The sequence below is a fragment of the Microtus oregoni genome, unplaced genomic scaffold (genome assembly GCF_018167655.1).
Source record: "Microtus oregoni isolate MIOR12 unplaced genomic scaffold, Mior012 000022F_ref0000154, whole genome shotgun sequence".
NCBI lineage: Eukaryota > Metazoa > Chordata > Mammalia > Rodentia > Cricetidae > Microtus > Microtus oregoni.
This window is the reverse complement of record NW_024543081.1, coordinates 25,951,000-26,095,178: the sequence shown is the minus strand read 5'-3', so window position 1 is coordinate 26,095,178 and position 144,179 is coordinate 25,951,000. Positions and strand designations below refer to the sequence as shown.

General features: G+C 39.0%; 1 protein-coding gene across 3 annotated transcripts; it reads left to right on the top strand.

The window, feature by feature from the left end:
• The first annotated feature begins 62,935 nt into the window (after positions 1 to 62,935).
• Positions 62,936 to 143,350, top strand: Efr3a (EFR3 homolog A). Of its 3 annotated transcripts, none has more exons than XM_041672082.1 (23): positions 62,936 to 63,139; positions 92,196 to 92,272; positions 94,143 to 94,270; positions 95,429 to 95,579; positions 100,211 to 100,332; positions 108,263 to 108,412; positions 112,182 to 112,319; positions 115,408 to 115,486; positions 116,807 to 116,942; positions 118,707 to 118,868; positions 119,493 to 119,607; positions 120,757 to 120,808; positions 122,561 to 122,733; positions 123,152 to 123,227; positions 124,940 to 125,101; positions 125,515 to 125,646; positions 126,733 to 126,800; positions 127,649 to 127,776; positions 132,708 to 132,799; positions 137,264 to 137,312; positions 138,148 to 138,251; positions 138,706 to 138,755; positions 142,930 to 143,350. In XM_041672082.1, the coding sequence occupies exons 1-23, from the start codon at positions 63,130 to 63,132 to the stop codon at positions 143,033 to 143,035; spliced, it is 2,460 nt and encodes an 819-aa protein (XP_041528016.1). In that variant the 5' UTR covers positions 62,936 to 63,129; the 3' UTR covers positions 143,036 to 143,350. The 3 variants fall into 3 exon arrangements, with proteins under 3 accessions (XP_041528016.1, XP_041528015.1, XP_041528017.1); XM_041672081.1 differs by lacking the exon at positions 62,936 to 63,139 and adding an exon at positions 90,121 to 90,262; XM_041672083.1 differs by lacking the exon at positions 62,936 to 63,139 and having other exon boundaries at positions 92,207 to 92,341.
• The last annotated feature ends 829 nt before the right edge of the window (positions 143,351 to 144,179 follow it).

Here is a 144,179-nt window from a genome sequence, read left to right as displayed (position 1 = left end):
GCCTGGATAGTTCTTACCCCACTGCCTTCAATATCTATGAAAATATTTCAATTGCTTTAATCTTTATAACCCTCAACTGATTGCTTGGGAAACCGGAACCATCTTTTCCGGTTTCAAGTCATTTAGAATGTCACTCTGCCTAAACATGGCCTCCTCGGTTCTGAATGATAATTGGTATACTGCTATATTCAGAGATAATAAGAAAAGAATTTCTCTAAAACTTTTTAGGTCATACCTACATATAGTCAGTATTGAGGAGGATGGGTTGGGTTTAAGATGAGAACCACACAGCCCAAAATTGTATGAGCTAACCCACGTAAGTTTATTATTGCTGTCATTTTCTGAGTGACCTGTGACTTTGGAAATTTCAGGGTACTTACACTCCATGATAGATGTCAGGAATGAATCCTACATGTTTCATCATTCCAAATCAAGACCATTAGATCTCCATAGCACGAAAGTAAAACTGGAAAAAATGCAAAGGTGTCTTACCTGGTCCCACTCAGAAGTATCATACTTTCAGTCCCCTGCATCCGGTTTCCACTTCTGTGACTCCTATCTAACTCCAAGGAGAATAGTTTTGAGGATAGTTTTCCAGAGGCCCCAAAAAGAATGAACAATTCATTAAACTCACATCATTTTTGGCACATTATGCTTGGGAATGAGAATAAAATATTTCCTTGGAGTGTTATTAATGTTTGCTGTTCTATAAAAGGGGTATCTATGAGCCATTTTTATATATACTGAACTTTGTTCAAATTGCAAAATATCCTTATACATAAACATTATGCTGCTATTAAAAGATACTGCACTCCTGGCAGAAAACCAGGTAGTCTGCTCACAGACTTCTCCTATCTCTCTGCTCCCCCAGATCCAACCCAATGGACTCATCCCCACTGCTGTAACAGAACACCAGCTACAGCCTCTCCTCCCACACTGCACACCACCCCTATGGTTCCCACAGGCCACCCCATCCTAACTTCCCACCTCACTGCTGTACCCCAGTTCCCGCCTCTAGAAGGCACCCCATGCTAATTCAAGGGTAACTCCTCCCCTGGCAACAAGTAGGGTGAAGGCAGACTCACCTTCTCCTATTACTCCTGAGATGCAATTTTCCAGTCCCATCCTCAGATTTGTAGCTGGAAACCTGATGTATTCTCTCTTTTCTCTCTGATTCTATTCCCAGTGGATCACAAAGACTTCTCCTTCAGTTAAACTTAGTGAGTTGTAAGAAAGACATAAAGGGAAGAATACTTATTAGAAACAAGGAAGAGTCCAGAGCAAGTAAGAAAGATTTCAAGATAGCATCAAGGGTGAGCATGATCAGAATATAACATATATACATATATATATATATATATATATATATGCATGAAATTGCCAAAAAATAAATAAAATTTTTAAAAATTTGGGATATGAATGAGCTATTCACTTCTTATTACAAATGATGAGAATTCTCTCTTTTGCTTCTAATATCTTTGCCCCATCCACTACCTTCTCCTCTCCTACAGCAGAGGCACTTGCTTCTTCTTACCATCCACACATCCGTTTCAGTCAAATCACTGCTCCTGTTTTCTCCATTACCAATGTAAATATCATTCAGTATTGTGAAACAAAACTTTTATAGTTACTTTTGTTTTCTCTCATTTTTTGCATGCTAATTTGGATACTGTAATGTCTAATTATCAGGCCTGAAAAATAACAAGTTTATTCATTTTTTTCAGCAGCTCTAAGTACATCAGAACATCTCTGTGGGGACTGTCTATGCTCTCTGATCCAATCTGGAGAAATTGCTTTCTATGGCCTTTGTATTCTGTCCCTCTGTGCAGTGCTCAAATCAAGCCAGGGACCCTGCTTCTCATCATACTGGATCCTGTTTGCTCAACTACTTAACTCTTTGAAGTTTATAGTACCTCCTCACATGGGGAAGCTAATCCTCCTTTCATAGCCTTTGAGAGTGAAACTTGAGGTCTCACAAGCTGAATTTCTTGAAGTCTTTTCTCTGTTTTATTTTCTTTTTCTTTTTTTCTGTTAATTGGTAGTTCTACTGAGTGCAAAATTATCAGTTGAAAATGGTTCTTCTCTTTTGGAACATTTGAAACTATTTCATGCCAGTTCCTGGTCCTGAGGCTGAAAATACTGATTGCCTTCTGACACTGGAGACCACCCATGAAAATCACCATGGTGGTTGGGACAGGCAGGGGATGTTTGTTTATCTGAGTAGTTTGCTTTCTAACCTTTGGAAACTTCTAGATTTATTCTGTGTCGCATATCTCTTTTAATCTGGAAATGCTTGTTGGTTGTTTTATGTTGTAATTCTGTTTTAAATTTTCAACTAAAATATAAACATATCATTTCCCTCTTCCTTGTGTTCCCTCCAAGGTCTCTCATGACTCTTTCCTCTAACTTTTGCTATGTCCTGCTCCCTCTCAAGCTGAGAGATACTTTTTTTATTATTGTTGTTGCATTCGTATTAATGTATAAAAAATAAATAAAGTCTTCTAGGTCTGTTTAATGTGGCTTCTGTGTATATAATTCTATAGCTAACCAACTGGGAGCTCATCTCTAGAAGAGACTAATTATCCCTTTCCCAGAAGTCGTTAGTTGATTATAATTTGTCTAGAGGTAGGACCCCATGAAATTTTGCCCTTATACATTAGCATGTCTACAGATATAGACAATGGCAACATTGTTTAAATCTTCATTAGACAACATTGTTTAGATATTCATTTGGCAACATTGTTTAGATCTTCATTTGGCAACATTGTTTAGATCTTCATTTGGCAACATTGTTTAGATATTCATTTGGTAACATTGTTTAGATCTTCATTTGGCAACATTGTTTAGATCTTCATTTGGCAACATTGTTTAGATCTGTATTAGGCAGCCATAGCATTGAGTAGGTTGGTTGTAACTCTTCTGTCATTTCTAGGAGGCACATTTTCTCACTGCCTTTCTCGTCCTCTGGCTATTGCGCTCTTTCTGCCTCCTTTCCAAAACGTTCCGTGGACCTTAGGTACATGAGTTGTATTGTAGATGTGTACAGTAGAGATGGTCTGCACATGATCCACTGATTTCAGAACTATGGCCTGTTGTAGTTTTCTGAAATGGTCTCCAGCAAACAGAGGTCATTGGTTGTTTCTCAGAAGAGCCACAGCAGGTTGAAATGAGGGAAGATGATTTTCCAAATTTCAACCATTATCATGATCTTTTTCTCTAGCTCTTTTTATAAATTGAGTTGTGACACTTTTAATCAAAGTTAATTTAAATAAAAAATATTTCAAAAGAGACTCTATTTGAGAATTACTAGCAGAAATGTTAGTGACTATTATACTGCAGAACTATTAAACTGAAGAATATTTGGCTGGCGCTGCCAGGAAGCTTCTTCTCTACCATCGTTGGTGCACGCATCGTGTATAGGAACAATGCGGTGCTGTCAAATACTGACTCATATCTGGCATTGTAACTGCATAACAAACAGGAAGTCTGGATGAAGTGAATATCATGTTCTTTCAATTATACAGTTGCATTTAATTCTCATGATCTTATGAGATGTGTTTAATCTTATTTTTACAGAGGAAAAAAATCGAGCTCAGGAAGATAAAAGTGTTTCTAATGGCATATTGTTATACAGAGAGAGTGAGTGCTGCTTGAGCTTCTGATTCCAAATGTTCAAAACTTTAGGCACTAAACATAGATATCCATAAAGACAGGAGTTTTTTTGCACATGACGAAGGCTATTAGTATGAGTAAAAACACAACACAGAAAAATAGGTTCTGTCATTAGCTACCCATTTAGAATGCATCTAAAGGGTTCTTCCGGTATTGCTCAGACAAAACTCAGGCACAAACATTGGCACTGGGGAATGTGATATGACTTATCTAAAGTCACTCAATATGTACCTTTGCAAGAATGAGAATATTTGTTGTTTGGATCTTAAATTTACTGTTGCATTTTGTTTAATTTTTTCGCATTATTAAGTGGCCAAAATGTAATTACCTGTGTGACCTTGCAAAAGTTTGAACCAGCGAAGGAATGATGACTCTTGCCTACCTGTAGCGGCGTAAACGAATGCAGACAGAGTGTAAAAATATATATATAGCTTTAATGTAGAAATAGACTTACAGAACCACCGTTCCCACGGAGACCAGGAAAGCAGAAGCAAGAAGCTCGGAGCTTGCTCGCCAAATTTATAGGCAGACATTAGCCCGAGGCGAACACGCCCCTTAAGGGGTGGGACTTATCCCTACATCTCCCCTTTTTGTCTAAATAAGACAGAACTAAACCAAATACAACTACATGCAATAACAACAAATAATAAATACAACAAACAATATTGAGAACAAAATCTTTGCTAAACATTCTATCTCAAGAAGTCCAAATAATGTAAAGAGTAACTACAATTATATAATCTTCAACTCAGTCAAAGATCTGAGAAGGGAATAAACACTACTCAACAAACGAGATATATCCAAAATGTGCAACAATTGACAGAGACAACTGACTACCTGGGCAATCACCCAAAGTCTCGTTTGCAACGTTGAGTCAACCAATTTTGGCTAAGGCCTAACATAACTGACATACCATTATTAAAGGCAAGGAACTTTTCAAAACTATCTTACCCTGTCTTGGCAGGATATGACAGTCCTGTTTTATCCATTGATGCACGCTCTGTATCTGTGTCAGTGGTTGAGGTATGGGCATTTCTTTGCCCAAAGGCCAGTTCTGCCAAATAGAAAGGCTTCCAGGTGGAGTGTTTTTGGTGCTCAACATTCTCTCGGGAATAGAGCGGTGTTGCCAGGAGCAATTGTGTCTCACTATCACGAAACTCTGAGTTAGATTAAAGGCCATTTTCTACAGCTCTTTGAAGAGGTTGAAGATTATCTATCTATACTGAGTATAATCTCTATATATCTAAAGAACCTGATTAGTCTAATTATAAATGACAAACTTAGATGACAATTAGTCTATATAATTCTCAATATCTATCTAACTTAAAGAATAAGACAATAAACGACTGTGAAACGAATGAGGACAATGACCTCCAAATATAAACAATGTACAAATATACATTGCAGTAGGTAAATATATATCAATACACAAATATTATATAAGTATCTTAATCAGAGGTAGAAATGTACACTGCAATGTGGTAAATATATACAATATATATATATCAATACAATATATGTCAATACATAAAAATGTTTTAAACAGAGGTAGAAACATGCATGCATACAATAGTCAATATAATTTAACTTTGTATCAATATACAAGAATCTATACCAATATATTTGTCTATTATCCCATCATCCCTCTTTTTTTTTTCAAAATGATCCCTGAGCTTATAAAATTCCTCCCCCAACCCTCAATCATATACTAATTATAATCAACCCCTAAATGATGTCCCTAAACCCAAGGGCAAACTTTACTGGGAGAGGGGACGTCGTTCTCTAGAATTACTTCCAGCTGTCATAGGGGCGACGTTCTTTCTGGGGGATCCTGTGAAAGTAAAATGATGGTTAAATTTCAAGATAATGTCTTTTAAAATTGCAAATAGTCTCTGAGTATTTTCGTGCAGGTCTGGCCAAAATGTTGTATAAGATGTGCACCATTTCAGCTAACCAAGTTGGAACTGTCTTGTGCAGCTGGTACCCAAAGCAGGTCTTGTAATAGCGCTGTCAGTATCATGACGTCATATCAACCAGGTGGAGTTGTTGTTATGGGGCCCCATCTTCTTCCTGGAAACTTCAAATGTCACTTCAGGAAAAACTCATTGTTCATTATGAAAAACTTAAACATTAATCATATAGACATATATATATATATATATATATATATATATATATTCAATGAAAGACATGATAGATATATTCAATGAAAAGTATGATAGATATGAAGAAAAGCAAAGATGTTTTCTAAACTCATATTTCTTTCTGTCCCATATCATGGCTCTTGACATGAGACAGAAACTCCAGAAACTCTGGGTTTTTCTCTTACTAACAGGCTTGGAATTGGAGAGGGACTGAGCCAGAGTCCAACTTCAAAACCAGCTTTATAAATTTAGAAATATGGTTTAATATTACTTACATAACCCATTCAGTTGTCTTGATATTTCCTATTGGGCAGGCATTTTTCCATCTGTCAGTATCCAAACATCCAGGGTCCCTTGAATTTCTCAAAGATGAGTGTTTTCCTGTGGAGATAAGAACAGAACCCTGCCCCCATTCTATATGTTTTTCTTACCACCTGTATGAATATCATCGTTGTGGATGAGTTGTCATTTCTCCTTTCCAAGAGGTTTCTCCTCTTCAAATCGAAACTTTATTAATTTTGATGGTATCCACAATTTTTTTTTCCTGTGGAAACAAGAGCAAAACCCCTTCCCCAACGTAGCGCATCTCCTGGCTTCCACTGAGAGGTCAGCACATCTTTGAAATAAATCGGTTGATTTAGTTCAGCAGACTTTTCCATTATCCAATGTCCTTCTGCTGCTGTCGTTCCTTTCTCATTAGCGTTAAGAAAATTCAAGGTTAATAAAGCATTATGTAATCTATTTCTGGGGGTATTTTCAGTCCCTTTCTGTTTGTTCAGCATATCCTTTATAGTACGATTTGATCTTTCTATAACTGCCTGACCAGTAGGATTATTTGGTATACCTGTAATGTGTTTTATATTATAATAATCAAAAAAAGCGTTTCATTTTCTTAGATACATATGCTGGACCATTATCTGTCTTTATTTGCGCAGGTATACCCATGATGGCCATAACTTACAATAAATGTGTGATTACTGAATCAGCCTTTTCTGAGCTCAGGGCAGTAGCCCATTGAAAACCTGAATATGTGTCTATGGTGTGGTGTACATATTTTAATTTGCCAAATTCTGCAAAGTGGAACACATCCATCTGCCAGATTTCATTCCTTTGGGTGCCCTTTGGATTAGCCCCTGCAGGCAGTGGCGTTTGGTTATAGAAAGAGCAAGTAGGGCATTTCTTTACAATCTCCTTAGCTTGTTGCCATGTAATTGAAAACTCTTTCTTCAAACCTTTGCTATTAACATGATGTTTTTTATGAAATTCAGAGGCTTGTAGCACACTACCAATCAATAATTGATCAATTTCTGCATTACCTTGTGCTAGAGGACCTGGCAGACCCGTATGGGATCGGATGTGTGTTATGTACATAGGGCAAAGCCTGCTCCTGATCAAATCTTGAACCTGGAGGAACAATGAGGTTAGTTCAGTATCATCAGGTATAAATTCAGCAGTTTCAATATGTAAAATAACTCTTTCTGCGTATTGTGAATCTGTAACTATATTAATAGTTTCTTTAAAATCCCTTAGCACCATAAGAATGGCATATAATTCCGCCTTCTGGACAGAAGTATACGGACTTTGTTCCACCTTATCCAAGTCTTCTGATTTGTAACCTGCCTTCCCTGATTTATTGGCATCAGTATAGAATGTACGGGCTCCAGTTATTGGAGCATCACGGACGATTCGAGGAAGAATCCAAGAAGTTCTCTTTATGAAGTTAAGCCGCTTGCTTTTTGGATAGTTGTTATTAATGTCTCCCAAAAAATTAGCACAAGCTCTTTGCCATGGTTCATTATCTTCCCATAATTTCTTTAGTTCATCAGCAGTGAAAGGCACTATAATTTCTGCTGGGTCTATGCCTGCTAGTTGACGAAGTCTCAGCTTGCCTTTTATAATTAACTCAGAGACTTTTTCCACATAAGTTTTCAGTTTCTTACTTGGTTTATGTGGTAAAAAGATCCATACCAAAATAATATCATCTCTCTGCATTAAAATTCCTGTAGGAGAAATTTTTGATGGTAGTATGACGAGAATACAATCGAGCTCTGGATTCACCCTGTCCACATGTGCCTGTTGTAATTTTTCCTCAATCATTGTCAGTTCCTTTTCTGCTTCAGCTGTTAATTCTCTGGGACTGTTTAAATCCTTATCACCATCCGAGGTTTTGTTCAAATGAACTAATAGATCAGGTGTTATTCCAATAGCTGGTCGTAGACTGGAAATGTCTCCTAACAGTCTTTGAAAGTCATTAAGAGTCCGTATGCGATCTCTCCTAATTTGTGCTTTTTGTGTCTTAATTTTTTGCAAACCTATTTTATAACCTAAATAATTAACAGAATCTCCCTTCTGAATATTTTCAGGAGCTATTTGCAATCCCCATTTAGGTAAAAGTATCTTTATTTCTTCAAACAGTCTGTTCAAGGTATCCATGTTTGAATCGGATAACAAGATGTCGTCCATGTAATGGTATACTATAGATTTGGGAAATTTCTTGCGTATTATTTGCAATGGTTGGTTCACAAAATATTGGCACAGGGAGGGGCTATTTAACATACCCTGGGGGAGAACGGTCCAGTGGTACCTCCTCGAAAGTTGAAAATTGTTGTAAGTAGGCACTGTGAAGGCAAATTTTTCTCTATCTTCTTTTTGCAAAGGTATAGTGAAAAAACAATCCTTTAAATCAATAACTATGAGAGGCCATCCTTTTGGTAATAAAGAGGGCAAAGGAATTCCAGATTGCAGAGGGCCCATAGGTTGAATAACCTTGTTGATGGCCCTGAGATCTGTCACCATTCTCCATTTACCTGATTTTTTCTTAACCACAAATACAGGAGAATTCCAAGGGCTGGTAGATTCTTCTATATGTCCAGCATCTAATTGTTCTTGTACCAGCTGTTCTAAAGCCTGTAACTTTTCCTCAGCTAAAGGCCATTGCTTTGTCCATATTGGTTTCTCAGTCAACCATTTTAGAGGCAAGGCTGTTGGTATCTCTGAAGGGACATCAATTGCTTGTTCTTGTACAGCCCGAATGGCCGGTTTTCTCCGTTTGTAATATCTTTTAATATTATTCTCAGAAATATAGGCTCTAGATTTAGCAGGAATGTTAATTTCGGTATTCCATTGTTGTAATAGGTCACGACCCCATAAATTCATTGCGATATTGGCTACATATGGCTTTAATTTTCCTATTTGTCCCTCTGGCCCTATACATTCAACCCATCTCGTGCTCTGCCTAACTCAAGATAGGGTTCCAATTCCCAGGAGCTGAACATTTACATTCTGAAGAGGCCAACACGGATGCCAAGATTCTGGGGTAATGATACTTACATCAGCACCTGTGTCCAGCAGGCCAGTAATAAAAATGCCATTTACACACACTCTCAATTTAGGTCTTTGATCATTTATAGAAGTTTGCCAAAACACACGTAACTTATCTTTCTGATCATTATTGCTTGTAACAGTAGGCATGGGGCTTCCTAATTGTCCTGATGAGGCACGTTCTCTGCAGAAACTGGATATGACTGAACCATGTTTGCCATGGGGGCCTGTGAGGCCCCCCCTCTCACGTTTCCCGGCTGTATCAGGTTGCCTTGTCTATCTCTTGTAGACCTGCATTCATTCGTCCAATGTCTGCCCTTTCCACATCTTCTACATAAACCTAAAGGCTGAGTCCTCCTATTTCTGTTATTTCTAGAAGATGCATTATTATTATTATTTCTGAAAGATGCATTATTATTATTATTATTATTTCTGAAAATCCGTTGTCTACAATTCCTTTTAATATGACCCATTTTTCCACAATTAAAACATTTGGTATTCTGGTGTCTCCTTTTACCATTGGAAATTGCTTCTTCTACCCATGCATCAGTGCCATAATCAAATGTATCAACATTGAGTGTATGCAAGACCCATTCTTCCAACGGCGCTGATCTGAGCTTTAAAGGACCCAAAATCCTTTTGCATTCCACATTTGCATTTTCATAAGCCAAAGACTCAATCATTATACGTCTTGCTTCTGGGTCAGATATTCCTATTTGTACAGCCTTAGTTAATCTTTGTAAAAAGTCACTAAAGGGTTCTCTCTGACCCTGTTTAACTCTGACAAATGATTCCATTCTCTGTCCTGGGTCTTGTACCCTGTCCCAAGCCCTTAAGGCTGCTGTAGTACACATGGAGAGTGTGTTTTCATCCAAATTAGCTTGTTCCTGAGGATCGGAAAAGAGCCCTTCACCTAGAATTTGATCTAGGGAAATGTCAATTCCCTTCGCTTTTTCCTGCTGTTCTAAGAGTCTAGCCTCTTGCCTGAATAAGCATTTCCATTTCAATTGCAGTCCACTCTCGAGTACCGCAGAGCTCAGCTGGAGCCAGTCTGAGGGGGTTGCTCTGCTTGTCGTGGCCCAAGATCTTAGCATCTCTTTAACAAAAGAGGCTTGCATCCCAAAAGTCATGACAGCCTGTTTTATTTCCTTGAGATCATTCATACGCACAGGCTCCCATGTATCCTCCTTGATGACCCTAGGGTTATTGGAACCAATCACCTTCTCTGTTGTTATTACTGGAAAGGCAGGTAGAGCTGTAGGTAGAGCTTTGTGGAAATTGTCCCGGAGAGACTTACCCACAGATGTAGTTAAAATTTGCCTTTCTACCCTTTGCTCTTCCTCATCAGAATTTAGAAATTCCTCAATCTTTTCAATTCTATTCACCATTGCCTTCTGCAATGTCTGAATCTCCTGTCCAGAATTATGTTCCAAAGCCTTCATTGAGGATTCTAAAGTATGAAGTTTGTCCATTAGAGATAACATCTCATCTTTGGACATAATTTTTATGGCGTAAACCGTGCCTTCTTGTATTGACAATCTTTCCGTCAATCTGTCATAAGCTTTAGACAAAATCCGATTGTCACATTCAGCAGTTTTGATTCTCTCAGTTAATGTTTCATTTCCTACAGAAAGGGACTGAATCTTATGGTCCAGATCAGCTGTTCCCTCTTCCATAGTAATGAACTTCTCCTTAACATCAGCCTGAAGAACTTCAACCTGATTCTTGAGAAGATTGTTATCAGCCTGGAGAACTTCAAACTGATTCTCGAAAAGATTGTTATCAGTCTGGAGAACTTCAACCTGATTCTTGAGAAGATTGTTATCAGCCTGGAGAACTTCAAACTGATTCTTGAGAAGATTGTTATCAGCCTGGAGAACTTCAAACTGATTCTTGAGAAGATTGTTGTCATTCTCAATTGTTTTTAAGCGTTCAATCTCTACCTTAAGAATCCTGGATTCGTCTCGTAAAGACTTTATCATATTTCTATTATCAAACCATTTGGTGCCAATGAAAACTACGAATCCCAGAAGGATCAATATATGTGGGGTGATAGACACCTCTTGTAAAATCTCCCACATGGTACAATTAAAAAAATCATTAAATTCTTGAACAGTAATGTGTTCAGACATTTTATTTATAAAAGAAAAATTTTTTACCAGCAATGATCGGTTCCTGCCAGTGGTGGTCTCTGTGTTTTTGGAGCCTGTCCTAGAACTAGCTCTTGTAGACCAGGCTGGCCTTGAACTCACAGAGATCCGCCTGTCTCTGCCTCCTTCAGCAAATCCTACCGGTCTGCGCCACCAGAACCGGCCAAGTCACTTTGTAACCGACCAAATCTGACACTGTGGCAGCTTTTGTTGCAAAACCGCAAGTACTTGAGCTTCTGCTAATTCAGGCAGTGGGGTTCCGCTGCAAAACTTAGCCAAGGCAGGCAGAATGGGCCTGTGTTGCCGAGTGTGTCTCGGACTCTGCACTGGGGCCGGAGTCACGAACTGAAAAACAGCACCCGGGAGGGTGCTGTGTTAGCTAGTGGGCTACCCGCTTGAGTCGGGGGCAAAATAGCCCAACGTTGGACGCCAAAATGTAGCGGCGTAAACGAATGCAGACAGAGTGTAAATATATATATATAGCTTTAATGTAGAAATAGACTTACAGAACCACCGTTCCCGTGGAGACCAGGAAAGCAGAAGCGAGAGCTTGGAGCTTGCTTGCCAAATTTATAGGCAGACATTAGCCCGAGGTGAACACGCCCCTTAAGGGGCGGGACTTATCCCTACAAAGGGAAATAAGGATATTGTATGTTTTGCCCTGTACGTCTAAGTGTATAAACATTTTTAAATATTTTGTGAATAGTGGTCACAGAAGTCAGACTTTCTCAGATTGGAGATAGTTTAGAAAGAGCAATGTGTAGTCAGAGAGAGTATTGAACTGAGGGGCCCTTCACAGTTGGAGGCACAGCAGACAGTTTATTTGGCATTCTCCAAGGCTCAGTGATATCAAAAGCATTTTAAACTTAAAATACATTTTTCTGTCCTTCCTGTAACCTTTGACCATAAGAAGGGAGACTTGTAACTCTTTCTGAGGCCTGTGAAGTTAGTTTATATTTTGTAGCCCGGGCCAATTAGGGAATCTTTTCCCATGTGTCTGGACAAAGGTCATAAAACAGGGGTTAGAATTTATCAGCTAGACCTGGTACCACAATTAAGTTGCTTCATACTATTTTCCTTGGCTCACAAATCAGACAGCTGGCTTCATGTCCTTATAAATAAGATTGTATTTTTCTATGAATAGTTTATCTTTAAACCCATTAGCAAGGTGCCTGCTATGATCTAAGGTTATTTTGAAGTTCTATATTAGTTGACAGTACATGACTATCTTTTTTTTTATTTCCTTTTTTTTTATTAAAAATTTCCACCTCCTCCCCGCCTCCCTTTTCTCTCCCCCTGCCACTTCCCCCCCCCCACACTCCCCTTCCCCTCCCTCTCCAGTCCGAAGAGCAGTCAGGGTTCCCGCTGAGGAAAAACACAGTTGTTTTCTTTTTTAATTTCTTTTATTATAGATTTTTATTAAGCTCTACATTTTTCTCTGCTCTCCTTCCTGCCTCTCCCCTCCCTCTTCAACCCTCCCCCAAAGTCCCCATGCTCTCAATTTAGTCAGGAGATCTTGTCTTTTTCTACTTCCCATGTAGATTAGATCTATGTAAGTCTCTCTTAGTGTCCTCATTGTTGTCTAAGTTCTCTGGGATTGTGGTTTGTAGGCTGGTTTTTTTTACCTTATGTTTAAAAATCACCTATGAGTGAGTACATGTGATAATTGTCTTTCTGTGTCTGGGTTACCTCACTCAAAATAATGTTTTCTAGCTCCATTAATTTTCCTGCAAATTTCAAGATGTCATTATTTTTTTCTGCCGTGTAGTAAATGTACCACATTTTCTTTATCCATTGTGTAAATGTACCATGTTTTCCTTATCCGTTCTTCGGTCAGGGGGCATTTAGGTTGTTTCCAAGTTCTGGTTATGACAAACAATGCTGCTATGAACATAGTTGAGCACATGTCCTTGTAGCACGATTGAGCATCCTTTGGATATATACCCCAAACTGTTATTACTGTGTCTTGAGGAAGGTTGTTTCCTAATTTTCTGAGAAATAGCCACATTGATATCCAAAGGGGTTGTACCAACTTGCATTCCCACCAGCAATGCACAAGTGTTCCCTTTTCTCCACAACCTCTCCAACATAAGTTGTCATCAGTGTTTTTGATCTTGGCCATACTTACAGGTGTAAGATGGAATCTCAGAGTTGTTTTGATTTGCATTTCTCTGATGACTAAGGATGTTCAACATTTCCTTAAGTGTCTTTCAGCCATTTTAGATTTTTCTGTTGAGAGTTCTCTGTTTAGGTCTGTATTCCTTTTTTTTTTATTGGATTATGTGTTCTTTTGGTGACCAATTTCTTAAGTTCTTTCTATATTTTGAAGATCAGACCTCTGTCTGATGTGGGGTTAGTGAAGATCTTTTCCCATTCTGTAGGCTGTCATTTTGTCTTATTGACTGTATTCTTTGCTTTACAGAAGCTTTTCAGTTTCAGGAGGTACCATTTATTAATTGTTTCTCTCAGTGTCTGTGCTGCTGGGGTCATATTTAGGAAGTGGTCTCCTGTGCCAATGCGTTCAAGTGTATTTCCCACTTTCTCTTCTATAAGGTTCAGTGTGGCTGGCTTTATGTTGAGGTCTTTGATCCATTTGGACTTGAGTTTTTTGCATGGTGATAGATATAGATCTATTTTCATTCTTCTACATGTTGAAATCCAGTTATGCCAGCACCACTTGTTAAATATGCTTTCTTTTTTCCATTTGATACTTTTTGCTTCTTTGTCAAAAATTAGGTGTTCGAAGATGTGTGGATTGATATCCGGTCTTCTATTCAGTTCTATTGGTCCTCCTGTCTGTCCTTATGCCAATACCAGGCTGTTTTCGGTACTATAGATCTGTAGTAGAATTTGAAGTCAGGGATTGGGATGCCCCCAGAAGTTCTTTTATTGTTCAGGATTGTTTTGGCTATCCTGGTTTTTTTGCTTTTCCATATGAAGTTGAATACTGTTCTTTCGAGGTCTGTGAAGACACAGTTGTTTTCTTAAACTGTGCTCAAAGACAGTAAATGTAAATGTATAACCCCTGTGTCCACTTGTGTCAAGTTGACAACAAAGCAGCATGACAGGGAATTATCATTGCTCTTGAACTTGATGGTAAAATCCTATTGCTCAAGAAATCAAGTTGGTACCAACCTGGAAGCTTCATTCCTGCAGGCTAGCTTGTATGATGATAGAAGGTTATACGTATGAAACCAAGGGAGGAGAGCAATAAACAATCTTATCTAGTGTTGAACCCTGTGCGTTATATTAATGACTGGCCTGGCAAGATGAGGCCACTGGTGCATGCACATCTGTGACACAATGCTTTGAGAATAGCCAACCATTTTCTTATTAAATCTAAACCCACTCCACAAGATAGAACACAGGTCTGGCACCACTAATGTGGTCAGGAGCATTGGTCATAAACCCCAGGGGAAAACCTAATGCTATTATTCTGCTACATGGACATAGTATTAAATTGCCCATGTTCTTATCTTTTGCCCACAGATTAGTGCTGCTCTCAGCCCTCACCAGAGAGCTTCCTTTTTCAGTAGATGACTATTAATACACAGACTCACAACAGAACATCTTGCAGAGAATAATCCTGTGACGTGCTCAGCTCTAAATAGTATGCCCATACCATATTTCTTTCTCTCAAGACCCAACAACCATGGTGAAGGAAGGAGTAGGTGGGAATTGTAAAAGTCAGAGGTAATGGAAATCTGTCACAAAATAGTACTCACAGGGTGTAGCAGTGCCACAGTATACCAGAACTCATAGGCAACTGTGACTGTGTGCACAAGACCTGCATAAGATGAATCACACCAAAGAGGGCTCATGAAGTCCCATCTCTGTCTAAGGCGCTACTGACCACTGGTGTTTTCTGTGAGTGGGAAGCATTAATTTTCTTCAGAAACTTGACTCTTGAGAAGCTACCCACGCTTCAGTAGATGGTCTACTTCCATGTTCATGCAAGCATCATTAAGTAGAGTCAGTTCCTTTTTTAAAAAGTACATTAAATTAGAAAGAAAAGTGGGTGAGGAAAGCAGATGAAGAACTGGGAGAGAGAGAATAGGAGAATGAACAAAACACATTATATACACATATAAAATTGACAAACAAAAAATAGAGAAATTACGCAACTTTATAGTTAAATAACCTATATTGTGTATGTGTGTGTGTGTGTGTGTGTGTGTGTGTGTGTGTGTGTGTGTATGTGTGTTCAGGGCTGGGGCGGGAGTGTACATTTGTGTTTAGGTACAAGCCAGAATTCTATCACTCTCAGCTATATTTGTGAGAGACAGTTTCTCGTTGAACCTGGAACTAATCAATTGGCTAGACAGGCTAGCCAATTCACACTCACTTCACACACACACTACAAGCACATTTTATCACACCCAGATTTTTATAAGCGTGCAATGATCCAAACTCAGATTATCATGCTTGCATGATTTTATGCAGTAAGCCATCTCTTCAACCCCTGGAAACTATACTGTTTTTAATTAAAGACTTCTTGCAGCATAAAACCTAAGTATATGGCAAATATACATCCCTGTTTTGATCTGTTGATGCCTTTTTACAGTAACCTGTTCCATCAGCTACAGCCTGAGTCATTGTGAAGCATGAATGTAGATACAGAGTCTAGTGCTGACATCAAAATATATACAATTATGTTCCTTGACAGATATCTTGTACAACAGTATCTTGTAGATACCTTTATCCATCATTTCTGTCAGCCTTATGGCTCTCATACAAAGTAACTGCTGGACAAAAATTCCTTGGTTAATTTAAGAATGTGTTATCATTTTCTTTTATTTTCTATAAAGCAAGGAAGAAGCTCATTGAACAGAAGAAAAGACTTATATCTCTAGAATCACTTATTTAATTCTATAAAAACTTACATTTATCTTTAGACATGTGTGTATGCCTACTTCTCTCTATATGTACCATATGTGTGCCAGTTGCAGGGAAGTCAGAAGAGACCATTGGATATATTGTAACTGGAGACATGGGCAGTTGTGAAGCACCCAGCATGAGTACTGGGAACCAAACCCACATCCTCAGAAAGAGTAGCAAATGCTCTTAATGGCTAAGTCATTTCTCCAGCCCTTGTAATCACTTATTATGGTAGATTTCTCTCGGGAACTTGTAAGGTTGCAATGGAAATCAATTAATCAGTTTGAGGACAATACTATATCCTCGTCTATGTGGTTTGTTTTGTCTTGTCTTTTAGCAACTATTCTTGGGTTCTTGAACTAAACACTGTGACCATGAGTCTAGATCAAGAGGTGGTCTGGAGGCAGAAAATAAAATAAATGTAAACATATGCTCAGAAGCCTTAGTAGTCACGAACACATACAACTCCCAGTGCTGCCTTCCCTAATCTTTTATCTTACAGTCCCAGAAGTCCCAGCTATTTGAAGCCCCTCTAAAGACACCATAGCCATCACGTTTCAGAATCTTTGAATACAATGTTCTCCCTTCCTTCCACATCTCCCTCTGACCTCCTTGCCAGGGGGAGAGGAAAGAACCTATTTGTCCTCATCACTGAACTTGGGCACCATTTTATGGTTAACTAGGAATCTCTTATGGAAAATGTCACTCTGGACTAAGGATGAGTTTGCACATGGGGTTTTGTATAGATGCACTGGGTCATTCTGAATAGCATCCAGTATCTTCTACTTAGCTTGATCCTAGTCTAATAATGCTTCTGTTGCCAATTTCTAGGGAAATGAATTGGGGGGAGGGGAACCTGAGAGAGTATTAGGAAAAGCATGGCAGAGTGTGGAGTTCTTGAGGCAGAGAGAAAGGCAATCTCCCTACTTGAATTAGCCCAGAGCATAGAACTGATTCAGTCTAGGGAGTTAACTGAACTCTCTTCTCTCTCAAGTGAAGAAGTGGTAGCAGGCGAGTGTTGATAGAGTCTCAGGGTCAGGGATGTAAGACAACTAATGGTAGATTCATGACCACCACCAAAAGGACATCAAACAGGAAGCAGGAGAGCGTTAGAGCACAGAGGGTTTGCTCATGTCTACAAAGGAGGTTTCGGTGTCTCCCAGGAATGCTGTATGGGGATAAACTTGATTCAGATTGGAGTTTCGTTATAATTTTAGGGGAAGAAACAAAAATACACTATTTTATTGTTATTTTTACAACTCAGTTTTTCTCCCACTGAGTTTATTTGACATTGCATGCTTGCATGAGCATAAATGAGGGTTTATTGATTAAAATACAAGCAGCTTATTATTGCACTGTTAAAGGAAATGATGCTTCCTCCCTCAGCACCCACTAACCACCTATAGTGCCACAGTGAGAGGTGTAGCCTCATGCCCTCTTTTTGAATGCCAGGTACAGTCTTGTGTGAGTAACCAAAGCTACAGTGAGTTAAGAAAACTATGTTTTTAGCTGTTCTGTGTATATAAACAGGAAAAATCTTGTTTATATCTTTACTGGAACATATTTTTAATGAACAAGGTTGATTTTATTTAAAGTCAGATTGGGATATTACACTCATGGGTGATCATTTGAAATGATTCAATTGGAAGCTTGGAGTAGGTAGTCAAAACACATGACAGGAGCAATTTCTTTCTTTTTTTTTTTTTTTTTCAGGAGCAATTTCTAATCCGTGCTCATCAGAGAAGAGAAATGATAGTCTGTCATCTTATGGTCCCCTCACCGTATCATACTGTGAAACAAACAAACAAACCAAATATCTCTCCAGAAATCGATTTCTAAGCAGCCATGAGAGCACAAGGTTTTGGGTGAAAAAGAAGCAGGGCTTTGAGACAAAATCAATAGCATCAAACTAGTCTGCTTTCCTTCTGTGACAGAATGATGGAAAAATTGAAACACAATGCATTTCGACCTGGCTTCTGATTTTCCTCAATGAGAATTTCTCTTCAACAAAGAGGCTAATGCGCTTGATATTTTTTGAATGCTCGGTGTGTATGTTAGCGGGTAACCTGATAACTGTTCTCCATTGTTGAGCAAAGGAGATTATTGTAAGGACAGAAAGACATGCAGGCAAAACTGAAAACCACGGCTAAGGGAATTTAATACAGCTATGAGCAAAACACTATAGTTGCACACATATAAAGTCCCGACTCTCTCAGGTGGTCTCAAAAGCATCTTCAAATATGGAAAGGCTTCAATAATGTCTGTGAAACTAATCAAAAAGCACGAGATAATAGAGTTAGGAGAAAAATAGATATCTTAACAACTTGCGTACTCACATACAAAAGATGCCAAGAAGTTCCCTGGTGAGGACTGCCATTTTCCTTCAGCTTCCAATAAGTTAGTTTATATTTAGATTGTTTTCAGTTCCAGACCAAAAAGACTTGCATTGGTCTCCAAGGGATTTTTCTGAAAGAAAGCTTAATAACCCTAACCACCTATCACTAATACAAAAGGTAATGCAGTCCTTTCACGTATTAAAACACTTGTGACAAAGAAAACCTAAATATAAAACAGGGACACCTTTTGTGGTAGATTCTTTGGCACTTCATGACTTGCCTTCAAGGTCCTTTATTGATCATTGCTATAGATTATTGATAGTTCCACATTTGTGCCCCAAGAATACTGCCAAGAAAGTAACATAAGTGCTAATGATTTTCTGATATCTGTCATGTCAATATGCTATCTCTAGCCCAGGATGACTCCGATGGTTTCTATGTTTGGTCACCTTCTTCCTGTGTTTAACATTAAAGGCTATCCCTCAAAGCAGCATCAGGTAACTTATTAATTACACTGTGTTTTATTGATTCCTCTAATAATACAAACATGAGGGGATAGCAACCCCAAATATATTAGAACTGATTAAACACCAAAGCAGAAACCAATTCAATGGATTTGTACCACCCGTAATTACTTTGCATGTGGACCTGAGTGTCCAGCTCTGTAGACAAAATTCTTTTCATGTATTCTGTATCCACCTAGGTGATTTTCCTCCTTTTTGTTTTTAAGTTTGTATTAATAATTAAGATAGTGGTGTTTCAACTATCAGTCCTGGAAGTTCTGAAGAAGATAAAGGGAACATAGTAACTTCCATGGAAAATCTGGGTACTTGCTTAGGAATGGCATGTATAACTCATGCATATATTCCTATCTCAAGAGCTCAGTTACAAAACCTTAAAGTAAGCGCCTGGAGATAAGGGCATTCTGTGTACTCTACAGAAAAATGAAACAATTCAGGACAAATATTTGACATTATTTCAGACACACTAATGAAAACAGAAAGTTTGGGAGGTTTGATCAGTAAATATAGAACCATTGTCCCATAGTATCTTTGTGCTGAATTTCCTTATGATACGGCCATTTGCTTATGATAACAGATAGTGGATCTGCTATTTTGCATATTAAGAACTTCAGATGACAAGCGTCTGTACCTCTAGACCTAGATAACAAGGATGTGAGAGCTGAACATTTTTAAGAACCTTATAGGACACTCACAGAATCAGAGGAGTAATTTTACTTTCTAGGTAGTAACAGTCTGAATCTTACTGATAAGAACTATACTCTGAGAAATAATCTTAGTGATTTCTTTCTCAGTCCATACTTTTTAAGAATGCTAGCAAAATTCTCAAGCTAACTTAATATTATATTATACCTAGCAATCAAAACTCATTTTCATAAACACTCTTCAACGTTCATCACCACTGTAGAATCAAATTAAATATAAAAGAAAAATGTAGCTTTTCATCATCCAGGAGCAAATAAATATCTACGAAATGTCAGGGCTCACTTAACATTTACATATAAACCTAAAGCACTGAAATCTTGGGAAAATGATAGAAATTGACCAAGGCCATGTTGATTCATTACATCTAGTTCTTACATAGCTTTGCACACTTTTAAGCTAATTTACACATCTATGTTTATCATTTTATTGCTTAGACATATTTATAGAGCTGGCCTTTTCTGTTAAGCCACCAAAAATACCACAAAAAATTTTTTTCCAAGCTTAGATGTTATGTGGGAGTATAAATCAAATAGTTTATGGAGAGTCATCACATCTCAAAAAATAGCTTTGTATGTTGTTTTATTGTACAAATGACATCTGCAAGTTAAAGTCATATGAGTTGTCTTCACTTTAGAAAGGACACAGAGAGAAATTAGAGGAGGTCTACTTAAAATGAGCAGTTTTGAAGTAGGTTAAGAATAACACACATAGCACAGTATATAAGTAAACATGGGATTCTAGAGGAAAAGTGAAGGAGACTGACAGATAAGGCACTCAGGTAGACCAGGAGGCTGAGATGCCAGTCCTTGAGAACTAGAAGGAACTGATGAGCATGAGACCCAGTAAGTAGAGGTCAGAACCATGAGATGTGTCATTCTTAACCACTGAGTCATTTCTCCAGCCCTGAGATGTGTCACTCTTTATCAGCAAATGAATTCTAATTCAAGCAGAACTTCACCTCCTTATTGTAATCTCTAAGATTCAGGAAAGGATGAGAAGAACAAGAAGAAAAGTGAAAGTAGAATTATTCTGTGTAAGGTTGAAACTTCTGGGCACCATAGTACTTACTCTGCACTTACGAGAACTACTTCCAGGTCCTTCTGCTAAAAATGGCTTAATGAAGGCTTGTACATTGGTTATTTAAATTAGTTATTTGGTCTTGCGACCTTGCCAGTTGTGTGAGACACAAAACTCCACTTCCAGCCATCAGTAGGTATCTTTCTCTTGAAGAGTCATAACATTTCCACTTTCTCTGTCTCCTCCACGATCATCAACCCTCTCCATAACAAACCTGACCTCCACCCTTTCTTTGCCAGTAGTGTCAAGGAACTTAGCATCTTACATGGTGGATAGATATCTGATAGGTTGACTCTATGGTTGACTCAACCATGGTTTGCTCACATATTGTCCTTTTCCCTGCTTCAGCCTGCTAAAGATCTACATTTTATTGAAGACAGTTTTGTATGTGAGACATAACACACAAGGACGAATTCATTTCACTTGTACTAATTATGAAAATTAGTCCAGAATGGAAGATATCTTATACTTTCACTTCTTTAGCTCCATCTGTATGACTCACATTCCTTTATCATCTTTAAACAGTTATCAGTAAATACTTACCTCATAGACTTAACATCTGAGGTTGATTTTTTTTCTTACTTAATCTTTCTAATTATCTACTGATACTTTTTTTTTCCAAAGTAAAATTCAGACTCATTGGTTCTCCAGATTGTTTATTGTTTTGTTTTTTGACCTGGCCTGCACCTCCAAAAATAAGCAAGATAGGCCCAGGACTTGTTTTTCTTCTTCATTCAACTTCAATCAGCTAAAAGTTGTCACAAGATAAGGATAATTTAAGAGCAAATGTCAAATACAGGGATTCACAAAATTCAGACTTTTTTTTAAAAGAATTGTTTGAATGTTTTCAATAGTTTAAAAAGCAATAGATTTCCATATGGGATTTTCAAAAATGTTCCCTTTTGGTTGACTCCCCCATGAGCACCTCTGAATTCTCTTCTCTCATCTCCTTCCCGTTCTCTGTCTCCATTGTAACATTTCACCTCCAGTAGTTCCCCTTCCATGTTGCTCTGTTGGCATTTTGTATTCCCCTTCCTTAAAGCCTCCTTTTATCTAGTCTCTTGACCAGTAACTGGCATGTTAAGGATAAATGTACAAATCAACAGGATAGAAGTTAGAACATACAGAAACAAGCCCTTATATTCCACTTCAGTTAATCTTTGACAAGGATCCAAACACAAATGAATGGTGGGGGAAGAGTCCTTTGGGCAAGCAATTCTAACAAGTAAATGCCACATTCGCAATAGTGAAGTGGCATTCCAGCCTCGCATCACAAAAAGACAACTGCATATGAATCAAAAACATAAATATAAGAGCTAGCACTGTGTGAGATTCTCAGAAGAAAACAAAATGGGAAGACTTTATAACCTTGTATTTGACAATGAATCTTTTAGATATGACCCTAAGTAATAAGAAAAAATAAAACCTAATGCATTAGATTTCATCAAGATCAAATCTTTGTATTTAAAAAAAAATCTAGAAAGTAAGAGAGATCACATCAAATGGGAGGAAATATTTTCAAACCATATACCTAGCAAAATGGCTAGTATCTGAAATACCTCAGGATCTTATAAACTCAGCTATTCAAAGAAAATCTGACAAAATGGAAATAAAAGGGGTGCTGGGAAGGCTCAGTGAATAAAAGCACTTTTATCTAAGTTTGGCAAGCTCAGGTCCATCATGGTAGAAGAAGAACTGACTCAACAGCTATGCTGAACAGCATAGTAAAAGGCCACATAGATGACCAGTTGACAGTCTCAGCTCGACACGGCCACTGAGTCACACTTGTGAATGAAGACTCCTCCAGATGAGTCAGCCCTCAGATGGCTGAGTCACCCGAGTCATGACCTCAGATACCAGAAACTAGAGAAGCCAAGTCCACATTGTACTATCTGAATTCCTGAAAGAAAATCAGCAAGTATAACCAAATGTTTGTTACTTCCAATTATGTGTTGTCAACATAATTATAATTGGAATGGTCTCTGTCCACAGAAAGCACACAGACCATCTGAGAGCTAGAAAATATGTTTGTGGAAATTGAAGTCTGAACAGAGCAAAAAGAAAGGAGCAAGCTCAGAAAGTAACATTTCATGTGAGTGCAACCTTGAGTCTTGCTCTATTATGTGAAGAGACACCATGACCAAGGCAGCTTTAGCAGAATAAAGCATCTAATCAGGAGCTGGCTTACAGTTTGAGAGGATTACTTCATAACCATCATGGCAGGAAGCATGGTGACAAGCAAGCAGGCATTGGACTAAGAGTTTACCTCCTGATCTGTAGGCAACAGGAGGAGAGAAAGCTCAGCCTAACATGGGCTTTTGAAACCTCAAATCCCACCCCCAGTAACACACTTCCTCCAGAAAGACCACATCTACTCCAGCAAGGCACCTCCCTATATTGTATAATCCTTCCCCAATAGTTCCTTAGTGACTAAGCATTCAAATAAATGAGCCTATGAGGTCTTTCTTGCTCAAACCACCCAGTCCCAGTCCCATAGGCTTCTAGCCATATCATAATGTAAAACACATTCAGTCCAAGATCAAAAATCCAAAGTATTTCAGTCTCATCACTGTTTAAAAGTCCAAAGTCTCCTCTGAAACTGAAGGCAATAACCTTCAATCCCTACAAAATCAAAATTGAAAAGATCATATATTTTCAATATACAATGGCACAGAATATGCATAACAGTTTCAAAAGAGAGGAAAGGAAACATAGTAAGAAAATAAAGGACTGAAATAAGACTGTAAACCATCTGGGCAAACTCTAAACTTCATCTTTATGTCTGGTGTCAAAGCACTCTTCAGAACTCCAGCTCATTCCAGTTTTGTTGACTGCAGCACACTTAACATTCTTGGGGTGGTTCCACAGCCCATCTGTGGCTTTCCTTGGCAGGTATCTAACAGCTCTGGCATTTCCAAGATATTGGGGTCTCCAATGTAATCCAGGTTTTGGTGTGGGAGGTCCTTCTGTCTATGTGCTGCTTTTATTGGTTAATGAATAAAGAAACTGGCTTGGCCTATAGCCAGGTAGAAGGAACACAGAGTAAGAGAGAAGCCATGTAGCCCCACTAGAGATAGACTCCAGAATTTTTGCCAGTCATACACAGATTAATAGATATGGGTTAAGTTAATATGTAAGAGCTAGCCTATAAGAAGCTGATAAGCCAAGCAGTGTTTTAAATAATATAGGTTCTGTGTGATTAAGACTGAGCAGCTGGGAACCAACAAGTGACCTCTTCCAACAAGGTTTGACCTTTACAACTTCCTGCAATGGCCTCAGTGGCTTCCCTTAACCATCCACAGAAAAAGATTCCATAGCCCTTCACATGGCCAAAGCTTTCTGTTATATTCTTTCTGTTATATCAACATAAACTTTCTGTTGATGGTTTTTAAGGGGAAGAAATCACTTCAGCATTTTCATTTCACAAGTTGCAGGATTAGCTGGGTGGTATCTTGTCCTGAGGTCGTAATTCTCTTGATTCCATTCAGAATCAGGCCTGTCTTTAAGCTTTTCCTCTCCTTGAGGACTTAGCTCCAAGATTACCTTTCTTGGTTCTTTTGTACTACTTGAACTGCACATTTTATATTTCTCTTTGCCCTCTGTGTTGTAGCTAGTTTTACATGAACTTGACACCAGTTATAGTCACGGGAGAAGATGGAGCTTCAGTTGAGAAAATGTCTCTATACAATTGGGCTATAAGCAAGGCTGTAGGCCACTTTCTTCATTTATGTTATGGGATGCCAGGCCCATTGTGTGTGGAGTCACACCTGGAATGGTGGTCCTGTGTTCTAAAAGAAATGGGGCTGAGCAAGCCAGGAGGAGCGATTCCTTGCTGACTTCTTGAGCCATTTATTTAATGTCTTCAAAACTGTTTCCACATCTCTAAGAGAAAACTGTAATAGTAGCTGCCTTATGGGATTGCTTGAAAGGTTCTATGAGTTGACATGAGCAGTTTCTGGAACCCACTGATTCCTTAGTATGTGAACCAATCCTGACCATCACATTCTTAACAAGGTTTTCAATGTATACTGTCTATCCTCTCATTTTCTTTTTGCTTGTCCTTTTCCAACTCACTCTCCACAATCATGCTAGTATTAACCATCTAGTAAATAGATCATCATCCACATTAAGAGCAATCAAATGCCCTATCTTTGCCTGATAGGGCCACAAGAACCTTTCTAGTTTTGTGACCCCCGTGTCTCTGATTTGCTCTCCTACCACTTGAATGCCTCCAGTCTTTCTTCTGTTAACTGTACTAACTGATTCTCATATATTTATTTTCTTTCCCAGAAATGCCCTTGGCCTCACTTCCCTCACTCAGTCCCTTCTGAGGGACTATGTTTGCCAAAGCACACTACGATCTTAATGAGAAGCCACTGGCAGAAATTCTCAGACATTTTTTCTGCTTGATTCATAAGCAAAAAGAGGAAAGAGGAATAGAGATAAGCAGATGCCTATCAGGGACACTGCTTTAATGGGCAGTGTCAGAGTTCTTTCCTAAGAGCCATTGAGCTAAGCAACCCGCTGCAGGGCCACACTGCCCGCTATTTTGTATGCCCACCTAACACATAGAGCTATGAAAAATACCTAGCTGCTGCCTCAGAACTACGGTGTGCCTCTAACTCCCTGAAAGGAAGGAAATAAGGAGAGGTGTGGAGAGCCATTGAACAAAAGGACTCATGCTAATAAAGAAACCTATAGCTTGATGATTATAGATCTAAATATTTATCTTTTTTCTGTCAATCTCCTTGGCACCCACCCAGACGACACGTGCACAAAGAGAATGTGTACACACAGATACACACCACAATGACATGATAACTTAACAAGTTACATGTTTCTGGAAATGTTCACCATCTTCTTCCTTTCCCTCCTATCACTAAAGCACAACTCCTTCCCACCCTGAGATGTAGTATTTTTCTCACTTTAATAGTTAGGTGCTGAACATAGCAGCAGCATGTATAGCAGGTATCCAATAAATATTTGATGAAGAAATGATAAATGGTAGGATGGTAGGAAAAACCTCACTAAACTTAGGATCAGTAGAAGTTTTAATATTTAATTTCACAATCTTAGCTCAGACTATCAACCTGCAGAGAGCCAATATTCTCATCTATTGAAACAAACAAATAAAAAAGGTTCAAGGAACAATTTTGGAAGAAAGGGGAATCCAGAAGAAATAATGCACTCTCAATGGATGCTGTGTGGACCACGTCTCTAAGCAGAAACCACCTGTTACTCCCAACAGTGTCTAAAGCATCCAGTACTGACTTGTTCAGATCCCCTCTACATTTGCTACAGATCCTCATTGCTATCCTTGCTATGATTGATAATTGACTTCCAAGAATGTTCTTTAGAGGACAAAAATTAAAGATTCAGGTAGAGGAAACACTCCTACATGAAAAGAACCAAAAACATACCAGAAAATACCAGGAGGGCTCCCTTAACAAAAAATTTCAAAATCAACAAGGAAAAGAGAGATACAGAGAAGGCAACACAAAAAAAGGATGATAAATGTGGTCCTAACCTTCAAAAATCAAATTGTCGTCATGAAAACACAGTATTTTTCTAACATGGAAGCTGGTGTTGAGAGCAATTGGTAGATCCAAGCACATTCAATCTTCCTGGAAAAGGCCGCAGGGACGTCATTCATTGCATCAAGATGGAGAAGGAGATGCTCTCATACCAGTGAGTCCCTTTGTCCCAGCAGGCATACTTAATTTCACCAGGGTACAAGCTAAGGATGTAGCAGTGGAAGGATGGTCCTTGGGAATGGATGTCCTATTGGAAGGGAAAGAGTGCCACCCAGTGTCCCGCAGCTTACACTTCTTCAACCCATCACCATTTTCACAACTGAAAGAATGAGGGTTTTTTGCTTTCTACTAAGGCATTCAAACAGATCACTTAAGACCATTGGAAATTTTTTTCTGGAAATATTTACATTACATCTCATAATGGTAGAAAAATTATAAGGTACAACCTCTTGACTCATGGCCAAGTACAAGAGACGAGGTTGTTCATTTTATGCTTTGAGAAAGTGGTATAAATTAGGATAGAACATAATCAAGAGGATGTTGGTGAGTCACTACTATGTACATGAGGTGGCCCTGCAGAAGCTGCAAGGAAAGGCAACTGATACAAAGAACACGTCTCAAAGGAGTCTAATTTTGAAGACTCGTTCAAATGGACAAGGGCAAACAGAAGGTATACACTGAAATCCTAACTATACTAAAGTATAGGGATCTGGGGAAAGCTACATAATAAACCACACAGTGAAAATGAATGCTAAGGTCTGTGGGATGGGGTGATTGGGAGATTCATTTCACATGTATAATAGAAATAAAATAAGATGCTTAGACAGAGTCCTAATCCTGGCTATACCATTTTCTGAAGGTCGGTCTTAAAACAAATTGCCTTAAATCTCTTTATTAACAATTTCTTACAACTTTGACAAAATACTGTACACTTACAACTTTTAAAAAGAAAGTTTTCTTTTGTTTTTGTTTGCTTGTTTGTTTTTTGTTTTTTAGACTAGTGGTTTCATCTCGGGACTATTGGCCTCATAGTTTATGGGCTAAGACAGGCTAGACTATCAGGGCATAAATGCATGGCAGAGCAAAGATGCTCATCTCCTGGCTGTCAGGAAGCGAAGAGATGTTGGTAATGACTGCACCAAGAAAAACACAATACCTATATCTTGTAAACCCTCCAGGGTTGGTTTGTTTGTTTTATCAAAGAACCTTGGGGGTGTGTCACTAGAAACATGAGCTTCGAACTAAACTCTGAAGAATGGGGGCTTTCCTCTTCTTTGCTGAAGAATTCTCACTCCTTATTGAGCAGGGTGGTGCAAGAGGAAGAGGAGATACAATGAGGAAGAGAGCACTTTTCCCTCCAGCCAGAAAGATCAAATGGGGCATTCTACAGCATCAGTAGTCAAAGACTGTAACATACAGGTTTGTTGCCATTTGAGAAACTCTAAAGATGGACAATGATTCCCATCTAACAAAACCCCTTTCTGCAGGACTGCAGTTAGAGCCTAGAGTGTCCAAACTGATGTGGTTTCTTTGCAGAGTGTGGCTTAAAACAGCGGGTGTAGGAGATACTTGTTAAAGTCAGCCCGAAGGGCTATGCCTGTAACTCATGAGTATTATCTGCCGCTTTCTGCCGGTAATGGATTCAGGCGGCTTTGTTGCTAGAGAAGATTAGGTTGCTTCTGTTTGGACTCTCAGAAATGCTTGTTTTCCTAGCTGGAGAGCAATATATATTTAAATATTTCTCAGCTCTAACACTGGAATTTGCAGGTTTTTCTACGCCCTGATCAGCAGCCACAGCAGCACTTCAAGAGAGAGGAAATTAATATCTCTTGTGCAAATGAAAAGACATCATTCCTCCCCACAGCTAAGTGGAAGAAAACACTTTGGTCTGCATGCCTCGCCTGCAGCGCCATCTAATGGTCAGCAGCAAGCACTTTACAGCACTAGTTTCTTTCCTAAGAATAGATGCTTTTATCTTAAACAAGGTATTCAAGAAAAATAGAGCTCAGAGCTGTATTAGACAGAGGCATATGTCAAAAGAAAGTAGAGGAGGCACACACACAATCTAAATGTCTTTTTTTTATCCTATTATGAGGGCAAAGGGAGACATCAGAGCACAGGAGTAAATCTGTGAAATGTCACAGTTAAACAGAATTCAAAATGTGAAAATAACAACTGAATAGCTACTGGAAGCCTAAAACTGCAACGCGCTGATGGTATTGCCCTCCCTAAAAGGACTCTAATTGTGAATTCGGAAAGTTAACTTCAAAACAGATGATTCAAGATTCAAAATAGGTGGCGGCTAAGTGTGGAGTCAAGTTACTAAGTGCAGGACACTTAGGTACTTGGGCACTGCACTTCCTTAAGGTTTGATGGTCAAGGGCTCTGACCACTGGGTGGTGTCCCCTCTACACAGGGGATCCTGGAGTGTATAAGAAAGCAGGCTGAAGAACTCAGAAAGACACCCTCCACTCTGTCCGTCAGATTTTTATCTCTGCAACAAGTACCCCCAAAGAAGCAAATAAAAAGAGGGAAGGTTTATTTTGTTCACACCATAAGGTCAGCCCATGGTCAGCTGTTCAGGTCTGAAATGGTATTAGAGAAATGTGAGTATTGGTAGAGCGGGAACGGTCAACTCATTCTAGCTGGAAAGTAGAGGAGACAAAACGGCCAGGAGCCCTTCCAAATCACTCCCCACGGGACCCAGGTGCCACAGTTCGTAAGAGGGACAGTCAGTTCTCTTGTCTGCTATAGGCAGTCAAGGGCAAGAGGTTGAGGGGCATCTATCTCCCCCACACATACACACCCTACCACATGACTGTTGAGTAGTAGGGCCAGCTCTCCCACGCTCACAACTTTGGGTATGGCTCACCTGTGCCCCTGCCAGCAAGGTCAACACTACTGTGTTTCCCAGGTGAAGTTTAGGGGCTACTTTCCTGAGTGCTGCAGCTGGTGAAGGGCCCTATCCTCTCAGCCCTCAGTGGTATCAAGAGCCACAGACATCACTGCAACAGGGTCACGGAGCCAGACATGGGCTCGAGCAGCAGCCCAGGCCCAGACATCACCATGGTGCGGTGTGGCTCCACCCACCTCACCCCATTCCTCACTGCTTTCACCTCTTCAGATATGCCTTTGTCCCCATCTCTGTCCCCATGAATTAATATCTCTCTCTCTCTCTCTCTCTCTCTCTCTCTCTCTCTCTCACCACTCCATGCATTTGCTCACCATAATAGTGACGGATTGTCTAGCAATGCAAGGCACAGGGCAGACCTGTGTTTTCTCCTTGGGGCCTGGGGCAGTACACCCCAGTCATGTGCATACATCTCCTTGTCCTACTCAGTCCATCATGGCATTGAGCAGGACCACACTTTCTCCTCTCGTGATATTTTGCTGAATAATGTGGCTGCTTTATGCCCTTGTCTAAAAAACTCTGCTTGGAGCTAATTTGTTATGGATTAACAGCTTTGGCAGAGGACATTTCAAAACAATCTAGCAATGACTATATCGCATGGCTATTATTGGCTAGTCTACAATGAAAAGCAGCAAGCAATCTGAGCAAGGAAAAATTACAAAATGAACAATTGGAGGAGAAAAGGAGCACCAGGAAGTGCAAACAGACTAAAGAAAAGCCTGGTGCTAAGTGGAATAAAGGCAGTGGTGACCTCATAGCAAGACCTCACCCAGCTAAGCTTCCAACCTGTGAAAAATAATTAAAGAAAAGTAAAAAGTAATTAAAGCTTGAGGCTAAGTGTGGTGGTGCACACCTTTAATCCCAGCACTTGGAAGGAAGAGGCTAGCAGATCTCTAAGTTCAAGACCAGGTGGGTCTACAGAGCAAGTTTCAGAACAGCCAAGCTTAGGCAGTGAAGGAAACAATCAAAAACAGTAATCTGATGACGATGTAATTGAACTTGGCAGCTTTAGTCACATGGTTCTGGCCTTAGAGTCCAAGACACAAGAAAGGGGTTAAAGGAATTTCCCTCCATGGCTTAGGAAGACATCTGAAGTTAGGCATGTGTCAGGGGTGTCCCTGTATGGAGACCTAGAGAGACCATTGTGTGAAGCTGAGAAGGTGAAACCTGGGTTGCCTTGAAGATGTCAAAATGTTGAAGATGCCAGAGTCATTGGATACCTGCTGAGGAGAGCTGCCAAGAGAGGGTGGAACCAGCCCAAAAGAAAGACGTGCACTGTAGTCAACAAAACTGAAAGGAGTTGGAGATGTGAAAACACTTTGACATCACTCATGGAAATGCAGAGTTTTGAGTTTCCCCAGTTGGTTTTTTAGTCTTGCTTTGGTACAGTATTTTCTCATCATGCCTCTTTTCCTCCCTTTTGGAATGGTAATGAATATCCTGTGACACTGTAGATTGGAAGTATGATCTGTGTTTTCATTTTGATTTTACAGGGGATTACACTTAAGAGATTGCATGAGTTTTCAGAGAGACTTTGGACTTCTAAACAGGATTGAGACTGTTAAAGGCTATGGGAACTTTTGAAGTTAAACTGAATGCATTTTGCATTATGATATGGCTACAAGCCTAAAGGGGCCAGGAGGCAGGATGGGGTAGTCTGAATTAAAATGATCCCCACAGACTCTTAGGGAATGGCATTTTTGGAATAAACCTTGTTGGAGTTGGAATTTGAGCTGTTTATAGTAAGATATCCTTAAGGCTTGCTTTCACAACTGTACTTTCAACTCCTTGTCTCTGTTACAGTAGTATTCCCTGATCAACTCATCTGAGTACCCTCTCTTGACCGCATCACACTCTGCTCCTCTGTACTCTTACTATTCTTCACCCCCACATATGACTAGTCTGATATGTATTTATCTTTCCATAGTTTAGAGCCCCCACTGGAAGACAAGCTCCATAAGGAAAGGAACGTAGGGTATTTTTTTTATCAATTTATTTATTTTTGCATCCCTACCCCAGCTTGCCCCCTTCTCCCCTCCTAGTCCCTTCCATCCCCATCTCCTCTCTGTTTCCCCCCAATCCATTTCTCCTCTGTTTCTATTCAGAAAATAGCAGTCCTTCCATGGATTCTGACAAATCATGGCATATCAGGCTTGAGTAAGACTAAAACCTTGCTGTCTTATTAAGGTTTCTATTGCTGTAAAGAGACACTGTGACCACAGCAACTCTCATAAAGGAAACGTCTAATTTTGGTGGCTTGCTTATAGTGTCAGAGGTTCAGTCCATTATCATCATGACAGGGAACATGGCGGCATGGTGGCAGATGTGATACTGGCTACACCTTTACCAGAAAGCATCAGGAAGTTGACTGACAGTCATACTAAGTAAAGCTTGAGAAAAGAGATCCCACAGTGTCACACTTCCTCCAACAAGACGACACCTACTGCAACAAGGCTCTTACTAGTGCAACTCCCTTTTGGCTATTTTCTTTTAAACCTCACTTTGTAGTAAGACTGGGGAAGGTGACCCAGTGTGAAGAATAAGTTCCCAAAAAGGAGGAAAGGAGTCAGAGACATCCCCTGCTCCCAATGTTAGGAGTCCCACATGAAGACCAAGCTACACAACTGTTACATCTATGCAAAGGGTCTAGTTTAATCCCATGTAGGCTCTCTGGTTGTTTGTTCAGTCTCTTTGAGATCCAATGAGCCCAAGTTAATTGATTCTGTGGGCTTCCTTGTGATGTTCTTCATCCCTCTGGCTCCTACAATCTTTCCTCTCTTTTTTTCAGCAGAATTTCCTGAGCTTGGCCTAATGTTTGACTATGACTCTGCATCTGTTTCCACCAGTTGCTGAATGAAGACTCTCTGATGACTACTGGGTTAGGTATCAATCTCTAAGAGTATAACAGAATATTTTAGTCATCGTTATATTGACATTTTCCCCTTGCAGCTGTGCTTGGTTCTATTCTAGGTCTCTGGGCCAACCAGCCTTTGGGTGCTGGTCTTCCAAACAGCGTCAGGGGTGAGCTCATCTTGTGGCATGGGCCCCAGGTTGGACCTATCATTGGTTGATCACTCCCACAATCTCTGTGTCACCCTTATCACAGCACTTCTCATAGGCAAGACAGACTGGAGGTTGTGTGGCTGGGTTGGTGTACCAGTCCCTCCAATGGAAGGCTTGTCTGGTCACAGAAGATGACCAGATCAAGCTACATATCCACATTTGCTAAGAATATTAGCTGGGTTGATCCTTGGAGATTCCTGGGACTTTCCAAACTTGGGTTTTTTTAAAACTCTATATCTTTGGTGTACAGAATAGTTCAGTGCATGGTGGATGCCATTTAATGTCTAACCATCTGTTCAAAATATCCATCTGCAATGGTTATTGTTGTCAGTTTGATGGGACCAAGAATCACCAAGGAGACAAACCTCTGGACATGTCTGTGAGAAAATGTTTAGATCAGGTTACTTGTGGCAGCAAGACCCATTTTAGCTGTGTTCAGGACCATTCCATGAGCCGAGGTCCTGGATGGATTGGAAAGGTGACAGTAAGCTGAGCACTGGCATTTGTCCTCTCTGTTTCCTAACCACCAGTGCAATGTAATGTTCTCAACTGCCCCAAGTTCTTGTTTCTGTGCCCTCTTCACCTTGATGGATGCTACCCCTTCAAACTATGAACCAAAATAAACATTCCTTCCTTAAGTTGTTTTTGTAATGCATTTTGTCACAAGGAAAAAAGTGATAAATATACTGGCAGTCACATCCCAGGTGCAGGGAATGAGGTGTCCTTCTGGAACCTACATTCTATTATGACATTTTGTTGACTGTGAAGTTAGTGACCTCGGAGGTGAGTCTATGAGAGGTATCACTAAAAGATGGAGATAAGGGTAGAAATTAGAGATTGTCTCTGAGGTCCTGGTGAATTGTGGGCTTTTCTTAGTAGTTTCACCAGTGTCTGTATCCCTGCTTCAAACACAGCACAAGCTTTGCTTTGAAGAGCTACCTGTTCCCCACTTAGGCAGAACAGTTTGGACAAGATTAATCTCAGCTTTGCTGTAATCAAGGAGCAAAGTGACACTATGCCCACCGAATTTGGCCTCCAACAGAGTATGAAAAGCAGAAAGGCTGGAAGGAGGTGATCATGAAGTGTTGGATGAAGAAATGTTTCTCTCTTCCTTAGGAGCCTAGAAAAACAAGACGTCATTCTTCTTGTGATCAGTACCTCTGAGACTGTCTGTTCTAGAGTTTCTGAAGGCAGTCCTGATATAGTTCAAGGGTTCACAACGCCTGTGTGATTGCTTTGATATCCCTGGAAATTCTGACGCTCCTTGTCACTTTCCGACACTCCTCTTCTGCTCAAATCTACTAGAAGTTTGATAGTTGATATCAATATAAAAACACACATAGTAAGTACCTCAATGGGAAAAAGAGATAATTTATTCTGGAACCAAACATGAGTGATCATGGCATAGGGACACAGATTTAGGTTACCCCAAGTCCCATGTTCCAATACGATGACAGTTTGATGATGTTTTTTATAGTAAAAGAACAAAGAGTGTCATCAATCAAGGCATTTTCAAATACGTTGGTGGAAACAAAGTGGGTACAGAGGAGGGTATTAAGTAGCTATTAAGTGAGCTAAAGATGTCCCAAGATAATTTGTCTCCGAACTTGCAACATCCAACCTCTCCACTCCACTGAAGTCAGAATCAATCAGCCTTGTAAGGGATCCAGTGGAACGTGCAGTTCTTTTCAGGAACTTTTGTTCACACTGCTCAACATTCCCTACGAGCCTTACTTCCCAGTATCCTCAACCCTATAGACGCTTATAAAGATCGCCCAGCTCTGTGATTCAGGAACAGAAAGGGTGGGATGACATTATGACTGTTTCTATTAATATCTGCCTTTTAGAAAAGAAGTTCTCAGGAAGTTCTCGGGGCACCCAACTGCCCTCCTGTCAGCTTGAGGACAGGCTTTGTATAGCGGCAGCAGGAAAGTAAGCCAGAAGTAAGAGGTTTAATTCTTCCTGTTGACAAGGAAGGGATATTTCTCCTCCCTATTCTCTTGGACTTTACCTTAGGAACCCGTAATCTGAAGATCTCTTTTCCCTTTGAAATGTGTATAAATCCTTTTGAACAGTGAAACAAGTTTTTTGTCTGCTCTGAGACTCAGGAATGCCTTTCTCCAGGTCCTGAGAACCCTCCCTTTGAAATGTAAATATCAAGGGAGGTAGCACTCACCTCTCAATTTTCCCAAGAATGTAGGCTCCTAACCACTGAGGTAGCCTTCCACAAATTGCAAAAGGCCTCTAGTAAAATAATTCAAGTAAATTTTGTGGTGCTTTTTTTCCTTCCCCCTCAAGCCAATCCAATGAGCTAACACGAAGGGCCTTCCCATCTACTGAATAAACTCCACAGCAACTGACAGGTGTGGTCAAGTCCTCTTCCTTGAGTAACAATGCTCTTGGATTGGGAGGATCAACATAGTAAAAATGGCAATTCTACCAAGGGCAATTTATAGATTCAATGCAATCCCCATTAAAATCCCATCGAAACTCTTCACAGATCTTGAGAGGACATTAATCAACTTTATATGGAAAAACAAAAAACTCAGGATAGCCAAAACAATCTAATAAAATAAAAGAACTTCTGGAGGCATTACCATCCCTGACTTCAAACTCTATTACAGAGCTTCAGTATTGAAAACAGCTTGGTATTGGCATAAAAACAGAGAAGTCGATCAATGGAATAGAGTAGAAGACCCAGATTTTATCCCACAAACCTATGAACACCTGATTTTTGATAAAGGAGCTAAAAGTATTCAATGGAAGAAAGATGGTATCTTCAACAAATGGTGTCAACCTGTAGAGGAATGAAAATAGATCCATATCTATTGCCATGCACAAAAATCAAGTCCAAATGGATTAAAGACCTCAATATTAGTCTGAACACACTGAACCTGATAGAAGAGAAAGTGGGAAGTACTCTACAACATATGGGCACAGGAGACCACTTCCTACGCATATCCCCAGCAGCACAGACATTAAGGACAACCTTGAATAAATGGGACCTCCTGAAACTGAGAAGCTTCTGTAAAGCAAAGGACACTGTCACCAAGACAAAAAGGCAACCCACTGACTGGGAGAAGATCTTCACCAACCCCGCAACAGACAAAGGTCTGATTTCCAAAATATATAAAGAACTCAAGAAACTAGACTTTAAAATGCTAATTAACCCAATTAAAAATGGGGCACTGAACTGAACAGAGAATTCTCAACAGAAGAAATTCAAATGGCCAAAAGACACTTAAGGTCATGCTCATCCTCCTTGGTGATCAGGGAAATGCAAATTAAAACAACTTTGAGATACCATCTTACACCTGTCAGAATGGCTAAAATAAAAAAACACCAATGATAGCCTTTGCTGGAGAGGTTGTGGAGTAAGGGGCACACTCATCCATTGCTGGTGGGAATGCAAACTTGTGCAACCACTTTGGAAATCAGTGTGGCGATTTCTCAGGAAATTCGGGATCAACCTACCCCAAGATCCAGTAATAACACTCTTGGGAATAAATCCAAGAGATGCCCTATCATATGACAGAAGCATTTGTTCTACTATGTTCATACCAACATTATTTGTAATAGCCAGAACCTGGAAACAACCTAGATGCCCTTCAATGGAAGAATGGATGAAGAAAGTGTGGAATATATACATATTAGAGTACTACTCAGCGATAAATAACAATGACTTCGTGAATTTTGCATGCAAATGGATGGAAATAGAAAACACTATCCTGAGTGAGGTATCCCAGTCCCAAAAAGATGAACATGGGATGTACTCACTCATAATTGGTTTCTAGCCATAAATAAAGGACATTGAGCATATAAGTTGTGATCCTAGAAAAACTAAATAAGAAGGTGAACCCAAAGAAAAACATATAGTCATCCACCTGGATATGGGAAGTAGACAAGATTGCAGGGCAAAACCTGGGAACTTGGGGATGAGGTGGCATGGGGCTAAGGGGAAATGGGGTGAGAAACGTGAGAAGGGGAGAATGGGGGGAGCTTGGGGGAATGGGATGGCTGGGATAAAGGAAGGGTGGACACGGGAGCAGAGAAATATATAGCCTAATTAAGGGAGCCATCTTAGGGTTGGCAAGAGACTGGACTCTAGAGGGGCTCGCAGGTGTCCAGGGAGATGTCCCCAGTTAGTACCTTGAGCAACTGAAGAGAGGGAACCTGAAATGACCCTATCCTATAGCCATACTGATGAATATCTTGCATATCACCTTAGAACCTTCATCTGGCGATGGATCAAGATAGAGACAGAGACCCAAATTGGAGCACTGGACTGAGCTCTTAAGATCCAAATGAGGAGCAGAAGGAGGGAGAACATGAGCACGGAAATCAGGACCACGAGGTGTGCACCCACGCACTGAGACAGTGGGGCTGATCTATTGGGAGCTCACCAAGGCCAGTGGGACTGGGACTGAATAAGCATGGGATGAAACCGGACTTTCTGAACGTGGCGGACAATGAAGGCTGATGAGAAGCCAAGGACAATGGCACTAGGTTTCGATCCTAATACATGAACTGGCTTTGTGGGAGCCTAGCCTGTCTGGATTCTCACCTTCCTGGTCCTGGATAGACGTGGGAGGACCTTGGACTTCCTGCAGGGCAGGGAATCTGGACTGCTCTTCATTCTCGAGAGGGAGGGTAAATGGAGTGGGGGAGAAGGGGAGCGGGTGAGGGGAGTGGGGGGAGGGGGCGATGTGTGCGAGGAGGGGAGGGAAATGGGAATTTTTTTTGCAACAGCTAAAAAAGAATAAAATTAACAAAAAAGACGGGGTGTTAAGCATGGTAGTTTGAGGGGATTGGGGCATTGGAATCTCAAGACTGCTTCCTGCTTATTTGTTGATGTTGGCATCTTGGGGAACCTGAGAAAGTTGGGATGTCAGACACTGGGTAGTTGGCTGCTTTACTCCTGTCCAGGATTTGTGATGCAAAACTGTCTGGTGTCCTTTAGACCTGGCGAGGTGTTGGCAGAGCAGAGGACAATGTTAAGTTTGGGAAAAATAATTTCAGCACCAGGGAAATGAGTGGTGGGCGTATCTGATCTGTTTAAGGTGGATCCTTTAGGTCGGCTCCCTGGAACTAACAATAATTCTTTGAGTTTTTAAAACATAAGTTTTAGACACATACATTGTATAAGCAGCAGCATATTTATGTCAGAATGACCATGACAGATGTTTTTGTACAATAAAAAGTATCTTAGAAAATGACCAAAGTGAATTAAAATCTTGATCTTGCAGTACTGGTAGTAGAAGTACTCTGCCAGAATTAGATTAATAACTTATCAGCATTTTATTGGTAATGTTAAGATGGTCAAAGGCAGCATAAGAGAGAGATTTGATAACTTGCATTTGTATATCTTAAAACACCTTTTATTTAGAACATGTTAAGAAATTATACTGAAATTTGCTTGGTGAGGTTGTCCTTTTTAAACTGACAAAATCTCTCAGCTGTCAAACTACATCAGAGATCTCTGAGGAGGATAAAATTTTGCTTGAGTTATTGATTTAAAAAAAAAATGACAGAGAACTTACTCCATGGCTACGTAGAGCCACTTCTCAGGGTCTCCATGGTCGTTGAGGGCAGGAGCTTCCAGGTCTGTATTTGTCTTCTGCTATTATAACCAGGGTCTGCCAGGTTTTAGACGATCTCACGGGTTAGGAAATCTGCACTAAGTCAAGCCTACCTCGCCGTGAGCAGCTGGGCTGGCAATTGCACTTCTCCTTCATCCTCTGTCTGGAGATCCTCAATTTAGATGAAAGGTAGTTTCACCCAGTGGTTGGTGGTTTCACTTGATGAAGTAAACTGCAGATGGATGTTGTTTTGTGCCCATTCTTTGCCCATTTATCCTCTGTCTTCTTTGGAGAAAATGGAGAGATGCTGCTAGGAGCCAAACTATCTTTCTGTTATGAAAACCTATTAATAATTAAACGTTTAAGTGCCATATTCCTCAGATCTCTGAGCACTTGAGGGCTATTTATTGGGTCTATATTTAACGTTATGACTACACTATCAGATCTGCCTGGAGAGTTGGGCCCAAGCTTGACTGTACTGGTTTTTAACTTAACAGGTGATATTTATACTTATGAAAGACAAAGAAGAAAAAACTGTTTGCAATAGAAGCTTAACAGTAAAACTGACAATAGTGAAGAACAGCTTAATATATTTTAAAGTAGAGTTGGATGGCATATACAGTATGTTGCAACAGATTTAAAGGTATATACCAATTTAAAATATTTGAGACTTATTGCTTTCTTAGTTTGGAATGGGCTATGATGAACAGACTACTTAAAATATTTAACAGTAAGTATACATACATTTACACACAGTTGAATTTAAGTTCTGTTTAAAATTAAATGAAAAGTAAACAAGAGAAAGCTGGCTTTTTTTTTTTATTTGAAAAGTAGAGTCGATGCAGTGGAGGACATGTCCTGCAGGTGAGTCTCTGTGTGTAATGAGCACCTCAGCGGGCCTGCCAAGGTGAACCATCATGCAAACACACCAAACCCAATTGAGCATAAAAGTATTTTTTTAAAAAAAAAAAAAGCATAGCTAATGGCTTAAAGGTAGCTGGTGACAGGTGATGTAGCTGGGGACAGCCAAACCACTACTGGATTGCAGTCACCTGGTAGCAGGCAAGGAGGCTGCTGACACTGTTAGGCTAGGGGTGGAATCTCATGAGTCTGTGGCTCTTCCCTATCGTAAGATCAAACAAAATGGCGGTGGTCCTATGTTTCACAAGGAAATCATGTTTTCACAGCCGTGGCAGGAATTTTAAACAGATACAAATAACAGGAGAGACATTGAAGATGTGCAGAACATACATTTAAAACAGAATCACATCCATGTGGCCACACCATTCATACATTCTTTCATCTATGAAGAAGACAGGAAAATTACTCAGCGCTACCAGCCACCTCAGGCATCAAGGGCTGAGATTGGAGCCTCATGAATCCAGTCAGATTTTCCGGTTCCAGTGGGACCGGTGGTAGAGGTGGCATAGACAGAATAGGATTGGGAAAAGAAGTGTATACAGGCAGGGGATACAGGGGCTGTCCAGTGAAAGGAAAAGCAGACAGGAGTAAAATGCCACAAAGACAGAGTTTAGCATGTCTGGATAGAAACTTTTTCATCTGCCTGTTTGCTGATAAAAATTAAAAAGCTCCCATTTCAGGTTGTTATTTAAGGTGTGCGTTGGTCATTTGTTAGTGCAAAGGTGAGTATGGTTAGGAATCTATAAGTAAGGCGTTAAGCTTAGAGGTTGTAGGGTCTCTAAAAGACATCCCAGGGGAAGGTTGGACTGATAGTATTTTCCATGGCTGAGAATGTGAGAAAGAGATGAGACCCAAAGGCTAAGTGTCTTCAAACATCTTTGAGACAGAACAAGTGTCGAGTGATAGGTCAGGTAAATCTGAGGTCCAACAGCACAGGGAATGAGGACCAAGCAGGACACTCCAAGTGGCCCAAGATGAGGACAACAGTCTGAAATGAGAAACGAGATGCCAGTTCTCAGCCATGAGATGAATGTCAGTGAAAGCCAATTACTATTTGCAGAAATGGAGCAGGTACAGGAAGTTGGAAAGTGGTCCAAGTCCAGGAGTCCTGCGTGCCTCAGCCTGCTAACCCTCATCATCAAAAACAGTGAGGGCAGGAAGTTATGCAGAGGCCATGGAGGGATGCTGTTACTGGATTGCTCATCATGAATTGTTTGCCTGCTTTTGTGTGGATCCCTGAACCACTATCCTAGGGATGGCACCACTCACAATGAAATAATCTTCTAAGACAGTGTGGATTTGAACTCAGAATAAAGTAAATACTATACAGCAATATGTACAGCAACATCATCATTCTCAGTTAAAGCATAATCATTGCAACCTTGTTACATGTCTATAATGATATTCAAGAATTCTTGACAAAGCAAAAATATGTGCTTAATAATAAATAATGTTAGATATGGATGAACTATTTTGCTGGAAGATAATTGGTTACTGAACATAAATAGCAAAATAGTTTTTAAGAGTTTCACTGTTTGTAAAGTAGGTTATCAATAATTATGAGAAATTTCAGTCTAGAATGGGAAAATAATAAAATAAATGTAGAAATAGTCTAAGAGGTAATTTGTATTTTTTTTATATTCTACTCATTGGAAGGCCTAGGACATATTCTACACTTTAACTGCAGAATTGCAACCACAAGAGGCAAAAGGAAAGAAAGGAGGAGAAATAGGTACCAATGAAGGAAAGAAACAGGAGGCAGGATGAAGAAGGCACAGAAAGATGAACAGGGTGGTTGGAAGGCTTCAAAATGAAGTTGATGAGCACCTGCAGGAATGAGACACAGTGCCAGGAGTACAGAACACACAGACAGCATGGGAAGTGAACTGCGTCAGAATGAAGGGCTGTTCAGACTGTTCAGCCAATAGTCATGTATTTAATACTTACCTTGTACCCAACGTGTGGAAAGCCAACATGGTCCTTGTGGAATGTTAAGTAAACAAAGGAAACAGGTTACTTTAAAGGCTGCACAGCATTTGAGGGTTTTGGCAGTACTCTAATGATAGTTTGGGGTAATTAGCCTGGATCAGAACATTTAAGGAACTTGTAGTTATCTACAAATGCTTCTACATGCTGCTTAGGTGGATGGGGATACTGAGAAATTACTTAGCAATATGAATATCAGACATAAGCCTATTAAATGTTAATGATAACAGTACCTGGTAACATGTTCTGAGAATTCTATACAAGCTATGTGAAGTAATATGACCCAGGTCTACCATATGCCTGAGCTCCATATCCTAAATCTGTGAAGAGTTTATCTAAATTTTTTATTTTTAGTAAAGTCTCAGGAGTCAAATATTGGGGTAAAAACCTGATTGATTAGAGAAGCGATGGAGAAGCTACTAGTGACCTCCTCTCTCTTCTTTCCAGATCCAAAAGGGCCAAAAATTTTTGTAAGCCCCACCTTATTACTTTCTGTGTCTCTCTGTATGTATCTTGGGTCCTCCACAACCCTTATGGTAATTATGGTCAGCTAGTCACGAACTCTGCCCCCTAATTCAAAGTAAACTTTGTTGGCAATCTTGGACTATCAGTACGAAGAAATATGCCTCAACAAATCTGTCTTTATTCAGCAGCCAGAAGACAAAGATCTCAGTCTCTCCGTAATAATCCTCCGTCCCTAAATAGTTGCTGATGTTGGAAAGACACCTTCTCACCATCTTTTCATTCAGGCAGCATTTGGTTCCTACCCACAACCTTTGCCAAGTTTGCACAATAGTAGGACAGGAAGAAGTGAGCAGGAAATTACCATCCAGACAGAAATGTGATTATGAAAATCTTATATAGAAGTTATGAGTCAGAGAATCTGATTTCCATAGAAGAAAGCAAAGAGTCCCTACCCCTGCCAAATGTTATCCCCAAAGCATTTATTACACTTCCTTTACCTAACATTATTCTGAAAGCTTTTTAAAATGCAAATACACAAACCAGGTGATTACTGTGTTCCCAGAGTTAGAAACGATGGGCTGCCTGTCAAACACTGGCTCCCACCGGAGGTTCCTACACATTTCCTCTTGGCTTCTCAGGCTTCTACATGTGTTCAGATCCCTGTGGATTTAAAAAGCCTTCCTCCTGCTCTAGACACAAGTGCTAACTATCTGATGGTGAGGGATTAGGGTGCGGTTCCACCCTATACTGACATCTTCACCCAGAAACCTCACCTCAATGAACATGGCTGGCATCCGTCCACTGCAACCCTTTTCCACAGGCTCTTAGCCGGTTCGACCAGAAGATATGTCCCTTATTTTCTCTATCTCCTCGGCCTCCTTAGTTCACCAGGGTGACCATCATCTCAGCACAGTGACCCAGCTTTCCTTCCTGCCATATGTTAAAATCCTAACTTCAAGGTGATAATTTTAGAGGTGATGAAAGTAAACTGCTCACAAATGGTTAGTGTTCTGCTAAAAAAACAAAAAAGATCCCAAGGCCTAGTGTGTGGTACCCACCTTTAATGTCAGCACTCGGAAGTCAAAAGTAGGCATAGGACAGCCTTGTCTACAAGGAGAGTTCCAGGATAGCTGCCTCATAAAAACCAAAATAAAAATAATAATAATAAACAATCCCAGAGAGAGTCCTTGTTCTTTCTGCATATGAGGACAATGAAAAGATGAACATTCATGAATCTGTAACTAGCCCCTTACCAGATATTGAATCAGCTGGTAAAATTATTGTGGGCTTTATAGCCTCGGCAACTACGAGAAGTCTATTTATGTTATTTAGAGACCACAGGGCTTGTGGTATTTTGTAATATCAGGTGGAACAGAGGCATGTGTCAACACAGTAAGATGGATACAGTGATAGAGGTAACACACTCCCTGACACAGTGGAGTGAATGGAGTTCACCCATTGCCTCCAGCTTCTGGAGGGAACCCAGCTATCACCAGAGTTCTAGACAAGGTAAGTGGTTAGGAAGGAACTGTTTAGTGACAGGTATTGGGAAGATACTTATATTCCAGACAGAGAGCATGAGCCAAGGCTAGAGAGTAAAAGAACTTTGAGAAGGTTATGTGGTGAGAAGGTTTGAGAGCTGTGGCATTTTTGTTTATTTCTTTTGTTTCGGTGTTTGGTTTGGTTTTGTTGAGAAAGGGTTTCCCTGTGTAGTCCTGACTTTTCTGGAACTCATTTTGAAGACCAGGCTGCCTTGAACTCACAGAGATCCACCTGCTTTTCCCTCCTGAATTTTGGGATTAAAGACATGTACCTCCATAATGGACTTTGGGCTGGAGTTCTAATAAGAGCCAGAAAAATGACAGAAGACCAGGCTATATAGATACTCAGGCCACATTAAGGCCATGGTGTGTTCATAAGTTCATCCTAAGCACTTGGAATTCTTTAAAAGCCACAGACACCAAGAAAGGATGTTTTCCAGAAAAGCAACTCATAAAGAATTGTATTGGAGGAGGGTGTGTGGGATGTGTCAGGGTGGATGCTCCCCTTCAACCAATTTTAAACCCCTTGTGGCCCCTCTCTAAATCAGCAGAAGTTAAGAAATGACGTGAGGGTCTTGAGACAGTCACCACTGCTTTTATATCAGCGTGTATGATTTTCCGTAGCAAAATGACAAAGGCTAAGTAACATTGACCACAGAAAAATTAGCATCTCTCAGTTGGTGGCTAAGGTGGTTTCACCCGAGATCATTTTCTGCTTAAATATGACTTCCGTCTTGCTGTACCTTCATTATACTCATTTAGATGCTCATGCTGTAATAGCCTCTGGGATACCAGTCAGATTGAATTAGGACCCACTCCAATGACCTCATTTTAATTTAACTTGTTTGTCTAACAGCTGTGTATGTAATTATTCAGACTCTGGGAATCCTGAGGGCTAAGGATTTTAACATTCAAACTTTATTATGATACAATTTGTCCCACAAGAGCTGTGGACTCAGTATTCTAGCACTTGATGCTTGAAGAGTGATCTCCTCTGAGAACTTCCAGGTTTGGAGGCTCCAAAAACCATTTTCATGTGCAACTCAAGTCCGCCCTCCCCATGGGTTTTCCTTTGTCTTCTGTAAAGACCTGACCCAATTTCTTCACTAATTGTATTCCAAGTCTAGTTAGAGTGGAGCTGTTCTACTATAAATTATCATTTTTCTTTTCGTTTATGAGTTTCCTCATTTATATATCATTTTATTCCGAGGGGAAGGCTTTACATTCAAGCCCACCAGAGTAGCAGCATCTCCTCTTCATTTTCCACTTTCCACCTCACTCTCTCTGCTCTGATTTGGGCTTTGGTTGTCATCCCATCCTCAACTTCCCTTGATGCCTGTGAACAGACAGTTCCCTGTGTATTCAACACTCTTCCTTGATTTTCCTTTCAGTACATTCCTTATTTCACTCATTTCTCAGGCCAAACTACACATAGGTTTCCCTGACAACTCTTTATGGCTATAAAAGCCAACGTCTCCCTATTAATAGTCTGGAATTTCTGTTCTAGCCCAGGATGAGGCCAAGAAATTGATGATTCACTGAAGTGTGAGGAACAGTCTCCAATCCTTTTTAGAGGATTGTGACGACAAATTCAGATACGTGTATACTACTGGGATACTGTATGAATTGGTAGTTACTGATGCATATAGTGCATACACACAGTGCTGTATGATTACCAAACATCCTAGTGATCACTAAGGCTTGTTGAGAACTTAACCTTAGGCTCGCTTCACAGCTGTGAGGGCTAACATATACCTCAGAGTAGAAAGGAGAAGACACAACAAAAGGGAGGGAAATACCAATTTCCAAACTCTTCTTAGTCAATCCTTCATCATTTTCTCCAGTGACAGCACATGCCTGGAAGGAATAATGAGCCAATGATGAATCCTGATAGCTATCACAGGACATATCATTTCTGGAGAGCCAGTTAGAAACAGATACCCGAGGCAGACATTGAACAGTGACTAATCGCTACATTTCTAGACCCTAGAATTGAATGTTAGCTTCCTACATATAGCCTTCAGATTCAGCCTGGTAGAACCAGTGTGATGTTGAGTCTAATATTATCTTGACTATGCCACACGGTGCTCAAATATTTATTCAAACTCTACTATGGGTATGTCTGCAAGGGATTTTAGATAAGACTAACATTTGAATCTTATACTGACTAACAATACTACCTTCCCGTGTGTGAGTTGGTCTGAGTCAATCATCTAAAGACTTAAACAGAAGAACAAGGCTAAGAATCAGTCCTCTCTGGCTGATTCAGCTAGAACATTGATCGTATCTTACCCATGAACTAGTGCTTACACCTTTGGTTGTCCAGCTTCCTGACTCACTTTGCAGTGGTGTCCATAGTTGCGTGAGTCAATCTTTATAATAAATAAATAACGCCTGTTGGTCCTCTCTGCTAAGGAACTCTCACTAATATTCAATCCTGAGATCCTGTCTGGCATCAGTGACCTACTACCCAGAGGAAGTGGAGTGGGTCATGAGAGTAACTCTCTGAGGCCACACAGAAAGCCATGATCCCAAGTGATGAGAGCAGCTTTTCTTCTCCTAAGGACAGCACAGGACCACAGCCCACTATTTTGTGATGACGTTCCTATGACTTATTCTATGCCAGAAGCTATTCAACATTCTTGACTCAAACCTATCTCTACCAAACTCCAAAATAGAAGATTATAGTGAAAAGGGAAAGAGGGCAGGGGCCCCTTTGCATATTTGCTTGGGATGGGTGACAGCAGACACAGAAGAAGGTACTCGGAGTTCTACTGACAGTAGTAACACCGTCCAAAATCAGTGAACATGGCCTGGAACATCACTACCAGGGGTGGAGGCTGTAACCCTGTGACCCTGCATTAGGCCAGTTTTGTGTCACTAGGCTATGGCCCCTGGGCTGAAACCTTGAGCTTTCCTGACTATTGTGGGATTTATCCAGTATCTTTAAGTGAATTTTTTTTCACACTTAAATCTATGGGGCGTGGTTTCTGATTATTTAATTTAATACAAAAACTGTTACATATCATTCACTGTGAGTATTCACCACATGCCATGAATAGGTAGATATTAAAGATATGAATGCCACCTACATACAGTTCAAACTCTGGAGGGAGAGACAACTGAGTCATATAAAAAATGCATTGGGAATGGATTCCGTTGACTTCTCCATGCTTATGATTTTACAAAATCCATAACATTACTTTCTCCTGATACTAAAGCTTAAGTGTTGAAACTGTCAAGAAAGAGGGGGGAAATCTTATTTATAGGTTGGAGTGGGGTGAATTTGATCTTGATGGCATCTTCTCCTTGATACTCCTCTACAGTTCCTAAGGCCTCTGTAATTGGCATGTATTTCTTTTAAAACATTGTTTCCTCTAGACAGATTGTACTTTATTCTCCAGCTGGAACCATTGGGAGGCTCAAAGATTGGTAGTTAATGCAATAGAAAACCACTTTCCACTACCCTACATCATTATAATAGCAATTAGGAACTGTTGTAGGCTTATGAAATCTTCTGCTAAATTTATTAACCTGTCTTGATATGATTTAGAGAATAGGCTTTGTTTACTTATGAGTGTGGTAAGGCGGGTCAGTTTTATTGAATATTAGACTGAATAACACTGGGGCCAAATTACTCTTAAAAGATCTGCAATTAAATTAGATCAGTTTTAGACTGACTAAATGTCCAAACTGTGGCACCCACCTAGTTATATAAACTTCTAGCCCTTTATGCTTGTGGATATGAAAAAGCATATCCAGAAATCAGTGACATTTCCCCACTTCCCTTCCCCTACACTCTATTCTTCAGACTGTGCTTGTTTGTCTGAGTCATCTAATGGTCCCTTCTGTTCAGACTTCTGCATCCCACCAAGCTTGCCTTTTGTAGTGTCATTGGAAGTGCCACACTTTACTGTAGTTCTGTATAATTAGCTGAAAGCCAAGTTGAATATCAAAGTGGGGTGGGGGTCACCTGCCATTTTTCACAAATCACTGAGGATTGTCCTGGCAGGCCATCCTGTCTTCAGACGGTTTTATTCCTTTTGATTTTGCTCACAGATCTCTGTAACTAGAGTCTTTTTTTCCTTTTCAACCTTCTTTTCTTCCTCATTTGTTTATAAATTATTAAATCAAAGATGCTCTGATGTTACTAGTCATCTTCACTGGAGATTTTCATAAATTATGAAGATTTCCTAGTTTCTTAAAAAGGAAATAAAATAAAAGGCAATCCCTAGCAGGGCAGTGGTGGCATGCACCTTTAATCCTAGCACTCTGGAGGAAGAGGCAGGCAGATCTCTGTGAGTTTGAGGCCAACCTGGTCTACAGAGCAAGTTCCAGGACAGATAGGTCCATTATACAGAGAAACCCTGCCTCAAAATACCAGAGGGGGGGAAAAAAGCAATCCCAACTGCCATGAGGTTGAGAATTGGATGTAAAATCTTCATATGAGAAGGGAAGTTACACTTGGAAGCTCACCTGTGTTCTATTGTAAGTCCCTGGTACTCTACTTTTTATCAAAGCACATAAGTCAAGCAGGTTGAAGGGCAAATGGAGCAGAGAAGGAGTTACTCAGCTCTCAGCCTGAGACCATGATCCTTTCTTTATTTTTTTCCATAACATCTTAGGCAAAACTGCTCACCCCCATTGTGTAACCAACTTTTAGCTTTCTGTACCACCAGTTCACAATCTGAGCTAAGGCATGGGGCCAATGTCTCTCTAGAAAGAAGTGTTATATTGCCCATTGCCAATAGGGAGAATTTTACTAGACAGATGACCTTCTCAGAATGATGGTATCCAGTGTGTTCGTTACCTCAGACAGATGTGCAAATGTGTGTCAGTGCACATACATGCGTGTATGAGCATGTGTGTGCAGACCAGGGATCAGTGCCTTACTTAGTCATTCTCCATCTCAGATTTTGAGACAGGTCTCTCAATAGGACTTGGAGCTTGCCAATGTGGCTTGGCTGACTAGTCAGCAAACCTCCCAAGGATTCTCCTGGCTCTGCCTCCCTTAGTGCCGAGAATATAGATGTGTACCACCACAAGTGCCTCGCACAAAGTGCTGGGGGTTCAAACTCAGATGCTCACACACTAAGCCACTCTCTGACTGAGACATCACTCGAACCTCAGCCCAAGATCCTTTGTTAACAAGGTCTTCCTCAGACGACAAGAATATTCATGCAATAACACTATCAATTTTAATATTAATTCACATTTATTTTTAAACAATTTAACACGAATTTTATGGTAGACTGTTATTCAAAATCAGTAACAGTTCATTTAAGAAAAATTCCACTTACTAAGTAATATGCCGCCCAATTTGCAATATGCCATTTTGGAATTAAAGCTCAAATGAAAACTCCAAGTGGTCATGTAATTGAAGTACTTCAAGTTCCGCTTCTTAGTCATGCTCCATCACTATTTATTTCAAATCCACTTTTAAATTGCAGGGATATGTTGTGCCACAGAGTTTGAAGACAGAAGGTGCGTCAGAAAGGCATTTGAACAATTCAGAACCCCCGTGAACTGGCTCTCAGTAGCAGCATGTTCCCATGTAAAGTCTCACACCTTCTTTCCCTCACCTGTCTTCCTCTCCCTTCCCTCCTCTTTCTCTTTCCTTTCCTTCTTCTTTCCCTCCCCCCGTCTCCTTTTCTCTTCTCTATTTTTTCCCTCTTTGCTCTTCTTTCCAAGACTGGGACTGGATGCAATGTCTTAGCTCAGGCAATCAGTCATCTTGCCTCAGCTGGCTAAGCATGTAGGAATGTGTCACTGAAACCAGCTAAGGTCCAATTTTATAACTAGGAGTTCTTTAAAGTAATTTTCATATAGAACAGTAAATTAAAGGCTAAGCATTGGAAATATGATAATTACACATAACATCTTAAGACTCAACAATAACCTCAGAAATTCATTAGAACCAGATAAACAAAAGACTTTGCCAGAGAGTATTTTATTGCTTCCACTGTTTACAGCAGTCAGCACAAAGTCGTAATAAAAGGGCAGGCAGCGTTTAAATGGTTTTGTTATTACTGTCAGGTTCTCTGCAAGTTGTGTACTGCTTTGTAGGCTGCATCTGAAACTGACCTGCCTACTGGCAGCCTAGAGAAGCCATCCAAGCCCTATGGAATAAATAGTTCTCTGTAATTAAATATCTTTTTCCCAGAATACTTTTAGGTAGCTTTACAGCACTTACACTTTGTAATTATATGTTTGTTCATGTACTTGTTTAATGTCTGCCTAACCACACTGCAGTCACTGTGAATTAGTGACTCCTGTGTCCTGGCACCCGGCAGGGTACTTTAATGTACCATTTCTTAAGATTTGATTGTAAACATGTGTGTGGTTTATGTTTACACACATGCACACATGCATCCACATGCCTGTGTGTGTGGCGCATCATGCCCGTCTGTGCTCTATGCGCCGCCATACAGTTCGTGAGCTGGGCAGGGGGCTGGAGATTAAAATACACAGACATACAGACAGAGACACGGATCATCCATGATGCCAAAATGCCCCAAGAATGCCCCCTTTATTGTATCCAGGGGCAGCTTATATAGGAATAGCCATGCCCAAGCCAAACACACCAGAAACCATGCCCCTGCCATCAGGAACTCCTGAGGGTCTTGTGCTCAGAGCAGCTGTAGGCACTCAGATCAGGGGAAAACAAGTTGTTTACAAGAAATCTGGGGGTTCACAGATCCCAACATGTGTGCATGTGGGAGAAAGAGAAAGAGAGAGAGAGAGAGAGAGAGAGAGAGAGAGAGAGACTGTGAACAAATGCATGCCATTGCAAGTATAGGGTCAGAAGATAACATTCAAGAGTTGGCTCTTTTTACTGTCAGATTTGGGGACCAAACTCAGGTTATCAGTCACACAGCAAACACCTTTCCCACTGAGCCATCTCTCTGGCCTCCAACTATTTTGAATGAATGGATGGATGGATGAGTGAGAGTGTTCAGTTAGCAGTAGCCATGGTGGTGTAAGATCAACTTGCTATTTTAAAAATGTCACAAGAAGTCACGCCATGCAACAGGGCTCCCATGGGAGGTCTATGGGAAGAGGAGAGAGAAGTGGGCAGGAAAGGGTACAAAGAGGGAGCACATGGGGGAGAAAAAAGGTGGCAGGGATCCATCCCTGGGGACAAGAGTGGCAGAAGAGAAAAAGGGAGAGAAAAAAAGAGAAAGAGAAAGGAAAAAAGGGAGAAGGGAGGGAGAGAGAGGGAGACACGGAGGTGGTCAAGGCACACCTTTTAAAAGGGAATGTAGCAAATGTGCACAGGACCTGCTCTTAGTGGCTGCAGCTGAGGATGTATCCTGTCAGGACCCCAAGGACAGGCCAATGCAGACAGATGCCTAAATACTAACATTTCTTCCTTCTGTTTATTATAAAAAGTTGAGAAATTAGAATGGGGTAGCGGGTAAGGCAGGTATGAGGACACGTGTTCTCAGGACTGCTTCATGCTAAACTGGGGGTGTCACAGTTTTGGGGGAACATGAGAAATCTGGGGTGCTCACCACGTCCTGGGGTATCTGGCTGTTTCACTTCACTGTCCAGGCTCTGTGGAACTGTCAGGTGCCGCTTGGACCTGGCAAAGTACTGTTTGAGGTAGATTCAAGTTGACTGCCTGGATCTTGAAGAACCTGATACTTTCCCATCACCACAGTATCACCTGGACAGCCTCTTTCTATCAAATCAACAGGTGGTTGATTACTGAGGGCAGTCATTGTATGACAACATTCCCAAGGATGAGGCAGAGGAAGATTGAGTGGGAATAGTAAGCGTGGTAGAGAAAGAAGATCCAAGGCCTGAATGCACTTGCTTCCCAGGGATCCACAGAGGATCAGACTGAGTGGGCACATGCTGTTTTATATGTCATTATGCAAGAACAGGGCCAAGAGCTCTAAGCCCAAGAGAGACACAGTCACCTGGTAAAAGGACTTCGAGAAAAGCCAGAAATAACTGTGCTCAAGAAAGGAAACCTATGTCCAGGGGAATGGTCAGAGGTGGATAACCCTGCCAGAGACCCAGTTGTTGGTATTGAATAGAAGACAAAGCCATTAGCGAATGAGAAAACAGATTTGTTGCATGTGGAAGAGAGATCAGAAAGCAGTATCTAAGAGATATTTGAGCCAAATCTCACTGCAAAGGCAGACAAGTTTAGAAGCCCTTAAATCATACACTGAGGGCAAAAATTGGAGTTATAGATGATGCCAAAGTTCCCATGAGTGAGGCAGAGAAGTGAGACCTAAACATCTGTAATTCCTAGCATCTCAGGAATTCAGAAAGAGTCTATTTCGAGTAGGCACAGGCTGCTCTGTGATTCATCAGACCCAGAACAGAAGCCAAGGACTCCAAACCCTAGAGAGTTATGGTTGCCTGGTACCAAGATTTAATGAAGCCAACGGCTAAAAATTATGCTTGAGAGACCAGTCCTCACCCATGGGAAATGGTCAGAGGTGGAAAAGAGAGGGCTCACCAATCATGCAGGTGTTAGATGGAGGGGCCCAGGGATCTGTTAGTTGGAAAAGCGAAGCTGTCATGTGTGGACCAGGTTCCAGGGTCCTGGTGTGCCTCAAACTACTGGCAGGCAGAAGGAAGCTTCAGGAGAGCCTTTCCCCATCGGGGAACCAATGTTGTAATTTAAAAAATGTCAAGAAGAAAAGTCACACCATGCAACACATGGGAGTTTTATTGGAAGAGGAGAGAGAAGGGGGCAGAGAAGGGGACAGAGAGGGGTGCAGAGACCATCTGCTGAGATCTAGAGTGGTGGAAGAGAAAAAGAGAAAGAAAGAAAGAAAGAAAGAAAGAAAGAAAGAAAGAAAAAGAAAGAAAGAGAGAAAGAAAGAGAGAAAGAAAGAGGGAGGGAGGGAGGGAAGAGAGAGAGAGAGAGAGAGAGAGAGAGAGAGAGAGAGAGAGAGGCCCACTTCTTGAAAGGGAACATAGCAAATGTGCACAGGGCTGCAGCTGAGGATGTAATCCAAGGGCAGGCCAGTAGAGATGCCTGAATACTCACACAACTGTCAACTGCACAAAAATGGAGCTACAAGGATGCCCCCTACCCATCAGTTTACTCACTCTAAATAAAACCATGAGGGGTTAAAGTTTATGCAGCAGACATCCAGTCCAGTGTTGAGCACTACCGTCCCTTTATGTAGTAAAGTGGGTAAGAAAACTGACAAAGACTACTTAATAATTCCAGTAGGAGGACCATGAGAACAAAATATGTGTTCCAGATGCTTCACAACTTAATGAGTTGTTTAGAAAGATTCCTTAGTCGGTGGAAGGAGAATGGGGCTGGTAAGAGCAATGTCTTATTTTGCTAAATGGGATGCAAGAAGTGTTTATGTTGGGGGTACAGATGTACTACCTGTAGCCCACAATTGTCCTCCATTTGCTTTTCTTCTGCTTTTCTATTTTAGTGGATTAGAAGATTTCCTCAACCAAAGGAGCTCACAGGCATGTCCATGGTGTACATCAGGATTCTGGTACAGTGTGGGAAGGAAGGGGACAGTTGCAACAGGAGCAAATGCCGAAGATGCAGGAGGATGTGCTGGCCTGTTAGTTATCTAAGTGGTCCCTAGCCCTCTTTTTTTTTTTTTTTTTTGGTTTTTCGAGACAGGGTTTCTCTGTGGTTTTGGAGCCTGTCCTGGAACTATCTCTTGTAGACCAGGCTGGTCTCGAACTCACAGAGATCCGCCTGCCTCTGCCTCCCGAGTGCTGGGATTAAAGGTGTGCGCCACCACCACCCGGCAGTCCTTTTAAGCCTTAGTGTTAAGCCACAAGATCCACCAGTGTGCTCCTAGCCAATCAGTGATAAAGAGCAAGAGAGATACAGTGCTTAGGTGACAAGAACACAGCAGCAGACTGTCTTATTTTGATAGGTAATAAATAATGGTTCTTAGATCTGCTAATTCTATCATCACTAGGTAGGTTTCTTTTCTCCACATTTAGCTTAGGAAAATTTTAGTCTTATAATATATTGCATTTTCTACTTCATGTAGGGCTTCTCCTCAGTTATGAAATGACAGGCTTGATTAAATCTTCTTGGAAGGAATAAACAGCTCAGTAATGTAGTACATATTTTAAGACCTAATCAAAAAGAACAAAGACTTACCTAGGATGCTACAGAGTATTTTCTTATAACACTAGTCAATGTTTAGGGTTTTTCACATTTAAGTGTTCTTCTGAGATTAGCTGTGCATATTATTATCATAAAACATTGTTTTTCATGAATTTTATCAAATAGGAAGTCAAATATTTAGGCTCATCAAAGTTTAGCAGGGTGTGTGTGTGTGTCACAAAGTGTTGTTCCTCACTTACCATCCACCTTGTTTGATGAGTCAGGCAGGGTCTCTCGGTGACCTGGAACTTTCCCAATAGGCTTGGCTGGCTGACGATCAAGACCCAGGTATCCTCCTCTTTTTTTTTTTTTTTTTTTTTTTTTTTTTACCTCCCCCACGCTGAGCTTACAGGTATACACCAGCTCTCTCATGTGGGCTCTGGAGACAGAACTCAAGTTCTGTGTGAAGCACATGTGAAGCTCTGTATTGACTGACTCGTCTTCTCAGTCACTATACTTCAGAGTTTTAACATACTTTACATCTGCTCACATTCATAGCATCCTGGGCTTTTGAGTATGTCTTTTGCCTAATTGAATTTCCAACCATGTCTCTCAATGTCAGTTGGAAGCATTTTCAGATGGTGAGAGCTACTTTCTGCATGAGTCAGTCATAGCAATGCTCTCAGCTCTGACTACATTTTATTACTATTATTACTCACTTCTTGTAGTCCAAACAGACCCTGATTCAGAGGCATATTTTTACTGTTCTTCTCATCACATACACAAAAGCTTTTTGTTTTAATGCTGGATTATACTGTGGCCCTTTGAAAACCAATGTAGGAGACAGTTAGGAGGGCTGGAGAGATGGCTCAGAGGTTAACAGCACTGGCTGCTCTTCCAGAGGTCCTGAGTTCAATTCCCAGCAACCACATGGTGGTTCACAACCATCTGTAGTGAGATCTGGCACCCCTGCTCTGGCATGCGGGCATACATCGAGGCAGAATGTTGTATACACAATAAATAAATAAATCAAAAAAAAAAAAGGAGACAGTTAGGAATACAGAGTTATACTAAAATTAAGCAACATATCATGGTACTTATAAGGACAATTATTAGGACAACTTCATGAACTGGGGGGTGGTTAAGGCATAAGGACAGCTACTATATAGATACTTGGAGTTCTCTAAAGCTTACAACTTTCAACTGATATCAAATGCCAGGAAAACTAAATATAAAAAGCAAAGAAAAAATCTTAGAACAAAATAAATCAGATTGATTTATTTACTTGTTTGTTTGTTTGTTACTTGTTGACATGAGGCCTTGTTATGTTTCTTAGCCTGGTCTCAAACTCTTAGGGTCAAATTGTCCTCTGTCTCGGTGCCCCAAGTAGCTTGTACTAAATGTATGCCATCATACCTGACCAATTCTTGTGTTTCTAAAACAAACACCTAAGTTGAAAATCTAGGTCACAGAGAGAACCACAGAACACTCAACGTGCTGTTCATAGGATTGCCTACTGTTTTTCTAATCGTAACAGTGGTAAACAAATAGGATTCCTCACAATGGTTTCAGCCATCTTCTTATGAGATACTTTTTAAATTTTTTTATGTTTCTATGTAAGTCTACTTCTCTTCTCTCCCATGTCACTGAATATGAATAGGACATGGCTGTAACTGGATTTCTACTAACGCATACAGTGCTTGGATTTTTGTCTACCCAATTTCCCAGACAAATACGATTAATTATGATAACATCTAACCATAATTGTATTGCCTTGAGGCAAATTAAATAGGCAACTCTTCTACCATATATCCAAGTTATATTCAAGACCAGAGTATCATAATCAAAGGACAAAAATTACATGTTCTCCTGGAGGCGTTATCTTAAAATTTATTTTTCAGACAAATGAGAGCATAAATGTAAGCAGAATTTATGTGAAAACAATTGGGAAGGGTCACAACTTTCTAATTCTACCCCATGCCCACATCCCACATGAGAGACTAATAAATAATTATTGTGATTGTAATTCAGCTTCCAGCCTATAATAGAAAAATCAATTTGAAACCTATTGGTATTCTTTAAGGGATTAAAGACCAATGACAACCATGCTTCTTCCTTGCAGGACCTGAGAATTTCTTCTATAACAGAGATTGAGTGCCAGAGAGACAAACTGTCTCTTTGTCTATACAACCTTCATCTACATATCCTCTGTGTCAATTGCTCTTCAGTTAGCTCTGCAGACTGTGGTTAGGAGCTGAGGTTTGGGGACAGAGAGATGCAAACTCAAATTTCAAGGCCACTCCTCACTTATAGGACTTTCTGAGACCCTTGTTTAATCTCTCCAAGGTTTGAGTTCTTCACAACAACGTTGAGGACAGGATTGTGCGTACAACCATAAGGAGTAAAGTTGGGGCTATTCCACTAGCCCCTCACTTTCTTCTGATCATTCCCTTGTGTGTACTTTTTATTCTTATGCCCTTTGTGGTCATTTGTACTCTCTTTTTCTCTCTCCCTCCATTTATTTCTCTTTCTTTTCCACTATTTTCCATATTTCTTAAGTACTTAATGGATAGGGAATAAAACAATTAATAAGATGTGACCTTTACTGCCTAGAATGCCATTGTATTTTTTAAAGGGTTGTTTTCTCTCCTTTTTAGCAAATCCATTCCACCCTGTGTTAAATGCTAAAGCTAGTTAGCATTTTAGTAAATAGCAATGAGAGATAATGATTCCTTCTAATTGTTGAAAATGATAGTGTTTCTAAGGAAGGCTTTCCAGCTGTTTTGTCTGGTTTAATCAAGAACTTTTAACCTTATTATCTCAGGATCTTGTTCCCTCTCCACTGTGGTTTTCTGTGTAAGGAATAGATGACTGGGATGTTGGCTTCCTAGGTGATCAAGGGTGTGTGCCTTGCACAATGTCCAGGTTGACTCAGAAACGCTGGGTAATAAATAGAAGCCTGCCATTTACATTTGGGCTCAGGAGTATTTCCAGGTACTCTGACTAACACATGAGTAAGAAAATTGTTCTGAAATTCAGAGGTCTGTAGTCTCAACATGGAAAAGCGTAATCACCCACAGAAATGGGCTTATGTGTTACAGGATTTGTTCTTCAGGTATTTGCAATGGCAACTAATCTCTATCTTAGTTATATCATAGACATATGAACACCTGGGAAAGTTTAAAGCCTTTCAATCAGGTCTTGGCCCAGGCTATGTAGATTAAATGCTGTCTGAGAGCCTTGGGATTGGGATCCTAATATTGATATTTTGGACCATTTTCATGGTGATTCCAACATACAATCAAGATTGAGAACTACTGCCTTGAAAACCAAGTAAGTGTTCCTTCATACTGACATTGAAAAAAAATTAAGCCCAAAAAGATTACAAGTATAAAAGGAGCAGACAGGATGTCTTCCAAAGACCATTATTCACTAACACTGACTAGTTAGTTAGGTTTCTAAAACCAGGCATGGTTTTCCTCTTGTCCAGTTAGAGAGAAATTGGTTACCCACCAAGGTACGTGTGCCACCACTATGTGTGTAGGGGTATTGTGCCATGCTGGTGCACCATAGCTGGGTAGGATTGTTGGTTATCTCCCTTCTTTGGAAGCTTGTGTGGTACTTCCTGATACTATGAAATCTAGTCCTCAGGAAGTGGGAACTCAGGTCATTTCTACAGCTGCTAATTTACCAAACCAGAATAATCAGTAACGGCAATCTATAGACATTTGTCCTTCTATCCACATCAAGTATAGTATTCACAACTCATCAAGGAAGCTTCTCTTTCCAATAGACAGAGCTCACCACAGAAACCCCCACCAATCAACCGTCAGAGCAGTGGAACCCAAACCCAATTTGGAGACATCTACAAAATATTCTCATATATAAAGTTCAGGGAACTTGGCAAAAGTTTGTAAGAACCAGGTAGTTAGGGCCTTTGCTGACATTGCGTTATCTAGAAACATCAGAAACTATACTTCTAAAATCTCACCAACATGTCTGCCCAAATATGAGCTCAGCAAGGAAACACCAGTAAACATGCCAAACTCAATGGAGACAAGCCCAGGAGCCCTCAGCTCTACACAAAGAATGACTGGCAACTGAGTAAAGTTAGGAGTAGGGGAGGTAGGTGATCCTCAAGAGCACACTGATTGGTTGTCCAGTGCCAAAAAGTCAATCCTGAGAATATACATACAAGTAACATTATATGAACTCAACAACTTATATCTAGAAATACATATACATATACAAATGCAATAAGCATGCAATAACAATTGATGGAAAAAAGAAGCCATGAATTAGAAAGCAAGCAAGAAGGAGTATATGGGAATGTTTGGACATAGGAAAAGTGAGGAAGAAATGTTGTAATTAAAATACAATCTCAAGGGAATGGAGAGATGACTCAGTAGTTAAGAGCACGGGCTGCTCTTCCAAAGGTTTTGAGTTCAATCCCCAGCATCCACCTGGTGGCTCACATCCATCTATAATGGGATCTGATTCCCTCTTCTGACATGCAGGTGTACATGAAATTATAGTACTCATATACATAAAATAAATCTTTTTTTTCCATTTTTTTATTGAGAAAAGGAGAAAAAAAAACAAGTTTCCACCTCCTCCCAGCCTCCCATTTCCCTCCCCCTCTTCCCACCCTTCTCCCCCTCCTCCCACCCTTCTCCCCCTCCCCCCACTCCTCTCCCCCTCCCTCTCCAGTCCAAAGAGCAGTCAGGGTTCCCTGCCCTGTGGTAAGTCCTAGGCCCTCCCCTCTCCGTCCATTTCTAGGAAGGTGAACATCCAAACTGGCTAGGCTCCCACAAAGCCAGCACATTACGTAGGTTCAAAACCCCGTGCCATTGTCCTTGGCTTCTCATCAGCCCTCATTGTTCGTCATGCTCAGAGAGTCCAGTTTTATCCCATGCTTTTTCAGTCACAAATCTTAAAAAGTACAATCTCAAAAATAAACAAAGCAACAAACAAACAAACAAGACCAGGAAAGTGGAAGACACAACTCAAACACAGGGATTGGAAGTCCCAATCGTTATGTGTGCCTCCTAAGAACTGGAAGGCTGTATCATTAAACAATGGGGGCATACAGAGAATGAAACTTTCAAATGAGGAAAGTTATTGATGCAAATATTTATTTTGAAAAATGACTAGACAATGAGAACATCAGATTACATCATTATGACCTTTGGGGAAGATGTATTCAGGAGAAGTAAATAGACTCACACTTATCTCTGATAACTTGCAAATTTGTTTGCAGTTGCCAGGGAAGCACTAAGATGCTCACTAATTAAAAATGAATCATCCCAGGGCAGGTTTCAGAACCTGGTGCACATACTGGTCTAAACTTGGAGCAAGGCTATTTTGAGCAACAGTGGCTAAAACTTAATGCCTGATAGGATTTGGATAATGACCTTTCTAATATTATTGTGATCTTTTAATTATTTTCCGAGAAAGAATAAGATACCAAGGGAAAAAGGACTTCTATTTTTAATGGCCTATATCCTGAAAGCATACCAGTAAATATAGAAAAGAAAGTGTTCCTCTATTGAAGCACTAATGAATGTTTTTCTTGATTTGATGCTGTTTTGGAAGACTATAAATATAATAAAAGGGCCTTATTATTAATGGTTTATATGCAGATTGTCTTAGCAAATGTCTCAGATCTTCCCAGCATAGAATTATAAAGAATATGCTTTTGCTTCTTCACCTCATTCACACTTGCAGCCCACTGTAGCTCTTCCCAATATCCTCCCCAGTTATTTCTGGAGTTTCTGCTCTCTCAATGTGCCATAGAATCTAGGCATAGGCTAGGCTTTGAAAGATACACTGAAGTATGGTCATAAGAAGTACCTTAAGATCAATTTATGACTCTAGGTAGGTCTCTTTGAAATGATTGATTCCATTATAAATACCAATGTGGTTTTGTATGTTCACCATTTATACAAGCATTACTGTACTATAAATATCAATGATCTTTAGTCATGTCATTCATTTCTATATTTTTCAGAAAAACCATGTTGCTGGTATTCATAATATCATGAACAACTCCACCACATTTTACAAGTAATGAACATTTGAGTTGCCTGCACACCCCCCTCTTCCTATGGATACCATGAACCTCCTTTCCAATAAACCTATGGACTCTACTTAGAACTTTCCAGGGTATGTGCCCAGGAGGATGATTATTAGGTTTAGAGCATTCTTAATTAATCACATTACCTACTCATAGGAGAATGGAAGGATGAACAAAAGTTTCCTAGAATAAAGGGTGCAGGAAAACATTGACAGAAACAAAAGGAACAGTGCTACTGCATGGTGGGATCTTGGCTTGTACTTCATCAGGGCCAGGAGAGAGATGAGCCTGGGATGTGGTGATGGGAAACCAGATTTTGAAAGGCCTCCTATATTCCTGTAATCAGCTAAGGGAAGGGATTTGGGTGCTGGTTTATATTGAGTTTTAAGTAAGACAGAGTTATTGTGAGATTTGCATATTAGATGTAATACGTGTGTGTTCTGCCTGCTTGTCACCCTGACAAAAACATGACCTCAAACTCCAGCAGCTCACACACTACAAGGGAGTGTGTCCTTTCCTAAAGAGGGATCAATAAGTTCTATCAATGTTCGCCATAGCCATAGTGTGCCTGGACAAATGCTGAGCAGGGCCAGCGTGGATGGGAATGCCTAACTCTCCAGTCCTGCTTGCTGAGATTTGGTTTCAGGAGAGGTGTCATGCCTCAGAGGGGATGAGTGGGGAAAGGTGTTTGCAAAAGGAAACAGGAAAGCAGTTCAGGAGAGGCTAGCCATTTGCGCTTAGTTCTTATAATCCAAGAAATGGTAATGGAGTCGTCAGCAGTGTGTGGTGAGGCTGTGAGGCAGACATTAGACCCAGTGGGCTTTAAAACCAAAACACTGCTATATGGGAAGAGGGCTATCTAAATCCTACGTGCACTCACTAGGAAAAAGGTATGTAATTCCAAAGGTTATGAAATTCTGCTTCCTGTCTTTCAGCTGTCCTTGCTCAGGATCCTTAGTTGCTGACTTCACTTCTGGCAACAATACAAAAGCTAAGGGGAGGAAAAGACAAAGACATCATGGGCCAGGTTCTCAGGGCATTGGGTTTTGTATCTTTTTCTGGTAATGTAAGTAGAGATGTCTGCTTTTGGGAATACTGCCTTCTAGGGCACAGTGTCCTCTGGTGGTTCTCTCCCTCTCCCTCTCCCTCTCCCTCTCCCTCTCTCTCTCTCTCTCTCTCTCTCTCCATGTCATCCTTCTTAGAGGACGTTTTCCAACGTCAGTCTCTGGGACAATACTTTCTAAATATTCCTTCCTGAGATCTTTAGAATGGGAACTGTCTACAAGGTGTACCCTCAGCTCTTTTTATTTAGATGTCTCCCTTGGGCTACTCTTCAAGCTCAGTATGGCTCACATCCTTTCCCCACACTTCCACACTTCTCTACAGCAGCATTCCTTTCTAATTTTTCAACTGCTCTCCTGGAACCATGAGTTTCCTTGTTCCAACCTTGGAGTTACATAACTAACAGATGCCTCTCCACCGCTTCCAATTCAGCAGCCAACAAATCCTGGGGATTCTTTTTCAGAATCAAGATCTGGGTTCTTTCTTTGTTCACAGCTGCCACCAATGCTAAGACCTGAGATTCTTTTCTGTGCCATTATTGATGCCTCCTAAATGACTGATCATCACCAACGTTTCTCTACCAGGCATCCAGTCTACTCCTCAGATCCCTGTTATTGGTAATTTGATGCTATTACTCTAATGAACAGCACAGAGTGGTTCGTAAAATAATGAATCCGAAGTTTGAGTACAAAGTTGATTTTTTAACTGTTTTTTTATCTTTACTGTATTTGAATTATAGAATAAATAGGACCATACTTTCATATCTATAGGGATTATTCTAGGATCCCCCTTGAATACAGAATTGCTCAGATTTCAGATCCATGAGGTAAGATATTATTACATTTGCATGTAAACTACCCACATTCTTCCTTATACTTTAAATTATCTCTAGATTACTTTTAACACCAAGTACAATATAAATGTTATGTGAAAAGTTGCCATATTGTTTAGGAAAAATGATGACCACAACTCTTTGTGCTCATTACAGATAAAAAAGTTTTTTTGCATGTATTTTTCAATTCTATGCTGGGTAAGTCTGAGGATATGGAACCAGAAGAGGCAACTGTATGTTCTTTACTTAAAGAATTGCTGAATTAATGTGCTCTAGCTCACGACTGTCTGCCAGGCAGGAATATAGGTGTTATGCTATTTCTATTTATAAATATGAACAGATTTTTTTCTATTTCTTTAAGGCTATGTAGCCCAGAGGTAGAATATCAGTGCTTTAACAGAATCATGACTATTACAATAGAAAGGTATAGCAGCATAGGCAAACAAAGATACTATAAATATCTTGGGGGGACAAGTGGGACTAGGAAAGAATTTAGAGGTCATAAAAACATACCACAGTTCATTGGAGTCTGTCTTAGTTACTTTTTCTGTTACCACGATAAACAGTCTGATAAAAAAGCAACTTAACGGAGAAAGGGTTTTTTTTTTTTCCTCTGTTTCTTTAAATATAGGGTCTCATTGGGCAGGCCTCCCTGGCCTGAAACTTAATATATAGACCAAACTGGCCTTGAACTTGTAGAGACTAACCTGCCCGTGGCTGAAATTATAGGCATGCACCACCAAATTGAACCTCAGAGAAAGGGTTTACTCTGGCTCACAGTTCAAGGTTGCAATCCATCATGTTGGGAAAGGCACAGCAGTAGGTGTAGGTGGCATTGCCAGGAGGCAGGGTGATGGTGCATTCTGTTCTTGAGCTGTCCCTTCACACTTACACGGTCTATGTCTCCCCATCCCAACTAATCTAATATAATCCTTCATGGGCATACCCAGAGGCCTGGTCCCAAGGATTGATTCTGTCAAATTGAAAACACTGCTACCGTGGAACCTATTTTAGTATGGACCACATCCTTGATGTTTTGTCCTTTCCCATCAGCAAGGGACACCTCTCATAGCTCTTACACCTACGACTTTTTCAGGGGTTGCTATGACTCACTCTTAATTGCTTCTACCCTCTCCTTATCCTTCAAGGTCTTTCTTTGCTAAATCAAATTCTGCTTACTTCCAAGTTGACCCAAAGATTAATTACCCTCAATTTTTTTCTGGCTACTTCATCTTCTTTATCTCCTCCTCTCAGGACTTCCCAATCTCATTTCTTAAGCAGAAAGTTGGCACTACACTCCAGGAAATAGGTCTCCAAAGGTAAGTGTGTATTTAGATCATCTCATGTGCCATTCAGCAGCATTCGCTCAGGACTAACAGAATTCAGTGACGGGATCCTACATCTCCTGAACCACGTTGGAAAACGTAGTGTTAGACTTCTGGGCATTGCTTGTATTTCTGCAAAAGGTTTGTGTGCAGCCAACAGTGGCTAGCCAATGTTGCGAGTACTACCTACACTGCTGGACATTCTGACTCTCAGGTTGAACCAGTTTTGGGACTCCTAATAGACCCATCAAGTAGAATATTAATGATACCCAGCGTTAAGAACAGGGCTAGCTAAATGTTCAGAACACTCTCTAAAGGAGACCAAGTACTGAGGACTGGCTGACTTTGAAAGCTACCAGAAGCCCCAGAGGGAGTGACATTTTCTGTCCTCTGAGAAAACGCTCAGTCGTCACCCCAGATAACCCTAGTGCATCTCAAAGGCATTAGGCTTTGAGAGACTGCCAGATGGAAGCTCTGCCAGTTAAAAAGCTCTGAACAGGAGTCTAGGCCAAGTTACTACACCCAGGACCATCGTCTTTACCCTCACAGTTCTAAGGTGATGCGCCGTAAGCAGGCATAAGCCAAAGTAAGACAGATCACCAGAAGCGAAACGGAAAGGAACCTCAGAGATGATACGTGGAGCCTTCTCACTTTCCATCGTGTATATGCTGCTACAGCAGTTGAGTCCAGCAGTCACGGCACGGGGGCGGAGCCTGGACGCCTCGGGGGCGGAACCTCCCGGTGGCGACGCGCTGACGTCACGGGCGTGGGTCGGCCCAGCGCGTCGTCGACGGGGCGCGGAGCGGCCGGTGGCTTTTGTGGGCGGTCGGCGTCCGCTGCCTCTACTCTTCGCCCTCCGCCCCGACGAGGCGTCCGTGGCCAGGCTTCCGCAGTCATGCTGCGGTCGGCGCGGCTCGCGCAGCTCCTCTGAGTCCGGGAACGGCGACGAGCACGGCGGGCTCGGGTCGCCATGCCTACCCGTGAGTGTGGGGCCGGGTCGGGCGGAGAGCGCCTCCAGGAAGCGCCGGTTAGCCGGCTGGTCCCGAGTTAGTTTCGCTTCACTTTAGCGTCCCCTGGGTGGGGTGCGGGGGATCCCAGTGCGCACTCGGGGAAACTGAGGCGGAGCGTTAGGGGAACTGACGGCGGCCCGCGATGACAGCGTGGTAACGGGGATCCGTGCCACCCGGGCAGCCCGAGCTAACCCCGGAGGCCCAGAGCGACTTTGGAGAGCATTATGGCCCTGAGGTCGAGGCCTGTGCTGTCTTAGCGGGTCTGAGGGACCGATTGGAACCCTCCCCCAAGTGTGTCAACCTGATTACCCCTACGCTGACTCAAATGCAAGTTTGGTTTGCCTGCTTAGCGTGGGACCCGGGCTCTGCTAATATCAAGTGTCCTAGCTGTCCCCTAGGGATGCTGGATTTGGAGATGACCAGGTAGTGGAGGCTTTGAGAGATACACTGTACTACAAGGTACTACAGTGCTACCAGTGACCCAGATCCTCGCAGTGAGACTTTAAACCCAGTGGCCCGCAGGAATTACGTGCAAACCAGGTGGCTGATCCCCTACCGAGAGGCAGCACGATGCTGGTGATGGATTTGAGATTCTTTGCAAATAGGGCCCCTTGAAGTGTGCCCTGCTGCACAATCTTTACAGACTTGTGAATGTTTTTCTCAGAATTCCTAACTAGTTCTGTCTGACTTGATTTCTGTTAGACATACCGGGTACGTGATTTCTAGACAGTTTCAAAAATCCAATTTTTTTTTCTAGTGTTGGGGGAAAAATCTTAAGAATAGAATTATTTACTTCATAGTTGTGTCAAATCTTTGAGATCTTAATGTAAAGATCACTTTTAACCCCTCAAACACCAAGTGGGCTTTATTTTCACATTATTGTGCATTTCTTACTTTATTTTTCTGCTTGAGTGATTCAGCCTGGAGGAATACACTCTGCCTTCGAGTTCATGGCCATTATTGTCAGTTTCTATTTCTAATTTCATGTTCAGTTATTCAAATATTTGAAATTGGCACCTTAACAGTCTTTCTGAGAAAAGCAGAGAGGAGAAGGATAAACGAGGATCGTCTTGGTAAAATGTCCATCGACATTCTGTAAAATTCTCAACCTTTAGTTATGTGTTAATGTTATGTAGTTTCCTAGAGAGGATGCTGGAAACTTGTAGTATTAGGATGCTTGATTTATTTACTCTGTCCAGTGTTTTGATGAACTCAGGTGTCAAATTGCATCCCATGAGTGGAAGATCAAGGGAAAGGTTTTAGTTATGTGTTAACGTTATGTAGTTTCCTAGAGAGGATGCTGAAAACTTGTAGTATCAGGATGCTTGATTTATTTACTCTATCCAGTGAGTTTGATGAATTCAGGTGTCAGATTGCCTCCTATCAAGGAAAATGTTTATGTATCGTTCATATTTTTTGCTGTACATCTCCTGTAATTGAGGAGAGACTGATGTGGATAAGGATACAAATCTGGAAGAATAGCTCTTCTTTTTTTTTCTCTCTCTCTTGATGCTCAGAGCTCTCAAGATGTCTGTGATAGTTTGGTGGGCAAGAGTCTAGAGTAGACTGATAACATACTAAGTTTATAATAAGCAGACACTTCAGCACAATCATTGTATGATGAATGCTTTTAGGGAAAAAAAATGAGGTCTCATAAATGTTTTTGTTTTGTTTTTTTTAAAGATGTTAAGTGCTGGCGCTTATTTGCATGTTCAGCCAGTTGACTTTTAAGTGTTTTATGAAAAAGCAAATGCTTTTCTACAAAATTGAAGGGGTTGAAGAGGATCACTTTAGGATCTTGGGTTCTAGATTTCTGCAAGCAACTCGTAGATAAATAATTCTGCTGGTATTTATTATTTACTCGCAATTGAAATGGCTTTGATAGTAGAAGCCAGCTTCACATGCTGGAGCCATGCTGGCCAAGCAATGAATGTGGTTTAGTGAGCCAAGGACTCCTTGAGAAAGCAACTGGAAAGATGTTTGCCAGGAAGGTGCCAGCACAAAACAGTTCTTGTTCTTGTCATTCTGTGTTTAGTCTGTTGTTGGCTTAGTTTTCAAATCTAGATTTAATAGACTTTAATTTAAGCTATTAATTAAATAGACCTAAATTTAAAGGGTTTAAGTTGGAAGGAACATTGAGGTTTCTTAGTTCTTTTGTTTGTTTTGTTTATTTTTGAAGATCAGGAGACTAAGATTTTTTTTTCTTAAATCATTATTTTATTTTGCTTTTAGGCAAAGGCTCATTATGTAGCCCAGGATAGCCTAGGACTTGTAATCCTCCTGCCACTGCTAAAGAGTTTTAGAAGTTTACTACCATGTGTGGGTTTTAGTGAATTTTGATGGCTTCCATGAGGTCATAAATGGAGTAAAACCAGTACCTGAATGTATCGGCGTAAATAATTGCAAAGGCAGATATTAAAGAATATATATATATATATATATAATATATATATATATATATATAGTTTTAATATATAAACAAACTTACAGAACCAAGGTTCCAGCGTGGAGCCTTTTTCCCAGGAGGCAGGAAAAAAGGGAGTGGGAGGGCAACAAACCCCCGAGGCAAACCCCGCCCCCTAAAGGGGCTGACTTAACCCTGCACCTGAACACAGATCTGGCCTCCTTAGCCAGTGTCCGCATTGAACACAGATAGTGTTTATTTTCCCTTAGCTAAATAAAGTTGAACAAACTTTTTAATTTGTTTGCTTCAGTTACATTAAGACAAAAATGAAAACTTTATGAAAATTCTATGAAAATATCTGTAAACTTTAGAGAGATAATCGCATCATTTGCTTTGATTTAAGTCGCCACAGGAATCTGTGAAGAAGGCTATGAATTCTGCCTGTGTGCTAAGTAGACGCTCTGTTGTAAAGGCATGGATTTACATTAGCAAATTGCTTATATGGAAGGGGCTTCCTAGTTTATCCACATCTCATGCATGAAAACAGGTCCAACAAAACATGCTCTTCTCTATGAGAAATGGTTATGTATTAGCTGGGAGAATGCAGACACTGAACTGTTGTTGGCTATTAAACTATGCTTTCAGTGTGACTAATGCTTTCTCTCGGCATTTAGACATCAGCATTTAGACATCAGCATTGTTATCTAGTTAGGTTAGTTGGACTGTGGCAATATGGACATCTCCCTGTCCTTGGATAAGGCTAATTATATTTAACTGTTTTTCAGTGTCTTACAGAAGAAGTGCCAAATGAATCCTGAAGGATAGTTGATAGCTGAAGTAATTTTTCTTAGAAACACATTATATGTTGTGTTAACTTTTTGTCACTGTGACAGACCTGAGGAAGAAACAGTTGAGGAAAGATTTAATTTGTCTCTTGACTCCAGAGGTGTCAGTCCAAAGTCCACTGAATCCATTGCTGTGAGGCCTGTGAAAGGAGAGAAACAGCATGGCCAGCAAGCTTGGCAGAGGGAAGCTTCACGTGAAAGCTGCTCACCTCACAACAGCTAGGAAACAGACATAGAGGAAGCATCCAGGGATGAGATGTACCCCTCAGAGGCCCACCCCACAGTTACCTGCTTCTGCTTCTCAGTAATTCATTCAGTTGTGCCTTCATTGATGGATTAATTTTATTATTTACTTTAGTACATTCATGTTCTGTTTGCCACCAGTCCACTGTAGGTGGCATCATTCCTTGGGCAGGGGATACTGGCTTGATAAAATCAAGAAAGCTTTCTGAGCATAGCATGGCTTGATCACTCCCTGCTTTCTACACCCATATTCCCAAATATTGCTTATAAATGTTCTTTTATATTTAAAGTGGGGTATGATATATAAATAATTTACATTGATATAAATCTTGGTTTACTGTTACAAATTTAAGGTCAGTTTTGTCATATTCATATTTCTAATCTTGATTAAGGTATTGTGATTGTGTAGTTCATTTAAAAATATAATGTATAATTAGAAAATATAGGTTGTTAATGGATAATCATCAATAATAGTCAACCTTGTAGTCATGTTAGTTAGATTTTCTAGATATATAGAGATATATTTCAGTTAGATAGGCATTCTTCTTATCTTTCAAAGACTACAGAATATGGCATTTTAAATGTTTTAATAACTTAGGGCTTTTCATGACAATGAGACACGTATGCTTCTGGCAGCACCAATCTACTTTAAGAGGAAGATGGGCATCAAAGAGGCTCCTTAGCCATTTAGGCAAGAAAGTGCTCTTGTCTGGACTATTGCATAAACTGGTCATAAAAAACCCACAGAAAGATGACTACAAAACTTGCCTAAAGGTGAGATGGTCCTTCGGGGTTCCTGATTCATAAAAGAGTCTGTGAGACATTCTACAGGATACAAAAAAAAAAAGTGACTAAACTGTCTTTAAAATTTCCTGCTTCATGAAAAAGTCTGCTGGATACTATGGGCCTAAAGGCCAAAGATGGATGCCCCAATGGTACAAAAAAACTTTGGGTGACTGTCCAGACAGTGAGATGTCTCTGTCATTTCTAGAGTTTTGGAAGTTGCTTACAATGCACTTCCTGTTTACTTAGGTAATATTATATCCTTTTGGAGTCTCTGATGGAGTTGAAGAATGGATAGTTATAGTTATAGTTTTCCTTTGTTATGATAAAAGATAAAATAGATATAAATATGGTAGCTGTAATTCTTGCTTGATAACTGTTTTGTTATATGTACTTTTACTATGTTAAAGTAAAAACCTTTTTTTTTGTTTAAACAGAAAAAGGGGAAATGGTATAGGAGGATTTTCTGTTTGTGTGTTGCTTTCATTGGTTAAATAAAGAGACTGTCTTAGCCTTTTGATAGGGCAGCCCTTAGGTGGGCGGAGTAGACAGAACAGAATGCTGGGAAGAAGGGAATGTGGCAGATGCCATGCTTCTCCTGCCCAAGACGGACGCTGGTTAGATTCATGCCAGTAAGCCACAGTCAAGTGGCGATACACACTATTGAAAATGGGTTAGATCAGGATGTGAGAGTTGGCCAAGAAGAGGCTACATATAATGGGCCAGGCAGTAGTTAAATTAATACAATTTTTTTGGTGGTTATTTTGGGGTTAAGCTCGCTCGGCCTGCTTGCCTCCACCCGGGACAAAAAACAAGCCTGCCTGCAGCTCATCCTACTACAGCATACGATGATGTATCAGTCACTTTAGACTCAGACTCCTGTTGCTTTGAGTATTCTGTCATGGAGGACTAATCTCGTGAATTCTGAGCCAGAATAACCCTTAAGTTGCTTTGTCAGACTATTTTATTACAGCAATAAGGAAAGACACTGAGAAAAAAAAAAAAAACTTTTAACAAAGGTCAGTGATCATCTAAACCATAACCAATTGCAAACTTAGGCATTCATATTACTGCCTTTGGAACCTTTGTGTTCATTCATATTTATTCATATTATTGTTAGTCCATTTTCCTCCATCGTATTTTACCTTCTTTCTCTCCAGCCTTGTTCCTTCACCCAGAGTCGTAGCTGGAGTTTTGTATTTTTTTTTTTTTCTTTTTCCTCTCACAGTGATCTTTGCCTTTTGCGGCTTAGGAGACCTTGTGTTTTTTTTTAGTTTTTAAACAGAGTCTCTCTGGGTATCCCTGACTGGCCTGGAACTCGCTTTGTAGACTTGGGTGGGTTCACACTCAGAGATCACCCATCTCTGCCTCCCAAGTACTGGGATTAAAGGTGTGCATCACCACACCACATAGAATTTATGCTTCAGTTAGTACCATTCATGAGTAAGCAGAGCTGTTTTAAAGATTATGCAAATGATAAGACTGGAGGAGAGGGGAGCCAGAAATGGAATGGTTTTATGTGCCATTATAATGCAGAGAAGCAATTGAGGACTGAAAATACACTCCGGCTGTCACAGTCACATTTACAGTGACTATTTGTAGACATACTAGCAATTTCTAACTTATTGGTTCTTTATAAAGACATGTCATAGTCTTCCTGTATGTTTTTTGATGTGTTAGACCATACAGATGTCTGCCCTTTATACTGTAAATGAGAGATTTTCAGCCTTTGCATCATTGATATCTTGGACAAGCTATTTTAGTGGTGGTGGCTAAAGGAGGGAGTGGTAGCAGAGGCCTATCCTATGTTTTATAAAATGTTTAGCAGTGTATTTGGCTTTTATCTGCTAAAGCCAGTAGCAGCATCTACTACTTCCCTAGGATTCCCAAAATTGTAAGAACAACAACAACAACAAAAAAAAAACATTACCAGTCACCACCATATATTCCCCTGGAGGACAACATTAAAATTATATCTTATTAAGAACTGCTCTAGTTCTGAATATTTAAGTATTACAGATCAAGCTGTGCCCAGAGCCTGTCCTGCTTTCATACCATTAGGATGCTCAGTCAGCCTGCTCCCCAGAGATGTGTTCTCAGCCCAGACAGAGGCTCAAACAGCCTCTAGGCCTGATCTAGTCAGCAGTGATCTATTTGAACTTGACCCTGGAATTGACTCTGATCAGGGTCCTTCAGCAAGCAGAATGGGTAGCATTTCTTTTCCAGTGTCTTATTCTTTTCCCCAGAATTTTGGATGTTTTATACATCTTCCAAATCATCTGAATTGTTGGGCAGATGAGGCTAGTTTTCTGGGGGAACTTGGTTTGTTTCTACTTTAATTTTGAATGGGCAACTTAAAAACAAAGCAACTGAATCTAGGTTCCTCTGGTTTTCTAGGCAATCATGATATTATTATTATTTATTTTTACCAGTTGTCCCTTCCCTTCCCACATACATAAAAGGACAGAAAGCCATTTGTGATTTAGGAGATCGAAACTTTTTTTTTTCGTGTGTGTGTGTGTGTGTGTGTGTGTGTGTGTCAAATGAAGAGATATCGTGGTTGAACATGGAATGGAATTCCTCTGACATGGAATGATCCAGTGTTCACCTCTGTTTCTGTAGTACTGTGTTGGGCTACAGTGAGCAAACCCAATTCTCCATAGGGTATCTATTCCTCCTTAGTTCCGTTACTCTTCTTTTCTTTTAGGAACTAGATAAGCCCAACTCTCGATTTTAGTAAAGAAGGTACCGTTACTGATGTATTTTCAGAGTATCTCTAAGTCACAGTGTTCTTGTCTGAATAATATTTTAGTTAGAGGCTCCACTTTTGTCTGTCTGTCTGTCTGTCTCTCTCTCTCTTTCTCTCTCTCTCTCTCTCACACACACACACACAAACATATTCTCTGTGTGTTTTAATTATCTTTAAAAAATTTTATTCTCTCATATATTACATCCTGACCTCAGTTCCCTTCCTTCTTTTTCTCCCAGTTCCTCCGCCACCACCTCCCCAGATTCACTCCTCCTCTGCTTCCCTTAAGAAAAGGGCAGGGCTCCCAGTGATAGCAATCAAACATGGCATATTAAGTTGCAATAAGACCAGGTACCTCCCTTCATATTAAGGCTGGATGAGGCAGTCCAATAGAAGGAAAAGGGTCCCAAAAGCAGGCAAAAGAATCAGAAACAGCTCCTGTTCCCACTGTTGGGAGTCCCACACAAAAGAAGACTAAGCTACTTTTATGGCATTAATTTGTCTCCTGGAACTTTCTGCAGGAAAGGACTAGCCCATTATTACTACTGTGGTAGTAGGAATATTTTTATTGAACTATTGTTGGAAAGGAGTCTCAAGCATTTTCAGAAGTATAATACATGAAAGGCCCAGGTAGACCACCAGCCTCTTCAGCAAAGATGTGATGTGGGAGTGTCATATATCAATCTGTTGATTTCATTGGTTAAGCAATAAAGAAACTGCTTGGCCCTCATAGGTTAAAACATAGGTGGGAGGAGTAAACAGAACAGAATGCTGGGAGAAAGAAGCTGAGTCAGTGAGTAGCCATGATTCTCCCACTCCAGGCAGAAGCAGGTTAAGATCATTCCTGGTAAGCCAGCTCGTGGGCTAAACAGATTATTAGAAATGGGCTAGTTCAGGTGCGAGAGTTAGCCAAGGAAAGGCTAGATATAATGGGCCAAGCGGTGTTTAAAAGAATACAGTTTCCGTGTAATTATTTCTGTAAAGCTAGCTGCGCGGGTGGCCAGGTGCCTAGGACGCAGCCCGCCGCTCCTAATACAACAGAGTGGCGCCCAGACGTGATGGACTAAATCCACTTAAAAACCTGAGAAGGCTTAAAAATAAGGGAGAGAGAGTTTAACACAGATTTTTGCTGTTTGTTGGTGGCGTGCTGTAGAGAGATTTCCTGATTCGGCAACAGCAGCAGAAAAAATGCTGTGTCAGTTTAAAGCACAGCTTCTTGGGGCTGTGCTGCCAGCATGAACTCTGGCTTTAAAGCATTTCAAAGGCTTTTTAGGGGACTGGATGTTTGTGTTCCCGCTTGGGATCAGAAGGAGAGTGCTCTGAGACTGTGCCGATGGCTCAGCACTCCCCGCCTGCACCTGGGCAGACGGCCGAATCAGGCTTAGGCAGGCAGAAGGGCATGGCAGATTCCCGCCGCCATACTTGTTTTCAGACTTCACAGTGCTCTGCGTGTCAGATTTGGATGTAACTTGGATAAAAAGAATTTCTGTGCTGCACGCTCAGTCTCAGAATTAAAGTGATGAGTGTGGCTCCTACCTGGTGGCCCCAGAGCTAGCACAAAATGGTATGTCCTCCATTTTGAAATTTTCCTGACTCAGCAGCAGGAAAAAACTGGCTGTTTTAAAATGCCTGCTTTCTGGGCTGTGCTGCCATTGCGATCTGGAGACAGATCTTTTGAATGGAGCATTTGGAGTAAAGTGCTATGATTTGTTTGATGGGAACTAGACTGCTGTGTGCCTAAAAGGGGGACATTGCCTGCCGCAGGTCAGAGGCACAAGCAGCTCCGCCATGTGCAAGGATCAGAGGCACGAGCGGCTCCGCCATGTTGGACTGGGCGGGGCCAGCAGGAAGTACCTGTTTTTGACCTAGGAATGTCACAGCTTAGATTCTTAAGTGCCTAGTGATTTGAAAGCGCAAATCAAAAGTGCTCCTGGATAGTAAAAAATTGCAGATTCACAATAGGACAGATTCAGACCACTAAATGAGTCACACTGTTGGATGAATGTACGTAGGCTTGAGAGAGAGAAGAAAAAGAATATAGAGAATAAAGTTAATGGTTTTTTTTTAAAAAAAAAAGGTAAAGTCTTTAAAGAGACCGAGTACAGACAGTTGTAGATTAAAACAAATAGAGAAAAATCAGCCACGTAAAAATGGAAAATTCATAGAGTCTGGATTCTTTGTATTATTGTGTTTTCTTTAAAATTTTTGACTGTGAAGGAGCTAAATACAGAGAGACATTTCATTACATGGGCTGCCAAGCTAAACCAGAATGGATATAAGGGTATTACGATTTCAAAATTTGGGTCTAAGGATATGATGCTTTGGAGAGGGTCTTCTTTTGTTTTCACAGAGGGCAAGACCCTGTGAATTGCATCTATCCCGATGTGGTATGATAGACCACGACCTCCCAAAAAGTTCCTGTGAACACCCTCAAAAAATTACTTCACTCAACTGCCAACTGAGATAAACCTGGCACACAGGTTACACCCTAAATGATCTGATTAACAGCGCCCCTATTCAGCAGGAAGCAGTTTGGAGAGAAAAAACTGCGCCCATGTTCCCAAAATATTGTTTATAAATGTTCTTTTACATTTAAAGGGTGAAATGATATAGGTATAAATAATTTGCATTGGTATGGATTTTACAGTCAATATTGTTATATGTATATGTATTTCTGATCTTGATTAAGGTATTGTGATTGTGTAGTTCATTTTTAAAATGTAATGTATAATTAGGAAATATAGGTTGTTGATGGATAATCATAAATAATAGTCAAGTTTGTAGTCATGTTACTTAGATTTTCTAGATATATAGAGATATATTTCAGATAGGCATTCTTCATATCTTTCAAAGGCTGCAGAATATGGCATTTAAAATATTTTAATAACTTAGGACTTTTCATGACAATGAGACATGTCTGCTCCTGTCGGCACCAATCTACTTCGAGAGGAAGATGGGCATCGAAGAGGATCCTTATGGAGTTTGATAGCCATTTGGGCAAGAAACTGCTCTTGCCTGGACTGTTGCATAAAATGGACACAGAGAACCCGCAGAGAGAGGACGACTGAACTTGCCTAAAGGTGAGATGGTCTTTTGGGGTTCATGACTCATGAAAGAGTCTGCGAGACATTCTGCAGGACACAGCAGATAGTGACTGAACTGTCTTTGAAATTTCCTGCTTGATGAAAATGTCTGCTGGATACTATGGGCCTGAAGGCTGAAGATGGATGCCCCAACGGTACAAAAGAACTTTGGGTGACTGTCCAGGCAGCGAGATGTCTCTGTCATTTCTAGAGTTTTCTTATTTCTTGTTTACTTAGGTAGTATTATAACCTTCTGTAGTCTTTGATGGAGTTGAAGAATGGATAGTTATAGTTTTCCTTAGTTATGATAAAAGATAGTAAATATAAATATTGTAACTAATTCCTGCTTGATAACTGTTTTGTTATATGTAATTTTGCTATGTTAAAGTTAAAGCCTTCCTTTTTTTGTTTAAACAGAAAAAGGGGAAGTGATGTGGGGGGTGTCATATATCAATCTGTTGATTTCATTGGTCAAGCAATAAAGAAACTGCTTGGCCCTCAAAGGTTAAAACATAGGTGGGAGGAGTAAACAGAACAGAATGCTGGGAGAAAGAAGCTGAGTCAGTGAGTCGCCATGATTCTCCCACTCCAGGCAGACGCAGGTTAAGATCATTCCTGGTAAGCCAGCTCGTGGGCTAAACAGATTATTAGAAATGGGCTAGTCCAGGTGCGAGAGTTAGCCGAGAAAAGGCTAGATATAATGGGCTAAGCGGTGTTTAAAAGAATTCAGTTTCCGTGTAATTATTTCGGGGCATAAGCTAGAGCTAGCCATGTGGGCGGCCGGGTGCTGGGGACGCAGCCCCGCCACTCTTATTACAACAAAGATGGACAAGAAGATAGGATAGCAGTTTATCCAGGTTAAAGATCTTACAAGTTTTGCTAAGTGATCCCTATTGAGAATGTAATGAAAGTCCTGATGATTCATTTTCTTAATTTGTGTTTTCCAGATTTTCTACAGTTAGAATTCTGTAATTAGAAAAAAGTAGATGCTTAAGATTACAGATTTAATACAACTTCTTTTTTAAAAACCTAAAACAAGACATTAAACTACTGAACAGGTTCTTCCTGCAGTCTAAAGATTAGAACTTTGAAAAACCAATCACATGGTGCTAACTATATAGGAAAGTAGTGTCTGGTGTCTGATTGATGTAAGCTTCTGGGAATGCTTTGCCAAGTTTAGTGCAGTGTGTTGGTGAATAGAAGACAAGAACAAAGCACATTTATTGCTTGTCTTTTCTGTGTGAGGTGTTGTGTGCTTTATTAAGTGGTGGTTTCAGTCCTGAAATCCTGAAGAGGAGAGATGAGTCACTGTGGGGGAGTTCATTTCATGGGAAGTTGATAAGTTTTTGTAGCGTCTGGAGTGATTGTCTTCTGCAGAGTGAATTCAGTTTTAGGCAGGTGGGATCACAGAGTGAATGTTGGCAGTTCCTGCTGTGATTAATGTCAGCCCTGTCAAAACTCTGTTGTCGCATATACCAGGTTCACTCCGCTCTTGAAATGTGCCAGCTCTTGAGGGTGTTCTTGTGCAAATCGAAGCTAATAATATTTTTCTTCTTTCCATGGGAGGGATCCCATTTTTCCTTGGCATGTTCATCTCTTGCTCTCTAACTTCGGATGTTATTGGTTGGCATAATTCTAAGTTTAATTGAAAAAGGAACTACTGCTTTGGGTTTTTTTCCGTTGTACCTCTGGACCAAATTTGTCTATTCTAAAATTAGTTGTTAAACCTTTTTGCCTCACAGCCTCCATGAGGAGTTCTCACTAACTGCCACCATCCCCTCCTTACTTGATGAGTTATCCAGCTGTACCTTTTCTTCTCACCACCTGCACGCCAGTATTTTTCTGGATAATGCTAAGTATTCTTCACACTACTGCTCTCTGATGGGCAGTTTTGAACAGCTGTGTCGATAATTCACCACCGTGTTCTCTGTGCTGTGGTTGCAAGTTAACTTTAAATGGCTATCACTCCTGCTGAGCAGACAGATGAAGTACAAGGTACCAAGTTTGTCATTATGATCCCTGTGATTTCAAAAACATGCAAAATGTGCCTGATGAGCAGAGATCCTGAGAATTGAGAAGAGTGGCCCTTTTATGATATCTAACCTAAACTGATTGATTGATTTTAGGAACTTGGGTAAAAGTATTTTTATTAGATATTTTGACTCATAACTGAGAGACGACAATATCTCTTAGGAATTTGTAGATGCAATATTGTATATTGTAATGGTTTGGTTTTACATTTAGAAATACTTGTCAACATATTAGGACCATCATGTTGGCAGCAAAAGTTAAGTTACCTCAGGTCTTATCTTCACCTATTTTAGCTTGATGAAAGTGGACATCTGGAGAGAACAGGCATTCAAGACTGATGCATAGCTATTGAGGTTCCAGGTCTGAGTCCGTAAAGTTTTCATGTATTCTAGCTGGCCAGTGTAAATTTCAGATGTCCAGTTTCTCCAATATGCCGTACTGATGAGAAGCAGATAGGTAACTTGTCCACTCTATGTTATCTTTCTCTTTACTCCATCCTAAATGTTGTTTGACTTTAAAAGGATGAAGTATACTTAGCACAGTGCACGTACTTAGCCTTGTTATAACACATCAGTTTCACAAAAATTAGATCTCAGAAAGAGATGATAGAAAGATGGACCAGTTATATCCATAGGAATTTTATTTACAAAAGTTAATTCCCTTGGTCTGGCATAGGGTGGGTGCTTGTTTCTTCTAACCCTTATTGAGGGGTAGAGGAAGGGAAGCTTGAGAAGCTTTTAGAACAAAAGTTTTCAAGATGCCTCCCATGTGGGTATAATATGGTTGTTGTCTGGTAAAGGTACTGAAGAAACTAAGCAGGTGGCCCGCCCAGCTTCATTTGGATAGCTTTATTCTTATCTCATTTATGCGTTTAATTTCAGTAGGAAAGTGACATTGACTACTTTTAAATAGTGAATAGAAAATATAAGATGTTTTAGAGTAAAAAAGCTCAGGAACTCTGAGGCAAAACCCAAAGCAATTGAGCTGATGGTGACTCACCCTTTTGGTCTAACAGTCTTCAGGACTGAATATATTATAGCTCCTCCTTGTAGTTATTTCTGTCACAGACGAGGTCAGTATTCTATTGGACTCACAGATGTTCTCTTTCAATTTTGTTTTTCTGGTAAATATGTTAGGGACATGTTTACTTAGTATTTTAATGCCTACATTTGCAAGGCACTACCAAGGTGGAAAATACAGAGTAGGATAAAGTGGTCTCTAGCTTTAAAAAGGTTATATCATTTATTGAAAGGCATGCATATTGTTATAATAAAGAAGGGTACACACACACACACACACACACATATATATATCTTGAGGATGGGGCTCTTCTAAATAAGAGGAAAATATGTCCTTGACACTAACTGGAAGATGAATAGACAATACTTTCAAAAGCCAGAGTGCCTTAAATATGACAGAAATAGTGAGCACAGTGAAAAGGCTGCTTAGGGTAAATACTTGAAGCAGATCATATGAGTGGAAAAGAACAGTTAATTGAAAAAGATATAAGTCCTATAAAATGTGAAGCTTAAAGGGGTGTGTGTGTGTGTGTGTGTGTGTGTGTGTGTGTGTGTAAATGTATACCCGGACAGACATATGGGAGAGGGGGATTTAATAATTCTGAAACACAGTCTAATGGGGAAGAAAGGTGTTGAGCAGATTTGTACTGACCAGATAGAGAGTTAGATGAGGGTACTTTAAACTTGTTTCCTCTGCCAGTCAGGCCATCTGTTTATGGTAGCATTTGAATAGTCAGAGTGGCAAGAAATAGAAGTAGTGACATTCTTTTCCGTTCTGATGGCATGACAATAAAGAAAACTTATGGAGCATCAGGGAAGGTGTTTTAAAATTGTTTTGAACTTTAAAGCAGTTGTCATATTTCAGGTCCAGTACATAGAATCCTTTACTTCTGTTCTTAACTCTCTTGTCACTGCTTCCTATCTGGGAGAAGAGACTGTCAAGTTATAATCAGTGAGGAAATGCAAACTGACAATTGTACAGTTTGCAAGCTGAAGTTAGGGCACCTCAGTGTATGTAATCTAAACTGAAGAATATAGAACCAGACTATTAGTAGCTTATCCATTGCTGCCTTGTTCAAGTCTCATTGCAGTATGTATTTGTGAAAGAACTGAGTGGTTTTCTGGCAGCAGCTGGCTGTTTGCATATAATAAAGTTCTTGAGGACATGCTTATTTCAAAGACAGAAGTGAGGAGCATTTAAAGACTCGAGAGCATCATTCAGCTGTTGGGTTTTTATTAACATTTTTCTCCCGTTACACTGCTAATGCTGTTCTCTTTTCCTTCCTGGTATGCCCCTTGGTGTGGTGTGATTATCAGGCCCTGTTTGCTCTTTAACTCATTTAGGAATATTGTTCTTTCTATTGGTGGGGCCTTCCCTGATAGGTACAGCAGCATGTCGATCAAAGGTGGAAAAAAGTCACAGTAAAGCTTTGTACAGAACACCAGGGAGGGCTGAATGTTATTACATGTAGTTTAGCTCTTGTGCTTTTCCAAAATTGCAGTTGATTCAACCACTTTGTCATTTCTATCTAAAATTGCACTGTGACTCAATGTTTCTAAGTGAGTACTTAATGGTATTTGCACAGAGGTGAGATAATTTTCTATTGATCTTTTCCATTTTAAGAGTAAACCTATTATTTATGAGTATGAAAATTTAAAAGTGCTACAGATACATTGTTTTCTAGATTCTTTGTGTATAATGCCACAGAAAATAGGTTGGTTTTGCCTTTATTCCACCCTTAGACTTGAGATAATTTAATAATACATTGACATCTTACATAGTATAAGATGCTAGTTTTATGATCAGTTCAAAAGTATTGATTAGAAAGTTTATCTTTAAATTCTTGGAAGTTTTCTTAGATAATGTAATATTTTTAATTCTTAGAAAATTTCATGCGTTGTATCTTGATCATATTTAACTCCATGCCTCCTCTAACCCCCTCTTCCCAAAACCATGCCACCACTTGGTGGTGTTGTCATAGCTGTTGTCTCCTCTTTTAGAAAAGACTGTCTCAAAGCAGTTGTCCTGGTCTTCTAGTTCATGTGGTCTTTTCACCTACTCTTCCATGATCTTCCTTGAGCCTTAAGTATACCAGTTATTTTGTAAATGTATTGATTAGCCTGGCACTGGGATTTTTATTAGATAACCTTACTTTTTTGGAAAGACCATAATTGGCACAATTTCACTTAGACTACTCCCAACTCCTCTCCCCCAGATTTATATATAATATTTGTAAAGTAGCCATAAGATAATATAGTTCCCATAGCTTTTTCAAACATCCTTAGTATGATTTATTCCTTTTACTTCTCTCTTCCTATGTGCTGCGATTCCTTCCTCATCCTCAGGTGAGTTTCCATTATTATACCCACTTCATACTTCAGAGCAGCTGTGTCCTGAGTTTTGATTAACATACAACTCAATCGTTTGTATATTCTGTTGCCACAGTGTGTTTGTGATAAAAGAATATGTGCAAATTTAGAGCTTTTGAACTTCTGACTACATCTTCTGACAGATCTAATGTATGACTATTGTGGTTTCAATGAAACCATAGGCTCAAAGGGAGTGGCACTATTAGGTGATATGGTCTTGTTGGAGTGTGATGTTGTTGGAGGAAGTGTGTCCCTGGGGGTAGGCTTTGAGCTCATCAAGCCAGGCCCAGTGGGACAGTCTCTCCTGCTGCCTGCAGATCGAGCTTCTTCTGCAGCAATGACTGCCTGTGTGCTACTGTGCTTCCCACCATGATAAGAGTGAACTAAACCTCTGAAACTGTAAGCCAGTCCCAATAAAATGTTTTCCATTATAAGAGTTGCTATGGTAATGATGTCTGTTCACAGCATTAGAAACCCTAAGTAAGACAGAAGTTGTTACCAGGGATTGGAGTATTTCTGTGATTAGCCTGACCATTTGAAAAGCAGCTGAATGCTTTATGTGAAGTTTAATGGGTCATGCTAGTAGGAACATGAAATACAGTGGTGTTGAGGGGGATTTGAACTATGGGGGCTTAAAAGTTTAAGAGGAGAAAAATATTAGTATGTGGCCTATAGTTCATTCTTGTAATATTTTGGCAAAATATGTGGTTGCTTTCTGCTGTTGTCCAAAAAATCTGCCTGAGGCTAAATTGAAGAGTTATGAATTAACAATTTTGGCAGAGGAAGTTTCCAGACAAACTAATATTGACTATGTTGATTGGTTATTAATGGCCGCACTTGTTCAGATTTATAATGAAAAGGAGGAAACTGAGCAAGTAAAAATACTAAATGTACAAGTTGAGGAGAAAAGGGGCATCAAGAAGTGGAATGGAGCTAAATCTTTCATTTAAGAAAATAACCAGATTGAAGAAAAGCCTGATGTTAAATGGAATAAAGGGATTGATGACCTGAGGCTAAGATTGAACCCAGCTAAGTAAACAATTTGTGAAAAGGCATTAAAGAAAAGCTTAGGTCCAGGCGTGATGGTACACACCTGTATTAATCCCATCACTTAATGCAGGCTGAGCTTTGCAGAACTCTGAGTTTAAGGTCAGCTTGGCCTGCAGAGCTAGTTTTAGGACAGCCAAGCCCAGCAAGCCATAGAACTTGACAGCTTCAGCCTCATGGTTCTGGCTTTAAAGTCAAGGATACAAGAAAGCGATTATGTACTCTTCCTTAGTGACTAAGGAAAGACACCGAGATCAGGCATGTGTCAGGGATGTCCCTGTATGAAGGCCAAGAGAGACCATTGCTTGAAGTTGTGAATGTGAAACCTGGATTACCTTGGAGACCCCAAGGTGTTTGATATGCCAGAGTCATGGGGTACCTGCTGAGGAGAGCTGCCAACCGGGAGTGGAACCAGCACAAGAGAAAGAAGTTTGCTGTCAAAGCTGAATGGAGTTGGAGATCTGAAGAATGCCTTGACATTAGACATAGAGATGCAGAGTTTGGAGTTTGCCTTGCTGGTTTTTGGTCTTGCTTTGGTCCAGTATTTTCTTACTATGTTTCCTTTGCCATTATATGCTGGAAATATGTGATCTGCGTTTTCATTTTGATTTTACAGGGGATTACAGTTAGAGATTCCATGAGTCACAGAAGAAACTTTGAACTTCAGACTTTTAAACAAGTTTGAGACTGTTAATAGACTATAGGAACTTTTGAAGTTGAACTAATGCATTTTACATTATGATACAGCTATAAGCCTATGGTGGCTAGGGAGTGAAATATGGAGTTTTGAGTAAAAATGGCCCCAATAGTCCCATAGGAAGTGGCACTATTAGGAGGCGTGGTCTTGTAGGTTCAGTGTTGTTGGAGGAGCTTTTTCACTGGGGGCTTTGAGTTCTCAGATGATCAAGCCAGGCCAGTGACTTACTGTTTCTTCCTGTTACCCATGGATCAAACGGTAGAACTCCCTGCTCCTTCTCTAGCACCATGTCTGCCTGCATGCCACCATGCTTCCCGCCATGCTGATAATGGAATAAATTTCTGAACTGTAAACCAGTCCGAATTAAATGTTTTCCTTTATAAGAGTTGCTGTGGTCATAGTGTCTCTTCACAGAAAAAAAAAAAAAAACTAAGTAAGGCAGCTGTGAAAGACTTTGAAGACTGGTGATGTAACTCAGTTATAGCTCTTGCCTAGCATGGACAAGGTCCTGGGTTCAGTCTCTAGCACCAAGAGAGGGAGGGAAGAAGGAAAATATTTAGGTTTCTGTGTTTGAGTTGGAAGTTTGGCAGAATATATCAAGCACTAAACTTTGAAGGTTGAAATTACATTTTTATTGAACTTTTCTTTTATCTAAGCCTGTTCAACAAATCATTGCTATGTTATTTTTCTTTTCTAATTAAAATTTAAGTAGTGGAGACATTATTTAAAATGTACATTTTATTTAGGCTCATGTTTGGAATAATACAATACAGTTTAGACTGACATTTTAATCATTTCAATTAAAAGGAAAATCTTTTAGCATATGGCAGAGATGCTGTGGGTGTTCTAGAAGAATCAGTGCTGTTGGTATATTAAATGTATTTCTTCTAAGAATAATTTTGAAATTTACAAACACTCCCACAGATTTAACACTTATGTTACATTATGACTAACAAGGAAATAAAATGTTGTTGAAATTTAAATAGTTAGGCAATTAGAAAGCTGTTTTGAATTTTGCCCCAAATACTCATATTTTACTTGTCAAATATTCAGAGGATGTATAATTTAAAATAACCTAACCTAGCTTCATCATTATGGCTAGACTCATGAAACTCCATGAGTTGTCATGAGAAAGACTCTCATCACCGTGCAAGGTCCCTTATGCTCATAGCCAGGAAGGGTTGCTTTCCTTCAGTTCAAGGGTTCCTTTCTCGAAGGTATTCTTCCTTGGCTTATTTAACTGGATACTCAACTCTTTTATTTATTTTTTTTTAAGTGCACAACTACAGGGGTAATCTAGCTAAACTCCTAGTAATGAGGGATATGGAGAATGAACCAGCCATCTCTTGTAAACAGAAAAGACTTCCAGTGGAGGGATTGGGACATCAACCCAGCCACAAAACCTTCGACCTACAATTTGTTTTGCCTGCAAGTTGTGCTGGTGTAAAAGTGGTGCAGAAATTGTGGGAGTGGCCAGAGGGAGCTTATCCCTGACAAGGACAGCCAGTACCCAGAGACAGGATAGCCCAGATAAGAACCAAACATAAATGGCGCAAAACAAAACAACAATAAAGACAAAACAGTATGATTTTGGTCTTTTGTTTTTCGAGACAGCATTTCTCTGTGTAACAACCCTCACTGTCCTGGAATTAGCTCTGTACACCAGGCTGGCCTCGAACTCGCAGAGATTTGCCTGCCCCTGATGAAATGATTCCTAATGATATTCTGCTATACTCATACTAGATAGGAGCCTAACGTAATTACCGTGAGAGGATTTATCCAGCAACTGATGGAAACAGATATAGAGACTCAAAGCCAAACATTAGGTGGAGCTCAGGGGATCCTGCAGAAGAGAGGGAGGAAAGATGGTAGGAGCCAGGATCAAGTATACCACAAAAACCTCCCATCAAAACATCAAAACCTGGGCTCACAGAGACTGAAGGGACAATCAGAGAGCCTGCATGTGACTGACCTAGGCCCTCTGCATATATATTATGGTAGTGTAGCTTGGTGTTCTTGTGGGACTCCTAACAGTGTGAGCAGGTGACTCTCTCTGACTCTTTTTGCGTGCTTTCGGGACCCTTTTCCTCCTACTGGGTTGCCTTGCCCAGCCTTGCTATGAGGGGAGGTACATAGGCTATTTGTAACTTGATAGGCAATGTTTGGTGGTATCCCTGAAAGGCCTGCCCTTTTCTGAAGGGAAGCTAGAGGAGGAGTAGATGGAAGAAGTGGGGGTGGCTGAGAGGAGAAGAGGGAGGGGAAACTATAGTTAGTATGTAATATATAAGAGAAGAATAGATTTAAAAAAAATCTGCAGAAGAACTCAACCTTGATTTTGCTTTATACTCAGGTCTTCATTGTGGACAGTAGGGTAGCAGCACATTAGTACTACACATATATTTGCAAAGTCACTGTAAATATATAAAGAAAGATGAGATTTTAATAAATAGCTTTTACAAAACATAATTTGAAAAATTAGCCATTAAATGTACCTGGGTTTAGCTTGAAGAAAGACATTTTAAGAATTTTCCTCAAAAATTCATTTCTTTGTTTATTTATTCATCCATTTATTTATTTATCTATTTATTTATTTTACATATCAGCTGGCAGTTTTCTCTTCCTCTAATCCTTCCAGCCCCTCCTCCATGGCCCCAATCCACTATTTCATTTCTGTTTAGGAAGGGCAGGTCTCTCATGAGTATCCCCAAAGCATGGTATATCGGTATATCGTGCAGTAAGACTTAATACATGGGCTTTCCATGTATTAAGGCTAGGTGAGTCGACCCAGTATGAGGAGTAGGGTCCCAAGAGCCAGTAAAAGAGTTGGAGTTAGCCCCTGTTTCCACTGTTAGGATTCCCAAGAGAGGACCAAGCTATACAAATGTAGCATATATGCAAAATTCCTATTCAGCTGGCTCTTCCTGGTTCATAAAAAATGTTATTTCAAATTGGTTTCTCATGATGATCAAGAACCAGTGTAGATTTGTAATTTTTAGTTTGTTTAAGTAATAATAAAATTATTATTATTATGATGATGATGATGATGATGATGATGATGTTGTTGTTTTTCTGTGACAGGATCTCACTCTGTGTAGATCTGGCTGTCCAGAACTCATTCTGTAGACCAGGCTGGCTTTGAACTCTCAGAGATCCACCTCCCGCTTCTGGGATGAAAGGCATTTGACAGTGTGCCAGGCTAGCTTTTATGTAATAGGAATCATTTCTATACACCTTCCTCGTGGTACCCTCCAGAGCTTGACAGTAAGACCCTATTGCTGTAGGCACCACGTGGTGATTTTAAGCTGGTACTGACCTGAAATCTTCTTCCCTGTTGGCTAGCTTTCACGGTGCTGGAAGGTGCTTTCCATGCTACCAGGGAAGAAGGTAATAACCAATCCTACTCAGCTTTGAACGCTGCCAACTACAATCATATCCATCTTGGAAAGAGATGCCATGATATAATAGTGCCAGAAATGTCCTATATCTTATTATTTTGTGATTATAAAATCAAAGCCTTTTATTGTGGCACAGTGGTGCAAAATGAAATTTAATGCCCTCCACCCAGTGCCAAACACTACAGATTACATTTGAACTCGTATATTTATTTTGGCTTAAATTTATTGTTAAATTTACTATGTTTTTATTATAAATCATTAAATTTATTATGGTTTAAAAATAACTGAAGTTTTATAATCATCAGTTTTAACTTTTAGGCAGAACCAGATACCCACTAGCTTTATGCATTTTGTTTGTAGCTGATTAAAAATAAAAATAACAATGTCTATTCAAGTTAAAACATCAATGAGAACTCTGAATTTCCAGAATTTTAATTTTCTTTCAGAGACAGGAAAAATGTATAGCAGCATAGTTATTTCTAGATGTCTATCCTCTCAAAATCTTTCACCCTGGAGTTTTAAAAAGCTGAATAAGCCACAGCCCTACCCTCAAGGACTTTATTGACCTCTGGGGAAAGCAGATCAATACATTAAACAGATGATGGTTCTGTGGCAGAGAAAAGTGGCCTCTGCCCAACTTGAGGTGCAGATGAAGGACTTGCTTGAGAAATAATGCTGGGCAGAGGCTCCAGGCGAGCTAGCTGAGGAAGGAGCAGCAAGAGCAGACTACCCTCGTGGTCGTAGTGGCTCGTTTGCCATTCATTACAGTGGTAGTGATAGACTGAAGACTCCTTTAAGGACTCTGTAGCAAAGACTAAGAAATGTATCTAAGTTTCCTCCACCCAAACTTCAAAACTCTGACAGTGTTTCATACTCTTTATGGAAAAATGCTGCATGAAGATTTGAAGTCATGTGCTTTATGTCATGTAGTTTTAGAAAAAGACACCAAAATTAATATGGCATTGATTATAAGGTAGATTTGTATCTATATGTAATGGCTCTTCAAAATGAAAAGGGTTCTACGGAGACTTCTCCTTAAGAACCTGAATGCTCTTGACTAATAAGGCACAAATCAGTGGTTTATTAGGGCCCATGTTGAGCTTATTGATTTGCACTTTCCAACCTTGCCCGTTACCTCTCTCCACTTATTGCAAATTGACTTATTTATTTATTATTTTAGAAGACAGCAGAAGGGTGGGATTTCTGTAGATATATGTTTTGGTTTCCCCTTCAGGTACTTAGTACAATTTTCCATTTTCTATGTTCCCATTCTTACCAAGATTGTATCTTCCTACATTTACTTCACACTATAAAATACAGTGTTAAAATAAATTTTGTGTTTTAAGAAGTATATTATCTTACTAAAAACTGAATAGAATAACAATAAAGTGTGTTTATGAGCATCATTTTATGATTATTGTTGCTAATATTGATAGTTGTATAAACTGTGGCCATCACTTTTTGTTCCTTATCATATGTAGAGAGCCTCTAGAACAGTGAATGTCAATCTACGTTTACGTAAATTACCATTTTATTTATGGCTAAAATAATTAGACCATCTTGAAACGTTAAATAACATCACTGGAAAATCATATTGCTATATTTATTTGCATTTTTAGATGTTCTTAATTTACTATGCTTTTGTTTCCTTGTTATTGGCATTTATTTTTAATAAGCTGTATCTTATTGCTATGTAACTTCTGTAGAAAGTGTGGGATTTTTAACTGTTCTTTGTTTCTCTAACAGAATCCTTTTATAGATTTTTTCTGTTTCTTCAGATGTCCTCCTGTTCATTTTCTCTTTTGACCATCTCTTAGAAGATGCTTGTCATTTCAGGATTTTTCGTATCCTAGTCTATCTTTTTCTTTTCTCAACAGATTATGTGTTAATAAAGGCCAGGGATTGTGTGCTGTAGTGATGTTTCACTGCATATAGCTTAGTGTTTGAGACTTGGTAGGTGTCACTATCCTTGTGCAGTGTGCAGATGGCTGTACATGTGTGAAGACCTGAGCTCAGTCTTCATAACCCACATGAAGCCTCGAGTAGTGCCTGGCATCTGCAATCCTGCTCTGTGAATACAAAAATAGGCAGATCCCGAGGGCTCACTGGGTAGCCATTGTAGCTAAAGTGGTAAGAGCCAAGTTCATTGAGAGATCCTGTCACAAAACATAAGGAGGGACCAATACAAGACAGAAGACTGCTACCTACATGTGCATGCTAGTTTAACATACATACACAAAAATGAATTGTGTCTTTTCCTACACAGAATTGTTTCTGAGGCACATTTGAGTTTTAGAGGGTGCCAGCCCTACCCTCTCTCTGAGTTTAGAACAAATGGGATTATATAAATAAGAATATAAATACTAAAGTCAGTCTGGTACTAATGAAAAATGCCGGCTCTCTTGCTAGTATAGGTGTATGGTGATCCCATTGTGGCATCTTTGTTAGTCATCAGGCTTTCTACTAACTTCTCTCCAAACCCTGCCTTTTAGAACCATACCCAAGAATTTTCCAAGGAAGGCACACTGACTGAGACTTTTATAACTCCACAGTGGCCACGTACAAAGAGTCTTCTAAACTTAGGCTCATCACATAGAAGCAGGGAGAGCAAATTGCTGAGTATGCATCTGAAAGATCCTTTGAAAGTTCATTTATTAATGGGTAAATATTAAACCTTTATAATGTCTGGGCCATTAGATACTGAGTAGCTACTGAAGGTTCTTTTAGGCAGGCCTACTTTTAGTCAGTCCTTTAGACTCACCAGAAAACTGATTGTTTATCTCATAAACTATAGCAGAATCTTCTCTACCAGACAAAAGCAGGAAATAAAAGGGTTTCTTAATACTGTAACCCTTCTCCCAGCATTACATGAAAATGAACCCAAGGACTGTGGTAAATGTAAAACAGTATTTGAAAGTACAGAGAAGAAAATCGCAGCAATCTTAGGGGGGAAATTTTCAAAAGTTTGCCTGTGTTTAAGAATAAAGTACAAAAGATTTGTTCATAATTCTGTTTTATTTGTACTACTGAACTTGAGACTTTAAACTGTTTATTTCCAGTGAGAATCTTTCCTATGTCAGATACTCATGTCCATGAAGTTGCTCAGAAAGTCTATTTGAAGGTAGGTGAGGTGGCTGCATCTGAAGGCAAAGCAGATGTTCTAGAGATCTCAGCCATCAGGTCCTAAGGTGTTGTTGCTGGTGACAGAGTTAACCCTGTGAACTTCTTCTGTCAAATATTTTCTTGATGCTCTCATTTGTTGTTTCTGCCACTTCTGTGTTACATTTTAGTAATGTGGTTATTAAAATATAGAAGATTTGATTAGTGCAACTGTACTAAAAGTTTATACAATTCATAAGGACAGCTGAAATAAAAGTCAATAAAAATATCATGTGCTGAATTCTTTACATTGTGATTCAAAGGGCTAAGTGGGTCTCTGTAGCAGGGCGCCTTTCAATTTGAATGTACATGATACTCATTGTACAGGTGGGGCTATTGTCCTATAGTTTCGGGAATTGATACAATTGTTCACTTTTGAAGTTATTCTAGGAGGTTCTTCAGAAGACTTATAGGCTATCTTAAGAGAAGCATCTTGGTATTGCAGAAGCAATGGTCGGGTTTATGCTGGGGTGACGTGTACCAGAAGAGAAGAAATACTCTTGAGTAGCAAAAGTATTGGCAGTTGTACCATGGCGATGTGCTGATGTTGAGTGTGGTAGAATGATCCACATAGTTAGGAATATGCAGTGCTACCAGGGAACTGAGGGTGAATTCAAATCCAGGCATTTGTGTGATTTTTTTCCCCCCTATCTTTTGTATATAGCAAAGGAACTACTGTTTTCTGTAAAACTAGCTTTACAGAGTCCAGATATGTTATTAGGATCTGGATGTTAAGAACCACTTGAATGGGTTATTTGTGTTTTGCATTTGTCTTCTGTAGAACCGTGAACATTAGGTATTTCATGTTAATTACAAAATTCTTGTAATGAGCCTCTGACAGAGCTTACTGTACTCTTTGATATACTATGGTTGTGGTTATTGTATACTGGAAAAACTAGAAAAACTAAAGGTACATTCTTACAGGTCTCTTGTTTGTTTCCTGTCTTCCTCAGTCCTGGCTGGATTATTGCTCCTTTTTCTCACTGTATCACATATCTGAAAATTTGACTACTTTATCATTGCCTTTAGGGATATCTCAGTATTTAAAAATAATGAGTTGATAATCTGAGGTCATTGTTTGCCTAAGATGGCCAAAGTCTGTGCCACTGGTACCATCACATTAATCACCCCCTTACCTCTTGACACAAATGATATATTTTCTTTGCCATGACTGCCACCCAGCATATTTGAAGATGGTCTGTGATATTCAGCATCCAGGAATATGTGTTCAGAATTAGTGAGCCACAGTCCATGCACTGGGTGTTGCAGAGACTGGTGACTTTTCTGTCCTGGCCACAGCTCTGGTTTCTTTATCATTCACTGGATCCCTGCATATTTGTTTGCAGACAAAGCTAGCATCAGATAAAATAAGAAAGAAGTTCTATCTTCTGATTTTGATACATCCATTAAATTTTCCCAAATGATGATTTCTGAGAGTTCAAATAAAATAGGTTGTATTATTCATTAGAAGTCAGGATTATTCAGTGTTTTATTGCTCTTGACATTGGGCACCTCTGTTTAGGATTATTTTTAAAATGTCAAGTACATATATTATACAACACAGTTAAATGTAGATATAAATCCACATATAGGGTTTATATTATTTCCTTTAAACACAGATTTTCTAGTGCCTACTATTTTTGTTTGTTTTACTTAGATTACAATATAGGGGAAGGTTGTTGGATATCGAGAAATAGCAGACTGACTAAAGAAGAAAAGCTAACTTAAAAAAAAATGCCTGGTGTCTGTCTCAGAATAGTTTGGGAAAGCAAGCATGCAGGGGTTGTATCCGTGCTACCCTATCGTAGAGCAAAGCATTGCAGTCCTGGAGGCCGTCTTCTAAACAGAGTTGGTCCTTTAGTTCATTCATTGCACTAGTGTCCTTTCCACCTAAAAATTTATGTGTCTGGGAATAAAATCCTAATGGTGAAATTGAGACCTAAAGGAGAGGTGGTACCTGTGGAAAGACCTGTAATAAAATACTCCGCTAATGAATTAACATCCTTTTAAAAGGAACACACTCCTGAAAGTAAGACTGTTTCTTCCCTCTCCTTTGACCTTCATCTAGTCACCAGATTCTTTCCATATTTCCTTCCGGATGGGATGTGTTGCTTTCAAAGCCATGACTCTCTAGAACACTGTTTTGTTTTTCCTGGGACTACACTTGCATACATGCATGCTTCTTCTATTTCTGTGCAGTTGTGTTTCACTGCCTCACTAATCCTTGTAGCTTGCTCCTGCTTGTTCTTCACTGAGCCCTTGGTGCTCCAGTTGAAGTGCAGGGTCCTCACTTGACTTCACTTGAACCACAAGTCTTTTCTTTCTGCTCTTAGTTTCTGTGGCACTCATTCATGACTGCATGGCTCTTTTGACACTGGATATCTTTTGTCCTCAAATGTTCATGTCTCAGTTTAAAACTTAAGTTTTAATTACTGCGTCAAGTGGGTGGCTACCTTTTTAATTTCCACAGCTCTTATTTTAATGTAGTATTGTCTTACATATGGGGCATGTGTTTTGAGTGCAGTCATAACTAATGCAGTCATAGAACTAGAGAGCAAGAGGTGTACTGGAAAAAGGCATGGGTGAATACGACTGTAAGATGGTATATATTCCCCCTTTTCCTCCCTCCAAAGCCTCCAATATGCCTCTCCTTGCTCTTATTTGTTTATGTGCCAAATTGAATTAATCAAGGAATTAATATTTTTTAGACTTTCATTTACATGACATTTTTGTTTTGTTTTGTTGTTGGTTGTTTATATGCATATTCTCTTTGCTTTTACAGTTAGTGCCCTGGAAAAGTTCAAATAGGATTTTACTAGAGCTTCATTGAGTTTGTTGGAAGGAATCAGAAGCTAGGATCAGTAAGAGAAAGGACTTTTAAGGAAAAAAGAATACAAGTAGGATCATTTTCTTACTTAAACTCTAGAAATACGTGGTGTTATTAAAGTAACAACGCAAATCTTTTAAGATCTTATTTAAGGCTAATTGGTATTAGCAGAATTTGATAGGGATATTATCAAGTTCTGGATAGTTTTGTATTTAATGTCAGCAGGAGCTTAGATAAGCCCCAGCGCTCTACTCTGTTAATTAATTAGCAGTAAAGTGAACCAGATACTTCCTCAACAGCAGCCACAGGATCACACAGCAGGAAGATGAACTAGAAAACAGTCTTGCAACATGAAGGACTATGTTCAGGTGCCTGCAGGCGAGCTGGAGAAACCTTATGAATTTACTTCACCAGGGGAGTCATCCACATGTCTTTACCTGAGTAGGTCAAGTGATTTTATCTTATATGTTCTTGCCATGTTTATAAATACGGTATTCTCTTATTTGAATATTTAGAATAATTACTTCTGTAAATTTTATTGACACAGCTGTTTTTTTTACTATATATTGCTTTTTATGAAATTGAGTAAGTTGAAATTTTTGAGCTAATTTTCTATGTCTTCGTGTGTGTGTGTGTGTGTGTGTGTGCACGCGCGCGCGTCTATACACGCTCATCTCTATAAATAGTTAGAGAGTGCTTGCTTGTTTGATGGTCTCACTTTACTGCAGACCAGAACTCAAGCTTTATACTGATTTTTTTGACCTGTGCTGAACACCAAGTTGACACTTGGTAAATAGCACATACCTCATAAAGAATTTGAGATAAGCTAGGTGGTGGTGGTGTGTGCCTTTAATCCCAGTACTCTGGAGGCAGAGGCAGGCAGATCTCTGTGTGTTTGAGGCCAGCCTGGTCTACAGAGTGAGTTTCAAGGACAGGCTCCAACCAAAAAAAAAAAAAAAAAAGAATTTGAGATCTTCAAAAATTGCTTCCTGATAAAATTGCAAAGATTCTGCTTACTAAGTAACTTTTCTTCTATTTCAAGTGTTCTCCTGTACTTGACATTGTTTCCAAACCCAAGTAAATTCAGTGACATAGACTTTCTACCTCAGCTCATAAATCATGGGAATTCTTTTATCTCAGGGCCACTATTCTTATGAAGTTATTGGTATTCAGGGTAAGAAAACTGATTGATCCATCCAATTCACAGTTCTTTCCAAGTAGCTGACATGGCCTTACCCAGGACATGTATCTATTCATATAAGAATTGGCGTGAAGTCTTCTAGGTCATTTAGGCCTTTTTCTGTTTATTAGTCTTTTTCTGTGAAGGTTTATAAGACAGACGTATTGTTTATTTGTTGCAGATTCTCCAATCTTTGTTCCATTTGCTTTGTAATTTCAAAGTTCATCTATTTTTGACATATTTTCACAGTCTAGAATATATCCATTTTAAAATTAAACTATTTTAGAATATGCCAAGTTTGTGAAGTATAAAGAATGGTTAGTAACAGGGAGGATATAGGTTTGAAGGATATTATAAAACATTAGGGCATTTTTATATATTTAGTCAGTTATCAATGAACTCTTGAAAGCATCAGTGTAATGATATTGCTAAAAATGAGCTATAAATACCATCCCTGTGTTGGAGCCACGTCAGCTACTTGGAAAGAACGAGACTGGGAAACCTGCAAGGAAGTCGTGGGAAAAGGTACAGGTAGATGTGACTTCCTAACGAGGTGACAGAAGTAGAAAGTACAGCGACAAAGGCATTGTTGAGGTAGAGGCACACGGTCATTCAACAGATACCTCAGTGCCTACTGTGTCTTGTTCCAGTTGCTTGGGATTTATCATTGAGCAAAAGAATAATTTCTGCCTTCATCTGAGCTTGTATCCTGGTGAAGGGGGGCTAATGATAACCAATAAGCACACTGGGTAAGTTATTTAGTATGTTAGGTGGTAAGTTCTTTTAGCAAAAGGAAGTAGAAGAGAGAACGGGTTGTTCTAGGCAGAGGAAACAGGAGAGGCTCCTCACTTGCTGGAATAGCAGGGTCACTGTTACGACTGTAGTAAAGTGCAGATGAGACACAAAGGTAGAGAATAAAGGTAAAGGCAGATGTGCCCATGAATTTACTTAACAGAACAAATTTGATGTGTGTGGGGGGCAGTTGCTTATTGTTCGTGCAGTCTTAGCCAACTGCTGTTTTTAGAAGAGGGAGAAAAGTTAACTTCCTTATTTTTGAATTTGCATGCCTTTTCACTTACTGGCAGTTTAAACTTATCTTTAAATGGACAGTGAGTATCTGGAAACATGAATTACTGGGTCATTTTATGATATTAATCTTTATACTCTTTTTTTTTAAAAAAAAAAAAAAAACAGGAGTGTGTTGCTGCTGCTCTGCTTTGCGTCCTCGCTACAAACGCCTGGTGGACAACATATTCCCTGAAGATCCAAAAGTAATTTTGATCTCCATCTACTGATCCTTCTCTTTGCTGACCCATTCTGCCCCTGCTGACCTCCCTAAGGTTTCCCTCATTTCATTTCTCTTTCATCCCCATGTATCATCACGTGAACTATTATACTTTTCTTAGTTTTCATATGACTCTTGCTCACTTCTCTTTTTCAGATGTTAGCTACAAAGCTGAAATGGTAGATACATGGTGTCCTTTTTCATTTAGATAGTTTAGTAACACTTATCAAACACTTAAGATCATGTGCCATATAGTGTGTACTCAGGATGCAACTGTGAACACCGAATGGTTTCTGCATTCAATAAGCATATAGATAGAATACCAGCAATTTTAATATACGGAGGAAAATGTGATAAGGAAATGAAGTGAGGGATGTAGCTTGAATAGATCAGAACGATGGCCATTTTGTGATTAGGCGAAGAAGGCAAAGGAAATGAAGTCTAACACTTTCTCCAACATGCCCTCTTTTAGCTCATGGTGCTTATCTTCACTGTTGTATTTTAGCATATTGTCATCTCATTCATAAATACTGAGTGAGTGCCAACTACATGCCAGGCACTATGACAAACATCACAGAAGCCATGCTCGGCAAAGAACTGTATTTGCTCAGTGTAACAAAGTTCATGAGAACTGAGACAGGTCCTACCATGAGCTAAAAGATGTTCCTCACAATAGAAAAATCCCTCCAGAGAGTTTGTGGAGGGCATGTTGGGGAAAGTATGTGAAAGGTGTTTAAATAAAGCTGAGAGCTAGAGGAAAGGACCTGTACTACTAGGCAGTAAGCCAAGCCGAAGAAATCATGACCAGCAGAATTGCAATCTGATTGCAGAGTAGCAGATTTTAGCAAAATAAAGTGCAATATATGCTTGTGTGTCTTCACTGAAGAGGCAGCCAGAGGCTGTCAGGTAGCCACATAGAAAAATTATTAATTGTAGATTCATCATCTAGCCTATTTTCCCATCTTCCTTTTCACCCCATCCAATAGATGTAAGCATAGTTACTTAGACTATACCTGGCAAGAAATTGAGGGTGATGGTTGATTCACTTACAATAAGATAAGAAGGATCATTGAGCTGTGTGTGGTGGTGCCACCATTAGTCCCAGTATTTGAAAGCAGAGGCAGGCAGATTTCAGTGAGTTCAAGGTGTGCCTGGTCTAGGTGGTGCATAACACAACATTCAGGGCTATGTAGAGACCCTGTCTCAAAAAACAAACAAGAGAACCATTGGAATCATCTTTAGAAGATAAAGACTTATTAACACACATTACAAATGTGTTATTGATACTAATTAAACACAATTCTGAATATGCTTTAATTGATAAATTACAGTGGATTTTTATGATACTAGCAAATTTTGAATAGTAGAAAGCTGTTTGTAGGGGTTTACTAGGCAAGCTTTGGGTTCAGTCCTCAGCTCTGGAGATGAGGAAAAAGCTATATGTATGTTCACTGTTGTAGATATAAAGCACAAATTACATACAACATCCAGTGCATTTAAATTGAAGCACGTTTGTTTGAAAAACTTTTAGTAAAACATATTTTATTGTCTTACATACTGACAGCTACTTCTCTATAAATGAAAGTTCTAGAGGCAGTTATTGTTTTTGAAGGTCCTTTAAGCACTTTGCCTTAGCAGGATATTTTTTTAGCTTTTAAAATGTCCTGTTCACATAGATTTTAATATTAGCACCAAAGAGTTTATACCCAGACAGTTTTGGTAGAAATGTGGACTAATTTACAGTCCTCAAAGATGAGATGTAAACCAGGCAACACTTGGAATGAACAGATGAATAAATAAATAAATAAACAAACAAATAAGATTATAGATTGTGTATTCCTTGTTATTGTTTTCAGGATGGCCTTGTTAAAGCTGATATGGAGAAACTGACATTTTATGCAGTGTCTGCACCAGAGAAGCTTGATCGAATAGGTGCCTATCTGGCAGAAAGGCTGAGCAGGGATGTTGTCAGGCATCGTTCTGGGTAAGAACACTAAGTACGGCTAATAATCTCTTATCTTTGGAACTTATTTCTAGGTGAAGTTGTCTTGTAAATTTTTGCACCAGGTAGTCAGATAAAAACAATATACAGAGGATAAAACCTTGCAACAATATGCAAAGAAAAGCATGAGACCCTGTAGTTGCTGCAGCTTCTTTCTCCTGTGATCATGTTTTATGCAGGGACTCGTTTTATGAACCATTGCTGCTAGCTATAGCATTTATCAGTTTTGTTAGCTTCTAGTGGAAAATAGTTTTAAAGGTGTGATACTGTGTTTAAAAAATCTGTGTCTAAATTGAAAACAAACCAGTATCTGTTATCAGGTGGTTTTGACACAGCTTCAGCCTTTCCTTTTAGAGGAGTGAAGGTGAGTTGTGTCAGGCTGAGATTGTGGTGTCCAGAATAGGGAATGTCCTGTCGGTTCCTGTGCCTGTTGATAAAGGAGTCCCATCTTAACCATTCTCTACTTAGAAAAGTTAGAGTTTTGGAGTTTGTATTGAAAATACTTCCTATTGTGACATTTTATCACCCTGGTTTTTTAGAGTACTCTATTCTCCAAGTGACACATTGGCTTGTTGTACCTCTGCTTTGTCACTTCTTAGGACATGTCAGTGGTTTTGTACAGATAGTTTGACAGTTGATTATTAAAAGTTAACTAAAATGGAATCTAAATTTTATTATATAAAATCTTTTAAACTTGTTTTATAAAGTGAATTTTATTGAGATATTCCCTTATATTGATTTGTTGTTGCTGGCACTATTTTATCTATGAGTATAATTTATAAATATTCTGTTTACAAATATAAGTAAAATATGTTGCAGATAGAGAGATGAATTGTTGTAATAAATATTTAGAATATATACAAATAAATATGGTTAAAAGCATGAAAAGTGTTCATGGTGTCCAAGGCAGATTACACAAAGGTAGTGTAGCTTGATGTTTCAGGAGGAAGTAGAGTAGTGCAGTCTAGCTTTGGTGTACTTCTCCTTTAGGACTTGTATATCTAAAACTCGGTTTTACTTAGTTTACTTTGCCTTTTTATGTTCTGTGCATCTAATTAAGCCTAATTATTCTGGTGAAAAGAACACAGAGGATTTAAGAGTGCTGGACATTTTTGACATTGTTTTTTTTCTTGAATTTAGATATGTTCTAATTGCTATGGAAGCGTTGGACCAGCTTCTTATGGCCTGCCATTCTCAGAGCATCAAGCCATTTGTAGAAAGCTTCCTTCATATGGTAGCAAAGCTCCTGGAATCAGGGGAACCAAAGCTTCAAGTTCTTGGAACAAATTCAGTAAGCTAAGCTATTGTTTTCTTATTAAGTTTAATCAGTGCATCTAGAATTAATCTTTTCTTAGAATGACTATTTGATCGAAGGCAATTTCCCAGTCTGGGCATTTGGACAACTAGTACAGAAGGCAGTGATTAACATACACTGTCTCTGGTGTTGTTTGTTGTTCTTCAGAGAATCTGTGATTATTAATCTATTGTCGTGGAACACTTGCCTCTCAATGAGTCTATTCCTGTCTTTTTTATTTTCTCTGACTTAACCATTACAGTGCTTAATTTGTATACTACTGTTTTACTTTACTGCTTTCCCAAAAGCAAGAGCTTTATTGAGCAATGTCTGATTTATCAGTAACAGTTATGCAATTATCATATGACTCGACAATTATGCTGCTTAGCTTATATCACCAGGGTGGAAAATCTATGTCTACACATAGACTTGTAAACCAATGTGCATAATAGCCAAAAAGTGAAAAAAACCTTCTTTTGTCCATGTTTAGATGAATAGATAAATTAGAATGTAGTGTGGTGTTTTATTGTGGTTTTGTTTTTGCTTTTTTGTTGTTGTTGTTGCTTTGTTTGTTTGTTTCCCTTAAAGCTTCTTAGCATTATAAGCTTTCTACGTGTCTCTAGATCAATGTCTATCCAAATCCTTATTTTTTAAAATTCTTCATCTGTTCTTAATACAAGTATTTTATCAGATATGTGACTTGCAGTATTTTTCCCTAGTTCTTTAGTTTGTTTTATACCTTATTGATGGTTTGCTTTGAGTCACTGAAGTTTTTAATTTTGATGAAGTTTAGATTTTTTTTCTTTTTTTTTTTCTTATGTGCTTTTAATATTTTTTATAAGAAATTATTGCCTAATCCATAGTCTTGGATTTGCCCCTAAGATTTCTTCTAAGGCTTTTATAGTTCAGTTCTGTTATCTACTTCAAGTTATTTTCATATGGTTGCATTTAAGTTAGGGGTTCTATATTATGTGTATATTCACTCAGATAGCCCACTATTGTTTGGGGTATCTTTTTCTCTCTAGTACTTGGCTATGAAACCAACATTTGTGTTTACCTCCTCAACACTTCTGAATTAACTACTCACTACATTTTTTTAAAACATAGTTTTTAAATAAAAATGGAAAATAGCATGCTGTGATAATAAAAATAAGTTAAGTTTTAGTCTTTCATTTCTGCTTTCATTTTATATTTTCAGTCTTTCTGAGGAAGCTTTAAGTTATTCAGCCTATGTGAATATTTTATATTCTTACCCATAGTGTCCTAAAAGCTACCAGAATTTCATGACTTGTTATTTAGACATGGTCTTAATTACAGTTCTATTGATGTCAAGAGACACTGTGACTAAGGCAGTTTATAGGAGAAAGTATTTAATTGGGGGCTTTCTTATAGTTTTAGAGATTAGTCCATGATTATCATGGCAGGAAGCCAACAGGCATGGCCGTGGAGCAGTAGCTGAGACCTTTATATCCTGATCCACAGGCAACAGACCTGGGCTTTTGAAACATCAAAGCCCACCCCAAGTTACACACCTCCTCCAACAAGGCCACACCTCAAACAAAGCTTTACTACCTAATCTTTCCCAACAGTTTTCTAACCAGGGACTAAGCATTCAAACATGAGTCTGTGGGGAACCATTCTCATTCAAACCGCCACAGGTATAAGTTCAGATAAAAGAAGAGGTGATGTAGGTTGGGACGCACTGTGGATCTTTGTCCAGTTGGCCTTGTGTTGCATGTGCTAGCCTTGTATTCTTTGCAGCTTAGCTAACCTTTATCTCAGTTTCTCATCTAGGAAATGAAAACTCAGTTTTGTCTGATGAGGCCTCTGGGTGTATGGCATATCAGTACAAACGTTAGAATATGTAATAGTATAATTCATTCAAAACCCCATCATGATTTTGTCCTTTTGTCTCAGGGATAAATAGTGGGTATTTCCAGATGCAGTTGGTGACATGATGGGTTTAGTTTTGGCCATGATAGCTCCTAGAGGTTTCTCCTATTTCCTTTACAATTAGATGAAAAGTTTAGGGGAAATGGCTTAATAGCTAGAGGGAGGGCCACCGTGTGAGTTCCCAGAAGTTTCTTTACTTGTAGCCAGCAATGCCATTAGTATTACATTAATGAGTCATTTGGGCAAAAGACAAAAACCCTCCTAACCCACCTTTAGTGTATATTAAATCAAATCATCTTGAAAGTCTAATTTTAATTTTGGAGTGGTGTTTAGTATGTTATATCATCAAATATGATGGATGTTGATTTATTATTTTCAATATTTATTTATGATATTTGTATATTTTATTCTAATTTGTGGCATTTATCTCTTTATGATAATGATCCAGTATGGCAATTATAGACAAAATTTACTTAGGTTCTCCTTTTTGTCAGAAATTATGCTAGGAAAAAAAAAAAGACATGAAGTTGGGAGTGGGTATAGGGGAGAATTAGAGGTGAATCTTGGAGGAGTGAATGGAGAATGTGATTAAAATATATCTAATTCATATAAAATTCTCAAAGAATTAATAAAATTTATTAATCACTTTAAATCAAAAAAGAAATTATATCAGAAACTTATTCTTACTCCTTTTTGCTGTAAATCACTTCAAAAATAAGTATAGTTATTTAATTATACCCATATATACATTGTTTCAAAAAATGTTTTAAAATATTCATAAAATAATTTTAAATAGATACACTTTAAACATTCCTAATCAGAAATCTGAAATGCTCCAGAACCTTCAACTTTTTGAGCTCCATGTTAGGATTTTCAGATTAAGGATGTTCTATGGTAAAGTTAAACAAATACCGTATGCATTCAGTGCAAATATTCTGAGATCTGAAACATTCAGGTTCCAAAGCTGAGTAAAGAATAACTTTGTGATCAGGCCTGGAGAGATGGGCTAGTGGATAATAATGCATACTGCACAAGTAAAAGGATTGAAGTCCAAATCCCTAAAGCCCATATAACAAGCCTGGTAAGGTCTCGTGTGCCTGGAATCACAGTGCTGGACAGGGCTATAATAGGAGGCTTTCCTTGTGGCTTACTGGCTGCCAGCCTTGCTCCAAATTTAGTGAAGAGTCTGCCTGCAGAAAACAGACAGAGGGTGATAGGACACCGCACCCACACAGACACTCTCCCCTGGCCTTCATGCACACACATGGTTTCGTTTACATACACAAACAGGAAAAAAAAACTAGAGCATAGTTTGTTAAACATAGGTACATAATAGTTATGAATGTCAACACTTTGCAGCATTGGTTCAAGTTTATTTTGTTTGTTCTTTTAGATAAACAATATGGTGTATACTAGGCTCTTTAAATATATTACAGAATTTAGTTCAAATTAGGAAATAATATTCCTTTTTTATGTGTGAGGAATTCCAGTCAAGCACAAAAAGAATGTGGTACCCGTAGGAGGAGTCAGTTCTAGTTCTTGCTCCAGAACTTGTGTTTATAAAATCTGTGTTATAAAAGTGTCCCATCAGTTTTGTGTATTGTGCCTCAGGGAAAGTGTAGATCATTTTCATGTTTTTGCTTGGCTGACCCTTGCCACTATTTCATCCCTCATCTCTAATCTTAATCATTTTTTTGAATACTGTTGAAGGATATCCAGAGAGAATAGTCAGTGAAATTAGTCATTACAGTAAAACACTGGCCCTCAACAAGGGACATGCTTCCTTCCTTTCTCTCCTCCCATGTTTGACAAGTGTTTGAAAGCATTTTGGTTTGTTGTACAGTGGAGACAGAAGTTTAGGTGTAATCCAGGAGATAGAAACAAAGCTCAATATTCTGCAGTCTCTGGAGAAGGTCCTGCAGCAGAAGCTTTATCCAGCCCCTAATTTTAACAGTGTTTAAAATGAGAAATCCTACATCTAAAGTACAGCTGCTACTACCTTAATTACACCTTTTGAAACACATCTATTTCCTGTTTTAAATTTTATGATTTATCTGCTTCAGTTTTTTTATTACTGTATGGTATATGTATGTGTGGAGGCATATGAATGTGTGTATGAGTTTCCACACCCATGCATGTGGAGGAGAGAGTTAGACATGACTGTCTTTCTCTAGTCTTCACTCCATTTTAGAATTAGCCCAAGAGAGCTTCAGGTTTGAAGAATTAGAGTGTCTGTGAGCGGGGGAGGTTCCTCTGGAATGGCCTCATGTTTTATATTCAGTTCTTTATACTCAAGGGCAATTGGAGCTGCCTGCAATAAACGGTTACTTAGATTATCATTGTATGTGTAACTTTCAATAAATAATGAAAGATTGAAAGTTTATCTTCTGAAACGTCTCCCTTATATTTAAGGAAGGTCTGAGTGTCCATTTTCATTTTCAATCTCTTCTGTTATAAAAGTATTATATTTATAATAGCAAATTTGAAAAATGCAAAAAAGTGTAAACGTAAATTCCTCAGGAAATTAACCGGGTTGCAAGGCTCTATTGATTTAGAAAGTTGTATTATCAGTTTCCCAAAAGTCCATTATTACAAAATCTGTTCTGTACATATGCAGTATGTGGTGTTCCATGTGTTCCATTTGCTCGTTAGTGTAATAGATAAAGAGGATAAATGTGTTTACATACTTTTAAAAAGTGACATATATTGTTTGTATTGTTATTTTTGTTTTTTAGTTTGTCAAATTTGCAAATATTGAAGAAGATACACCATCCTATCATAGACGTTATGACTTCTTTGTATCTCGATTCAGTACCATGTGTCATTCCTGTCATAATGATCCAGAAATACGAACTGAGTATGTACTGTTTTACTTCATGACTTCTCTTAAGTAATTAATAGTAGAAGTTTTTGGATATTGTGCTTCTATACTAGATAATGATCATCAAAAGGTATGAGCGATGCTCATGAAGTATTTTTCCGTTGTGGTTAGAACATAGAGCATTCTGCTGAAGTTTCAAGATGAGAGTGGTTGAAATTCAGAATCCTTACTTTTGCCACGAATGTCCCATCATCCATCCTGCCTCGGTTTCTGTCATCCTTTCATTTTCTCCTATTTTCTTTATCTCAGCCAAATGGATCTCCTTGCTGTCCCTTGAACCCGCTAGGCATGCTACTCTTAAGGGCATTTAAAAAGATAAGTTCCCAGTCTAGGGCAGTTTCCAGGGACTCCTGAGTCAACGTATTTGGGGTTTCCTCACTTTACTCAAGGTTCTCCCCATCCTACCTCCTAGTTATTCCTTATCTCTTCATTTTTTATTCTGATTTTTTGTTTGTTTGTTTGTTTTTAATTCAGGACCTCTGTGCAATCCTGGTCATTCTGGAACTTGCTGTGTAGACCAGGCTAGCCACAAACTCACAGTGATCCTGTCTCTGCCTTCTGAGTGCTGAGGTTAAAGGTTTGCACCACCACTCCTATGCGCCTTCTTCTTCTTATTAGAGAGCAGTGCAGGAGGGCAAGGGCTTTGTTCTGAGGACTTCTACATCACTAGGCACTTTCACAAGTGTCCTGCTCATAGTGGACTCCCGCTATGTACTTGTACTTTTTGAATGCATATTACTGAATTTTTGTCACTTTGAGGTTGTCCAGACAGCTGAGATGCACAATAAAAGTTTATAGTTTCAATTAGTAAAAATCTAGACTGTGATCTCAAATATAGGTCATTTCTATATAGAAACAAAAGGCTTTTAGTTAAACTCAAAATAATGTTGATAAATAATACTAGTTTGAGCATTACTGTAACCTAATTCAGAATGATTGGGGGAATTAGGTAATGAAGTCATTATGTTCTCTTTGAAGCAAGCAGTGTACAGAATTGTAACCAGGAATTTGCAGGCCCCCAACTGCACAGTGAAAGCAAGTATGGAGTTATCTGTCTTTGAAGAAGGAAGGCTGAGGAGAGACTTTAACAGTTGGTTTTTCAGATGTGATTTGCCTAACTCTGTAATTCTCCCTCAATATGATCTATGGTATTTGGAGTCTTGCTGTATATCACTATGTGATATCTTAGACAGAAGGATACTGTAATTGCCATATATCTTCCTGGCCATGTCATCAGTACTAAAATGTTATTTCCTAAGGGACATTTTAATAGTGACTTTGAATGTTTTTGATGATAATATAAGAAAATGTATTTTTTTTATTTTATTGAGAAAAAGAAAAAAAAAGTTTCAGCCTCCTCCCAGCCTCCCACTTCCCTCCCCCTCCTCCTACTCTTCTTCCCCTCCCCCCACTCCTCTCCCCCTCCCTCTCCAGTCCAAAGAGCAGTCAGGGTTCCCTGCCCTATGGAAAGTCTAAGGTCCTCCCCGCTCCGTCCATGTCTAGGAAGGTGAACATCCAAACTGGCTAGGCTCCCACAAAGCCAGAACATGAAGTAGGATCAAAACCCCGTGCCATTGTCCTTGGCTTCTCATCAGCCCTCATTGCTCGCCATGTTCAGAGAGTCTGGTTTTATCTCATGCTTTTTCGGTCATAGTCCAGCTGGCCTTGCTGAGCTCCCAATAGATCAGCCCCACTGTCTCAGTGGGTGGGTGCACCCCTCGTGGTCCTGACTTCCTTGCTCATCTTCTCCCTCCTTCTGCTCCTCATTGGGACCTTGGGAGCTCATTCCAGTGCTCCAGTGTGGGTCTCTGTCTCTATCTCCATCCATCCCCAGATGAAGGTTCTATGGTGATATGAAAGATATTCGTCAGTATTGCTATAGGATAGGGTCATTTCAGGTTCCCTATCCTCATCTGCCCAAGGAACTAACTGGGGACATCGCCTTGGGCTCCTGGGAGCCACTCTAGGTTCAAATCTCTTGCCAACCCTAAGGTGGCTCCCTTAACTAAGAATTGTGCTTCCGTACTCCCCTATCCAACCTTCCTTTATCCCAATCATCCTGTTTCCCCAAGTTCCCCCCCTCCTCCCCTTCTCACTTTTCTCTCCCCATCTCCCCTTACCCCCATCGCACCCGCCCCCAAGATCCCAATTTTCTCCCTGGCGATTTTGTCTACTTCCCATATCCAAGAGGATAACTATATGTTTTTCCTTGGGTTCACTTTCTTATTTAGCTTCTTTAGGTTCACCAATTGACCCTTATTTATTGCTAGAAACCAGTTATGAGTGAGTACATCCCCTGTTCATCTTTTTGGGTTTGGGTTACCTCACTCAGGATAGTGTATTTGAGTGAGAAATTCAAATGCAAGATTACCTTATTTTTAGGTATTTATTGCCCCCTAGTGGAAAACTTTGTCTTTTGGTCATACCTTCAGATTTTCTATTTTTAATATTTTAAGTATACACATAAGATGTTATTAAATTAATTAAATTTTTCTTACTGTATTCCCCCTCCTCTCTCTTCCCTCCAGTTTCCACCCACCTCTCAAAATCATTGCCTTTTTCTTTTCTCTGCCTCCATTTTTGGGTTTTGTTTTTTTTGGGGTTTTTTTTTTTTTTTTTTTTTTTTGGTTTTTCGAGAAGGGGTTTCTCTGTGTAGCCCTGGCTATCCTGGAACTTGCTCTGTAGACCAGGTTGGCTTCCACCTCACAGAGATCCACCTACTTCTGCCTCCTGAGTGCTGGGATTAAAACCATGCACCACCACTGCTCAGCAAGGCCTCTTTTCTTTAATTGTGATTGTTTTATATTTGTGTGTGTGTACATAACCTGCTGAGTCCATTTAATGTTGATTATGTGTATTTTTTAAAGACTGACTAATTGGGGGAATCATCTTCCTTTCAGCCTTCATTAATTGACTGTAGCTCTTTAAGGATGGGACCCTGTGCACACTGACATTAACTGGTGCTGTCATTGTTCAGGTCTTCTTTAGGAAGCCATATTGTGATTTCCTAGGTACACCTTCCCTGTGTCATATTGAAGACACAATTTAATAGCAGGCATCCTGGATCCTGGTTCCTCTATCTCTTACCATTTTTGTCCCCCTTCTTTGATATTCCTTAAGCCTTAGGTGTTGGAATTATGCTGTAGATTTTTTGAAATATTTTATATGCAGATGCAAGTGTTTGTAATACTTTTTCATACTTCTGGATCTTTCATGTGTGTGTGTGTGGGGGGGGGTATCTGAAGTTCGAAATTGCCAACTTTTTATTTCAATTGCTGTGAAACAAACGAGTAAATTAATATTGTTGAAGTTAGGCATACTTTTTTCCTGTTGTTACTTGAATAAATGTCTATTTGTTCAGGTTATTTACATTTCCTTTTAGGTTCTAACTTAGGTTCTTATTTTTTATCCCTTTACATTTTAGTAAAACCCAGTCATACAGAATCTTCAGACTTCGGCAGTAGGAGATGAGGCTCTGAACTATCATCTTCTCCCCCTCCTTACACACCCAGCTTTAATTTTTTTTCTCAAAAAAACAAACAAATACAGCAAAACCCCCCTAAAAACAAGAAAAATTAAAACAGCATCAAAACAAAAAAACTTCACCAATCTGTAATCAAATCCAGATGCACACATGCAAATGCATACACACACACACCAACAACGACAACAACAATAACCAAACTGTGTAGTCCTTTATATATTGGTCAACTGCTTCTGGGCAAGAGGCTTGTACTGGAGAGGTTGATATACTCAGTATCACTCTATTGGAAAAAAACGATTTTCCCTCTCCCTGCAGGTATAAGTGACAGTTTAGTTGTTAACTTTTACCCTAGGGGGCTAGGTTTTCATCCATCCATCCATGCATTTATTCATTTTTTAAGAATATAACAAAAATAATATATAAGGTAAAGCGAAAACTATCATATCAAAGTTGGACAAAACAAACCAACAGACAGAAAAGAGCCCAAGAGAAGGCACAAGTATCAGAGATCCCACTTACTAACACACTTAGGAATCCCATAAAAACTCTAAATTGATTAGCCAGTACTCCCAACTATTTTTTTCTTTCTTTCTTTTTTTTTAGGACTTTCTCTAGCCTTTTTCTTTCTCTCCCAAAGCTAAGTATATTTTTAAACACACTGTAAACCATGTAGAGGGTTTTTTTGGTCTGAATCTGTCTTTACTGTATATGTCTATCTTTTTCTGAGCACATGAGTCTTTAATCTGCTAGTGGCATGACTAGGATTCAAGCTGCAGCTTTGGCAACTGGCTCTGTCCCATTCCTTAGCTTTCTGTGAGTCTAGCTTCCTGGCAGAGGTACTGTCAGGAGCCATGCTTACTGCCACAACTTTGTGCAGTTTTCAAGGCCCATGCCACTACCAAGAAGCCTGCACAGGCTACTCATAAACACCATTGAAGTGTTTGGTGGCAGGGCCTCTTAAAAGAGCTGCAAGATTTTATCACTAATGCTGAGTCAGGAAGCCCTTCTTAAAGAAGCTGTGCTTCTGCATACCTCTAGCAAACAGAGCCCAACAGACAGTGATGCTACCAATAAGCCTTGCTTGACTCTCTTCTTTTGTGTCTAGAATCTCTTCCCAAGTTCTCACAAGTTTAATGTGGATATAGTTGCTGAACATTGGGTACCATTTGTAGATGGAAATTTCTGTCTTGCCTGGTCCCATAGCCATTCAGTTTCAAAGAAACACAGAGGCTTATATTAATTATAAACTGTTTTGGCTTATTAGCTTAGGCTTATTATTAACTAGCTCTTACAACTTAAATTAATCCATAAGTCTTATTTATGTTTAGCCATGTGGCTTGGTACCTTTTCTTAGTAAAACATTCTCATCTTGCTTCCTCTGCGTCTGGCTGATGACTGTGTCACTGCCTTTCCTCTTCCCATAATTTTCCTAGTTTGGTTGCCTTGCCTATACTTCCTGTCTGGCTACTGGCCAATCAGCATTTTATTAAACCAGTATGAATGACAAATCTTTACATTGTACAAGAGCTTTATCACACAGCAGATATCCTTCATCCCTCTGACTTTTATACTCTTTCCACTTTTTCTGAGAGGTTACCTGAGCTTTCAGGGGAGGAATATGATCAAGACACATCAATTATGGCTGTGTGTTCCAAGGTCTCTCACTCTTTACTTGTTATATAAGTGTAATAGAGTATCACTAGGAGTCATTTTATCACTATATTTTTGTTTTGTTTCCTTTTTTTTAAAAAAATATTATTATTTGGTTTTATCCTAGGTGCCTGAGCTATCTAGTTTCAAGTTCTTGCAGTGTTGGGTGTGGGTTCCATCTCCTGTAGTAGGCCTTAAGTCAGATCTGTTATTGGTTCTTTATTCCACAAGCTTTGTGCCACCATTGCCCTAGCATATCTTGCAAGTAGTACACTATTGTAAATAAGGGGTTGGTGGCTGCATTAATCCTTTCTTGATGTATTTCTTAGCAGATATGTTGCCGCTTCTTTATCACAATTCAATACAGTTTCTCTACAACTTTCAGCTATAATCGGCATCCTCCTCCTCATCATCATCATCATAGTGACTGACATACAAACAGTGTATCCTTGTTGGGTCTTTACTGTGAGGCAGTTTTTGTTCAGACATGTTATGTGAATTATCATTCAACTATTCCCCACACTCTTAAGCTTACATGATACAAATGTTCAAATTTACTCATGGAAAAAGTACATTGTTTTGGGGATCAAGACTAAAATGTACTACTCAGAACAGGTGTTAGATCTGGATTAAATGCTAACTGTGTAGGTTAAGTGGCTTTTGATCATCACCAACATGCATTAATGCCCTATAACAGAGTCACTACCATCTCCTGCTCCTCTTAGGCTATTGTCCTTTATATAACCTTGAGCTTGTCTTCTTCACCCAGAGAGTGGCATCAGGTATGTATAGCAGACACCCTATATAATGGTGTCTGCTTACTTGTGATATCTTAGTTAGAGTTTGCATTACTACAGTGAAGCACTATGGTCAAAACTAAGTTGGGAAGGAAAGAGTTTATTGATCTTAAACTTCCATATTGCTGTTTGTCTCCAAAGTAAGTCAGGGCAGGAACCTGGAGGCAGAAGCTGATGCAGAGGCCATGGAGGAGTGCTATATTGACTTGCTTCCCATGGCTTGCCCAGCCTGCCTTCTTATAAAACTGGCCAGGGATGGCACTACCCACAATGGGCTGGGTCTACTCACATTGATCACTAATTAAGAAAATGCTTTGTAGCTGTATCTAATGGAGGCATTTTCTCATTTGAGGCTCCTTCCTCTCTGATGACTCTAGCTTGTGTCATTAAAACCATCCAGTAAATGTGATCGGTGTAGTAACCCTAACCCTAACTCTCTCTATAAAGTAAGGAAGCCTGTATAGACAGAGCTTTGAAATAGGCAGAATTTGTCTTTAAATTTTCCACTTCACTTCCTGCTCAGTGTCTTATTCCTGTCACCTCCAGTGTCGCAATCTGCTGCTCTTGAGTGTCTTGTAATATCCCCATAGGTTTGTAAAGTATTGCCACTCCCTTCTAAACATGTTCTCTTCTTTAAACATATTTATTATTTCTGAGAGACAGTGTTAGGTGGGCTGACCAGAACTATAATAGGTGATCATTTCAGGTGGCAGAAAGAAAGGGAGCAATTTAGATTAGGATAAAAGAGGTAATTTAAGGAGAAGAAATACCGTGTAAGAAAGATGGGAAAATTCTACTTGAGTCTTTGTGTCCTTCTGGAGGCTATGAGAATCTAGTCACTTCTCTTTCTTGAACCTACAGTTTTCTTTTTGCCAAGAAGCATGAAGACAACCATGAGGGAATTGGGCTTATGAATTGTGATAGGAGTTTAGGGCAACACTGGTAAATTACAGGTCCTGTGTGCATGTTTGTAAACACAAGTTTTAAATGAAGAAGCTTCCCTTTCTGAGAGGTGAGAGGGTTCTTGGGGCAGAGTGGGCAGAGTGGGCAGAAGCACAGTGCTCACTAGGGGGAGTGAGCACTCAGTTTTGAGCCCTCAAACCAGTAGTTTATTACCATCATGTTATAAGAAGCTAGGCGATTTTATTAGCAGATAAGATATCTAATAGATATTTCTATAGTTTACAGAATTTTAAACTTCACTGATTTATAAAGATGGTGTTGAAAGTCTCTTGAATATATCTTTCAGTGTTCACTTTAGATTTTTTTCTCTTTTCTTTTTAAAACCATTTTATTTTACATACCAATCCCAGTTTTTTCTGCCTCCTTCTCTCCACCCTACCCCCCCCATCCACTCCTCAGAGAGGGTAAGCCCCTCTTCCCATGGGGAGTCAGCAAAGTCTATCACATCACTTGAGGCAGGACCAAGGGCCCCTGTATCTAGGCTGAGCAGGGTATTCCTCCATAGGGAATGGGCTCCAAAGAGCCTGTTCATGCACTAGGGATAAATACTGGTTCCACTGCCAGTGGCCACACAAATTGCCCAAGCCACACAACCATTACCCGCATTCAGAGTTGTAATCAGATTGATAACTACCTTAATTGTCATCATAGAACCTTCATCCAGTAACTTATGGAAGCAGATGCAGAGATCTACAGCTAAGCATTGGGCCGAATTCCTGGAGTCCAGTCATAGAGAGGGAGGAGTGATAATATGAGTAAAGGGACCAAGACCATAGTGAGGAAACCCACAGAAACAGCTGACCCGAGCAAGTGGGAGCTTACTGACTTTAGACTGACAACTGGGAAACCGGCATAAGATTTTTGAGATTTTATTTTCTTACACATATTACATGTTACCTTAAAATATTTTATGGTTGCTAGAGCAATATTGACATACATTCTCTTAGGTAGACAAACAAACTTGTTTTAAATATCTATTTTCATGGATCTTTTTTTCCTCTCATCCTTATAGGATTCGTATTGCTGGGATAAGAGGTATTCAAGGTGTGGTTCGAAAAACAGTTAATGACGAACTTCGGGCTACCATTTGGGAACCACAGCATATGGACAAAATTGTTCCATCCCTTCTGTTTAACATGCAGAAGATAGAAGAAGTTGACAGGTACTGTATAAAGATACTAAAGCTGGGGATGGAGAGATGGCTCAGCAGTTAAGAGGGCATACTCTTCTTGCAAAGGACCTGAGTTCTGTTCTAAGCACCCATTTTGGCCAGCTTGCAGTTATCTATAACTACAGCTCCAGAGGGATCCATCATGGGCATCTGCATTCACGTGCACGTACCCATACATGCACACAGACATTTACATGTAATCAAAAATAAAAATCTTTTCAAAAAAAGAAATCTTTTCAAAAAGATACTAATGGCTGTGTTGCATTGTATATCTATATATTCATGTGCTTGTTTGGATAAGAATGTTTGGTTTCTATCATTATATAAATGTAGTCTCATAATGTTGCATGAGTATAAAAATATGTACCTTTCTCGAAATATATAAATTTGTAATGATCATATTAGCATTGGGAGTCCCAGTTCCTTATTCATACACTTAGGACTTCATTCTCTATTAGAATACATTTAAACTTTGAGCTGGTGAGATGGCTCACAAGGTAAAGGTGCTTGTGACCAAAGCTGATGATCTGAGTTGAATCCCTGAAATGCACATGTTAGAAGGAAAACTGACTCCCACACTTATGCTGTAGCATGTACACGAACACATGCAGGCAAGCATACTACCTAAATAAATGTGATAAATTTTTTAATGAACAAATTATTTGTTGGTTACTATTGGACATGTATATTAACTTTAATTAGTACTGCCTAAATTTAACTATGAGAAGCAGAAATTATAGCTAAACTTCTATTGCTTCTTTCAGATCCAATATGCTTTCTCATAGGGAGTCTAAAATAAAATAATAATAATAATTGCTGTTAATTGTATTTTATTGAAAATAATTTTTATACAGTATATTCTGATCACAGTTTGCCCTCCCTCATCTTTTCCCAGGTTCTTCTAAATTCCGCACTCATATGACCCCATGCTTTCTTTGCGTCTCTCTTTAGAAAACAGACAAACCAGAATAAAACAAAAGAAAACAAACATAAAACAAAAACAAAGGAAAAGCTTGTGGAATACATATACACACAGAGAGACACAAACATGGGCGCGCGCACACACACACACACACAAAAGCCATAAAAAACACAACATCAGAAACCATAATATATAAGCAAAGACCAGTAAGGTGAAAAATACGCAAATAGCAGGGTGATAGTGGCAGCACACACATTAATTCCAGCATTCAGAGGCAGAGGCAGGTGGATCTCTGTGTTTGGGCCAGCTTGATCTACACAGAGAAACCCTGTCTCAAAAAACAAACAATGAAAAGAAAAACAAAACAACAACAACAAAAAAAAAAAACGTAAGCATTATGAGACAAAAAAAAATTCTTCAAAAGTATCATTGAGTTTCTTTTGTCTTGGCCATATACTCCTGGGCATGGGGCCTGCCCTTAAGTGTGGTTTTTATACAAAAAGAGAAAAAGTTTTCCTTTGTATGTTGTTGACACTTGGAGAGATAGCTTTTGTGTTAAGGGATAGGGGCTATGTCCACTTGCCCCACTAAGCAGTGGGATGGAATCTGGTTTGATCTGCGTATTGCCAAGGTCTCTGTGAATTCATATGTGTTGTCAGCCCTGTTTTGTCTGTAAAACATGTTTTTGGTGTCTTCCATCTGCACTGCTTCTTGAGTCCTCAGGGGAAGGGTTTGATGAAACATCTCATTTAGGACTAAGTATTTAGAGGTCTCTTACTCTCAGCATATTGCCCAGTTGTGGGTCTCTGTATTTGACCCCAACCGCTTCAGGGCTAAGCTTCTCTTACAGTGGCAAAGCAAACACTGATATGTTTTCAACCAAAAGCCAGGCACTATTGGTTTTTGATTGATAGCTGTAGATATTTGGGATGAAGTACTGGCTTTGGGTAATGCTGGTTTTCATTTGTCCCCCACAGTATTCAGATGCACTTGCCATTCTGAATGTTTTCTACATTTTTCTAAGTGCAAGAAGCATGCGTCCCCCTATTTTGTTACTTATGCAGGATGAATGTGTTACTGAGCAGCTAATACAGAATTAATTATCCAGGTTGGCTTGGTTCATCTTGGTTCTTGCACTTGGAACAGTCTGAAACAGAATTTAAAAGTATTTTATCTTACAGTTACAAATAATAAAATGTCCTTATAATTTTCATGACCTATGCAAACTATTAAAATGATTTAGAAATGAGGTATAAAATTCTGTACTAACACAGATGGAATAATATGTATTCCAGTTAATGCCAACTGCAGGAAGGATTGATACATAAGTCCAGGATGTGACTATCTCCAGCTTTGTAATTATCCCTGAAAGTGTGAAATGATATATTTTAGAATGTTATGTGGTTTTTTTCTACTTTTAGTGTTGTAACTAAGGCTTAAGATTTTCCTATCTGAAATATAAGAATCTTTACCTAGTTGGGGACCTATTTTTTCCACTGAGACCCAATGTTATCATAAGTAAGATACTAGAAACAAATTGATAATCATTGGCAAATGAAAATTTAGTGTCCTCCTAGTAAGTCTTATTGAGGAAACAAACCACTCTTAAAATAGGCCCTTAAAAGTAGGTGGCTCCCGAAAATGAGCTCAACAGCATTTTTGGAGGTTCCTGTTGCATACTATGTCAGGATGCTTCCTATTTTGAAATTTTATTTTTTATTAATTTTGTCTTTTATACACACACACACACACACACACATTTCTCTCTTTTACCTTACAGGTCCTTTGCATATGCATTATGGCTCCAGTTTCGTGTTTTTATAGAATTCCTTAGTGGACAAACAAGTGGATTTCTGTTTTTTGTGCCTTCTCTGACTCTTTTTCTTCTATTTATTTTGTTCAATTCCAGTGTGTTTGTTTTTGTATTATCTTATTATATGTTATTTATTATCATCCCATAAAAGCTTGTTTTCTAATGAGACACAGGAAAGGTGTGACTCCAGATAAGAAGGGAGGTAGGAGGAGCTGGAAGGAATACAGGGAGCGAAATATTATATGAGAAAAAAAGCATTTTTAGTAAAAGGGAAGAAAATATTGGAAATAGAGACTATGGATACTAAACCATAAATTGTGTCTTTCTGGTATAATTCCACTGCCACAGATGTTTTTTTTTTATTTTTGTTGCAATAAATGTGTTGCCAAAAAGCATAATATCTCAAAATATGGACAAAGCAAATAACTTTTTACTGAAAATGTCTCTATATACAGCTATTCTAATTGGTTTAAATTTTTTCTTTTTTTACACGTGAGTTATATCATGGCTTTTCCATTCTTTTCATTTGTTCTCAGTTATAGTTAAATAGAGGATGGCTAAAGATGTTTTTTTCCAGACCTAGTGCTCACTAGGATATGTATTGCTATGAATGTTGAGAAATTCTATGAAAATGAGCTGTTGAATTTTTTTTTTTTTTTTGAGATAGGGTTTCACTCACTATGTAGCTCATGATGCAGACCAAGTTGGTCTTGAACTTCCAAAGATCCTCCTGCTTCTGTCTGAGTGCTGGGATTAAAGGTGGGTACCACCACACCCAGTCTAAGTGTTTTATTGGCATAAAAGATATTCTTTCTAGGTGAATGTAGACACTCCTTTTGGAAGATTATATGCTTAACTCTTCTGATGCCAAGTTCATAAACATTAGAATTAAGCTTTAATATTAAAATTATTTGAGATCAAAGCAAAATGTCTTTTTAACATTTCTGAGAAGTAAAGTGTTTTCTGTTTATCCTTTAGAACTAAAATAAGAATTGTGACTCTGATCTTTTTTATTTCTCTTTCAGTCGCCTAGGTCCGCCTTCCTCCCCCTCTGTAGCTGACAAAGAAGAGAACCCTGCAGTGCTCGCTGAGAGCTGTTTCAGAGAACTGCTGGGCAGAGCAACTTTCGGAAATATGAATAATGCTGTTAGGCCAGTTTTTGCGTGAGTTCTTCTATTTTCCTGGTTATCTGTGACTTTGCTATGTAGTAGTTGTATAAATTGCTTATGAAGTATAAAAACTTTCCAATTAAATTTTTTCACTTGCCATACCAAATAATGCCTTTTTACATGTCAAGTAACATTGTGAAGGTAGCATTGGGCATTCTATTTTCCTTTTTTTCCCTTTAAGTTTAAAGTATAGTATTAAATTTAATGTTGTGTACTCATGTGCATTGAGAAATTAGACAGTGCCACCATGTGAGACACATTGTTTCTCGCCCTTTCTCCCTCCCTCCTTCCTTCCTTCCTTTCTTCCTTCCTTCCTTCCTTCCTTCCTTCCTCTCCCCCCCCCCCTCCCCAGTTCTAGAAACTGAACCTAGCACCTTCCCAGGAGCTATATCTCTGCACCCAGCTTGCCCCCAGCTTTTTTTTTTTAACCTTGGCTGGGAGCTTTTGATTTTGTTCACTTTACTGAGTGAATTTTGTCTTTTACTCAGAATCTAATCAAGTTAAGAATATTGCAGGCCCCACTGGTCCTTACATGATGTCTTCCAGGTTCTTTGAATAATCAGTATCTTGCAGGCAGGGCTTCCAGGTCTTGTGCTCCTTACTCCATCATTGGATGGTACTGCAGTCTGCTATAACATCCTGTGTAATTGCTGTCCTCTTTAAAATTGAGCTTTCCTTTTTAAAGTTCACCATCATCTTCTTTTCACCCTCTGATTATAATAATCGACTTAACATGTGCATGTATATTTTGTGTGTAACATGCATAAATCTTTACTTAGGGCAGGTGTTTTTACTACATGTTCCAAGTTAACTTTTAAATGCAAGAATCATTAAGTGACAAAATTTATTAAAAATCAAGAGTATCATCAGCTCATCAAAACAACGTGTGATCTTCTTTATCACAGTGGCCTTATGGATATGCTACTAAAAAGTAACCAAATTATGTTACCTCCATTAAAAGGGAATTATTTTGACTTAAATCCAAATATTTAGGCTTAATAATGGAATTTGAGCTAGCTAGCCTGTAAGTCAGATTTTACCACATTATCTGTACTTGAACAATTTAAATTAGGCTTGTGTCTCTCCGCTTTAAATTAAAAAGGTTTTCACATAATATATTTTCATCATGCTTTTTCCTTCTAGATCCTCTCCACCTTTGTACCCACCCAACTTTATGTTCTTTCTCTTTCTTTCAATACAAAGAAAAAAAGATAAAAAGGGAGGGGGAAAAAATCTCTCACAAAAATCAAAATAATCTGAAAATGAGTAAGACCAAAAAAAGTACCCAAACAAAGCAAAACAGAACTAAAGGTCTGCAAAAATACCACTGTTTGTTTTGTGCTGACCAGCTACTCCTGTGCATGGGTTCTGTTCTACAGTGTGGTTTGAGAGCCCCAGTGAGACTACATTGAAGAAAACTACAAAGAGCTTCTTGGTTAAGGGTGGGCTCTCTGCCCACATCTCCCACCCAGTGCTGGGACCCTGTCTGGCTTGAACTTTTCCAGATCTAGTACATGCTGCTGCTGCAGTCTCAGAGTTCATGTGTGCATTAATCTTGTTGTATCGGGAAGACATGGTTTCCTTGTATCTAGAAGACAGTTTTTTTGGAGCTATCCATCACTTCTAGCTTTCAACAGCCTTTCTGCCTCCCCTTCTTCTTAGATCTCTGAGCCCTGGGGGAAGTAGTATGATGAAGATGGTGTCATCTATCACTTATAGCTTTAATAGCCTTTCTGCCTCATCTGGCAACCCTTGTGGAGGAGTAGTTTGATAAAGACTTCTCATTAGGACTGGATGCTCTAAAGTTTCTGATTTTCTGCATATTTTCCTATCTGTGTCTCTGTGTTTATTCCCATGTACTGTAAGAAATTTCCTTGATGTGGATTGAGTAAGGCACTGACCTGTAAGTACAGCAGCATGTCACATAGCAAAATAATAGTAGTAGGTTTTCCCCAAGCCACATGAGCAGTGTCAGGCATGGGTTCCATCTCACAGAATGGGACCTAAGTCTAGTCAAAAGGATTCTGGTGACCTCCATATTGTTAGCTGTGCCTCTTGTGCACCAGTAGATTTTGCGGGTAGCTCTCTATTGCAGGTCTCAAGGTTTGTGGCTAGGTGATAATGATGATTATCTTTTTCCTTTGATAACGTACAGAGTACCTTGAATGCTAGTCAGTAGTGATGAAACTTTTAGTTAGATTCCATCTTGACTTTCTCCATGTTCGATGACCTAAGTAAGTGTTGGCTTCATCAACAGGGCTTTGCTCTATCTAATAGCTATTTAATTAATTATAACTGGATATTGTCTACAGTAAGGTATGGCGTAATTTGGAAATATATGAAAAATATCACCAGATGAAAGATATGCACAATAATTATAGATTATGAGAAAAAGTCAAAAAGTCATCTGTCATTTAAAAATAGAAAATTCATAGCTATCTTGAGTTTGGAGTAATGTTTTTTAAGTTAGTTGTAGGTAAATATAAAAAACTACTTTGGTGATTTTATTTCCAAAGTATATTTTAGTTCACCATTGAAATAGGCTTTTTATTTCAATTGTTACTTGATCCATAAAGAAAATAAAAGATTCCTTAAGAATTTGAAATAGCACATTTTCCTTCAACACTGAGTACAAGACAGCTGGCATGCTGGATGCAGTGAAGGGGTTAGTGTGAAATGAGACGAGAAGACTAAACACCAGAGAAATCCCAACATTTTAAGTCTTTAGGTAATTATTGGCAATCTTAGCTGAAAGTTGTAAAATAGCAAGAATTGCCATTTGAAAATGTTAATGGTCAATGTGTTAGTTGTTATAGGAATAAAGTCCTATATTAGAATGTTTCAGGCCTGAGAGTCACAAACACCATGGACACTTAGTATACTAACAATCAAAGTATACTATTTAATCGCCCTTTGCACTACTGTATGGCCAAGCTTAGCAGTTAGAAATGTGTGCCATAGTTAGGAACGTGGAACCCTTGATTTTCGTTTAGAAAGTTTTCTGATTTTTATATTGTTGAAGGTTTTAAAAGAAGGTGTTATTAAAAGCCAAGAGTTCTTAATTTCTAATTGTTATTTACAGGCATTTAGATCATCACAAGCTATGGGATCCTAATGAATTTGCAGTTCACTGCTTTAAGATTATAATGTATTCTATTCAGGTAAGGTTTAATGAACTGCTTGTATTAAATAAGTAGTGGAAAACTAGGATACAAAGCATGGTCTTTGTTTTGTTTTGTTGATTTTCTGAGGCAGCGTCTCATTCTGAGGCTCTGAGTATCCTAAAACTGAACTCAGCGATCAGCCTGCCTCTGCCTCCTAAGTGCTGGAATCAAAGGCCAACACCACTGTAGCTGACACATGGCATGTTCTTATATGTATTTTTCTCATTTACTGCTTGTTTTCTTACTTGCCAAGATGAAACATAAGAGGATTAGATAATTTTATTGTGGCACTTTTAGTGCAGTATGAACTCATATATTGTGTGCTTCTACTATACAGTTGATCTGGCATTGGTTTTCTTTTGTGATAGCTTCTGTTCTTTTTAGAATCTTATGAGCACTGTCTTCTACAAAGGACCACCTTAAAATCTGAAAAGATTTGATTAGTTCTTAATTTAAATGTGATTTCATGTCTTCAGTTTTGATTCTTTCACTATGCATTCTTTTTAATATATTATACTATTTTTAGCTAATCCCTTGTAAGTAGGATGAACATGGGTCCTAATTTCCCTAGGAAAGCCTTAATGTGTATAGTTGTTAAAAACTTCCTCACCCTCAGTTACAGAAGTGTCCTGGTCAGCCAGTAAATTAAATACTTTTAAACAAGGCAGACTTAGCTGCATGTGCTTCATGAGGAGCGTGCAGTTTCCCAGGTAAGAAGTTCAATTCTAGCTTGTGCTGGTAGTGATAGTACTAGTGGTGTGTGTGTGTGTGTGTGTGTGTGTGTGTGTGTGTGTATTGAATGTAGGCACATGTGTGCCATGGCATGCATGTAGAAGTCAGAGGACAGCTCTCAATAATCAGTTCTTATCTTTCACTTGTTGAGGCAGGATATCTCTCTGTCTCTCGCCTCTCTCCTCCTGCATGCATATATTTGCATCTCATGCATGCTCAATATCCAGAGAATCTAGAGGTAGACATCAGATCTTTACAAACAGTTGTGAGCTCCCATGTGGGTACTGGGAGCCATACTCTGGAAGAGCAGCCAGTGTACTTAATCCCCGAGCCATCTTTTAAAACACCCCTGCTCCCACCAACAACAACAACTTAAATACAGTATTTGGTAATTTGCTTTCTTTACTCAAGATGTCATAGTTTCCAATATCACTGTTGTTTAAAGCAATGCTTTTGGGGGGGGGGGGAAGCTACATATAATAAATATCAGTTCTCTATAATGAGTACGATGTACCTTTTCATTCTTACAGATATGCCATGTACATTTATTTGCTCACACATCTTTGTGCTATTTGCTTCCCTTAGGCTCAGTATTCTCACCATGTGATCCAGGAAATTCTTGGACACCTTGACTCTTGTAAGAAAGATTCTCCACGGGTTCGAGCAGGTATCATTCAGGTTCTGTTGGAGGCTGTCGCTATTGCTGCTAAAGGTTCTATAGGTGAGTATCAATAAAACACAAAAGGAATGCATTAATAATATGAAGTGTTTTCCCAGTAGTTGTCTGTGAAGCACCATTTAAGATTTCTCTACATATTTTCAAATGTTCTGTAATTTGAGTGTATATAATCAGTTTTTCCTTCTTTTTTTCTCCCCTCTTTCATTTCCTTTCTCTTGTACTACTTTTACAAAGGGTTTAAAATATGATTTATATACTGAACATTGGGTGAATACAGATTTCAAAAGTGATATAAGTTGAACAATTGAACCTTCTTTCTTTTGTAAATGTCGCTAAGTATTCAACTCAGGGCTGTGCACATCCTAGATAAGTGTACTGCTACTGAGTCAGATCCTAGCTGTCTTTATCGTTTTTGAGATAACATTTTACTAAACATTCTAGGCTGGCCTTCATCTCACTATGTTGCTTATGTAGGCCTTCACCTTGAAACTTTCCTGCCTCAGCCTCTGGAGTAGCTGAACTTTCAGTACCACACTACTACACCTGATTCAGGTTCAGATTTCCTAGTGCGAAAGTCCAAAATCTAAAATGCTTCAATGTTGAAATATTCTCAGTGCTGACATGTCTTGGAAGTGGACTCCACTTGTTTTAATGTAGGAACACTAAAAACCTCTTACCATCTTTGTGTATAAGAAGTATAGAAAGCACTGATGAATTTGGTGTTTGTATTTGAATACTGCCTATAAACTATTTTTGTATACATAGTTATTATCAACACACACAGAAACATATACACATGTGTGCAAACATTACAACAGACATTACTGCAAATAATACCAAACATTTGTGACCGCAGCCATTTTGACGAAGGGCTTCTTCCACATTTAGTTTATGTAGACAATTCTTCATAATTCTCAGTTATAAAGAGAGTTTGATCACATGTAGCCTGAGACAATCAGTAATTAAAAAACTGCAGAAATGTAGATTAGCAAAAGCAGAATACTATGTGGCCCATTTTGCTAGAATGTGTGGGAGAAACGAAAGAAGTATCTTTAAAGTTACAGTGCAAGCAAGTCATTCTGCAGTTCATGGAAGCTTCAAAGACTTAGTAGAGATGTACTGCAGTGTAGTACTGGCTGAGAAGAATTGCTTTCATTGTCTTCAGTGTGATGGAAAAAACTCGACCTTGGGCAGCATGCCTGGGAAGCTGGTAGATTGTAGCGGGTAGCAAAGGGAAAAGAACAAGCCCAGTATCTTGCTGTTTCATTCACATGTAGTTAGGGAAATGAGGGAATAAGATAGAGATACAGGGGCCAAAAGTACAAAACAGATGAGTCACCAAAGTGTCTGGATTATATAGGGAAGAGTCTTTTGGGGGAAGGGCAGACCATCCCCTGGGCTGGAGAGGTCAGGGTAGAGGGTGGGATATGCTAATTATACCCTGAAACAGATAGGGACTGAGAGATGCTGGGAGAACCTGGCATCCAGGTCTTTTTCAGTAAGTTAAATAGGTACCTCAGCCATTGGTCTTGGGTTTGAAACTAACAGGTAGAAAGATTCGGATAGTTTATTATGCAGGTTGTACCAAAGCCAAACAAACAGCAGGTTCCTCATAGATACCCAAAATATGCTTGTAGTGTGACTGTGAGACCTTATTGTTTAGTTATACAACTTAAAGAAAAATGAACTGGATAGCTCATAAATTATTAGGTACTGTTAACAGGAAAAGAAAGTAACTGTAAAGTTTGTTTGGAATTTTGAGAGCTGTTCTTGAGGTTACATCTTCACAAAGATGGTCTTTCACAGGGCCAACAGTGCTGGAAGTCTTCAACACCCTGTTGAAACACCTGCGACTCAGTGTGGAGCTGGAAGCCAATGACAGCCAGCAGGGGTCTGTGGGCAGCATCCCCTTAAGTTCCAAGGACAATGATGAGAAGATTGTGCAGAATGCTATCATTCAGACAATAGGTTTGTGTGTCAGTCTGCAAGCCACTGTATGGTGATATGGAAAATGCTCTTGCATAAGCTGTTTGACTTGGGTAGTACACTTGCCAAAGTAGAGTGATGGTCTAGACCTCTAAAAATTGTGTTTGAAGGAAATAAATATAAGAACACAGTTCTTTACCTGTTTACATTGATTGTCCATATTTTATGCAATTCTTTGATTTGTTTTGGTCTTCTCCCCCATCTCTTTATGTACACAAGTTTGTACATGAATATGTATAACTATATGTCTATAAAAGAAGAGAATATTCATATACATGCTTTTAAAAATAAATTGACTGGGCATAGTAAGTGTATATGTCATGGTTTTTTACTACTAAATTCTTTTTTTTTTATTGAAAAAAATTTTCATACAGTATATTCTGATCATCAGAAAAACGAAGTTCAATTCCCAGTACCCACATGGAGACTAACAACCTTATGTAACTTTAAATGCCCTTCTTATATACCAGGCATGCAGGTGGTACCCAGACATACATGTAGGCAAAATGCATATATACACAGAAAATAATTTTAAAAATAGTTTTGGAGTTATATGGAGAATTTGCCACTTTTCAATTTGTGAAATTTGTCATCATGTATTTATAGGATTTTTTGGAAGTAACTTACCAGACTATCAGAGGTCAGAGATTATGATGTTCATCATGGGAAAAGTGCCTGTTTTTGGAACATCAACTCATACTTTGGATATCAGTCAACTAGGGTATGTTCTCAGATGTAAATGAACCGACTATTGGATTACATGTTTTTAAATCAAAAAATGTTGGTATTTTAAAACTTCAGTAATAAAAAGCAACAGTGTTTTCTTTGGTACTAGACCAGTAGGCTATTAAATCAGGGCTATATACTTACATATTTGGATAATTTTTAACTTACAAATTCTCAAATTTTTTAACTCTTTTATTAATGAGGTGGAAGATTTGTTTGACTTGTGCTTTGTGTATGTCTGCACATATGTTGGATGAAATTTCAAGCTTCCTGAAAGCCTTTAAAACATTGTTAATGAATCAGGAATAATGACTTGGGATGGTAATGTTCCCTCTTTATAGATTTGATTTGGTAATATGCTAAAACATTAGCTAATGTGTTAAAATAATCTCATGTCTTATAAATATATATAGCAATTGGATTTTCATCAAAAAAAATGTCTTTAAACTTAAGGAGATGGAAATACTGAGTACCGGATTGGATTGCTGCGTATTTATTCATGTTTAGCATACCATAGCCATCATTCAGTATAGTCAAATAAGTGCAGAAAAGGCACTGTCAGCTGGAGAAAGTACATGGGTGAACATGCTTTCTTAGCAGTAGGTGGGTAAGAGTGGTGGCAGAACTAATAAATAGAAAAGGGGTTGGTTATCAATGGCACAAGGAGTAAAAGTCAACTAAAGGATATTTTCTTCTTATAATAATTATTGTAGTTCTATCCTTTTATGATGAAGAATATGAGAAATTGATATTTGTGTGTAAAATATGATATGCAGATATATGAACTTAGCATTTCCATCTCTAAATGTAATCCCTGTTCACAGAGGACAGTTGGCATTTTCATACATTCTTGGGTCACCACGTCTTGAACTTGGAGGATTTAATCTTTGTATCAACACATCAGTTTGTTCTTGAATACCAATAGTTTGACTTTTCTTGTTTAAATTTTTTAACATTTATCTATTTTAATAAATATAAAATTTATTTTGGTGTATAAAGTGAGTCATGGCATAAGCAGTTATAAAAATATGTAAAATATTTAGCCAATAAGAATAAAGTTTTTAAGTCAGAAAAAGATATTTATGTAGATGAAGTTAATATAAATAAATGTAAATTAGTAATACCAATACTTCATATATTTCAGAGATTTGGGAACCAGGAGGATTCAGATAATGTTGCTGAGATCTTTGCTTATGGTAAGGAGTTTGATAGAAGTGAGGGGAGCATCCCTTAAATACTGAAAAGAGTGTGTCACCGCCAGCTTCAGACTCTGCTGCTTTTCTCTGTGGTTTGTTCACTTGAGTATCTCTCCCTTTATCCTCTGTTCTGCCATTCTTCACTATTCAGTGCTTGCCTGTCCTGTCATTTTGTTTTATCTTTATTATGATCAAGCTCACAGAAGGCAGAAACAACTTCCATCATGTCGGTAGAGATACCTACGCTCAAAGAAGTTAGACGGAAATAATTGAAGAGATCCAGGGTCACACAATAGAATTCAGATAGGAAAACCCATAGTGCCTTCTACATTCTGTTCAGACAGTGGCTTCTTGTTAGTGATTACTTGTCATTTTATATTAGAGTGGGAATAGATACAGAAAAGAAAAACAAAAAAAAAAAGCACAACAGAGGTCCTCTGGAACTATATGCTAAATACACTCATTTTTTTTTCCTTTCTTACCTTTGAATTATACAGTTTCCCCCTCCTCTGCTTGTTTTCAAATTCTCTAATTATTATTGTTATATTATGCAAATATGCACGTAACTGCAACTTGCTGAGTCCTTTTATTGTTGGTTTTAGGTATGACAGCTTAGGGGCTTGTCTCTGGGGAAGATTATTCTCCCTCTCTCAACAGTCTTTAATTCCCTGTAGCTCTTCTTCTGGGGGTGCAGCTTTGTGCGATTTCTCCTATCCATGTTGGTGTGTCATGGTGTTGCCATTCTTCAGGTCTTGATAAAGATACTTCATTTTTGTTTTACTCCTGGGATCATGTCAAGGACAAAGTAGAGACTGGGTCTTTGAAATGTGTACCCTTTTAGCCAGTACGTTCTAAGTTCATTTGAGAGACCTTTTTTGTAAGTGTTATTTCACTCTTTGTTTCATACTCAGGTACAGAAGAATCTGGTTTCAGTTTCAATTCTCTTCCTGGTGCTTGTTATATAGGATTTTAAATTGAGCTACAGCCATATTTATCAATCCCATCCTACTTGTCCTCTTTATTTGTTGTGTCTACCTTAAAATAACATCTTTATAAACCAATGACATAAACACTGTTGATTCACTTTCCTTATAAAATTTTCTAAGGTTTGACTCTAATTCTTTATAGGAAACAAATTTTACAAATATTAATATGCCACCATACTTTTTATACTAATTATATTGTAAGTCAGCTTTGTGCATTCTTCTTTGGTGGGTTTTAAATGTTTAATAGTACTTAAGTATATTCTCCTTCAAAGTTTAAAAATTGGAGAAGTTTTGACCATGAATGTCAAATCGAGTAGCAAAATACAATTTTCCAAACTGAAAATGTGTTACTGTTCCCAGTGGTTTTCTTTAAAATAATAGCTTACAGGGTCAGACTTTCCACCTGCTCTCCCTGTATCTGTCCCATGTCCTTGTATGATACACCCTGCCTATGCCCTGGCTTTCTCTCTGTAAGGGAGAGAGTAGCCTGCCTCGCACAGTGTGGTCAGGACAGAGTTGACAGGCATGCAATTGAGCCTCACATGGGACCACATACCAGATGTGTGATGATCATCTTATTCTTGTTATAAATAATGCTCTTAAAATGCTAAAATCCTGGCTACCATACTGATTTCCTTTATATACTTCCTCAGACTTTTGCCCATAGTTTCTGATTTCCTAAATTTATGATTAAAAAAAAAATAATGTGAGAATTTTGCCTAAGAAGGACTCATGAGAACTTTGTTGATTTTCCCCTCGTAATCAGGTGACTTCTGGATACAAAGCCAAGACAATTGTTACTGCTCTGCCCGGGTCGTTTCTGGACCCTCTGTTATCGCCATCCCTCATGGAAGATTATGAGCTGAGGCAGTTAGTCCTGGAAGTAATGCACAACCTCATGGATCGCCATGACAATAGGGCGAAGCTCCGCGGCATCAGGTGATTCGCTGTGCTTCCTGAGAGCTCTTGGTTTTCTCAGTCACCATGCTGAATTGTGCTTGTGAGCATGCCCGTGTCTGTGTGGGATGTTTAATTGGTATCAATATGATTTTTTAATATGTTTTAAAATAATGTGATGGACTCTCATTCAGTGTGCTCTACAGAGTGCTAATCTAGAAATTATTACTTATATTAATTAAGAACTGTTTTGTTTTAGTTTTACTTTAAGCCTAAGAATGGCACTATGAATGAAGATGATATAATTCTTAGTTAAGCATGGAAATCAAGTAATATCATTTCATATAAACATTTAAAATGTAGATGTGACCAACTGAGTTCAAATGTAATCTCCCACAAAATACAAGGTCTTATAGCCAAACGTGCTATTCATTTAAAGTTGTTGATATATTGTTTCTAGAATTATACCAGATGTCGCTGACTTGAAGATAAAAAGAGAAAAAATTTGTAGACAAGATGCAAGCTTCATGAAAAAGGTAAGGTCATCTTTTTAAAGAGTGTCTGAAATGTATCTTATATCCCTTTAAATGTCAGACGGTTTTATACTGATCTGTGGGCTTAAAAGGAAGCCATAGAATTTGGAGTGAAAGACCTCTCACTGCCAACTTCAGCCTGCCTTATATGACCACAGTACCAACTTTGACTCCTTGAGCCTGTGTTTGGATGTAAGATTGCTAGGCTGCACAGTTGTTTTGAATTTCTCCATTTGAAGGGAATTCCTGCTCTGCCCTCCTTGGGAACCAAATATGCATTCTGGTTTTTCTTAAGTACCTTTTATGTAGACAGAACTGTACTGGAGTTTGTTGCTTGTTAGGTGTTTTTCTGTATACTGTTTGGGAAATGTGTTAGGCATTATGTCTACCTTTAACACATGGGTGAATTTAGGAAACTGGTAAATTGATCAGGCTTCTTGTGTATTTTACTAATCATGCAAAACTTGAGCAGGACATTTCGTTCTATCACCATCTTTAGTGTTTCTGTCTTTGTCATTATGTTGATGATGTGCTTCAATTTAACATTGATTAATTAATCAGATTCCTTCAGTAAACATAATTCTTTTGAGTTCATCTTTATTGTATTCCAGAAACAGGGAAGTAAGGTTTTCTTTGTTTTATTTCTTGGTTTTGAGTATTTCTCAGTATTACCCATTTATCAAATTTGTCCCAAATGCTAAGAAACTTTTAACCATGAATGAGTTTTGAAAACTCAGTTGATAATTTGGAGAGATTTTTTTATAGTATATGATGGTCATAAATGTCCTTCAACTCTAAATCTGGATTCATTTTTTGTTTGTTTCAATAGTCATAGAAGCAATGCTTCTTTCCACTAGACTTCAGCTTCTGTGAGCCATTAGGCTGCTGGACCATGCCGGGTCTGCTATCTTTTAAGATGTTCATAATTATGCTTTGATTTTAAAGTTTTAAATGACTTTGTGCCTCATAGTGTACGGAACCTAGGACAGTCCAGCTGATATTTTGGGAGCATCCTAAATCCTGAAACTGATTTTCCATCAGAGAAGCTTTAGCCTTTAAACTAGGAAACCTCTTTTATTTCCCATTCCTCCTGAGCCTTATGTGGAAAACAGCTGCTCCCATTTTGTTTCCTACCACAGTCCAGTCCACAATTCTCACCTTGCAAAAGTGCTCATGTAATTTAGGAAAAAATTACTGTTTATTTTGAAATGTAAATACATATGCATTGTTATTTTACTTATTTTAAAGTGAACTAAAAGCATCCCCTTTTTAAAGTCCATAGTCTTTCTTAGAGGAAATCACTGGAATTTTTATAATATTATCCAGTTTTGTTAGTTTTTGTATGCTGAATGAAAAGAACAATAAATCATATGTTCTTTTATATTTAATTTTTTCAGTGTAGTGGTGTTTTGGTAAAATTCATCTTATGTGTATTACTATTACAATGTGTGTTGTAATATAATGCAAGTTATTTGTTGGCAGTCATTTGGGCTGGTTCCTGTTGGGCTTCCTCAAACAATGCTGTGCAACCATGCTTGTGTGTGAATTATGCTGTACAATACCCATTTCCCCATGGCAGTCCATATCAGGGATTCTTGAGAATAACTTCAAATGATGCAAATGCGCTAGAGAACACCCGTTTACTTTGTGCAGTCATTGCTCTTTTTTATGCTACGTTGTTAACATACAGAAGTATCTTTTTCTGTATCTTTCAGAATGGGCAGCAGCTATATAGGCACATATATCTGGGCTGCAAAGAGGAAGACAACGTTCAGAAAAACTATGAGCTCCTTTATACATCCCTGGCTCTTATAACTATCGAACTAGCCAATGAAGAGGTGGTTATTGACCTCATTCGATTGGCCATTGCTTTACAGGTATGCTTTATAACTTTCCACTAAAGAAAAAATTCTTTTTAGTGAATTAAATATCACTTATAGCGAGATATGATATTCAAGACCATGGATTTTGAGTGGCAGGGTTTTTGGTTGCATATTCAATTAAAGTGAACAACTCTGTGCTAAGAGCCATTCAAGACCTTTCAGCAGATGATGAAAACAGCAGTCCTGTACCTTTACTTCTGTCCAGGAGATAGGGTGGTCACTAAAATAATTATTATAGGTGTGGCACTGTTTAGTTGGAGTTAAGTGCTATATAACAAAAGGACAATGTGTACTGCGTGTGTGTTTTTTTCAGCTGTCTAAACTTTCTTCAGTTTTCCAGTGTAATCACTGGGAATATGCTGATGGAGTATGAGAACCTGATCTTTCAAATTTATTTTCTACTGAAGGACAGCGCTATTATCAACGAAGATAACCTGCCAATGTTTCATCGGTGTGGAATCATGGCACTGGTTGCAGCATATCTCAACTTTGTGAGTCAGATGATAGCTGTTCCAGCATTCTGCCAGCATGTTCGCAAGGTGAGAGACCTAGAAAGTTCCTAGCCTGAGTTTTGTGTCAAATCAGCTAATTTCTGAAGAGTCATTTTTTTTCTAACATACACACACACATATATACTTATATACACACATCTATATATATTTATATAAATACATATATTTTAATCATTATATGTAATTTAAGGTAAATATATATATATATAATTAGGATAATTTTGCAAAGTAAGATTAAGATAATTCTGAAGAAACATGAGGTACAAAAGTACAGTTGATATTGTCTATTTTGGTTGTTACAGTCTTTGAGGTAATTGTTGAATAGAATACAGTTTTCTTCTCTCCTTTCCACTGAGCAGTTGTGACTTGTTATCTTAAGCTTTCTTCAGTTAAATGTTGTTTGTTTATGTTGTATAAGGCAAAGCTGAAGTTGCAAGATTAATGCTCCTTTTTTAAATTTTATTACCTTTCAGCGGTGTTTAATTTTTTTCAGTGGTCATTCCAGTTACTAACATGATTTCATACATATTTCAGAGTCCTTAATGTGGCAGAAATATGCCACAATTGAAAGCCTTTGTCAAAGAACCCTGTTTTCATGAGATCTTAAAGTACATCATGCTAAAATGTAGGTTTTGGGAGCATTCATAAGAGCAAAACTCATTCATTTTAAACTCATTTATGCATTGTGTATTGTCAGAATGGTGCAGACCCTTTATTGAGACACCCCCCACTGCACCCCAGGGCACTGAGCCCTGAGCACTACTGAGCACACAGTGGGGAGCTTGTGAGGGTTCTAAAAGAGGTCTGCATTGCTTGGCTACTTAAGAAAATGTGTGCTCTGTTTCTTCTTAGGGTGATTTAGCAAATGTAACACATCATTTTTTACTGGCTCGTATACTTTATTATTAAACTTTTAATAGCTGTTGAATTTTTAGTATCATGTGAAAACAGAAGGAACTTAGTTTGAATTCAAAGATATACTCGTGGTGTTTCATGTAAATGCTTAAGGGTTTCTTTTTGGTTTTGCTCTTAGTTATTTTGTAAATGTTCACTACAAGGTCTTAAGAAAAAGATTTTTAATTTCACTTTTGTTTTGTGTTTGCTTGCTTTCAGGTTATTGAAACTCGAACTATGGAAGCCCCTTATTTTCTACCAGAGCATATTTTCAGAGATAAGTGCATGTATGCACATTCTTTATAATTGATGGAAAGGTTGACCATAGAGAGAAGAGTCAATAATAATTACAAAGGAGTAACTATTGTTCTAGGTTTATAATTATAGTAATTGTGTCATTACTGGCATTTAACTCTTACATAATACTTTGACTCTATAGTTGTAGATGATGCATATAGACCTGAAAATGCAAAGTTTATCCCCTTTTAAAATGTGATAATATATTTCTTAATTATAACATTTTGCTCTGTGTGCTCATATAAATGAGCTGTCTTGTAAGAGTATAGTTTTCTTGTTGAAGATTTCTGGTAACATAACAACATGTAAAATTGTGGTACAGAAACAAAAGCAAATTCATATGCTGTACCTTCTTCCTGCTATTCCACAGGAAAATAAATGCACGCTGATAATCCTTTTTTCACACTTGAGCTCTAAGACAGGAAGCTCAGCATTGAAAACACAGGGTAATGACCACAGTGGGAAAAGAGAGGGCACCTCTTGTGACTGGTGTGGCTTGTCTGTCACCATGCTGGTCCTGCGCTTTACATTCACACTCAGCTGTGTTTTCTCTCTCATTACATTTTGCTTAGTGTGAAAATTAAAGACTGAGTCTAGTATTCTTCATCTTATAATGTCCAATAATATCCAGACATCAGCAGAGTGACAGGGCTAAGTTTACTAATGAAGTCTGATTGGGGAAAGAGCCCTAACAACCTAGACTTGGTTACAAAGCGCATAGGCTTGTTTTTCGTCCCCAAGTAACTTGTACTTCTGTCTAAAATATTGAGACCTTTACTGTAGAAGTTGATGCTTAGGAATCAATATCTAATGATTGTTGTTTTTATCAACTTGACAGGCTTCCGAAATCGTTAGAGAAGCACGACAAAAGTTTATATTTTCTGACCAACAAAATTGCAGAGTCCCTTGGTGGAAGCGGGTACAGTGTGGAGAGGCTCTCAGTTCCTTATGTGCCACAGGTGACAGGTATGTTCAGTAATCGTCCTGCCGTGCAATGAGGAGTGAAGGTTAGGTTTGTGGCTATACTAATATACCATGGCTTACTTTTTAAAGGTGACTTTGTATTGTATGTGTGTAAGTGTTGTGCCTGCATTGCCTACATGTGTACCATGTTTGTACAGTGCTCATGCTGGCAAGAAGGCAGCTTTGGAACCTCCGGACCTTTTGTGGGTGCCGAAAACGGAGCTCAGGCCCTCTGCAGAGCAGTTAGTGCTTTTAGCCATGAGCCAGCTCCCAGCCCCTCATTAGTTGTTTTGATTTTGTTTGTTTGTTTGTTTTTCTTTTTTAAAGCTATTTTAAATGTTTTCTACTTTTAAATACTGCTTTAGAAACCTTTCTCTAAAGCTTTAGATATAGGAACGATTGATAGGAATTTACCATAAGGAAATCAAGAGGTCAGCTTTCCTGTTATTTTTAATCTATTATTTCTTCATGTATTTCAACTTTAATATTTCTTTTTTTCTTTTTTTTTGGTTTTTCGAGACAGGGTTTCTCTGTGGTTTTGGAGCCTGTCCTGGAACTAGCTCTTGTAGACCAGGCTGGTCTCGAATTCACAGAGATCCGCCTGCCTCTGCCTCCCAAGTGCTGGGATTATAGGCGTGCGCCACCACCGCCTGGCAACTTTAAGATTTCTTAAACAGTGAAGCAAAGTGAAATCTTTTGTCATTGAACAATACTGTTGCACATTTGTCATTTGGAAGACTACAGACCATTTCTGAAAAGTAACCTGCCAATTTCTTGTATATTAATTAATGTGTATTTTTTTCTGTTTTTAAAAATAATGCCACTGTATTTGAAGATAAATTGCATGATATCTAGCATTTAATTTTTGTTCTAAAAATTAAAAATCAGTTTCATTCACTCTGATATTCAGTTAATGTATATATATGAATGTTACCTTGATGGAAGAAATAGTTTCCTTTTAAGATAGATATCTCTATTATATAAAAAGAACCATTTGATTCTAGTCAGATAATTTTATGTATTAATTACCAAAAGTAATATAATCTTTATATATAGCTTTTACCAATCTGAAGCTAACCTGGGCTGCATAGCAAGTTTTGGCCAGCCTAGGCTACATAATAAGAACTTCACCAAAAAAAAAAAGTAACAAAATAACAACAAAACAAAAATAAATAAATAAACCACCTCAGAACTCTGTGATTTAGTTTTGTTTCTTTTGGGGGGTGTTAAGCATTTAAAATATTAAACAATTATACTTTGGATTTAGCTATCTTTTCTTCAGTCCCAAAGCCTCCTAAACGCAGGCAGAAACGCAAAGGTAACTCCACCTGGTGTAGTGTAGCCTGCCCTGTCCCAAGCCTGCCCTTCCTGTAGGAAAGCCATTCCCTGGATGTTTAGAAAATGGAGCCGTAGGCTGTGTCTTCTGCCTGTCATTAGCTGTTAACTCTGTTCTATGTCCTTATCCCTTATGTACTTTATTCTCTCTCCTTTTCCCTGTTGACGTCTCTGTAGTTTGTGGTGAGAATTACAGTGTGTATTTTCACGTGTGCTTTGGCTCTTTTTTAATTCCTTTTCCGTCAGACAAGCTCCATTCTTTTCCTCAGTGTCTCTTTATCCCAAGCTAGGAGGAGTCTGAATATTTCAGGGCATAATTAATTTTATGTCTGTATAGAAATTCCTAAGTGCAAGTAAACTTTTCTGATTTATAAGGAATGATGTTTTTAATCTGTTGTGTGGAACTTGTCTCATGCAGGAGTCCTACGAGTGTTATTTTATGTGATATTCGGTTATACCTAGTTATTACCTTTTTTTCTGTGTAGTAGCTTTCTGCTGTTGATTTTTTTAAATTATGAGCAGTTAAAAACAATAAAACAAAAGTAAAAGCAAAATATAGTACTGGAGAGATGGCTCACAGGTTAAGAGCACTGACTGCTCTTCCAGAGGTCCTGAGTTCAATTCCCAGCAACCACCTAGTGACCCACAACCATCTCTAATAAAATCTGGTGCCCTCTTCTGGTATGCAGGTGTATATGCAGGCAGAACACTATATACATAATAAATAAATCTTTTTTTAAAAGCAAAATTTATTTAGTGTGTTGGCTAGCATGCACCACCCACAACCACTATAATATTAGCTCCATTTATCATATTTTGTGCCTAGCATTGAGAACACTGTGTTTCTATTCCTACTTAATCCTTACACTAGCTTAATGAAGAATGTAGCATTTTCTTCTCTATGCATGAGAAGTGAGGTTGATAATAAGTAATTTGATTAAATGACACACTAAGTTTAGCTGTCTCTATGCTCTTTTAAATACTTAATAATTTATTTGATTTCACAATTTTCAATGAGATCAAAGATTTCGCATGCATTCAGAATAATTGATGTCAGCTGTGAGCAATAATCAACATCTTTCTTTTATTTGAGTCATGTAACTATGAGACTAACCCATGTACCACTCCAAGACCTGACAGCAAGGGATATAGCTCAGTGGTAAAGCATTTGACTACAAAGTGATGGAGATCGCATTTTTATTTCCCTGTTTATTGAGAGAATGAGAAAATGAAAATACTAAGACATTAGCAGAAGGCCGGATGTGGTGTCATATGATAGTAATCCTAGCACCCATGTCAGGTGTGCTAGTTTGGATTGCTTCTTAACTGATCAGGCCTACTACTGCATGTTAGGCATTGAAGGAGGTGATACTGGGAAGGTTCTGATTTTCATAAAGCAAGGTTTCAGTATTTCCTTTTTAAGTATGGTTTCTCTTGAACCACAAAGCACAGGTGGTTGAAGGACTTTGTTAATATTATAAATGTAGGGCAGAAGTTTAAATCATTGTAGGTTCTAGTATGACAACCAGTGGGGCTCTTGTAAAATTTCTTAAAGGGGATGATTAGGATGTGGAATGAAATCACAGTGCATGATTGCTAAATTCTGAAGTAACTGTGTGCTTACTGGTGCTCTAAACAAAGGCTTCCCTAATGAGACTACTTATGAAGGAGTCTTGACATTACTCTCATTGGGTAATTAGACAGTCAACCCAATGTGTGCAGCCTCTTCCATATCTATCTCTCTTATACATACATCATAATTATGTATTTGTAGTGACACAGAAATCTTAGGGAGTTATGCATTGGACAGTAGGCTTATACGGCTGTTTATAAGTCATAAGTAGGATGGAAAGTTCTGTACTTCAGAAACAGTTCTACTAGGCACCTTAGGAAGACACAGTAGAAGGTTATCCCTGTACTTCTGTAATGATGAATTAGAAGTTAGAGATACTAACTTGACATTCAGAAGAGAAGCGATGGTGCTGAGTCCTGGGGAGCTTCACTGGTATTTGTAGAGTGTCTCCGGGGTGCCTGCTATAGCCCAGAGTGTTATTGACCAAGGAGATCCCTTGATGAGAGTAGAACAGGGCCCACTTTGGCTGTTGTTACTATTTGTAAGTGTCATCTGCAGCACAGAGCAAGCATTGTGAGCTGTGCTTTCCACACCCTCTCCCTTGTGAAGTTTGAAGAGAGAGAGGCAAAGAAGAGCACTCACCTGGTTCTGGAAGTCAGAGAGGGACTGTGTTCTGCAGGACCGACGTGTTCAGATCAATAGGCAACTGTTTCATAGTGTTTTCTTGAGAATGAGCACTTACAAAAAGCTACAATGTCACAGTGTCTGATAGTTGTCCTGATCCATTCCATCAGGGGTTGGATAAGCCTCTAATTCTGTGCACTGGGATGCATGCTGCTCTTTCCTTTCTCCTTATAAACTGTGGTTATTAGCTATTTTCGTATCCTGTACTTTGCTATCAGTGCTTAAAAGAAACATACGAAGGTCCATAGTTATGTGAAAAACTTTCAACCTTATATCTATAATCATGATAAAGAAATAACACCAGAGCAAGATGCCATCCTATCACCTCTTAGGTTTGCTTCTACCACAGAAGTAAAAGATGACAAGTATCAAAAGTGCCCAGAAATGAGCCTTTATACATTGATGGCTCGCATGATTTGTGATACTGTAAATTATTATAACCACTTTGGAAAACACAATTGAGATTTATTTTCTCATAGTACTGAAAATATAACTACCAAATAGTATCTCAGTTCCACTTGTGAGCACTCCCGGAGTAATTGAAATCAGTGTTTGAGATGTCTCCACACATGTTCCCTGCAGCATTGAGTACTCACAAACGTACAGAAACAGCTGAGGTGCCAGCAGCCTGACAGTGATGTCCATTCACAGTGCAGTACAACTGAAAAACAGTTTTCACATCTGTATCAGCATGGGTGAATCTAGGGGACATTTGGGGGGCATGACAAATACTATATGACTACCTCCAGCCAGGCGGCAAAATTGAATTCTGATGTTTTACTGCACAACAAGGTGACTATCATTAGAAACTTCATTTATTTCAGATTAGCTAAAAGAGGACTTAAGGCTGGCAAAATGGCTCAGCAGGTAATTGCACTTGCTGCCAAGCCTGATGACCTGAGTCCCTTATGCAGAATGTACACGGTAGAAGGACAGAACTGGTTCTTTTAAGTTGTGCTCTGACCTCCTTATGTGCACCACAGTATAGGTATTGGCACATAGGCGCACACACAATACAAAACAATTTTAAAATTAAAAGTGTTCTTACTACAAAGCGATGGTATGTTTTTAAGGATGGTTGTGCTGATCAACCTTTGATCATTCCACATTGTATGCAGGCCCAACATTGTACTGCACCCTAGGAATGAACAAAAGCAATTACTTTGCAATTTAAGTAAAATAGGTTGAAAGTTGAGAACACACTGCTTTAAATGTTTAGAAAGAACATAAACCCCAAATTCAGCTTTCTACGTTTTCTTGCAGTTTTAAATATTTATGTATCTAAAATGCAGCATAACATTTCTGACTAACAAATAATAGAAGAAAACTATTTTTATTTCAGATGAAGATCGTCTTTCTAGAAGGAAAAGTATTGTGGATACTGTATCTCTTCAGGTGGACATTTTATCCAACAGTGTGCCTTCTGATGATGTGGTAAGTTGCTGGAAGCTTATGATGGAGAACTGTTTTAAAGTAGCCATTATTTTTTAAAAAAGTTTCACTATGCCTATAAATGGAAAAAACTACAAATCTAAGTTACTTTCAAGTCAATTAGATTACTAGTAGAAATTAATATGATTTAATTTTTGTGAATTCATTTCAACTGTCTGTCAAGATGCATAATACTAATATCTTATTAGAATTTTGCATTGGAATTCTGTGTGACAGAAAGACTATCAAACAGAAGCAAAGTTGTTTGTTTTGTTTTACTTTAAGTATGATATGTTACGCATGACCTCTTCAGTTCTTTAAATCCTGTTTATTTTATTTTAAATTATGAAGTATAAAGTACAAAAGCAGATGGATCTATGCACTTCCACGAGGCCATATCCTCTCCTCAAAAGTTCCTGTGTAAGGAAATATTGCCACTTTGATCACTAGCTATTATGAATATGACTTAAGCTGTCTCAGTGAACTATTCAAGGACTGTGGCTGCTCACACAGTCCTGCCCTTGATGTTTTCCTCCTGCTTCAGGAGAGCACAGGAGAGTACTCTGCTGAGTCATAGAAAGAAACATCAGCCAGTACTCTCAGCGTTTGAGTCTCACAAAGGAGTTTTGATAGCCATCTAAAAGTGATAAATGCTAGCCTGCCAACTCAGCTTCCTCTTCGTGATACATAGGTTGTTTTCCTGCCCAGCTATTTCATTATTGCTCATAGATACAATATAAATAATTAAAGGACTATCCGATCAAGAAATAGCAAATTGAGTTGTCTGAATTCATGTTCTCTCATTCCCTTAGCTTCTAACGCTTTTCAGTTCATTTGTAATTTCTTAGTGTTCAGGGAACAAGCAACTTAGACTTTCTTTGCTATTCAACTCCATTATACAGAATTCTTTGATCTTATGGATCACTTGCTAGTGGAGCTCAAGAGCATTGAAGAGGGATCGGGAGGTAGCTTAGTGGGTGAGGTGCTTATGCAAGCAGGAGGACATACCTTCTGGATCCCCAGCACCTACATAAAAAGCCAGGTGCTAAGATGTGGAGATCCTGAAGGCTCTTGACAGTCTAGCCCAGGGGAAACGTAAAGTTCAGTGAGGAGACCTTATCTCCTGGACCACAAGAGATGGCTAAGTGAATAAAACCAGGTATATATAAAGAATGCAGTTGGGTTCTCTGGTATCTCATAAAAGACAATAGATGTGGCATCCACCTGTAATTCCAGCATTTAGAAGGTGGAGACAGGATTTCTAGGGCAAGTTTGCTAACTCGAATTGATGAAATCAGGATTTACCAAGAGACCCTATTATATAAGGTGGAAAGTGACCAAGGAAGATAGCTGACATCGACTTTGGGCTTCCACACCTGCACACTTAGGGAATTCTGCATACACATGTGCACACATAAATATGCAGAAAAAAAGGGTAGTGCTGTTCTGATGGAAACTTGCCTGGGACACCAAGGGAATGAAAGAAGGATAGATGATATACAGAAAAGTTGGAATTGGGTAGGCTGTGTACTCACTAATAGAGTGGTACTAATATCAACTAGGCAACAACCCAGAACCTCAGCCATCAGCTAGGGGAGCATTCTCAAATTGTGGTCCTCTAGAGGAAAGAAGCTGCAGTGTTTGCACACACTGCCAGTTCCTGATTCTGACCCAAAGAAGGCCAGTTCCCTGGGGTCTGAGGCATTGGTCCTTGTAAGTACTATACAATCACTCAGGACTTCATCCATTCCTTACATATGCACTCAAGGCTTCCTCTGCTCCTCCACACTGAAGGTAGATAGAGGAGCAATTGAGAAAGACATCCCAGTATCAACTTTTGGCCTGTACTCTCCATCCATACGCACACAGAATTACTTGAAAAGGTTAAAACTATCTTCCCCAAATCCACCTCATTCTTCAAAGCCTCTTTAGTATATACACTTCTTATTTGTAAAGAGAGTATCTTGCTAACTCTTTCAGTGAGTAGGATTTTAGTCTTGCTACCCTTTCAGTAAAGAAATTTGCTGAGAGCCTTGGCTTCTAGGCTTAATTTTAATCAAGAATACAGGATGTTTTAATGTTGTGATTTTTATAGGTCTTTTTGCTTATTTTTTGTTTTAAAATTAATGTGTTTGATACTTGAGACTGTTGTAAAGAATCAGTCTGTGTTGTTGAGGTTTCTGTCCTGCCTGGTTTCTGTCCTCCCACCAGGTCCCACAGCCGTTTAGCCCCAGAGAAATCACACAAAGGTCTATATTAATGATAAACTGATTGGCCCATTAGCTCAAGCTTCTTATTAACTCTTATAACTTATTTTAGCCCATTATTCTAGTATATGTTAGCCACATGACGCGGTACCTTTTACAGTGGAGCAGGTCATATCTTCCTTCTTCCCTGTCTGGACAGGACTGGGGAGGAATGGGTTTCCTCCTTCCTAGAATTCTCCTGTCTGGTTGTCCCACCTATACTTCCTGCCTGGCTACTGGCCAGTCAGCATTTACTTAAAACATAATTGACAGAATATAGACAATTGTCCCACACCAAGTCTGTTATAAAGTAAACTGAAAAATATATACACAAAGACACTATAAAGATTCTCAAAGTTCATTAATACATTAGATTCTCAAAGGCAGTGTGCTATAAGCCTGTCACATACATCACACACTGGATGTTTGATAAGTACAATTTAATATCATATTTAGTTGAGCACATTTGAGTTTCAAACTCACTGGAATATACTTTTGTATATTAGTTGTTCAGATGCCAAAAGATAGAACAGAATTGCCTTATAGACAAAACTAAGTGTATATAGCGAGGGCAGGAAAAATCCATATACGTTAGCTATTTTCCAGTTACTGTTAAATATTTATTTCAGCATTCATCATAAAAGTTATTATAGCAAGAATACCTGCATTATAACTTTTCTCATATTCTCTGTCCTGTATTATATATTTTTGTTGTTGTTGTTGTTGTTAAATATGAAGCTATTTATCCCAGTCTAAGAACAGTGAGTCTTGTTTACTTTGTTAAAATGCTAGTGCTAGATTGCTCATAGGTGCAAATGACTAGCCAGAGCCTAATCTTGTATATCTGCTCCAAATATCTAGAATGCAACTGAAGATTCCAAAGTTTAATCTGACTTCAACTAGAAATGTGACCCTCGATAGCAAAGCTGAGGTAGCGGACTCTTGCTGCTTGACTTCCAGCTAAAGCCTTTGTTAAGAGACGCTAAGGTGCAGAACATACAGTCTTGCTTTCGTTAGTCTTGCTGCCTTAGACTTAGCAAAAGACGCCCATGAGCTAAAATTAGGGATGACCAAAGTGCCAGGCAAGTACTCATGTATCCTATCATTGCTTAACTTTCATTCAGAGATACTATAGTAACCATTTATTACTCTGTAAAAATGTTTTCATGCCTCTTAAAGTACCACTGCCCAATTGTCCCAAAATGCTAATCTTTTAAAATCATAAAACATTTATTTTATAGCTTTGTACATATTTCAAAGCAAGAGATCTGAGAGACCCAGATAAAGGGTATTTATAGGAAATACAAAACTGGTGGTTAGCCTTAGAAAATCCAGAATATGGCTGCTTTAGGGTGAACACTTCTCAATATAGTAATTCCTTGAAATCTTCATTTGTTCTTTTGTGTGTGAATGTTTTGCCTGCATGTATACCTGGCACCAGAGGAGTGTCAGATCCCCTGGAACAAAAGTTAAGGACAAATATGTGCCACTACATGGGTGCTGGGATACTAACTCTGGCCCTCTGCAAGAACAGCAAATACTCTTAACCACTGAGCCATCTCTGAAGCCCATTCTTTTAACCATTTAAAATCTTAGTTATTTCATACTTGATTTGTATGCTATCTACAGTAATAAAATGATAAAGGAGCCGGGTGGTGGTGGCGCACGCCTTTAATCCCAGCACTCCTCGGGAGGCAGAGGCAGGCGGATCTCTGAGTTTGAGGCCAGCCTGGTCTACAAGAGCTAGTTCCAGGACAGGAACCAAAAGCTACAGAGAAACCCTGTCTCGAAAAATCCAAAAAAAAAAAGATAAAGGGTCTTTAATGGTTAGTTATTATTTACCACATAGCAAAAAAATATATTTGTAATCTCAGCCTTGATTGCTTCAAAGTGCCTTCCTCCTACCGAGCACTAATCAGTCACTGTATCATGTGGCACATCCATACCCTGGAGGCCGTGCCTCATCCAAGGGTGCAGAGGTGCTGCCTCCTCTGCCAGGCTAACACCCACCTATGTGCCAGTCAGGAAGCCACTGCAGGAGGCCATTGTTATGGCCAGGGAAGCAGTGCAGAGATTCTGCTGTTTGGAATATAATCTCAGCTCTAGCCAATAAAAAGGAGGAAAAAAATATTGGTGAAAATGTTTAGGTGATTTGTATATTGGTAAAAATATTAATTATATTCACTTTTCTTACTTTTTGTTCTCCTTACACTCTGTTTAGGTTAGCAACACTGAAGAAATTACGTTTGAAGCACTGAAGAAAGCAATTGGTGAGCTATGGAGAACTGTTTAGTTCTCCTAAAATCTCATCTTTACCTTGGTACTTTTTTAGTTGATAGAATAAGCAGATAAAGCATGAAAAGAAAGAAAAGGAAAAATATCATTGGTGTCTATATAAGTGGGTCATTTACTTAAATACATTGTTTATGCTTTTTAGATTGTCTCAGATGTATGTACACATAAACAAACATGGTGGTATAAACAAGGTAGACATTTGCTTTTTACTATCTAACAAACTTAGTCCAGACCATCATGGTCTTCAGTTAAAAAAAAAAATGCCTTTCTGTTAAAAGACTCTGAGACACATTGGCTCTAAACAACTCAGCTGTATTTTATTTTTTTATCCATTGGGATCTAGATGCAGTTTAACAAAATTTTAGTGCTTGTGTATGTACAAGGGCTGCAGCATAGTTAGACAAAAAAGTATTCAGAAAAGCCCTAGTAGTCTTTTGATTTCTGTTAAGTTGCTGTTCTCTCCTGTATATGTAGGTATGTATGTGTGTGCATGCGTTTTTGTACGTTTATGTATTATGTGTATATCTTTATCTATGTGTGTTTGTTGTGTATATGTATTTAGTAAAAGGCCAGAATTCTATAAAAGTAGGCATTTTGGTGTGGAACTTTAACTCTTAGATTTAAATTTTTTCCCCAAATATTTGTGTTATCTAGTATCAAGTGAAACATTTAAGGAATGTTGTGTACTTTGCCTTTTTCACTATAGAATTCACTCTTTAATCATTCTTATGTGGGGGACTATAGATCATTGGTTCCCGTGGCCTTTGGCATGATCTTATGACACTCTTTATCTAACTGGTCCTTACACAGATACCAATGGAATGGAAGAACAGGAAAAGGAAAAGAGACGTCTTGTGATAGAGAAGTTCCAGAAAGCACCTTTTGAAGAAATAGCAGCACAGTGTGAATCCAAAGTGAGTGAGTTGATGGACAGTGGGTGGGGAATGACATTTTGGAGCTTATTCTGCCTACTGGCTTTAGGCATATTGTGACTCCAGCCTCTGACAGCAGAGCTATTGCCTAAAGAATTTCTTTATATGATGATGATGATGGTGGTGATGGAAATAGCAGATCCTGAGCTGGGTGAATGACAGTCATTGCTTTGGTGTTTTGTTCTGTTTTGGTTTGTTTGTATCGAATGGTTTTTGATAATTTTACTGTGGATATTTTTTGTGTTTCAACTTTCAACTTGTGACTATAGAACTTGAAAAGGGTGAGTGTGGGGAGAAGACCTACATTAAAGTCCAACAGATACTGCAGATTAGAGTATCCAAACAGTCTCATGTCAGCCTCATAGTTACAGTTGTGCTTCATATATGGGTGGCTGGCAAACAAGAAATTCTTACCATTCGTTATTCTCCTTTGCAGGCAAACTTGCTTCATGATAGACTTGCTCAAATACTGGAGCTCACCATACGGTAAGGGCTTTGTCAGCACAGAAGTAGTAACACAGAAACTAGAAGCTGTGCGTGGCTGTGCATGTTTAATAACTGCTTTGCACTGAGCATAAAGAAGATCTGACTGGCAACCCTTTGTCTCAGTCCTCCTCTGTTTGGAGTCTGAACAGTCTCTTGTCCAGTTATCTCCTGGCATTTCTAGCTTTCTCTGAAACCATCTCTTCCTTCGTGCTGGCCTGATGCGTAACTAGGAATTCTAATGTTATGTTTAACTGGAGATCATTCATATTTAACTATTTTCACACACTCCATCTACAGTTTGCTATGCTTCCATCCAGAGCAGTTCACTGCTACTGGGATAGATCCTTCGCTTTCCTTAAGCTTTCCCATATACTATCTAGTTACTATGAGAATTTTATTCCAGAGTATACAGTATCTCACTGCTGTCCGTCATTCTGAGTTTGTCTCTCCTTAAGTAATTCAGCCTAAGAAGGACGAAGGCTCTCTTAAGCCCTCTGTACAGGAGGAGCTGCCACAAGGTCTCCCTCCCACTGACATCAGTGTGGAAATTGGCCCAGTAGAGGACACACACACACACACAGAGCCTTGCTTCTGAAATTTTGTTTTCTCCTTCAGCTAAATCCTTTATCTTTTAACTTGACTAATTCTCTTTTTTTTTCTTCAAGTTTATATCTTAAATGATTAAAAGAGACTGTTAGCCATTCTTGTCTACTTGACTTGTTTTTATTCTACTTTGTCTTCCACTATCATATGTAAGACACTTTTTTAAAATCAGTTTCACTTTTTATTCTGGACGTTTTCTCACCACTTTACTATTTCAAAGGAGAGAATTGTTCATTTCAGAAAAGGACTAAATTATAAAATGTATTAGAGATTTCCTTTTCAGAAAAAAACTACCAAATACAGAGCTTTAACTCTGTTAGTTAAAATTCCAGATACCTGCTATGTACTTGGCCTTAGGCTATATACTTTATATCAGTTATTTCTTCTCTCAACCCAGAAAAGTAAGTACATGCTGTCTCTGAGTTTCCAAGTAAAGACACCAGAGCCTAGAGAAGGAACATAATTTGCTGAAGGTCTTGTACTTAGAGACAGACAATTAAAACATATAGTCTGCATTCTCAAGTAGAGTGATGCTGTGACCAACACTCTTACAACACTGTTACATCCGCACATTTGTATGGGTTTAAAAGTTTAAGAACAGCATTATATTTTTATCCTTTGGTACCATGACTTTGTCTAGTATTGGCTTTGTCTGGATTGGACTTAACAGTTGGTGGCAGTTAATACTTAGCAACACTTAGAGTGTCCCAGAGTGTTTCAGTAGGAGTCCATCCACAGATGCCTCTTTGGAAGAAGTTCTGGGACAGCTTGTATGATACAGAGGGGCTAACGGCATGTCGCACTGTGGGTTTTCAGGCCTATCTGCACATTTTCTCCTGTTTATCTGATCAGCCAGAGAAGAGACTTTGTGCTATACAAAAGAGTATCTTATACCTCAGTCTCTGTTTTTTTTTTTTATTCACCACGGCTTGGGTACAGAAGAGAAAAAAAGGAGAAATGCAAAGCAACTGTAAAATGAATGCAGCAGCAGACACAGCCAGTTACTGCACCCTGTACGAAGGGCGTCAGAGATTCCTGGAGAGTGCCTGTGTTGGAGTAGATACACACTGGCTCCCACCCTGCTTCCTGCCTGTGTTGGAGTAGATACACACTGGCTCCCACCCTGCTTCCTGCCTGTGTTGGAGTAGAGACACACTGGCTCCCGCCCTGCTTCCTGCTTGTGTTGGAGTAGATACACACTGGCTCCCACCCTGCTTCCTGCCTGTGTTGCAGTAGATACACACTGGCTCCCACCCTGCTTCCTGCTTGTGTTGGAGTAGATACACACTGGCTCCTACCCTGTCTCCTGCCTGTGTTGCAGTAGATACACACTGGCTCCTACCCTGTCTCCTGCCTGTGTTGGAGTAGAGACACACTGGCTCCCACCCTGTCTCCTGCCTGTGTTGGAGTAGAGACACACTGGCTCCTACCCTGTCTCCTGCCTGTGTTGGAGTAGAGACACACTGGCTCCCACCCTGTCTCCTGCCTGTGTTGGAGTAGAGACACACTGGCTCCTACCCTGTCTCCTGCCTGTGTTGGAGTAGAGACACACTGGCTCCCACCCTGTCTCCTGCCTGTGTTGGAGTAGAGACACACTGGCTCCCACCCTGTCTCCTGCCTGTGTTGGAGTAGAGACACACTGGCTCCTACCCTGTCTCCTACCTGTGTTGGAGTAGAGACACACTGGCTCCTACCCTGTCTCCTGCCTGTGTTTACTGGGATCTTGCTGTACTGTTCTCTTTATACTCTCATCACTATAAACTTTAACATTCTTAGTCAAGTATTAAAGCATAATAATCAAGAAAATACAAATGCAAATATTTGCAAAGCACAATATAGAAGATTGAAATAGTGTCAGTAGCTTTAATACTGGAACAGTTGCAAGATTATTTTTTAGCTGTATAATGTAGTTGATAGCAATTCAAAATTGAAGTTGATTATATGAGACTAATTCTTGTACATATTATTAATTAGTGAAAGTACCCATAACCATGGAATACTAATTAACACAGATTAAGAAATAACTTTATATCTGAGATATACTTATTTATATAAGAAAAAATCATACCTTCTTTTAACATTTACTTAATTTTGTATATATATGGCATATGTGGCAGGGGGGCAGTTCAGTGTCGGCTCTCTTTCAGGTGTTGGTATCTCCTACCATGTAGGATCTCAAGTTTGAACTCAGGTCATCAAGCTTTAAAGACAAATACCTTTTCCCACCAAGCCATTTGCCTGCTACATACCTTATTCTTGAATAGTAAATGAGTATTATAAAGGCATAAGCTCTTTACAAATCAACCCATAGAAACCTTTGCAGAATGTAGTCATTATTTTACATTTAAAGAAAATGTTACAGGCAGTCTGGAAAAATCCTTATGCAAGAGGGGGAAGGAAAATGCAGTAGGAGAATGAACAAGGCCCTACCTACGCCAAGAAAGATGTGGTAGATCTTTGCTTGGGTTTTTTGTTTTTATTGTTTTGTTTTGGCTCTTTTGAGACATATTCTTCCTGTAGCATCCAGTTATTGTTGCTCACAGAGAGCCACTTGCCTCTGCCTCCCAAGTGCTGGGATTAAAAGTTTTCACCATAAAGCCTGGCCTTTCTGGCATTCTGAACAGTTTGAGTTTGTATAGAAGTAAGTAAAATACAGGAAAATTGAAGTGTGTAGTGTTTATGAGAAAGATAAAGTTTTAGGTTTTCAAGGAAAAGAACAGTTGTTGAGTTTCTTATATGTAGGCCAAAGATGACATGCCAGTGAGGGCAGGCAGAGCATTCCTCCTCCACCTCTAAGAGAAAGGCAGTCTTTCTTTTATAGGGTAGTAGACAGCAGATGTGTTCAGAGGTGTGTCTGTATGTGTACATGCGCATGAGTGTGATCTTTGTTAGCTAAGAGTTGATCATTAAATAATGGATTATTAAAGTATTTGCCCTATGTGACAAAAGTGGATTAATGAGTTTATTTATTTAAAGAAACCAGAATGGATGGCACAGAGATGTGTATCACTAACAGTAGCTCAGAAATTAAAAACAATAATGGGAACGGGTTCCTTCTTGCCTCCAGGTTAGCAAGCACTGCTTCCATCCCTTAAACCACCATAAATTTAAAATATTGTCACTGTCCATACTAAGAGTAAAATTGTGAACTTTTACTTATAAGTCTCTAGACCAAGAATATATATAAAAATAGACTAGTGAGCATGATGAATAATAATGAAAATGAATCTATATTTGTCTAGGAGATAAAATATTTCTATAGGACAGAATACCACACTACCATAAGAGTGATATGTGTGAAAAAGCAGGGGTTTTTTTTAACTTGTGAATCAAAATAGCCCATAAAAATGCACAGTATAATAACACTATAAAAATTACACATACACACATAAACAAAGTTTGTTTTGGACTTGAAATAGCCAGAATCCCTCTTTTGCCTATACTGTGTCATCAGTGGCCATCGCCTCCCCTACATCAAGCCCTTCCATTAAGCAACTTTATTTGGCTGTTTGCGGGCAATGGTTGAATATTGTAAATGCACCTGCTGATCCACCATGTTCTTCTTTTACAGCCCTCCTCCCAGTCCATCTGGAACACTGACCATTACTTCTGGGCATGCCCAATACCAGTCCGTTCCAGTCTATGAGATGAAGTTTCCAGATCTGTGTGTGTATTGACTGACTCAATGAAGACTACAGCATTTAAAAGAATCTTAAAGCCTGAAACACAAGGCCAAGACAGTTTTCAGGATTTGCATAACGCTTACTGACGTGTCCTGAAATGTGGTGGCATTTATCTCTGACCATACACATGTCATTCTGTGTCAATTGTGAGTACTTCTGAAGGTAGACTTATGCCACGTTAATTTGTTTTGAGGTTCCTGTTAGTGCTTAAGATTGAACATGTATTGCTTTCACGTTATGCCGTTGTTAAATAGTATGTTTTAAACTTTGCACAAACATGATTTAAAAAAAAAAAAGATTGAAACTGTATGAAGTGTCTGCTGATTTCTTAAGCATCTTCACAACCACTTGCTTTTGCCTTGTTTTCTTCCCGAGTAAATTTCTTCCTAATTCTAGGGTTGCAAATGCTTTCATGCTTTCTAAATCCATGCTTCAGAGGGCTGTGTAGCCCTCTCCCTTCAGTCCTCAGTAGTAAATGTGGCAGGTATTTCTACGGTAGCAGCGGTAGGGAAATCTCCTGAATACTGGCCAGGCCTTACTGGTCTTGGAATACTGTGTTTTCTGCTTCAAGATGAGCCCTTGAGCCCCTTAGAGCTCATTCTTGGAGCACCAAAAGGTGCAGTGTTTTCCACATATGATGTGTTAGTTTACAGACTGCGCTTTGAAACTATAGTTGTATTTTGCTGTGATGCCATTAATTAAATGAAATATATATATTTACTATAGAAAAGAAAGAAATTTAAAACAGCTGTTCACCTGTGCAGAGCCTATACATTTCAGTTTCTTTTAAATGAATGAATTCTCATTTTTATATTGTACATTATGTAGGTTTTCATAGTAAAATATTTCCCCAGTGAACCTTTTAATTTGTAAGATTTGAACCAAAACTTGTGTGCGTCTCTATTGAAGGTGAGTGCATGTGTTCTTGCTAAGGTCTGTGAGTGTGAGACTGACAGGGCAGTGTGTGCTACACATGCTACTGAACACCACCACATGATGAAAAAGTAAGCCTTCTGCAGTTAGAAATTTCTCTTAGCACAGTTTTTAAGATCATTTCGTGTAAGTCTACTTTTTCATGTTCAGTTTCTTTTTACATAAAACAGTATTCCTATCAAAAATTATAGCCCAAAAATAATTT

What these genes read in the sequence shown, in the direction of transcription:
- Efr3a (XM_041672081.1), top strand. Translation starts at nt 90,172, where the DNA reads ATGAAGGACTATGTTCAGGTGCCTGCAGGCGAGCTGGAGAAACCTTAT. An exon ending in TGCTGCTAAAGGTTCTATAG is followed by an intron (nt 116,943 to 118,706) that starts GTGAGTATCAAT and finishes GGTCTTTCACAG; the next exon opens with GGCCAACAGTGCTGGAAGTC. An exon ending in TGCTATCATTCAGACAATAG is followed by an intron (nt 118,869 to 119,492) that starts GTTTGTGTGTCA and finishes ATGTATTTATAG; the next exon opens with GATTTTTTGGAAGTAACTTA.